Source organism: Heteronotia binoei, chromosome 15, assembly GCF_032191835.1.
Source record: "Heteronotia binoei isolate CCM8104 ecotype False Entrance Well chromosome 15, APGP_CSIRO_Hbin_v1, whole genome shotgun sequence".
In the NCBI taxonomy this organism is placed as follows: domain Eukaryota; kingdom Metazoa; phylum Chordata; class Lepidosauria; order Squamata; family Gekkonidae; genus Heteronotia; species Heteronotia binoei.
Window position 1 is genome coordinate 25,289,654 of NC_083237.1, and position 137,830 is coordinate 25,427,483.

Below are 137,830 nucleotides of genomic sequence, written 5' to 3' on the forward strand. Positions count from 1 at the left end.
ATTTGGATTTTGAGTTAAACTTTGTAACATTGAAAACATTACATTGTTCTATTATCACATGTTATAACATACTGATTGTGGATAAAACTGGTCATATTTAAACAATATCCCTGAAAATGCTATAATTGCCTCCAGGAAGGCAAGGCAGCAAGCAATCTATCAATGTCTTGTGTCAATCCTTTGATGAAGTGTTGCAAAGATTGATCACAGAGGGTCAGGTGAAGAAGACAGCAGATAAAGTGTACCAACTTCAACTTTCTCCTCTAATCTAAGATCATAAGTATTAGACTAGAGGAAGTCAAGCAGCAATTCCAAATAAGGCTTTGTCTGCTGTACCCAGAAAGATGACGATGCCTTCTTCGTGAGCACAGAAATGCACCTTGGATTTAAGTGTTGTATATATCTACAGTATACAAAGAAATTATTTTCTAATATTTACATTAGACTCTCCATTCCATACACTGTGAGTAAAACCTTGTCTTGAAAAGCATTTAACTTATCCCAAAAGATAATATATCTCATAGTTTTGTTTTTTTTAGTACTTCCCAAAATGTCACCAGAAAGTATGTTTTTAATCTGAATTTTTCTGGGCTTTAATATCTCTGCTCACAACAACCCTGAGGTACATTAGGTTCACATTTCTCTCAATTCTACTCATATACTGAAAGAAGTCAATAAAACTTGGTTTAGAGTGTCAATTCAGATTATATATTTGTTTGCTAAATTTAAATCCTGTTTTGAAGTTCATATTATCTGACAATTCCTATATTATCTGACAATTCCGCTTGTACAAAGCTTGTGCAAAGCTTAATTTAATAGCCAGTCATATTGGTTAGGCAACATTAATTCAATAATAAATTACGGTATTTTGAAGAAGCCTGTGCAGAAGAAAAGCTAATAGATTTATTTTCCTGAAACTGCATTGGTCTTAGTGCATTTATTACAGATCTTGAGAACTACCCTGTCTGGGTGGCTAAAAAACAACAAAGATCTAGAAACATTTGTTAATCTTCCTGAGATAAGGCTATGCATTTGGCACTTTCAACGGTCACATATTTACTTCAGAATTTAAAGACATGGAAATACCCATTTATTAATGTTATGAGCAGAGTTCTAAATCAAGGTTCAGAAATACTTAAACATTTTAGGGTGGAGCCTGGGAAAGTGGGGTTTAGTGAAGGGAAACCTTGATAGGGTATAGCATCCAGTTGTAATTGTAGGGGATCAAGCCCCCACCATGAGGTTGGCAATCCTAGTTATGGATTTTAAGAACATTCACTTGGGGGAGAAGACTTGGTAAACATAAAATGACAGTATTTGGGACAGCACCTCATGCTGTGGGGAAGCCCTAATATCTGAAGTAGTGTTGTTCAATTGGTGCTCAAATTTGTTGTATGTGAATTCCCTGTGATTCTCAGTAAGCAAAATTATGAGTAGTGTGCTGCATTCCTTTACTCTGTTGTGACAGCCTGTCCTGTTCTGAAAAACCAAAGGAGGTAATTGTGCTTTGTATTGTTACTGACCCTGAAGTGCACTGACAGACTAGCAACTAATGCGAACAACATTTTAACAAAGGCCAAAAAGAAAAAAAGCAGTGATCTGACAGGGCCAAATGCCAGGAAACAGGAGTGTTTTCTATCCGGACTGGATGTAGTACCATGGCTAAAGAAAATAAAAAATGAACTGTGACCCAGAAGATCTCCAGTTCAAATGTTCTAACCTCAGTAGGTAGTCTTAGACAATTGGCTCACTCTTTCTTGGCCTCAATAATAAGGGGTGGAGAAATAACAATACTGGTATGTTTTATAGCTATTAAGTAAGTACAAGAGAGTGTGCATGAGCACTGAAAGGGTTAATGTATCTCCACACCTCAAAACTACTTCATCACTACTATGATAAGTCTTGACAAATGTTTTCTCTATTTCTCACTAGACTGGTATGCCAACATTTATGCCTTCTCTCTTCATTGCGAGGCGGACTACACTAGTATTTCATCAGAGATTTTTGGCAGACTACGCTAGTATCCCATCAAGATTTCTGGTACTAGAAATAGTTCCAGGAAGCTAGCGATGTTCGTATGCAGTACAAATGCAAGATTCGAGATCAACAGCACCTTTCTTGGTACCAGAAAGTTGACCTTTTGAGCCTGACTTCCCAGTTACTGATACAGGTGAAGGCACAAAGTTCTATAGGACCATAAATACACGCATACCGCCCCCCTTTCCTTTGCAATTCTTTCAGATTTCAATCCACTTTCCCCCTCACCAATGCCCTTTAAAGCTACGTTTTTCCCGCCTGTCAGATGTCTATATGCCGCATACGAAGTAGGAGGAGAACGCGTGTGAGAGAATTCGATGCCTGATTGGCTAGGCCAGGGAGGCCACGCCCCTTCTTTCTATTGCTCGCGCTCAGAGAGGTGGTTGGAAATGACGGTTGGGCGAAGGGGGTGGGCGCGCCGTTCCCAGAGTTGTGCGCGTGCAAACAGAAAAAAGCGGGCGAAAATATGCACCTGCGCGTCTTACGCCTGTTCCTAAACAGACAGGTCGTGCGTGTGTTTGTCAGTGAAAGTTACATTTCTTTCTTTTACAGAATTTATAGTCCTCCCTTTTCAGAAAGACTCTAAAGAAAACAATATTGTGTGTATGTGAAGCGTTCCTTCGTTCCCGCGCAAAGTATACCATAGAGTAGAAAAGCGCTAGACTGGCAAACACGCGGAAGTTCCGATCAAAAAATCCAAAGTAGCCGTCCTCTTGTAAGAATGTTCTGGCTCCGAACATCTCTATGGTGAAACCATTATATCGCTTTTGATGGGACGTTAGAAGGGAAAATTTTTTCGCTTGTAGGCCGGAAACGTTCAGAGAAACAGCGATCCTGCCCGACAAACTCTCTCTCTCTCTCCCTCCCTCCTGAGAGATACAAACTTGCTACGCAAGCGCGCCGCAGAGCGACGAATTGGGCAGAAGCCGAAGCATGAGTGCGCCTGCGGAAGAAAAGCCCCGCCCCTGAGAACGGATAAGGAGCTGTAAAAACGAAAGACTAGTAGAGACGTACGCATGCGTAGTAGTATCAATGTCAGTCTTCTATGTAAAGGTTAGAGCTCGTTGCTTTGCATGCTGGCTTTGCCCCTCGCGCGCCTCTGCTTTAAGCTGGCTACAAAGGGGATTGGAAGCTTTATTTATATTATGAGACACGGAAAGGAAACAACTGTTTAGATAAAATTTGTGGAGACGTCGTCGTGCAGGGTAGTGATGTCTGATGTAGAACATCATTTCAGCCAGCACTGAATGTAGCCATGATTGACCTTTGACCCCATTCTACTGGCCGAATTTAATTTGGGTTAAGGCCATCTAAACTAGTAGACATGATCAAACGGTGCAAAATTGCTCTGTTGGTTCAGGTGCTGATCATCAGCAGTCTTTCGGTGGATTTTGGTCTCCTTGGTTCAGCTAAGCCATTTTGAAAAGACAGACTGCTTTAGTTCCCCTGACCATGGTATGCACCACCTCTACCTTGCTAGCAACATAAGGGATCCTTCAGAAGAAAAGTTGAAGGTGAATTTTGCTGGTTACTGTGTCTTTGTATTCATTGATGATCTTTGAACTCTCTTAGAATGCTGCATATGGTACGGTTAAGCCTAAAGGCTGGGATTACCAGCTTGCCATCTCGTGGCAAAGCCTCCCTAGCTGCTAAAATGGTGCAATACCGGAAGATGCGGAAACCAACACAGCCACAGAACTGGACAGTGGATTATCGGGAGCGATACATCCCCTTTTCCAAGGAGCAGCTTGTTAATACACTACTTAAGGTATCATTGTTGCTGCGTTTGGGTTCCAAAACTTTGTGTATTCTTAGAATCTTGCCTTCTATTTTTTAAAAGTATTTTTAACTCATAACATTAGAAGTGTGAGAGCAGTGCTTTGTTAAGTCTCAAAAAGGTGGAGGCAGGGCTGAGTAGGATTTCTGGAGGTCAGGAATTATACACCAAGCCCCTTCCTACAGGCAGCGCATATGAATTTTGACATACTTACTTTGTGTAATTGATGCATATCACAGAATTCCCAGAGTCTGACTATTTTGCTGTAGAATCATCTCTCTCTGCCTTTAACAAGGAATATATAAAGTGCAGTAGCCACTCACATCTTGAGACATTGCAATGCACAGTGTGACAGCCAGAAGAACTGGCATAGGGTAGGAATTAGAGTATTGGGCAAGGATCTGGATTTCCCAGGTTAGAATCCCCGCTCTTGGTGGGGAAGCTTTCAGAGTGACATTTGGTCAGTCACTCTATCATTCCCTAATCTGCCTCGCAGGGTGGTTGTTGAGAAGATAAAATGGAAGTGGGAAGAACAGTGCTGTAAGCCACTTGGGGTCTCTGCTGGGAAGAAGTAGGATATAGATACCGAAGTGAAATAACTACAACTCTTAACACTTAGTGGTACAAATGGCAAAGTGCTGTGTAGGATAGTAAGGTCTCCATTAGGTAGCCAAAGTGGAGGTGAAGATTGAGCTCAAATACTGAAGGACTCTAACTGTGCTTCTGATAAAGCACAGAAGAAGGTTCCATTTTCAGTTATCAGAATCTCCAGTTAATGAATCTCATGTTGCAAGTGCCAGGAAACACCTAGAGTTTTGCCTAAATCCTAGAGCACCCCCATCAGTGTCATGCTGGCAATGTGACATCATTTCAAGGTGTTTGCCAGAAGTGATGCTGCATCACTGTCAGTGTCATTAATTTTTTTTCTCCTATTAGCCCTCAGCAGATCCCTGGGAAATGAGAAGGAAGCAAAGGACATCTCCCTAGTGACATGGAGATCTTTTGGGGAGGAGGAGGGCCCAAGATTTTTATAAATTGCTAAAATATAAATGCCTTAGTTTTCTATAATATGAGTTGTGAATACAACATTCAGTATATCTAGAGAGAGCTGTAAACTACTGCCTTTTATGCCACCTTAGCACATGCATGTTAGAGTTTACCAATAGAAAAATAGGAAAAAATAAAAGTTGAAAATCAAAACTGCAAATTTTCTAGTAAATAAAAGGAAGTGTGTATTTGAACACCAGCAGTCTCATTAGGATCATTAGCATATTTGGCTATCAAGTGGAGCTTCGTTACACTGAAGTCTTAACTAGTATGATATCACTGTACCCATTATTGCAAATAAACTGTTGACAAAACTAGTCATATGCAAAACATGCCCCTGAAAATCTGTTGTATGTCTGCTTTATACACTGGAGTGATTATCTAATGGAAACCTTTTTGAGCTTGCAGGCCCCTTTGAAATTCTGACACAGCACAGGTTTTTAAATTTTGTTTAGCTGTTCTTTCAAACCACCACCCCGGCCTTGGTTTTCTGGTTTTTTCTCTCCGTGGCCTTAAAGAGGGCTGATGACAGGCAACTTTGTACAGAACGAAAGAAAGGAGGAGAGTTGGAAAGGGAATTAAGAATCACTTGCTGTCCAGGATTGCAGTGTAGAGTTGTGTTGATTATGTCGTGTTCAGTGTTTTATTTATTTGATTTCTAGCCTATTGTGACCTGTGCAACAGGGCTCAGAGCAAGTAACAACAATATTCATAAAACAGTATAAATTTAAACTGGTAAAACAATTTTTGCAATACTACTGATAGCAAATAAGATACTGTAGGGACTGTCTGGAAACATATATTTTTCTTTTAATGTAGGAGTGGATTATGACAGATGGCATCCAGTGCATACGAGCGACCTTTTCATTTCAGAAAGGATAGTCCTGCTTTATAAATCAGAGAGACAGGGTGGAAATACAGTATGGCTCTCTAAGCCCAGAGAGCCCCACCTTCAGAAGGTGGGTCAGAGACCACACACTGAGTCTTCCTGAAGTAATTTTGCTGACAAGCAGACAGAGGTAGCTGTAAAAAAGGCTGTTCCAACAGGAGCAGATATCTAAGAATGCAATTGAAGACATAGCTGTATACTCTTATGTCTTACAATAACATCTGGAATATGCATCAAACCGATCTCTTATATTTTTATTTCCATCCAAGACTAATTTCTTACAGAATTGCCCACCCCAGCTATAATAATAATAATAATAAATTTATTTTTGTATCCCGCCCTCCCCCGCCAAAGGCGGGCTCAGGGCGGCTCACAGACATGGAATTCCATGATTCAAGTAAAATAATGTAAACAACAATTTTAAATATAAACAATTACATAATAAATTATTTAAAATAGCTAAAATAGATAAGATAGGTGCTATAAATTACTATAAGTCATAATATCCACAAGATGGTTAAATGGCTACACGTCAGATTAGTCAGGTTCTGTCTCAAAGGCAAGCTGGAAAAGAAATGTTTTGCAAGCCCTGCAGAATTGGTTCAGGTCCCGCAGGGCTCGCACCATCTCTGGAAGATGATTCCACCATCGAGGGGCCATTACTGAGAAGGATTGCTCCCTGGTTGTCTTCAATCTAGCCTCTCTTGGCCCAGGGGTTGTTAGAAGATTTTGAGAGCTAGATCTCAGTGCTCTCTGGGGAACATATGGGGAGAGGCGGTCCCTTAGGTAGGCAGGTCCTCGGCCATATAGGGCTTTAAAGGTGATGACCAGCACTTTATAGCGAACACGGTACACAACCGGCAGCCAATGCAGATCCCGCAGCCCAGGCCGCACATGTTCCCACCGTGGTAGTCCAACTAGCAGCCTGGCCGCCGCGTTCTGGACTACCTGAAGTTTCCGTGTTCGGTATAAGGGCAGCCCCATGTAGAGGGCATTGCAGTAGTCTAGTCTTGAGGTGACCGTTGCGTGGATCACAGTTGCTAGGTCGCTGCGCTCCAAGAAGGGAGCCAACTGCCTCGCCCTCTTGAGGTGAAAGAAGGCGGATCTAGCAGTGGCAGCTATCTGGGCCTCCATTGATAAAGAGGATTCCAGTAGCACTCCCAGGCTCTTGACTTTGCGCACTGGTATCAGTGGCGCACCGTCGAAAACCGGTAGGGTAATCTCCCCTCCCGGTCCGCCTCCCGGCCCGCCTCGATCCAGTTGTCGTCGGAGGTCATCCATGAGGGTGACCAAGACTGTTTCCGTCCCATGGCCCGGGTGAAAGCCGGACTGGCATGGGTCTAAGGTGGAAGCGTCCTCCAAAAAATCCTGTAACTGCAGCGCCACAGCCCTCTCAATAATTTTGCCCCAAAAGGGCAAATTTGAGACCGGTCGGTAGTGTGCCAATTCGGCCGGGTCTGATGAAGCTTTTTTCAAGAGAGGGCGGACCAATGCCTCTTTCAGGGGTGTTGGGAAAGCACCCTCTGAAAGAGATCGATTTATAATATCCCGTATAGGATATCTTAGTTCCTCCTGGCAGGCCTTAATTAGCCAGGAGGGGCATGGGTCCAGATCACAAGTTGTGGATCGTGCAGTGCCAAGAATTCTGTCGACCTCCTCCAAGCTGAGCGGGTCGAAGCAATCCAGGGTTAAATCAGAAGACACGCATTGGGCTTCGAGTTCGCTTACTGCATCCAAGTTAGCAGGGCAGTCGTGGCGGAGCGATTGGACCTTATCAGCAAAGAATTTCGCAAAAGCCTCACAGCCAATCTCCAATTCCTTAGCTTTTGAGTTGCCCTGTGGCAATGTAGTAAGGTTCCGAATTATTCTAAATAATTGGGCCGGGCGCGAATTTGCAGATGCGATCTTGGCCGCAAAGTATGTTTTCTTTGCGGCCTTGATTGCCATCTCATAGGACTTCATAAACTTCCTATAAGATGTTCTAGTCGCTTCGTCACGAGTACGCCACCATTGCCTCTCTAGCCGTCTAAGGCCTTGTTTCAGCTGGCGTAATTCCGGGGTATACCACGGGGCCAGCTTAGTCCGAGGTCGCAGAGGGCGCCGAGGTGCGATCTCCTCGATGGCCCTTGAGAGCCGGCTATTCCAGGTCTCAATCAGGTCATCGAGGGAGTCGCCAGAGGGCCAGGGATCCTGCAGAGCCATCTGGAACCGTTCTGGGTCCATTTGGCTCCGCGGGCGAGCCATAATCGGCTCCTCGCCTAAACAGGTTTGGGGAGGCATATCTACACAGGCCTTGAGGGCGAAGTGATCCGACCATGGCACCGCCTCTGCGGTTATATCGCTCACTACTATCCCAGCCGCAAAGATCAGGTCTAACATGTGTCCGGCCTGGTGGGTGGGGGTTACAACAAGTTGAGAGAGTCCCAGTGTCGCCATGGAAGACAGTAGGTCCGCCGCCTGACTGGAGGACGAGTCATCAGCATGGACGTTGAAGTCGCCCAGGATTATCAACCTTGGGTGCTCCAGCGCCCAGCCTGTCGCCGCCTCAAGCAGGGACGGTAAGGCGTTGGCTGGTGCATTAGGCGTACGGTACACCAGCCAGATCGCCAACCCCTCTCTATCTTCCCACGCCAGACCGGCACATTCAATACCCTCAATCTTTGGGGCCGGGAGCGCCCTGAAGGAGTAAGCCTCCCGTGCAAATAATGCCACTCCTCCCCCCCGCCCGCTAGTCCGCGATTGGTGGAAGACTGAGTAACCTGGGGGAGCTGTTTGCGAGAGGGCCACTGTATCACCCTCCCGGATCCAGGTCTCAGTCACGCAAGCCAGGTCCATATTCTGTTCGAGCATAAACTCTCGAAGAATTGAGGTCTTATTGTTAATGGACCTGGCGTTGCATAACACCAATGACGGAGGCGGGTTACACCTGGCCCTACTACCTGTCACCCTTGGGATGGGACGCAGATTGGAGGGGGGCCGAGCACTAGCATGTCTCTGTCCTCCTCCTCCCTTATAACATCTGCTCCCACCGCCATACCTCCCCCTCCCCAGGAGCACTGGAATCCCTGAGCTGGCCATTCTCGTTGGCAGCAGCTGCTATGTTGACCGCTATCAAGGCTGCTATCTAAATTGTTCTCACCCCGCTCCGTCCCACTAGATCCTAAATTCTAATCAACCCGAGAACCCCCACCCAGTTCCTTTATAAATATTTGATAGAATTAATTCAATAGCAGTCAATTTTAACTCCCTCATTAATTTCAATCAATTTGCTAAAAATATTTATATATCCAGTCAGAATATATAATAAGCTATAGTCGAGTAGCAAGGTGGAGAGACTTAAAAGTAAAGACTGGAAGCTTTAAGTTTGTGTTTGTTAAATGCTTTATCTTCCTTTGTGGGAGGCATAAAGTAAGCAACAGCAGACTATGGGGAAAGCACTGTATTATGTGTAAAAACATTTGAGCTGCACTCATCAGAGAGCGGGTGTGGTGCAGTGGTTTGAGCATCAGACTAATAGGAAATGGGAGACCCATGTTCAAATCCCCTGTCTCCTGTGGAAGTTTGCTGAGTGATCTTTGCTGCCAGACACACAAACACACACAACCTAACCTACCTTGCAGGATGGTGGCAAGGATAAAATGGATATGGTGAGTATATTGTAGGCCCCTTTGGGGACAAAAGTGAGGTATACGTAAAGTAAATTAATGAATTTATATGTGCATCAAAATTATTAAGACACTGAGCACACAGAAAACTGAAACATGATAGACATGTATGCCAAGCTACAGTGATTACTGGGACAATTGGGGTGCTCTCTATTTCTCACTCAGGACCTAGGAGCCTTATCCCATAATAATGGCCAGCACTCCAGCAGACAGCAAGACAAGTCATACATGTAGCAGAATGGAAGACTATGAGAGACCACCATTCCCACCCTTGAACCAGTCTTGACTTGGAGCAGAAGAACATTCAGTGGCAGAAAGTATCTTGTCTATGCTTGTAGCTTCCTTTACAAGTGTATATTTGGTGTATTTTTGGTGTACATGTGTTTAATCAAATGCATGTGTGTAAACAACACACATACAAAACCCTAAAATGGTATCAGTACAGTCTATGACTAATATGAAAACCAATGCAAAGAGGAGGAGAGAATTGAGAAGAGGGGGGTAGTGGAGTGATCACAATGGGCAAGGCGAACCGTGTGCTGCTTCAGAGGTAGTGACCTCTGGTGTCTTTTAATAAACAGCTGTTCGGCAGCGTGACACAAGGGATTCCTTGATGGACAGATCCCTTGCTTCAGACCTGCACCTGCCTTATTTGTTGCCTCCTCCCTCCTGCAGGAGTTCCACTCCTCCAGCCACCCAGAAAGAGTCTCCTTCCTGGCGTTTGTCTCTCAAGTGGACTCCTCTCTTCTGCAGCACTATCACTCTGCCCTAGAGCAGCTCAAGGTAATAACATCTATAAACCCTCACCCTGGTTTCAGACAGATCAGTCATTAAATGCCAGTGGTGGTGCACAGAAAGGAGGGGGCCATGCCGAACCTGGGGACAGAGCATTACGAACAGTGTTAAAACCAACAGTTGGGTTAATCCTGCTGTGTTTCCTTCCTCAGGCTCTCTATGAACCAATCAATCCTGACCAGGATACCTTGCAAGAGTCCTCTTTGACGGATGCTGAACGGTTAAAGAAAGAGCAGGAAGTTTTGGACAGGTTGGAACCCTTGCTGGACCAGGCCAACTTCAACAGCCTGTCAGAGGATACACTGGCATTTGCCCTGGCGGTCAACCACCCTTATGACGAAGTCCAGGTGCTGCCTCGGCTGGGGAGGGTCGTGCCCTTTTGCTTGCTGCCACCCACCCACTGAGATTAATGCTCATAAAGCCAAAGGACCTTTTTATTTCTGAAAGTGGTTTGGGACCCCTGAACTCTTGAGGTTTTGTACCCTGAAGTTTTGATGACATTGCCAATGGGTATAGGATGCTCCTTGGGCCAGGTTGGTGCCTGTAGTAGAAAAACAAGGCTGAAATGAGGTGGCAGAATCTTGAGGTGGTAGAATACAGTAATGGATTCAAGCTTGGAGCAGAGTGGGTAATGTACAAATGAAAAACTAGCACAAAGCACAGAGGTTAAGAATGTAAGAGAAGCAGGGCTGTTTTTGAGCAGGAATGCAGTTCCAGCTAACTTGGCATCAGGGGTGTGGCCTAATATGCAAATGAGTTCCTGCTGGGCTTTTCCTTCAAAACCCCCCTTTGTGAAACAATGGTGATGTCAGGGGGTGTAGCCTAATATGCAAATGAGTTCCCGCTGGGCTTTTTCTACAAAGAAAGCCCTGAAGAGAAGCCATGTTGGCTCAGGCCAATAGCCCATCCAGTCCAACACTCCATGTCATACAGTTGCCAGCCGAAACCTAACTGCCATCAAGAGGTCTGCCAGCAAGGCCAGAACTGAAATCCTCGCACTGTTGCCCTCCAAGCACCAAGAATACAGAGCATCACTGCCCCAGAATTAGTGTTCCATCTAGTGGCGAATAGCCATTGATGATCCTCTGCTCCATATGATTAGCTAATCCCCTCTTGAGGCTGTCTGCACTTGTAGCTGCCACCACTTTTTGCAGCAGTGAATTCCACATGCTAATTATTTTTTGGGCGAAGCAGTATTTCCTTTTATCTGTTTTAAGCCTACTAATTAATGTCATTGAGTGCCCATGAGTTCTTGTGAGAAAGAGAGAAAAGTACTTCTTAATCTACCTTCTCTATCCTGTGCAGAATTCTGTAAACCTCTGTCATGTCACCCCTCAGTCGTCAATTCTCCAACCTTTTTAACCCTTCTTCATAAGGGAGGGGTTCCAGCCCCTTAATCATTTTAGTTGCCCTTTTCTGCACCTATACCAGTGCTGTAGTATCTTTTTTGCAATGTGGTGATCAGAACTGTACAAATGAGGCCACATCATAGATTTAGACAGGGGCATTATGATGCAGGCTGCTTTGTTTTCAAACCCCTTCCTAATAATCCCCAGCATAGCATTTGCCTTGTTAATCGCAGTCACACCCTGAGCTAACATCTTCAGTGAGTTATCTACCACAGTTCCAAGATCGCTCTCCTGGGCAGTTACCGCCAGTTCGGATCCCATCAATGTATATTTATAATTAGGATTTTTGGCTCCAATATGCATTACTTTGCACTTGCCTCATTTGCCACATTGATGCTCACTTGCGCAGCCTCAACAAATCCCTCTGGAGCACCTTACAATCTGTTACCAGTCAGACCCCTCCTCATCTGGTTTATTTTGAGAGATCTCGAAGGGAAGGATCCCCATATACATAGGTAGGGAATCCCAGTTATGCCCCTCTCGCTCTGTCGCCTTAAAGTTTATTTCCCCAATTAAATAGGAGACTGCCTATTTGCGTAACAAGTCCTTCCTGGTTCTCACTGCCCTGCTGCATCTCTGTATATGCTGTGCTGTTTTGCTGTTTGCTGGGAGTCAGGACCATAACCAGCGGTGGTGGGTGGGTGGGGGGGCACAGGGCACTGCCTCCATAGAATCTGCAGCACCCCTACCCAATCTTACCTTTCAGTGAAAGGAAAGATTGGGTAGGGGTACTGCATATTCTATAGGGGGCATTGCCCCTGTGCCCCTCCCTCCTGGGCTGGCTTCGGCCCTGCTGGAAGTTCTTAATATACAAAGGTAATGTTCCAAAATGGAATTCTCCAGTTGGAGTCTGAAGGAGTAGTATGTACAGTCCATTCTACTTCTTCAGATCCTTTTGCTTTCATTCTCCCACATATGTGAGCCAGGGCTTAGAGGGAGCTGTACCTTATTTGCAAAGCCACTGTGTTTTCATCCCAGGCCTCCCATGTTTTCTGCAGGTGTCTGTGAATCTGGACCAGTATGATTACATGTGTTTCTGGGCTCTCGGGCAACGCTTCGGCCCGCTGCGTGTGATGACAACCCTTCAGGCCCGGAGGGGCTTCTTTGGCACATCCCCTCGGATTCCTGCAGACAGGCAAGGCAAAAAAAATGGTCTCCCTCTCACCTGAAATCTTGTGGGTATGCCAAAGAACTGTAGAATTTGGATTGCTGTGCTATGATTAGATCGCTGTGGCTGTGCTTGTAACTGTGTCACTAATAAAAGGTGTGTTGTGTTGAGCATACACAGTTCTTGTGAAGATTGCCAGGGTAGTATATGTGGCAGTGTCACTAGAACTCTCCTTCAGGCTGGATGTTTGCCATCACCACCCTCTTAGTAAAAGTGGGGGGAGAGAAAGATGTCAAACAATTATGGAAATCCCCAATTTCTACATTATAGCGGACTCAGAGTGAAGTGGAAGAGATGTTATGCAATATTAATTCTGCTAGACCTAACCTTTTTGAGCCTGAGACAGCATAGTGGGCACAGTGACAAAATGGCTGCCATAAAATGGCTGCTGCGGGAGGTGAAGTCAGCCACAAAATGGCTGCTGCAGCTTACTACTGTGAAGGTCCTTGTGCTGTGATGGAAGCTGCTGCCAAAGCAACATATTTAAAAAAAAATCTGCACAACTGATAAAATCTCCAGTGGCCAATGAGAAGCCTTTCTGAGCAAAAGACCCACTTGGTCCTAGCCACTTTCTAGAAACACTTCACAGGCACCAGGAAAGATGTCAGTGGGTGCATTCAGGACTTTGGCAACAGCTTACAGGGCTCTTAGTACAGGGCCTACTGTAAACTCCAGGGTGATTGGCTACATCAGGGGTGTGGCCTAATATGCAAAGGAGTTCCTGCTACAAAAACCCTGGGTGCCATGACACCTGTTGGTGCTAAAGCACAGTTGGTGCAAAAAATCTCAGGGTGCAGTGAAGGCTTCTGAAACATAAAAACTGTGGCTGCTGTTCTTTAGAAGCCAGCAATTATTAGAATGAACAGAACCTGCAGAACACAGAAGGTTGCATGCTGTTTGATAACATTTTGGTTGCTTCTAGTAAAGGTATTATTTTTACCCTTGCTTTTGGATTTATAAAACGTGGAATTTCTGCTGGTAGAAAACTAATTGTAATTGCTCCTGGGAGGGAAAAATAGAAGTGTTGCTTTTGAAATTGTAAGTTTTACAAAGAAAGTGATTTATTGTCAGAGAATGCTGGATTTTCAAAGTGGTTGGGGTGATGATGAGCCCTTAACCATTACATGTTTTTAGCTGTGCATGATGGATAACATTTCATTTGCTCTGCTTGGTGTACTATGACACTTCTTCTCCTCTTCACCTGAGCTAGGCATTATTTCAAGCGGGTGCTGGTAGCTGCCCGGACCAAGAATACGCACCTGGTGCTGAAATGCTTTAAAGACATCCCCCTGGAGGGCTTGGAGCAGCTCCTGCCGGCCGTCAGAGTCCGCACCTCCATCTTATACCGAACCCTCCTCAACGGCATGCTGCTAGTGAGCGGTTTGGCCGTCTTCGTCAACGTGGGCATGGTGGTACTTTCTGACCTCAAGATTGGCACTACCTCCCTGCTGCTTTTCTTCGCTGCTTTCATGAGTTTCCGAGCTTGGAAGGTATGTGCACTGCTGCCATTGGCAGAAGGCTGTCAGGTGCAATGCTCGCCAGAGCTGCCCCACCCCCAGCACAACCAGCTGATATCTGGAACTGCTTCCTGATTCTCTCATGTTTTAAAACATGGCCAGGCCTTTTAAGATGTGAGCTCTTGAATGAGGAAAGCTAATATATGATCCCAAGTGATCAGTGCATCACCATAGATGAGAACTGCTGCAGTATAGCAGCTGAGCTGTGAACCAGAAAGTCCCCAGTGCAGATCTTAACTCAGTCATGAACAGCAATCACTAAGTAAACTTTAGATCCAGGTGGGCAGCCATGTTGGTCTAAAGCAAAAGAACAAAGTTGGAGTCCAGTAGCACCTTTAGAAGATGAAGAAGATGATGAAGAAGAAGATATTGGATTTATATCCCGCCCTCCATTCCGAAGAGTCTCAGAGCGGCTCACAATCTCCTTTATCTTCCTCCCCCACAACAGACACCCTATGAGGTGGGTGGGGCTGGAGAGGGCTCTCACAGCAGCTGCCCTTTCAAGGACAACCTCTGCCAGAGCTATGGCTGACCCAAGGCCATTCCAGCAGGTGCAAGTGGAGGAGTGGGGAATCAAACCTGGTTCTCCCAGATAAGAGTCCGCACACTTAACCACTACACCAAACTGGCTCTCACCAAACTGGCTTTAAAGCTTACACTGTGAATAAAACTTTGTTAGTCTTAAAGGCGCTACTGGACTCCAACTTTGTTCTAAGTAAACTTTAGGCATTGTTAACCCCCAACCTATCCCAGTTTCAGTTAACCAGTACTGACTGGTTGTGCTGTCATGGCACTGGTGGTGCTTTCCTACAGGGTTGTCATTTGGTTTGCCAGTCACTCTTGAGCAATGGTACAAATGTTGATAATGAAGATGCAAGAGGGTTTTTTTCCTCCCTGTCATGTTGCAGCTGACATGGCAGCCCTGTAGATGTTCTAGGCAAGAGACATTCAGAGGTGGTTTGCCATTGCCTGCTTTTTTGTAGCAACCTCCGTAGTCCTTGGCAGCCTCCCATCCAATTATTGACCAAGGCTGACTCTGCTTACCTTCTGAGATCTGATGAGATTGGGCTAACCTGGGCTATCCAGGTCAGGACACAAAAGGCGTAGACTATTATTAATAAAAGTGAACTAAATTACTGTGTTAGAGGGCAAATATAGAAAGAGGCACAGTGAAATTGTCATGCATTGTATTTAACTACTACATTGCAATAGCAAAATCTCATGTCCTGAGTCAGTTCACCTGTCCTGCTGCCTCAAATCACCTTCAAATCCAAAGTGCAAACATCATGAAATTCCTCCTGTTCAGTGGAACTTGAAGTTTAGAGCTCAGCAATGAGTCTGATGTTTCCTTTCATTGCTTTGTCTTGCTTCATTCTTAAGGTTTGTTTAAAAACAGCCTCTTGCATCTTTTATGCATGCTTCTGTAGAGATCCCTTGATAATATGGTATGTTTCTCCCCAAGAATCCGCTCCTTTTCCTCATCTGCCTGTACGACTGACGTTCCCCACCTGTTATCTACTTCTGGCCCTTTGTCCGATGCATTGCGTGACATCATGGCATTCCCTGCAGGGTAGCTGGGTAACAAAGCACAGCTTTGTGTGAGTCTTTTTCTTTAGTATTTGCCGGCTTTGTGCTGCTCGTGGCTTTTCCCAGGTTCTGTCAGGTGGATGACAATGTCTGGAAGGGGAGAGGACAGCAGCAAACAAGTATTTGAAGGCTGGAGCTGTGCAAATTTAAGCAGACTTGGGGAAACTGCACACAATAGAGTCCTTGCAGGAGTTCTGCACTGCCCAGGCGCATATGGGCCTGATTCTAATCATGACTATGGTGCATCGATAGGGCTGCCAACTCTGGGCTGGGAAATTCCTGGAGATTTGGGGAGGGTGGCGTTTAGAGAGGGGCAGGAGCTCAGTGAGATATAATGCCAGAGTGCCCATCCTCCAAAGCATTTTCCCCACCAGGGGAATTGGTTTCTGTAGTCTGGAGATCAGACCTAATTCCAGGGGATGTCCAGGCCCGGCTGGCAGCCCTGCTTTTTGCTTCAATGGGGAAACTGTCATTACACGAGTCTCCCACCAGAGCAAACAGCAGCTCTCTGGGATTGTCTCTCTGGGAAGGGCTGAAGCTATTTCTGTCCATGGGTCCACAGTGGCAGTCAGAATCAGGCCCCAGTGCATTTGATCCAAAGTCCTCATGGTGGTTATGAGCAGGTTTGGTCCCCGCTGCACGGTCTTCTACGAGTGCCCCTTTTCACTTTCTTCAATATGTCAGCTGTTTAGATGGATCTCTGTGTGGGTCTCTGGTGGAAGAGCAAGATCAGGTCCAGCAGCAGCTTAAAGGTGAAGAAGGTTTCCAGGGTATCAACTTTTGAGAGGCAAAGCTGTCTTCGTCAGAGATCTGAGCAAAGGAGCTTTGACTCTGGAAAGCTTCTACCTTGGAAATCTTGTTGGTCTTTAAGCTGCTACTGGACTCGATATCACTATTCCATATGTTAACTTTCTTCAGAGGAATAAATGGCAACATGCGGCACTTGGGAGGTCAGTGGCAAAACCTGGTGGCTGCAGTGTGCTTTTCTGTGCAGCACATACAGCCCTGCATCACATCCCTTTGTAGTCCTTGTGCCGTATGAGCCCTCCTTTGACATGCAAAGGTCATCTTGAGGAGTACTTAATTTTCTTGCCAAGCGCTCTTCCACTCAAGCTGTGTCTCACACTATTATCCTCTGCTTTCTCCAAGGAGCTTGGGGCGTAGTGTACATGGCTTTTCCTTTTCCATTTGATTCTCTTTCAGCCGTGTGAGATGAGCTAAACTGGAAAAATGTATCTGGCTCAGTTTGTTCAGCAAGTTCATTGGCTAAACTAGAACCTGGGGACTACTGGGTTCTCATTTGCTGCTCTGTGTTAGGTTGGCTTCTTCCTCTGGATTACCTCTATTCCATTTCCGCCAGTGCTCCCAAGAGGTCTGGATCCTACCACCTTTTTCCTAACCTACTAGTTAATGTCTTTTTCACACTCGCTTGCTTTCCACAGACCTGGCTTTTCAAGCACAGCCTTGAGGTTTCTCTCTCCCTCCCCACCCTTTAAAGGTCTTTGGCCAGCGCAGGAACGTCCATGCCCTTGAGCTGGTGCATATGCTGTATTACCGCAGCACGTCCAACAACTCAGAGCTGCTGGCCTCCCTTATTCTGCGGGCCCAGGAAGAGCATGCGAAGGAGGTCATCTTGGCACACAGTTTCCTCCAGCAACAGCGCCACCTGCAGAAGGACACAGGTGATCATCTGGTTCTTTGGGTTGGGGCGGAGGGTCTGAGGAAGTCAGGAGAGAGCTCTTACTTGTCTTTCTCTGTCCCCAGACTCCAGAACTGTTGAACACTTGAAGCAAGATGTTCAGGAGTGGTTACATCTCCGCTCTGGGCTGGCTATAGATTTCTGTGCTGAACGGGCCTGCAAGCATCTGAAGGAGTTGGGAGTGGGGGTAAAGTGCCCCCCCCCAGTTAGGGACCACCCTATGACTGGGTAGAAGGTAGAGCCCCCTATTGTTATTTTAGAGAGCACTTTTGGCTCTAAAAGGTGAGAACTCCTGAGAAGCCCTTAACACCGAGCCTACCAAGTTTACAACACATGAGTATTGGAAGGCCTTCCCCCCCCCCCCCGGTGCGTTATGGAGATGGTATCCAGAGGTGTAACTGTTGATACTGCATTTTCTTCTTTGGATGTATATATCATAAGGCAAAGCATAAGCACACCATGAAGTATGCATTTCAGTTGGTGTACTTCATAGCTAATAGGCAGACTTGAATGTCTAAGACTCCATTATTTGATGGGAGGTGAGAAAGAGCTGCTTTTAAAATTCCCCCAATTTTTGTGGGGGTTTTTGCAAAGCACTTTTGTGGTATACTGCTTTTCTTTTTTCTTCTTTCTCTGAGGAATGAGTGGTTCCTTACAAGGCTGTTTACATTGAAATGAGAGTGGCACAAAGCAATGAATCTTTTGCATTTAGAGCGAGATGGGTTTTGAAACATCCCTTGCTCTCCTGTTGGGAGCAGGGTTTTTTCCTCCCCCTGAGTAATTTCTATAGCACTTTGAAATGCTTGCTGTATGCTTTACATTTTGCCTAAAAGACTGTGCTGCACAATAGGTTCTTCTTTGTTCCTGTCTTGAAGAGAACAGAGAGTCTGAAAGACAAAGTGTGTGGTCTTGGCCAAATTTACAGTGCAGGCAACACATTAGAACAAAGTTAGAGTCCAGTGGCACTTTTAAGACCAACAAAGTTTTATTCAAGGTATTCAAGCTTTTGTGTGCAAGTACACTTCCTCAGGTACATTAAAATGGAAGTTGACAGTTCATTATATATAGTGACAGATCTCCACATTGGTGAAAGTAAATTAGCATACAACTTCATAAAGATGTTTTGACATATGCAGAAGCCACACATTAGGTTGTGAATGGCCCAGAGGCGCTTCTCTATATTGTTGCTACACCTGTCCCAGAGCTAGGCCCCCCCATAGCACAGAGCAGGTTCCGGGGCTGAATCTTTGAAAATTGAAGTCCACATGGAGATCTCATATCAGTCCCAAGTACTCTACAGGTATGTGTATGTGGGTATCTTAGGTGGCAAAGGTTCCAGATCCAGTCTCTGGCATTTCCTGTTGAAAGAAGCTCAGGACACAGATACTGGGAGAGACCCTCTGTAGGTGTAACCTTGGAGAGCCACTGGTAGAGCAGACAACACTGAGCTTTGTGGAGCAATGATCTGACTATCTGGGGCAGTGCCCACTGGACCACGCTGTCTTCTTACTATCGGGCTAACACTTTACAGTGACTTAGTAGTCCAGAAATCTGCAAATGAGGCACAAGGAGTTCTTGGGTGCAAAGAGGATGGTGAATGGTGGAATAAAATAAGGCATCTGTGTATCTCCTCTTGCTGCATGTGAACATTAAGTGCTGTCAGGCAGCAGCTTGGCAACTGAGTAGGCTTTTCAAGGCAAGAGGTGACTGGCCATTGTCTTCCTCTGCATAGCAACCCTGGTGGTCTCCCATTCGGGTACTACCCAGGGCCAAGCTCAGGTTAGTTTGGGCAATTTAAGCTGCTGCATGTAATAAAGTCTTATTTGACTCCCGAGGAAGTCACCTCTGTACCTGACTCTTCCTTCTTGCCGCACTGGAGCGAAGATGTTGCGCTGGTGCTATTGGCACGTGTGTGCATGTGGGATGAGAGAAAGGTAGTCCTTTTGTTCCAGTTAATGTTTGCCGCTGGCTGCGTGAGACTGAAATCCCAGTGACCTGCTGGTCTCCCAAGGGTTGCATGACTGTCTTTGCCCTCAGGTGCGGCAATGGGAGAAGACATCATTGGTTTTCATTATGTAGGTCTCAAAGAAGGGAGAAATTCTCTGACAGCAATATGAATGTGATATATAGCTAGATCACATGCATGCTGTTTGTATACGCATCTTCTCTTTCCAGCAAAACCAAAAAAGAGCATTGTGGCGCCTTAAAGACTAGCATAGTTCTGGAAATGTAAACTTTCGTGGGCTGGAGCCCATTTTGTCGGATGCATGAACTGAAACCTCAAAAGAAATGCATACATAATACAGGGAAAGAAGGGGAAACCATGAAGAATGGCTTAAAGGGCCACAGAATGCAAGAAGGGTCGTTTGTCCTATTTGTCAAATGATTTTAACATTTATAAGGATGAAGGAAGGGCTTGAATTTGAGTTCTGCTTAAAGCATTCAAACCTGTTTAATTTTGATATTTTTGTACACTGTGTCCAAATAAGGTTGTCAGTTGCCACTTGGTGTAGGCGTGTTGTGGTAGGAAGGGGTGGGCAGAGTGGGGCCGCCTTCCAGTAGTGTCAGTATATTTTTAAGAGAGGAGACCATTTTCACGTTGACAATCAAGGCTGAGTCTTAAACTATTGCTGGTTGTCCCTTTCCAGCTCTGTTTTTAAATCATTCTGGCTGGGGGAGGTGTGTGAGCTTCTGCTGTGTCTTCCATATAATAAAGGGATTTCCCCACATCCAAAGGCTCTGTCTCCTATTTTTGCATTTTCTCATTTGGCGCTGGTACAGAGAGCTCCAAAGGTGTTTCTTATCCCCTATGCTGCCTGGGCCTGGTTCCTTTATCACAGCCACTGTATCTTGGCAACATGCAGAGCAGGGAATGGCCCTGTATGCAGCGTCTCTCAAATTGGAGTCTGGAGTCTCCTGGGTCCTGCAGGGGGGTCCCCAAGCCATATGCCTAATGTGAAAATGATTCATTCACATTTTATTTTGTTCACATTTTATTTATATCCCGCCCTCCCCGCCGAAGCAGGCTCAGGGCGGCTAACAACAAAAATTCAATACATACATTGAGTTATAACTAACAATATAAACCTACAGATAATTAAAAACTATTAAAATTCTAAAAACAATAAATTAATATTAATATGTTGGTGCTATTCAGATGGTAAATTTACTTAGCAGTTTAAAAAATTATGAAGCCCCCCCCCCTCAGTTTTCTCAGGATGGGGGCAAGGTCTGTTCACTGGGAAGGAGGACAAGATCAGCCTCCCACTCTTTAAAAGAGCAGGAGTTCATAGATCAACCACCAATTGCAGTCTGTTTCACTGGGGAGCACTGACCAGAAACCACGTTCATTGGTTACCCGGATCCAGCAGCCCAGCCCTAGGACCTCTGATTAGTTGGATAACACTAAAGACATACAGGCCTTATACAGTAGTCATAGTTACTTTGGGTATAAATTGAAATTGATTGATTATTGAAATTGAATTGCTCTGTTTTCCAATGCAGAGAGTTTCACTGTAGGCAGAGAGTGACACTACTTCATGTACATAGGGGTTGTGGTTCAGAGGTACAGCATGCAGAAAGTCCCAGGTTAAATCTCCAGCATCTCAGGTTAAAAGGACTGGGCAGTACAGGATGAGAAGCTGCTGCCAGTCTGATTAGATGATGCTGACCTTGGTGGACCAAAGGTCCAATCTGGTGTAACTTAAAGCTTCAGTAGTAAATGGCAGAAATATAGGTTTTGAGCAATGTTCCCTCTAAGCTGAGTTAGTGTGAGCTAGCTCACAGTTTTTTAGCGTCTGGCTCACACATTTTTGTCTTAGCTCAGGAAAGGTGGCCCCAGAGCAAACTAATTTAATCAATAGCTCACTTTAATTCCAGTAGCTCACAAAGTGGAATTCTTGCTCACAAGACACCATGGCTTAGAGGGAGTATTGGTTTTGAGTAATGCTGGTCTCTCCCCCCCATTTTTTTTTAAAGCTCAAAGTTTTTCCAAGCCCCTTCCCATCTGTTAAGCCAGTTTCTTTGCTGAAGTTATTAACCAATAAGGAAGCTTTCTTCTTCCCTTGATGCAAAGTGCCTTCCAATCCAGGGGTGAGATTGATTGAAATGAAAATCAGACTTCTGTATCCTCGAGTCAACTGTTCTTTGACCTGATCTTGCAGACCACACGGAGAAGATAAAGGCAATTTTTGTAGGTTTGATATAGAGCAGTGGATAAGGGTCTCAGGGACTAACTATGCATGATGTTTTCCTCATGTGGTCCCCAGAGCCTCAAAATCAGACTGCTGCAAATTCCATGCTAGGAACTAAATTCCCAGGCCTGTTGTGGGCCAATCTCAATCAGGACCAGGGAGCCACGCTTGGGTAAACTGCATGTGTTCCATTAGTACACACAATTTCAGCTGTGGGTTGCAAAGTATGGCACTCTGGAGGTCATTCGGGGTTGGGAAAATGGCATGGAGGGGAGGGGTTAAGCACCTGGGTGCCATGGTCGGATCTAAATTAGCCCCATGCATGCCTGGGAATGATAAGAGCCCTGTGGCACAGAGTGGTAAAGCTGCAGTCCTAAGCTCTGCTCACGACCTGAATTTGATCCTGGTGGAATCTGGGTTCAGGTAGCGGGCTCCAGGTTGACTCAGCCTTCCATCCTTCTGAGGTGGGTAAAACGAGTACCCAGCTTGCTGGGGGGAAGTGTAGATGCCTGGGGAAGGCACCCTGTAAGAAGTCTGCCGTGAAAGCAGCATTACCCAAACGACTGGTGCTTGCACAGGGGACTACCTTTACCTTTTTTAAAAAAAATGCCTGGGAAATACCCAGCATGGAACTCACAACAGGATATGACTCATCTTGGGAAATGGAAGGATGGAAGCCTCCCCTGGGTATAGGTGACTTGCATATGGTTTGGAACAGCTGTTCTGTTAGGTGCTTCTCAAGGAGGGAAAGGAGACCATGGAGGTTTGCAACTTTTTCATTCTGAAAACAAAGAGTCCTCAGGTTGCCAGAGCTTGAGAACCTGAGCTCTGTGAGCCCAAGCAGCATGGCTCTTAATTCTACATTGTCTTTTAGCAAATGATTGACAAAGATTTCCGTAAAACTGCCCCTGTAGGTTAGATCTAATCACCTCTGCACTAGGACAGAGGCTCTGCAGTGCTGTCATGGGGTTTCCTTCTTCCCCTCCAACTGCCAACGGAGGTTTATTCAGATTGGTATTTCTGGAATTAAAATTCCCACATTGGTTTAGTGCTCATGATTAGCAACACAAAAGTATCACCCCCCCTTTTTTTTTGTTGTTGTTCCATAAGCATGAAGAAAAGGAACAGAGTGAAGAATTGGAGATTACCTTGCTGTCCTGAAAAGTGTTGCCAGAACCCAAGAGGGCTCCTGTGACTTTAACAGTTGCAAAGAAAAGAAAAGACTGCCATGTGCATCCTGTTTCACCACAGCTTGTTTGGCATTGTGCCCCTCCCCCCCCCCTTCTGTGCAACTCTGAAATCTACAAGAGAGACTCCCAGGGCAATCCTAATCCTCATTGTGAATACAAAAGAGTGCGCTAAGAAGTAATTAGTCTGCCTCAAGTGATCCCCAGCCCATCTTTAGAGTCTTTCACAACCTTATGAGGTGGGAAGTTATTCAAAGCTGCAGCAAATGCTACATTTCCTTCTGCACACTCACTTTCTGTAGTTGCCACACAATAATTCTGTTTTCCCTTTCTTTCTTACATACACAGGAGCAGGGCTTTTTTTGAGCAGGAACACACAGAAATGCACTTCCTGCTGGCTTGGCTTCAGGGGGCATGGCCTAATATGCAAATGAGTTCTGGGCTTTTTCTACCAAAAAAGCCGTGTGCAGGAATATCCTGGCTCATCCCAAGCAGGTTCCCCAGTGAACACTAGTTTTTTGGAAAGTGTAAACCAGTCCGTTGCATTTTTTAAAACAGCAGTTGATTCAGTCCAAATAACCTGTCCTGGACCTCTCAATACCGGGTCACGGGGAGACGGCAAAGGCAGCTTGCAGGCTCCCCTCCCCATTTAAACACCCAATGAGGTGTTTAAATGTGGGGAGAGGCAAATCGCCTGCCTTTGCAGTCTCCCTGTGAGGCAGGGAGATTGTAAAGGCAGTTCTTGGGCTTCCCTCCCCGGCAGGGTGTTTAAATGGGGGGAAGAGGCAGATCGCCTGCTTTTGCCCTCTCCCCACCAGGTGGGGAGACAGCAAAGGCAGCTCCTGGGCTTCCCTCCCCATTTAAACACCCTTAGCGCAGTGTTTAAATGGGGGCAGGGAGGCAGATCACCTGCCTTTGCAGTATCCCCGCCAGGTGGGGAGACATCATTTCCTGTCTCCCGGCTCCACCCCCAAAGTCTCCTGGTTCCATCACCAAATTTAGGGGTCCAGGAAGGAGCAGTGTAAAAATAACTGGGGCACAGGGTGAAAAAGTTTGGGAAACCCTGATATAGGACATGCACTAAAGATTCTATCCATTCATTACAGCAGGGGCATATATGATCTTCAAAAGATATTTTGCAGTTCTGAAAATAAATATTTTGTCAAACAGTGATTGTTGTTGGAAGGTAGTGCTATTAAGTAAAGTGGGCACTATTACAAAACACACAATAAATGTAAGTGTTGCATGATGTTACTCAAAAGCATCATGCGCGGGACAACCATCTTTTGGAAGAGGGCCAGAAATTACTCTTTCTGCCAAAATGTGTGTGTGTATGTATATATGTATATATATATATATATATATATTTGTGTAAACATACAAACACTGAGAAAGATAGGACAGAAATACCACAGTGTTTCATTTATACATAAACAGTCATGTTTTGGTTGACAGTAGCACAAAAATCCATGCGAAGAAAACCCATCATTTATAAGCATCATCAGTATTGTCTAATGAACTGTGACTAATAACTTTTCTATCTATAAAATTGTTAAACAGATCTTACATTGTTAAACATAAATTACTTATATACTTTTGTTTTGATCTGATCTACATATAGTTTGATTTTCATTCCTAACATTTCTGACCTTGGGTCGTTATAGGCTTAAACTGAGTAAACATATGTTACTCAGCTCTGTCTTTTAAGCCTTTTGGACTTTATCATTTTATTCTTATTTTAGTCTTTAAAGCTTTCCAGTCTAAATTTGATTAATCTATGCAAAAAATACATTCTATTTTTCTTGAAACTTGGATTCATGTTAGCTTTGCCATTGTCATATGTTCAGTTAATTTGTTTTTCCAATCAATTCTGGGCATATTCCAGTTTTCCATTTAGATGCAAATACCACTCTTGCCACAGTCACCATGTATTTAAATAGTACATTATGAATTTTTGGTACATTAGACGGTAATATATTTAATAGCATATTTTTTGACTCATTGCGAAGTTCACTTTTAGTATTTTTTTGTATTTCTTCATGGATCTTTAAAATGCTTGAGCTAAATATTGAGTACCAGAATTACAATTGAAGAAACTAAAATATCAGCTGAGAAAGGTCACAATCAGGAGTCTTTAGTGGATCTTGTGAGGAAAAACAGTTCAGGGCAGCGGGAATGAAACAGAAACCAAGTTTTTGTAGAAGTTGTACACATGCTTCATGTTTATCTTTCCCCCCTCAAGCATCTCTTTCTATAATTCTAGATCTATATTTTAGTACAAAGGCCTAAGGTCATGTAACATAAGTCTCTCTTTATTATTTTACCTTTTGAATCTTGTAAAATAGATTAGGCAGAGAGGCTGACTACCACAAGGCCACCCAGTGAGTTTTTGTGTAAGAATGAGAATTTGAACACAAGTTTTCCTGCTTGTAGGTCAGCACTGTGGACTGTTATACCATACTGGCAGTTGGCCTACTGTTGTGGAAACAGTTAGGTCTTTTGTGCACCACACTCAAAAGGAAACACCCGGCCGTAAAAGCGCCATGAAGAGCTGTAAATAGTTTATTTCCTTCTTCTGCTATTAGCCATGCGCAAAGACAGGGTCGAGGTATGCCCATATAAGGATATGGTGAACAATCAGTGTCAGTGATAGGTAGAATGTGAGCCTTCCGCGTCGGCCAGGATAGGCCAGAAGGACAGAGAGGGGCGTAGCGTCGCGAGCCTTAAATTGAGCTGTACTGTGACACAGACTTCAGAGACCGCACCCTGGGTGCCTTCTCTCCATGCCTGCAGACATGTATTCCGATTAAAACTTGCTTGCTGCTGACCTCCGTGTCTTGGCGTTTTCTTGGTGAGACGAAAACGATCCATAACACTACCCTTCAAGGACCTTTTCCCCATATTGAGAAATAATGCAGAGGACTTCAGTCCCCAGATCCTGTAGGATTTCCTTTCTCACTGGAGTAGCAAAATGGCTGGTCTGGGTATACTGAAAACTGGGAGGGGGGAGAGCAATAGAGAAAAACTTGCTGTGTGTCATCATTTTGATACGCAAGAGCATAAGAAACAGGTTCAGACAGTAACTTCTAGTTTAGCCAAGTCATGCTGAGAGACTGCCTTGCCCTCCGTTATTTGGATATATACGTGAAAACGCACTTCCCCCCTCCCCCACACACTCCTCGAACGTGACGCTCTGTACTTTACTGAAGTCCTCAGCTCCTCTTCTTTGCCACAACTCTTCAGCAGGCTCTTCAGAATCCTCTTCAAAAATCTCATAATCAACATAAAATGGCCAAGATATTCATGCACTTAGATCCATGATCTGTTCTTCAAGCTGCTTGTTCTTTGTGTTTTAAGAATTTCTGACAGAATAGACATGGAAAAATTTTTACAGAATGAATACTTGTATGGAGATTGACCTCCAAACAGGGAATCTAACTTTGCCAAAGAGCCACTCGAGTCTGTCCATCAGTGATAGTAGGTGGTATAGAAAACAGCCACAAATACTTCTCTCTATGTGGGAATATGAGATTAATTTTGGGGGAGGAAGCATTGCACGATATCCTTATGCCTCCACCCAGGGCTTTTTTTGTAGAAAAAGCTCAGCAGGAACTAATTTGCATATTAGGTCACACCCCCTAATGCCAAGCCAGCCGGAACTGTGTTTCTGTGCATTTCTGCTAAAAAAAAAAGCCGTGCCCCCACCTCTTGTATTACTTTTGTATTCTGGATGCTACCAGCATAGCAGCCTTTGTTGTACTCTCCGCTCGTCCATCTATCAGAGCTTCCAGTCTCTGGGAGCTTGCGTAGCCAGGAACTGTTTCCTCCTATATGTCCCTGTGCACTAACTGCATTTGTCAAGCAGCCATCGGTTGGCTAGTCCACCGCTAAGGGTGGCCTGTCTGACATCACCAAGAGCCCTGGTCTTTTCCATCGTGGCTCCTGCAAGACCTGCCTGTTTGCTGGGGCTTTTGAAGGAGTTTGAATAGTAGGCATGTAGCAAGGGAGAGATTTGGGGTTTGATAATTTTGGTTTTTAAGGGGAGATGTTTTAAGCTGCTACTGTAAGCAGTCTTGAACTATGAGGAAAAGTGGGGCACAGATATTTTAATTAATAAATAACTGACAGGGATTCCTAATGGGACATCTGGGAAGAGGCAGATGTCCTAATCATTACTGCCTGTGTCAACCCCCAGAAAGCTGTTTCAGGTGTCCCTGAATTTGGGAAGGGGGCAGAAATATGGCTTGGGTGGTTAGTGGTTGCAAGGAAGCCTAATGGCAAGATAAGCACCCACTTATCTGGTCATGAAATACTGTGTTCCTGCAGGGCTTTTTTTTTTTTAGAAAAAGCCCAACAGGAACTCATTTGCATATTAAGCCACACTCCCTGATGCCAAGCCAGCCAGAGCTGCATTCCTGCTCAAAAAAAGCCCTGTGTTCCTGTTTCCTGAAGTGACCATGGAAGATTGTCAACAAAAGAGCGATTGTGCCAAGACTAGTATCAGCATCTGAATCATCTCGCCCAAGGGCTTCAAGAACTGTATGATGTTCTTCACGAGAGAGAAGTCCACCATCTTGGGCATTGGACAATAATAGCTTTCAAGGAAGGTCAGCAGCACATGGAGTCTACTTGGGTGAGTGGATGCTCCAACGTCCTCAGAACGCATCTCCACCAGGCAGGAACATCCTGTATCAGTAGGGCTTTCTTTGTAGAAAAAGCCCAGCAGGAACTTATTTGCATATTAGGCCACACCCTTTGACATCAAGCCAACCGGAACTGCGTTCCTGTGCATTCCTGCTCAAAAAAAAAAAAAAGCCCTGTGTACCAGCAAGGGAGCCCTGGATCTTCCTCAGCATATGTGAAACAGCACAGGAGTGCCTGAAGAATCCTGCCTTGATGGTGCCCTCAATAGCTTGGCTATGTGGGATATGGCTTGAGAAAACCCTTCCAAGTAGAAAACAACCAAGACAGATGAGGCCTAGCCATCATTCTCCCTACCAAACGACTTCTCATCAGGCAAGAAACTTTTTATGCAATGGACCCTTTAAAATGGTAATCCTAAACTGAAGTGGTATAGTCTAGTGTACAGCTTTAGGAGAAGCCCCATGACGCAGAGTGCTAAAGCTGCAGTACTGCTGTCCAAGCTCTCTGCTCACGACCTCATGTTTGATCTGGCAGGAGCTGAGTTCAGGTAGTCAGCTCAAGGTTGACTCAGCCTTCCATCCTTCGAGGTCAGTAAAATGAGTACCCAGCTTGCTGGGGGAAAAGTGTAGATGACTGAGGAAGGCAATTGCAATCCACCATGTAAAAAAGTCTGCCGTGAAAATGTCATGATGCGACTTCACCCCAGAGCTGGAAACCACTGGTGCTTGCACAGGGGACTACCTTTACCTTTTTACAGCTTTAGGACTTCACCACTTCATTTTGCTGCATATGTAGACCACACCAAGATCAACTCCCCTTCATCTGATATACTGGTTGGACTAGGAGACCGTCGGTTCAAATTTGCACTCTGCTGTAAAGTTAATGGGCGGGGTGACCATAGGCGACTCACTGTCTATCAGCCTACTTCACATGGTTGTTGTCAGGATAAAAAAAGGAGTACTGTGTGTGTTGCACTCAGCTTCTCAAAAGATGGGATAACAACCACATTAATAAAAATAAAACCACTCAGTGGAGAGTGGAAGAGGATGCACAGTGTTCACGATTGGTTACTTAGCAAGAATTCCCACCTTTGTCTTTGGTGAACCCTGGAAACTATAGCTCCGAGTTCTCATCTACAACTACAGTTCCTGGGTGAGTTGGACACTTGCAGGCACAAAGGTTTGCCACTGGCCTCCTGATGGGGCCTGAATGTCTCCTGGAATTACAGTTGATCTCCAGACTACAAGAGATCACTTCCCCTGGAGGAATAGGCTGTGTTGGAGGCTGGACTCAATGGCATTATACCTTCTTGGGGTTCCTCCCCTCTGCAGACCCTGTTCTCAAGGCTGTACCCCCAAATCTCCAGGAATTTTCCAACCTGGAGCTGGCAACCGTATAACATAGCCTTGGGTGTAGCCCTCCATCCTCGTAAATTAAGATTGCACAAAAGTTGCACATTTGCCTCTCAAAACAGCTGCATTGCTTCTTGATCGTGTCTTGACCGCATGTTGTTTTTAACTGGCCTTTCTTTGCAACACCGCTCTTCCATACGGCTTTCTCTTATTTGTAGCTCTTAATACAATATAATATATATATTATAATATAAATGCATCAGCCTTATGGCTGCACATGCCATTCCTCTGATGAAAGGAACTTTGACTCTTAAGCTTATGCTGGGATAAGTTTTGCTACATCTCTAGAGTGCCATGAACCCGTTTTATTTTCAAAAACAAAAGCAATTCTTACCAGTTTAACCAAAGGAGACTACAGCATCATTGTCTGGACATGCCCGTGACAAACAGCTGATCTGCCAGCAATCAAGATCGACCGGCTTTCGCCTTTTATCTGTTGTGATGCTACCCACTGCACACGAAAACATCTCAAACCCATTCTCTCCCACCCACCCTCCTACAAGGCTTCCCTAATGTGCAGCCGATTGCTTCTGCACTCTGTGTTCCTCCATCTGTGCATCTCCATCGCTCTGTACATTCTTCGACTACCTCCCTCTTAGCAGCACCTAAACTTCAGTCCTTCCCTCCCCAATTTTACTAGGCTACAGAAACCTTTGCTACTGCCCCGCCCCCTGGAAAATAACAGATCCTAGCCCCGCAGGGAACAGAGGAACAAAGGCTGGTGGTAAGAAACTTGATTACAGAAAGATTGAAGTGCTGAGATTGTTCTGTATCAATGTCCTCCTGCTTTATAAATCAAGTCGCGTGCAGCTTCCTTTTGCATCAAAAAGCTGAGGCAGGGAGTAATAAAATTGGGAATGGCTCACAAGCCTCAACACTGGATGTTGTCCAGACAGTGTGCTGTGCCTCCACACAACTCCCTTAAGGACTAGAAACATGACCAAATAGGCTACCGTTTTGTTGCCAGGTGAATGCCAGGTTTGTGCAAATAGTGCATATTCAATCACAGCCTGCCCCCTGGTGTTTCAATCGTGTTCCTTCACTTCTAATTCTGCAGGCTATAGCACTTCTTTTAGTGACAAGTGAATGGTTGTCAGGCTTTGATTAACACACATGCTTATCAGAAGACATTAAATTTATGCCCTCAATAGACCTCTTCTTATATTGTAACAGAAGTACATAGAGGAAGGAGAGTAAAACTCGTTTCCTTTACTGAGCACAGGGAAATAAGAGTGTGGAAACTGAATAATAAGAATATGGAATTGGCAGGAAAACCAAGAGGGATTCTAAAGGAAAGCCATTGTTTAGGTTACAAATTTGGTATCACTCCTGTGCTTGCTTCTGCACTCTGTACATTTGTAAATAAAATAATAATGCATCTGGAACTTCCCTTTGATGCCCTGGAAGACAACTGGGACACTTCAGCTGATACAAAACACCTATTAGTAAGAGCTGGGCAGAGTAACCATATTACACCTATGCTACAATAATTCCATTGATTTTAGTTTGGTGATTCAATTCAGGGTGCTGTAAAGACCTTTATGGCATGGGACCCACACATCTATAAGACCACCTCTCCTGATATGAACTTTTCTCATTTGAGCACATGTAGGTTGTTCCATCCAATCAGGGGCTACCACAGAATACTCAGGTATAGGCAGCCTCTGGTCTTACCTACCTGATGGGTCAGGAAAGCTCCTGCACATTTTTATTATTATTTTGCTGTCAAGTTGCAGCTGACTTTTGGTGGCCCTGGAGGGCTTTCACAGCAAGAGATGAACAGTGGTTTGCCCTTGCCTACCTCTGCGTCGCAACCCTAGACTTCTCGGTGGCCCCCCCATCCAGGTACCAACCATGGCCGACCTTGCTTAGCTTCCAAGATCTGATGAGCTTGAGTGAGCCTGGGCTGTGCAGGTGAGGGCTCCTGCACTTTTAGGAAAGCATTTTTATGAAGGGGATGCTCTGGTAGTTTTTAGTGTGTGTATTTTGTCTTTATTGTAGGGTAGGGTTGTGGGGGGGAGGGTTGTAACCCTCCTTGAGCCTTTGTGAGACAGGTAGACTATACATAAAAGGAAAAGGAAAGGTCCCCTGTGCAAGCACCAGTCGTTTCTGACTCTGGGGTGACATAGCTTTCACGTTTTCACGGCAGGTTTTTTACAAGGTGGTTTGCCATTGCCTTCCCCAGTCATCTCGCTTTCCCCCCAGCAAGCTGGATACTCATTTTACTGACCTCGGAAGGATGGAAGGCTGAGTCATTCTGGAGCCAGCTACCTGAAACAGCTTTCGCTGGGATCGAACTCAGGTCATGAGCAGAGCTTAGTACTGCAGCTTTAACACTCTGCACCACAGGCATAAAAGACAGGATAATAAAACAGCACAATTTGAAGTACGAATGAAGGCGTGACTCTATTGAAATATGTTTTATTATTTTTAATTCTTCAATTGCATATAAAAGTAGATTTTGGAGGAGCCAACATTATATAATACTGTTATTGATGCAGAAATGTCATGGAAAGAAGGAAACTTATTTTTGAAACTTGTAAATAATATCCCCAAGGCACATTTTATTTGTGGGCAAAATAACTATTGGGAAGGATTCACACACTTGAACACCTTCTGGGTTTTAGAAGTGGGACAGATATATTTAGTTTCTTTCCCCATCTTATACCATCTTTTGAGAAGTCCAGAATCTCCAGACTCATCACCCTTGGAGCAAGATGTGTGAGTGTGTAAGCTATTACTTTATTACTGGATGGGCCATTGGCCTGATCCAACATGCTTTTCTTATGTTCTTATAAATGGTTACTGCTTGTGGGGAGGGAAGAGGGTACTTACGGTAGAAGTTTTTAGAAGCAAACAGATGTTTGTCGATTGAACATATATATTTCAGTTCACATACCACAAAATCAGGTTTGCCGCCGAGCGTCTACTAAGCAAGGAGGTGCAGCCAATTGCAGCAAATCAATGAACAGAGCTGTAGAGGGCGATTCTCACATTCAGGCTCTGCATCTTCTATGGCTGCTACTTCAAAACAGATGGACGCCTCAAATGTTCTAAAAGTGCTTGTAAAGACACACACGAAACCCCTCTGTGTGTGGGAGTTGCAGTACCAGTGTGTGGAGGGGAAATAAAAGTCGAATGTTGTGGGTGGCACTAGTGACAACAATCCATCTGTTCTGATTTTACATCCCTGCATTCCTTGGCATGTATAAGTGGAAGTTTGGAAACAAGTGAGAGTTCGTTAAATGTTTTCCGGATTAAAAAACACATGCACATTCCTCTGCATTTGTGGTAGAGGGCAATGTCAAGTCACAGTTGACTTATGACAACCCCACAGGATTTTCCAGACAAGAGACATTCAGAGGAGATCAGCTATTGCCTGCTTCCCTATCACATCCCTTGGTTTTCTTTGGAGATCTCCCATCCAAATACTAGTCAGGGCCAATGCTGCTTAGCTTCTGAGTTCTAAAGAGATTGGGCTCTCCAGGTCAGGGTTGCATGTACAATATTTTTATTTCTACAAGTTTCACTCTTAAAACTCTAAAAGGTTCCAAGACTTCAGATTGGAATCTATATTCTCTCACACAGTTTTGGTCTTGTAAAATAGAACAATTTGTATTGGGGGGGGGGGGTTCACCACCCTGCATATCAAGGAAGGAGCAGAGGGAAACTCCTCATATTGGAAATATAAAAGTTGCTTGAAATTTAAATGGTAATTATTTTCTAAAAGCAACTGCTTTTCACTACAAAACTAACATAAAACGGACTTAAGTATGAAGAACATATAAGACATGTCTTGTGAACCAGCATATTCCACAGCATCATGACTCATCATTTTGCTAGCAAAAACAAAAATAATAATCACGCATTGGGAGCAATCCTAAGCAGTACTCAGAAGTTAGTCTCATGCTGTCCAGTGGGGCTTACTCTGAAGAAAGTGACTCAGGATTGCAGCCTTAGTGTAGGATAGTATCTCAGAGGCCAAGGAGATGCCTAGTGCAAGATGACACACCTTTGTGTTGCTGTACCATGCAAAATGCACAATAAAGCACAAATGAGAGGTGATGCATCGATAGTGCAGTAACCCTCGCGGGTCAAGCCAGGCATCATGTATGTTTTGGTACCATAACTGCCTTTGAAAACAGCAAAGGGTTAATACATAGCAAAATTCCCAGGAGAACAAGCCCCCTTCTGGACAGACAGAGAAACCTCCTAGTTGCCTGCTACTCCTTTTTCCGAAGGTGGATGTAAACAAATCCACTGATAAGAGCCAAGGGGAAGGAAAGCCACGCCAGCACAAAACAGTAGCCATATGAGCCGCCTGGCCTTCGATCTTCTTGGAATTCGTCCACGTGCGTTGTGTAGATCATGGCAGCGGTGAACACTGAGATAGCTGGGGAGAAACCCAGAGAGAACATCAGCGCTGGGGCCTTGACCTTGCTTTGCTCCTTGATGGGGCTTCAGCGTACAACCTGCATCCTGTTATCTTTTGCTGGCTGCTTTTCAGATTGCCTAAACTGGCACCCACTTGGTGAATTGCAACATGCATTTTCCAGAATATGAAATACATATTAAATATTTTCCAGCTATTAAAACGCCAGTGGTTACATATATGTGGGTTAATTTTTCAGGTGGCTGGCTGTGCTGGTGTGCAGTAAAAGAACAAGATTCGAGGCCAGGAGTGCATTAGAGACCAACAGTTCCCAAGGTATCTTATGGAGGAAACTTTGAATCTCAAAAGTTCTTATCCTGGAAATCCTGTTGGTCTTTAAGGTGCTACCACTCTCAAATCTTGTTCTTGTACATCCATTGTTTGCCCCAGCATAGACACTGTTGGAAAATGTTTTCCCCCTCTATCTCCAAACTTCCCCTCTATCCCCAAGCTTCCATGCAACTCCCAACATTTCCTTATCTTTGCTATGATGTTTAAGATAAGGTCATCATAGCAAAGCAAGGATAGGTGCCACATGGGTGGAAAAGTTCAAATTTCCCGGGTACTGCTACTAACCTCCCATGCCACCAGGGGGCACTTTGGGGGTAACTGACACATTGGTATATCAGGCAGGGGAAATGTGGGGGGAAGCTGCCATCTAGAAGCCCCATTGCCTCTGTGCTGCCACACCAACAATGGGGAGGCTACAGGAAAACATCATGGGGTGGAACAGGCTCAGTACAGCATGAGCTCCCAAACTTTCTAAGCTTGTGGGCATACTGGGAATTCTGACACAGGGTGGTGGACGAAACTACAAAATGGCGGCCAAAGAAGGTAGAGCCACACACACACACACACACACACACACACACAGAGGAAGCCCAATAATGGGTTTAAATTAAGGGCAGGAAGGTATCAGCTGAATTTTAGGAAAACCTTTTTTTTTCAGTAGGAATTGTTCAGCAGGGGGAAGAGGGGTAATTTTAAAAAAATATTGGGAGAGAGTAGTGAGAGAGAGTAAAACAAGTACTTGTGGGTTCAGCTGCCACTGAAACAGCATTATTTTAATCTGCATAGCCTATGAGAGCTTCAGTGGCAAATTAGAAGCTGTGCTGGGGAGGAGCCACATTTGATCCCACCTACTTTCTAAAAATCTTGGAGGGCACCAAGAAAGGTATCAGAAGGCATCATGGTGCCAAAGGCACCATGCTGGGGACCCCTGCCGTACTGTTAACCAGGGCTTTTTTTTGTAGCAGGGGCTCCTTTGCATATTAGGCCACACACCTCTGATGTAGCCAGTCCTCCAAGAGCTTACAGTAGGCCTGTACTAAGAGCCCTGTACAAAAAAACCCCTACAAGTAACCAAAAAAGTGCCATTTATAGTAGATAAATTACAGTTACAGTTACTGGACCCAATGGTATACCCATCTGGGGTCCTACATCCCTGCTACTGCTTCTTTTAGAAAGCCAGTGCGGGCCCATCTCCTATGCTGTTTTATCTCATGCCAAGTCTGTTCCTTCATAAGCTCCAAATGTCAGGAATATTAACTGATACATTTACTAGGGTATAGCCCTATGTTTGCCCACTGGGAGTTGCCTTGTTAAAATTTTGCTAATGTGAGATGATGAAATGGTAGTTTTCTGGGTTCAGCTCCTTCCTCTTAGTTTCAAGGAGTAAAATCTCTGGGTGGATAAGGCTGTAGCTCATATGGATGAAAATGCACACACATGAACACTGAGGCACCATACAGCGAACAGTATGCCATTTCGCACACTGCTTGCCATGCATTTCAAGCTGCTGATGAAATATTGCAAGATGATTATGTTTTCTACTATTCCTTTAACCAAAAGAACAATCACTTTTAAACTCATGAAAGACAGGCTATTCCTGAATTCATACAGTACACAGCAGGCACTGAACTGCTTTCAATAACTCATAAAGGTGAAGGAGTAGCAAAAATGTTCCTGGTGTGAAAACAGGGATGTTTATAAGGATGTCTCTTTTTTTGTCTGGGAAATGTTGGCAGGTAACAACTCCCTCCCCTCTCCTTGTGAGACAGTTTATTCATCCTGAGGTAATTAAACTGGGCCTTAAGCAGTGAAACACCAGGTTCATAGGCTTACCTGCAAGGATCTGGAAGATTCCGGTGGCATAAAACAGGCTTCCTCGCTTCATGGTATAGAGCTGGCACATGAAGATAATGAAGGCAGCACTGGAGAAAAGGAGGCTTAAAACCATGAAGGCCTGTACTGCGTAGAGCCACTCTGGAGGGGGGGTGGGGGTGGAAAGAGGCAGGAGATTGTGTGAATGCCACCCTTCTGGAGCACAGGTGACTTAATACAGAGATCCTCCCTACAAGATGTGTAGTCCTTATACGTACTTACCACTTTTAGAAACTGACTGGCAGCTCCAGACCTGGGTTTTGTTATCCAATATGCAGTCATACCAGATGTTAACTGTATCCTGATTAGGCAAAACCCACCAAGACTGGAGATAGAGAGGAGAGAAAAAAAGGAAATTTCAAGGGAGATTCCAAAGCCACAGTTTTAGCCAAACTGATTTCCCTACTTAGCACCCAGGCAAGTACAGCATCTTGGTAGGTTGGCAATCTATAAAAGTTTGTATGTGTGTTTGCTTGTTTTTAACTAGGGTAGGGTGACGGTGGCAGAAGTGACTAACAAGGTATATATGGATAAGCAAATTGGTAAAAATCTGCACTTTAGAAGTTGGGCCCTATGGCATTGTACCCTGCTGAGATCCCTCCCCTCCCTAAAGAGGGAAATGCCTTCTACAAGCTGGTCAACAAGTAGTGGGGGCTTCAAGATCCACACATATGTGTGAAAGAGCCACATGTGGCTCCCGAGCCGCAGTTTGGCCACTTCTGCCCTAGAGGAAATGGCAGCTTGAGGGGATGACCTTGATTGCCTTACATCCCCCTAAAGAGCTCCCTCCCAAACTCCACCCTCCACAGGCACCACACCCAAATCTCCAGGCAATTCCCATGCTGGAGTTGGCAACCCTACATGAAGATAAATTGGGGAGGGGTGAGAAGAAACAGCCAGCAGTGGGAGGTTAAACTCCTGCCCCTAGGTTTGTGTTTTGAGGGTCGGGAATCCCATCCCCATCTCACAGCATGACATTTCCACCCTCAGCCACACAACGGAAGTCATTGGGGAAATCCTGATACAAATGGGTCTGCTTTTTAGTTCTTGCTTTTGCTTGGAATCTAGGCAGGGTCTCAAGTCTGAAATATGAAAATTAAGACCCAAAAAAGAAAAAGATGTCTGCAAAGCAAAGCAAAATTCGTCCTCACAGAACAACACATGACTTGTGTTAATGGGCACACCGTTCCATTTTCATTTTCTGCCAGCTGTCAGCTCTGAGGGAAATACTTGTCAGGGCTTAATGAAGGCAGGGATGTATACACAACCCCCGCTGCAGAATAAATTGAGCATCCGCCCCCAGCACAGGCTCAGATGCAGCCTCTGGCACAGTTGTCAATTTAAGAACAGCATCAACAACCGAAATACTAAACACCTTTCTTAAACCGAGGAGATGGAAGACTCTATGTCAAGGCTAGGGGTGGGGGGGAGCCTGAAAAGCAAAGTTATCCTTGTGGATTGTTTAATTTTTGCTTTAGAGATAGAGTTGCCAACTCTAGGTTGGGAAATACCTGGAGATTTGGAGGATGAAACCTAGTTTGAGGAGGGGAGGGATCTCAGCAGGGTACAATGCCATAGGGCCCAACTTCTAAAGTCGCCATTTTCTCCAAGAGAACTGATCTCTGTTGCCTGGAGATCAGTTGTAATAGCAAACGATCTCCAGCCACCACCTGGAGGACTGCAACCCTAGGACCAGTACAATACAGTCAAGGCCTAAGAGCAGGTCTTGATCAGAGCAATGGGAATCCATAATTTATTGGCAGGTTTTGGACAGGAGGACATTTCACCTTTCCCAAGAGAAGGACAGAGTCTGTGAAGATTCTGCCTTTTTAAATGGGCTTGGCTACTACTGACCACAGGAATGCCTCTCGTATTTAAGAGTTCTGTGTTGTTGTGATTCCACTGCAGTCCAGAAGGAGGTTGGGAGCCACGGATCTACCCAGGGCTTTTTTTGAACAGGAACACACAGTTCCATCTGGCTTGGTGTCATGGGCTTAATATGCAAATGAGTTCCTGCAGGGCTTTTTCTACAAAAAAAGCCCTGGTTCTACCTCCTTAGATATTTCTACCTTGCTTTTCTCCTCAACAGGGATCTCAAGTGGCATGCAACACTGTTCTCTCCTACTCTATTTGGGGTTGCCAACTTCCAGGTGGGGGCTTGGAGTTCTGGAATCACAACTGACCTTCATATTACAGAATTCAGTTCCCCTGAAGAAGAAGAAGAAGAAGAAGAAGAAGAAGAAGAAGAAGAAGAAGAAGAAGAAGAAGAAGAAGAAGAAGAAGAAGAATTGCAGATTTATACCCCGTCCTTCTCTCTGAATCACTCACAGCGGCTCACAATCTCCTGTATCTTCTCCCCTCACAACAGACACCCTGTGAGGTGGGTGTGGCTGAGAGGGCTGTCACAGCAGCTGCCCTTTCAAGGACAACCTCTGCCAGAGCTATGGCTGACCCAAGGCCATTCCAGCAGGTGCAAGTGGAGGAGTGGGGAATCAAACCCGGTTCTCCCAGATAAGAGTCCGCACACTTCACCACTACACCAAACTGGCTCTGGTTGCTTTGGAGGATGGGCTCTATGGCATTGTACCCTGTAGAGATCCTTCCCCTCCCCAAATGCCATCCTCCTTAGGTGCCACCTTCCAAATCTCCAGGAATTAACCAACCTGGCGCTGGCAACCCTAACTCCATTTTATCCTCACAACTACAATCCTGTGAAGTAGGTTAAGCTAAGAGAAAGCAAGGATTCAGACCTGGATGTCCCAGTTCCTAGTCTGACACTCTAACCACTATGCCAGGCCAGGTCAGAGGAATTTCTCAGAAATCAGTTCTGTCGCTGAGGGGTGTTAACATCTCCATGAAAGTGCTGGGAGAGGTCATCCATATGGAAATGACACCCAATTCTCTTCATCTTTCCCCTCTTCCCCATCCCGGGCAATGTCGTCCCTGTGGTCAATGATGGATTAGAGATGGTGGTATATCAACTCAAAATCAATCTTAACAAAACAACACAAAGAACACAAGAAGTGATGTCAGTGGGAGGGGCAAAGGATGAGCTACGGGAAAGGCCTGTCCTTAAAAAAAATTCAGGGCTGCAGTCTGGGAATCCTCTTTGGAATCCCAGGTTCTAGCAGCAGCCGCCCAAGATTTCGTTTTTTAAAAAGTCCTGGCTGATTTGCTAGCAGCACCCTCTGCTGGAATATCAGGACCTTGTCGCTATAATTCTGCGATGTGCGCCAATGTGCCTTTTGAATTTACTTCAGAAACTTTCAGTTAGCACACTACAACAGTGTTAGTGTAGTGGTTAATAGTACTAGACTAATATCTGGAAGACCTGGGTTCAATCTTTGCTCATGGCAGCTTGCTTGGTGACCTTGGGCCGGTCACACTCTCTTAGCCTGATCTACCTCACAGGATTGTTGTGAGGATAAAAACAGAGGAGAGGAGAATGATATAAGATGCTTTGGATCCCCACCAGGGAGAGAGGCGGGGTACAAATTAAATGAACGAATAAACTGATGCAACTGGACTTTTATCTGGTGCAAGCAAAATGGAATGATCGTATTTCCCTAATACTGGGAAAGATGCTGTGGCTACCAATGTGTTCATATGCCACGCTCCAAACACCAAATGGTTTGGATACAAGGTATCCATCTTAGACAGCGCCTATTCCCACTGGCAACAGCCCCAACCATGCACACATGTTCTCATATATCATGCACACATGTGTGCACACAGAATGTGCTGAAACCAACAGGGACCTGCTTCAAAGTCTGTCACCTATAAAGTCCATATTGGACTATACACACAGTGCAGACTTTTCAGTGGTGGCCCCTCAGCAATTTTTAACACCCTCCCTTAGGAGAGAAACCCTGCTTCCCCTTTCCAAACTTTTCAAAAGAGCCAGAGAACATCTAACACACAGTAGCCCTTCAACTGACATTTTTAGGTTATAAGTGCTAGATGTTTCAGAACTGTTGCCTTTGTGGCATCTCAAGTTATGCCATTTTGCTGCATTTTGCTATGATGTCGTATTTTATTTCTTTTAATTTATTGTAATTTGGTTTTACTCTGAGAGCTGATGAAAAGCGGCTTTTAAAAATTATCAGGAACAGGAATGCCTAATGACTCAGTTTGCAGGAGCTTCTCTGTTCTCCAAATGTTTGAGGGCCAGAATAATCTAAGGGGATGGTCAGCTCCATAATGAAGCTAGCATCCCCTTGGCATGAAGGCCTTCTGGAGAGATGCCCTCAGGAGACAAGCCATCAGCAGTCCTTGGCCTCTCCAAAAAGCGCAAGCAACAGTGATGCCATAAAATCCACATGGTGATCAATGACTTCTGTTCTGTAGCAGTGAAATTGTGACTCCATTTCCACCTTACTTTGATTAAAATCTGGTGGAACCCAGAGAAAGTTACTTTGGGGGCTGCAGCTGGCTCATGGCATGACTTTTTAATTTCAAGGATTAAAACTGGTGAGACAGGAGCTGACTTGTGCACTTGCTTACCTTGTCCAGAGTGGCTACAAAAAGTAAGATGAGAATGAGGACGTGGAGGGCAGTGACTGCGAAGAGGAGGAAACTCATCCTGGCTGCTGGAGAGAGAAGGTGAAGCAGAGTTGAAGAAACACCTTGCAAAGGAAACACATGTCCCTGCCCCCAATCTCAGGGCTAGGGTTTGCTAGACCTGATTATAACTTTCTCCCAAGTTCTGACCACTTATGATCTAAACAACTGGACAGTTCTTGCCTTTGGCCCCACTCTTGAATGTACCAAACAAATCCCATTCCGTATAGGGATCCAGAATCCCTTCTTCTCCCTGCCACAATCTACCATTCTACTAACACACAACCTGGGTGCCCGGCCCCAGTTCTAGCCTGCTGGTCACCAGTTCCCTCCCAGAGGACACAAGAATCTAACTTCACAAATACACACAAAACCATTCCCAGTTGTGCCATTATTACTCCAACCTTATTGGATTGTGTTAAGAACCATCCCCGCATGTCTGGAGTTATGAGAAACTCCTTAGATGCAAGATATTTCCTCTGTTAACCCTGGAGAAGCTAGGATCCGGCTTCTTCTTCCACTCAGCTCGCATTCCTGCGGCTGCAGGCCCTGCCTAATGGGATCCAGATGTTGTAGAGTCATGTGAGCTCCAGGCACGCCAGGGGTGGAGGTAGCACTGCGTTGTGTCATCCCCCTTGGTTTTACCGAGGGGCCCCTCGAATGACTTGTCAAATGGCAAAGGGAGAATCCGGATGCTGTGAAATAAATGGTGAAGTGGTAAGGGGGGGAGCCAAAGGGGTGGTAAAATCTCAGAGGCTCCAGAGAGGGGAGGGGAGAACCCTCCTGTGGGTTCCCACAACAGTCTGTTCTGAGTGGTTAATTTTTCAAAAGAAGAGGAGGGTTTGGGCCTTAAAAACAAAACCTCTGGAGTTTATGCATTTAAAAATAAATGCGTGAAGCAGCCCCTAGGGTTGCCAGTCTCCAGGTGGTGGCCACAGGTCTCCTCGGATTACAAGTGATCTCAAGGCAAAAGAGATCAGCTCCCTTGGAGACGATGGTTGCTATGGAAGATGGACTTTAGGAAATTATATCTCACTGAAGTCCCTCCCTTCCTCAAACCTCACCCCCCTTAGGCTCCACCCCCAAATCTCCAGATATTTCCCAAACAGAGAGGGCCCCATCATTCAATATTCTAGCACTGGAAAACAGGCACTTGAGCTGAATCAAAGGGTCAAATCAAGCACTGCCAATTCTCCTTTTATTAAAACTTGTGGTTTCTTGTTCCTAGACAGTCCCTCCCTCCCTTCCTTCCCTCTGACAAGTTGCCTTTCAGAAAATGCAAGAATCGCAACTCACAGCTCCTCTAGAGTCAACCTCCTCCTCTCCCAAACCCTCCACCTCCATGATCCCCTTGATTCTGCTAGATGGTAGTTTAGTCTCTCCCCACTCACAAGATCAGCTCTCTCCCTCCAGAACACCCAGGAGTTTTTGGTTCCCAGTTTGTTCCAGCTAACTACAGGCTGCTCCTTGCCCCGAGAAACCAAGAACGTGAAAGCAAAAGAAGAAAGAGAGACAACCCTTTCATTTTATTTTATGATAATGATATGGAAAAGGATAACCAGAAAGATGGGGTCATGGGTCTGAGCTCAAGGGTGGCATAAAATATGCTAGTTCTGAGAGGCAAAAGTACTTGTACCATAGCTTGAACTATTTCTTGGCTATTTTAGGGTTTTCTAATCCGCCCTGTGGTTGGCTTTCATTCCATTCCACTTCCTCTACTGTGTTACAAAGTGACACAGGCTTTTTTGTTTCTTTGCATTTCTGTAAACTGAATTATATGAGCTAAAAGTTACACTTGATTTTTTTTTTTAAATGGTTCTCTGCTTCTTTTAGGTCTCATATGGACAACATTTATACATAAATCATTCCAGACTGGCATTCTCTGGTCTCACTTGTGAATAGTGTGATCCAATATATATTTACTCTGCAATAAGTCCCAGACCAGTCGGATGTACTCCTAGATAAGTGGGCACAGGACAGCAGCAAAACCCACCCAGAAGTTTTCTTGGCAATGTTGTCCTAGGTGGATTCGGCCTTGCGGATAATCAACATAAGCTGTGTAAGAGTTCAACTGCTAGAACTTCCTTGCAAGAGTTCAGTTTCCCTGAAAGAAGTCTTAATCAAACATGTACAAAATGAGGTTTGCAAATTTAGTGGAATTTATAAGCAGTGCAGAAAAAGCCTGTACACTGTGGAATCCTAAGTATGCTTACTTATATATATAAACCACCAAGTCCAATGGGTCTTATTCCTAAAACTGTACATTGGATTGCAGCTTTAAGAAATGGGACTTTTAAGTAAGTATGCCAAGAACTGGCTGCTAAGTTTACTTGCTCGCCACATTATTCTTTTAACAATTCCAGATCATCTTTAGAAACTCTATGGGGTGGTATCTGCAGTAATCCAAGTAGTAGATCACTTTTGCAGCAGGCTGGCACAAAGAAATCCAAACTTACTAAGTTTAGTTTGGCACTAAGAAATGGCTTCTCCTCCACCTCTACTTCTGCCACGTGTGAATGCTTTTTAGCAGCAATGCATCTGATGTAAACTACAGACCAGAGACGAAAACAAGAGATCAGTGCCAGAGCAAAGAAACACAGGCGCACCCCTATTAATGGTCCCAAACTCACACTTTCCCAGCTCCCTGCCCAGATGCTGAGAAGTTTCTTTTCCGCCCCAATCTAAACACATCATCACCACCCAGTTAGGTGGAGGCGTGGAGGTTTCTCCATTAAAAACGTGCTTCGTTCCCGCCCTCCCCACCAAGCACCCCAAAGAAAGGGATCCTGGACTTCTGGGTTCTCTTGGAGGGGATAGGGAGGGGTTTGAGGAAAGGAAAAAAGGGTCTAAGAGCCGGAGGAGGGGCCGGCAACCTGCATAGGGTGGGGTCGCCTCGCCTGCCGCTTTCCCAGCAAACAGCCCAAGGCGATGCCTCCTTGCCACTTCGTTTCCACAAACTTCTCGCTAACTCTCTCCAATCTACTTTTTCTTCCCCAAGAACCTGTGGGAGTGGCCGCAGCGCTGGGAGCTCTCCTCCTTTCCCGAGGGCACCTAGGAGTTTTGGACCCCACCTCGCGACCACCAGCCTCCCTCCACCACGTCTGCCTCTCCTCTCGCCGGCCCCAATATCCCGAAGCTGTGGCACCCACCTCCTTGCCCCCCTGGGCTGGGTACCTCGAAGCGCCGATGGAGAGGCCGAGGTGAGGCACAGGCGGGCTGACCCTCCGCTGGTCTGCCTCTTTACGATCGGGAAAGTTTCTTCTTCTGACTTCGAGGGGGGTGGGGAAGACCCCGATCTAGTTCATCCCTTCCCGCACCACGCTTACCCAGCCCTGCCCTTGGCACCGCGCCACGGGGTGGGACCACGGAGCGCGTGGCTGGCTGGCTGCCCCCAAGGACCAAGCGGCGAAAGGGGTGGGTCGCTGGGGAGGGAAGGAGGGGCCCCGCCTCTTCCCAAAACGGTGCCCCTCCTCCTGGCTCCTCAGCCGGGAGTTGCCACTTTCCTTCCTGGCAAGTTTCTACCCGTGTCTCCCCCCCCCCAGCTTCACGGCGGGCAGACTCGCAGCAGGCGGGCAAAGCCTCCGCTTCATCTCCATGCAGGACAAAAAAAAAAAAAGTACCTGTTGAATTTCTGTCTGCCCTGGAGCTCTTAAGGACGGAAAATAACTGACAAGAACGTTCTTATTTTCAAGTCAGTTCATGTAAAGGCACCTGTACCTAGGAATGACTTCAACGTGTCCCACCTAAATGATCTCACTTGTTTCTCCAACGAACTCAGGGTAGCTTGCAGGGTCCTCCCCTCCTTTACGTCATTATCACAACAACCCCATGAGGTAAGTCAGGCTGAAAGTGTGTGACTGGCCAACAGGGCATTCAGTGAGTTTCATGGCCAAGTGGGAATTTTAATCCAGATCTTCTAAGTATCATATTCTATTCATACCACCATGGAAACCTTTGGGGACGAAGCCGAGTCCTGAGCAAGGCTTTTCTGCCTGGGGCCTGTCCATTTAGTGGTTTCTTCACATTAGAGGCATCACAGCAGGACTACTGCCAACCCCTCTCTCTCTTTTTTTGCTAGATGGAACTGCCACATTTCCAGGTGGAATTTTGAAGAAATGAATGGAAAATCAATACAGAAATCAATGCAGGAGCCTCGGCAAGCATGTCACCCTCCCCAAGTGCCAGTATATTTTTAGTGCCTATAAATGTTATCAAATCTATAAAATGAAGTTGTTGTTATAATTTTTTTTAATAAAAGGTTTTACCTACTTACAAAGAGCAACCTCTTCAAATAAATAGTATGTTCCTTAAGGTTACCTCAAACACTGTTTAAGTACCCTTCCATGTGCAGAACCATAGCAGGTAAGCTTTCTTACCCCCTCACTCGCTTTCCAGATTGCTTAAGCATGATAATTTTGAAAAATCAATTATGAGTCAGTGGGACTTCTGATTGAGCAGATACAGGTGGATCAGGTAAGTGGGAATGTACCAACGAAGAAATTTACTATTTTAAAAACAGGCCCTCGTTCTTTACATTGAAAGAGTTGTGGCACAAATTAAAATGGGGTTTTTCTTCCTTAGAGGAATTCTTCATGGGGAAGGGGGCAACGTACTGCTCAAGGTGGGTCAGTGCACCCTCTAGTGCCACCTTTCCTACAGAACTAGATTACACCCTGGCAAGATTCTGGATTCCAGGGGAGAAACCCTGGAAACAAGGACTTCTGGAAACAAAGGTGTCAAATGTACTGTAAATGGGATATAATGAAGAAGTAATTACTATTATGAATTTCCAAAACCTGATATCAAAAATGGGGACCCATACTCTAAAGAAATAATTAAAAGCATCTAAACATGTACAAAGAGCCCTGTGGCGCAGAGTGGTAAAGCTGCAGTTCTGCAGTCGGAGCCCTCTGCTCACGACCTGAGTTTGATTCCAGCAGAAGCTGGTTCAGGTAGCCGGCTCCAGGTTGACTCAGCCTTCCATCCTTCCGAGGTCGGTAAAATGAGTACCCAGCTTGCTGGGGGGAAAGTGTAGATGACTGGCGAAGGCAATGGCAAACCACCCTGTAAAAAGTCTGCCTTGAAAACGTTGTGAAAGCAACATCACCCCAGAGTCGAAAACAATTGGTGCTTGCACAGGGGACTTAACTTTACCTTTTTTTTAAAGCATGTACAGAGTTTGTAGAATCTTTTGGGCTCCGTTGCAGCCGGAGCAGGCGCTCTGACTTTCTTTGCTGTGCCTTGAGTGGGGCCAGGGCTGCTGGAGAGCTGCTATTTCTAGGCTGGAGGGGGTGTGATGAAAGGGCAATTGGTTTGTGGATGTGCCCATTGTTTGGTGGGGCTTCCTGGAAGGGTAGTGATAAGGTAAGGTAAGGTAAAATTTTATTTGTATCCCGCCCTCCCCCGCCGAAGCAGGCTCAGGGCGGCTAACAACATTTAAAAGTGAACAATACAATAATAAGACATTAAAATCACATTAAAACCAATCAATAATTAATTAAAACATTTCTAAATCTAACACTATTAAGTCTGGCAGTAAACATTATTGTTTGACGCTATGTCTGTCAGATGGTGTAGCGGTGGTGGATCCCTAGACCAGACCATTTTGGCGTTTCCTTTGTTGTGCACCCATAATTCAGTCATTGATAAATGCCTGTTTAAAGAGGGTAGTCTTGCAGGCCCTGCGGAACTGGTCTAAGTTCCACAGGGCCCGTACTTCCTCTGGGAGCTGATTCCAGAGGTGTGGGGCCGCGGCGGAAAAGGCCCGGGTGTGGGTGTTTTGAAGTTTAACTTCTTTTGGCCCAGGGATAGTCAGTCTGTTTTTTCCTACTGACCTCAGTGCTCTCTGGGGCTCATATGGGCAGAGACGGTCCCTCAGGTAAGTCGGTCCTTGGCCATATAGGGCTTTAAAGGTAATGACCAGCACTTTGTACTGGATCCGGTATACAATCGGCAGCCAGTGCAGTCCGCGCAGCCCCAGCCGTATATGCTCCCATCTTGGGAGACCAAGTAGCAGCCTGGCCACCGCATTCTGCACTAGCTGTAACTTCCGGGTCCGGCACAGAGGCAGCCCCATGTAGAGAGCGTTACAGTAGTCCAGTCTTGAGGTGACCGTCGCATGGATCACCATTGCTAGGTCCTGACGCTCTAGGAAAGGAGCCAACTGCCTCGACCGCCTCAGATGGAAAAATGCTGACTTGGCAGTGGCTGTTATCTGGGCCTCCATTGATAGTGAAGGCTCCAGTAAAACACCCAGGCTCTTTACCCACTGCGCCGTCTTCAGCGGCGCACCGTCAAAGGCCGGAAGAGATATTTCCTTCCCCAGAGTGCCACGACCCACATAGAAAACCTCTGTCTTTGCTGGGTTCAACTTCAGCCCGCTCAGTCTAAGCCACGTTGCAACGGCCTGCAGAGCCCGGTCTAGGTTCTCCGGGGCGGAGGCGGGCCGGCCATCCATTAGTAGATAAAGCTGGGTGTCATCTGCATATTGATGGCAACCCAGCCCAAATCTCTGGGCAATCTGGGCGAGGGGGCGCATATAGATGTTGAATAACATCGGGGAGAGAACTGCCCCCTGAGGCACCCCACAATCTAGTGTGCACCTCTGGGATCGCTCACACCCAATCGCCACCCTCTGTCCCCGACCCATGAGGAAGGAGGAGAGCCATTGTAAGGCCAACCCCTCAACCCCTAAGGAAACTGGCTGTTGAATGTGACCATTGTTCTGTGTTAATTGCTGGGAGGGTTGGAAGGGGTGTGAAGATAAGGAAGATGGTTGTTGACTGTGCTGATTGTTCTGTGGAATGTGCTGGTTGTTCTGTGACTTTCTGGTTAAAATTGTGCTGGTGTTTGTAAATCTCAATTTTGAGTTTTACAAACACCAGCACAATTTTAACAGAAAGGAAGAAGGCATTTTCATCCACCAATCTTGGTACCCAGCTCTGCAAAACACCCTACAGACTATAAATTGCAGAAAGTCACAGAACAACCAGCACATTCCACAGAACAATCAGCACAGTCAACAACCATCTTCCTTATCTTCACACCCCTTCCAACCCTCCCAGCAATTAACACAGAACAATGGTCACATTCAACAGCCAGTTTCCTTATCACTACCCTTCCAGGAAGCCCCACCAAACAATGGGCACATCCACAAACCAATTGCCCTTTCATCACACACCCTCCAGCCTAGAAATAGCAGCTCTCCAGCAGCCCTGGCCCCACTCAAGGCACAGCAGCCAAGAAGGTCAGAGCGCCTGCTCCGGCTGCAACGCCACTGAGGATTTTCTCTGCAGCTGAGAACGAAACGTTTGGAAGGAAAACTTTCTCCAGTAGAACACGGCACTTGAGCCCGAAAGATTCTACAAACCCTAATGATGTTACCAGCCGTGAAAACCTGAAATCTTTGATAACATGTACAGAGTGTTTCACCATTAGGTCATCGCAGTCAGATCCCCCCACATCTTTAACAATGTTCACAGATATGCACCATTACAATATGAAAGGCCCTTTGGCCATCACAGGTGAAAAATTCCTTTGGTGTTTTGTGGAGTAATCAGATGGACTGTTAAATCCTGTGCCACCTCAAACCATTGTGTAAAGAAAATAACCTCAGCTACACTATCTGGAGCTGAAAGACAAGATAAAAATGTGATATTTATTGAGACTTCCTAAGTTACATACAGATCAGGTATCTGGTTATTACCATTCCTCAGCCTGCTGTATTCAAAGTGGTTCAAGAAGGATTAAAGAGTTGCCCGCCCTACATACATTTGGTGCATGCTTAAGAAATAAATAATGATTTATTGTGATTTTTAAAAAAGCTCTAACCCACCTATCATTTGGGCACTCAAGGAGAGTGCCGTAGCCATTAATTAACATGGTGCATCTAATGGATGGTGCTTATGGAATACAGTGGGATTTAACTAGAAGGACCAGCAAAAGAAAAAGGAACAGATGGACTGAGTTCTCAGTGTGAGTGTTTATTGATCCACTGTAGAGAAAGAAGCCCAGAGGCAGAAATGAAAGCAAAAAGGATTAAAGAGGTTTTTCCCCTGCACATGTTTGACACATGCTTAAGAAAAAAATGAGGGTGATTTATGGTGATTTTTTTTTTAAAAAAGCTCTAACCCACCTATCACGTGGGCACTCAAGGAGAGTGCAGTAGCCATTAATTAACACGGTGTACCTACGAAACGATGCAGGCCGCACTATGGAATACAGCGGGATTTAACCAGAAGGACCAGCAAAAGAAAGAAAATAAGGAACAGTTGGATTAATTGAGTTCTCATTGTGAGTTTATTGATCCACTTTAAAAAAGAAGAGAGGAACCCCAAGGCAGAAGTGAAAGCATAGCATGAGCCTTAAAAAAGTAGGGGTCTAGCAGCACCTTTAAGACCTTTATGCACACAAAAGCTTCCATTCTGAATAAAACATTGTTTTGTTGGTCTTAAAGGTGCTGCTAGACTCTTACTTTGTTCTATTGCTTCGGACCAACACGGCTGCCCACTTGGATCTATCTAGATGAGGCTGAACAGTCATTTTCAATCCTCATTGATCTCCAGCAACAGCCCTAGTGTACACATGCAACAGAATGAATTGGTAGAATCTTGAGGGAACAGAGTGGATTATACCATGGCAGGCTGCAGGTGGGTTATACCAGTTTTGAACACACCTCCCTTTATAATAGTCCTTGAAATTAACTCCTCCCGGAGAAAGATTCTAGCTCAGCCTCCATTTGCTGTGCTATACTAGTACCTGGTCTCCTTTTTTTAGACACAGGGAAACCATCGTAAATCTGATCCTACCCTGTGATCTGAAGTGGCATAGTCCATTCTGACTCTAGTCCATCTCAGGACTCTACCACAGCATTCCCATCACATTTTACTTTCACCTTATAGTGCTACTCGGAATTTTGCCATAATTTTACTTGAAGTCTCACAGCCTGAACACTTAAGAGGATATGTGGGCACCAGAAAGTTTAAATTCAAAATATAAAATCCAAATCTAATATCTGAATGCCTAAGAAAAGTCATTTGCAAAATTTAGCTCCAAATTTACCACTAGACAGAATAGCCCTACTGCAACAGCCACTGCACATCCAGGCACAAGCCAACTAAAGTTAGTATGAACATTTTATTTGTGCTGTGTCCTCAGGGTTGGAAAAACCCCAGCCTTTAGTTTCTGTTCCCCATCTGTAAAATGGCACTAACAGTAACCTGGTGAACACAAGTACTTGTTACTGCCTGCCCTTAGTCTGGGAAGGCTATACATTTAATTAACGCAGGTGTAAAGATACTATTTGCAAATAGTTTGGCACCAGATTCTTGTCCAATGACAGAAGATGACAACAGGTGATATATGCAACTCTATAGGTTATATGTGGCATGCAGTGCTACATGCAGTAACTAGATCAGACTCTCACCACTTTTAATCCTGAAACATTTTAAAGGCAAGAGTTGCAGTTTTATGCACAAGGATACTGTATTTGTAAGAAATTTATAAAGGATTGCCCTTAGGACACGCAGTACTATCTGCCTTCCCAAAGCACTACTCACGTCATTCCCCTATGGCAGTACTGCTATCTCGTTTAACATATATACCCCGAGGCTGCCCTAAAATTTAAACTGAGGCAGAAATCCCGGCATTAGGAAGAGCTGAATTGCAAAACTGGGGCTGCAGCGGTTATTTATCTCCCTATTCCCAAGGATGGCATGCATTTTTATCTTTTCTGAAGATTCCCCCCACCCTTGCAATACTAAGGACTAGAAACTTCAGCGATGCAACCCTTAGAACAGGGGTGGCCAAACTTGCTTAATGTAAGAGCCACAAAGAATAAACATCAGATGTTTGAGAGCCACAAGATAGGAAAGCAGGCAGGCAGGCAAATAGATGGAAGGAGGAAAAGCGAGGTGGAAAGAAAGCAACTTTAACTTCAAATGCATTCTCCAAGCCACTGGCTAGCTAGGCTTGGAGAAGTGATTTTAGGAGAGAAATGCCTTTTCTAAGTCAACCAATGGGGTGGTAGTGGCTTCCGAGCTACAGTTTGGCCACCCCTCTTTTAGAATGAGAGCTGGAAACTTGTTAACTTGTAAAAATGGAATTCGATGTTCACTGGTGTATCGGTGTAAGGGGAGGAGGTTACATTTTTGACCAGTAAAGCAGAAAACCAAAATTTCCGCTCGCTTCTCTGCGCAAAACCTCCCAACAAACCCGAAAGCAAGGGTGTAGCCGTTTCCCCTTCTCCACCCCAAGTACCCCTTCAGCCTTTCAGCTTCCTCTCTTGCAGGGCTCCCTCATCGTCCCCCCTCGTCAGCTTCCCGAAAACAGTCTCCATGACAACGAGCGGCCGCGGGCCCGAAAAGCGCTGTGGTTTTCCTATAGGTCTCCGTGATGGAAAGTTGCCATGGCAATGTTCCGCCCCCCGTCTCTTCCCCCCCCCCCCGGTTTCCGTTCCGGCGCCCGCCAACTACAAAGTCTAGCAGTGCGCATGGGCATCGGACAGGCAGGGGGGGAGAAAGGAGGGAAACTGTTAGGAGTGCCCATGCGCAGTGGGAATGCAGGCCTGTGAGGTAAGAAGGGGACGGGCTTCGGGGAAGGGGTGGGGTTTAGAGGCTGCTCAGATCGTCTGAGTACGTAGTTTTGGAGCGGCGGGAGTAGAGGGTCTTGAAAGGGAGAGGTATCGTTTTGGTGGTGGTTGTGAGCTGGCAGGACCTTCATATCATCGTCGCTCATAGTCACGTGGCTGTGCAGTGGTTTAGTATGACCTTTCAGGGCCTTGGAGGGGTTGACATGTTGAAAGGACCTTGGTATGTCTTGTGTGGGGGCCTGAGGATGGCCAAACCCCGTAATCACATGGGTAGATATGACCTTAACGTAACCTGCCAGGACCTTGGGGGTTCAGGTGAGCTGACAAAACCTTGGTGTAAACTGCACAGTCACATGACCCTATAGAACTTTGGCGAGCTCAGGCTTTTTTTGGGGGGGGGAGGGGGGTTCCTGCTAAGGCCTTGGGGTTGGAATTAGCAAAAAAGAAAGGAAAAGAAAAGAGGTCTTTGTGCCACTGTGTCTTATGTGACATCACAAGATCTGATCATGACCTTCTAGGACCTTGGCAGAAACTGTTGTGACCTAGAGTCTTAGGGCTGCTAAGTCTGTGTTTGGAAATTTCTGGCGATTGGGGGGAAGGAGCCTGGCAAGAATGGAGATTGGGAAGCGGAGCTTGCTCAGCAAGGTATAATGCCATAGTAGAGTACTCTGAAGCTGCCATTTTCAACTGGGGAAAATGATTTCTGGGAGATCTGCAGGCCCCACCTGGAAACTGACAGCCCTACAATCCTGTATCATGTATGTCTAGGCATTTGTGTGACACATTGAGACAATGGGCATAGACCATTCAGGTGATATGAACCCTTATTTGGTGTCTGCCTACAGTGTAAACTCTGTAGAGTTGCCATTTTTTAAAAAAACAAAGAGAACTCTTGCAACACATTAAAGAGATTTATTGTAGCTTTTGTAGGCTAGAATCTACTTCATCAAGTGAATGAGCAAAGTTCTCAGGGTAGGAACTGATTGTGCAATAATAAATTTGTTCACCTCTAAGGGCCAGGAGATTCATGCTTGCTTTTGCTGTGACAGGCTAATAAAGCTACCCTACTGGCAGTTGTAACTATCTTTTTCACTGGGCCCTGCTCCTGATTTTCTAACAGCCGCTTACTGTGGACGTATTAAATAGTTGAAACTTTTCCTGGCAGGAAGGGAATAGGTTTAGAAATGTTAGATGAATAAAACTAGCTTTAAAAGGTGGGACCGAGTGTGAGACATTGTATAGAACATAGGAATAATATTTCTGTCATTGTAGGTTTTACAGTCCGTACTAACAGACTGTTGGATGGGGGACAGTCCAGTAGAAATGAACAAAGGACATAGTGCAGTGGAGAGATTAGATGAGGCTCAGGTGGTCCAGAAAATGCTTTTAAGATTGAGGAAAGGCTTAAAGGTAGAATGTGTATAAGGTGGAAGAAGAAGAGACTTTATACAGGTCTTTATACACGCCTGCAAAATGCCCCAGGGTTACAGAAAAATCTGAAAACTGAAAACAAAAACATTAGGGGCTTAACACATCCACCCCAAATAACAGAAGCAGTGCCTGTAGCTTTAAGAAATGGATGCCATCTGTGGCTGTTGCAGAGAAAGCCAGTGTGGTATAGTAGTTAGAGTTTCAGACGCAGATCTGAATCTCCATTCTGCCTTGGAAACTCACTGGGTGATCTTGAGCCAGTTACTATTCTCAGCCTAAGCATACAGTGTAGCACAGGAGTGGGAGAAGGATACAAAGAAGTACTTAATTGGTACAACAAGAACTTGATTGGGACCTAAAAAAGGGCCATTGAGCTGTTTATTTAGAAGAACTATGGTATTAATCTCTTTGTGTGTATATCAACTATTTTCAAGTTACAGCTGATTTATGGAACTCCATGAGGTTTTCAAGGCAAGAGTCATTCAGAGGTAGTTTGCCATTACCTGCTTTTTTGTATTGACTCTGTATTTCTTTGGTGGTCTGCCATCCAAGTACTAACCAGGACTGACTCTGCTTACCTTCCAAGATCTATAAGATTGGACTAACCTGGGCCATCCAGGCTAGCTGTACATTCTGTCCTGAGAAATGTGATTTGTGACCTGATGGTCATTTCAGATAATGCTTTGACCAGACCCTGATATAGCTTGAGAAACTAAAACTCTTGTGTGACATGGTGATGCTGGAAAGTACCATCAAGTCACAGCTGACATATAGCAACCAGTGTTCCCTCTAAACTGAGTAAGCGTGAGCTAGCTCACAGATTTTTAGCCTCCAGCTCACACATTTTTGGCTTAGCTCAGGAAGGATGACTAAAATTATGGAGTAACTCACAACTTTAATGGCAGTAGCTCACAAAGTAGAATTTTTGCTCACAAGACTCTGCAGTCTAGAGGAAACATTGATAGCAACCCATAGGGCTGTTGAGGCAAGAGACATTCAGAGGGGGTTTGCTGTTGCCTGCCTCTGCATTACTACTCTTATATTCCTTGGGGGTCTCCCATCCAAATTCTAGCCTGGGTCAACTCTTTTCGGCTTCCAAGTTGCATGATGGAAAGTTAAAGGGTCACTTGTTGGGGGGAGTTGTAGGAAGGAAGATGGGGTGGGGAATACAGAAAAATAGACTGTGGAACTTGGGGAATACCCAGAAGATCTGCCCAGGAGCAGCTGACTGTTCTGACTATCATGAAAAATAAGGACTCTCTTGTTTGAATTTATTAAGCCCAAGGGAATTCAGAGGCACAGGTCTATAACTTCTGACCTCACCCCTTCAAAAAAAATCATCGAGAATTTGGTAGATCTGCCTCTTCTTTTTTATTAGGTATCAGTCCCCTTGGAGAACAAGATGAGGTCTTGGGTCCCAGTGCTGCAAACTTTTCCCACCAGATCCCCACTTGCCTCTCCAAATGCCAACAACCTGCAGAAAAATGTCCTGTCCCTTTTACACAAGATTAATGCGTGGAAACAGGCAGATGATGCTTTTCATGGCATGGAAATAAAAAGGTAAAGGCGCAGAGTGATAAAGCTGCAGTACTGCAGTCGGAGCCCTCTGCTCACGACCTGAGTTCGATCCCAGTGGAAGCTGGTTCAGGTTGCCGGCTCCAGGTTGACTTAGCCTTCCATCCTTCCGAGGTCGGTAAAATGAGTACCTAGCTTGCTGGGGGGAAAGTGTAGATGACTGGGGAAGGCAATGGCAAACCATCCTGTAAAAAGTCTGCTGTGAAAATGTGAAAGCAACGTCACCCCAGAGTTGGAAACAACTGGTGCTTGCACAAAGGACTGCCTTTACCTTTTTAATCCCCTGTGCAAGCACCAGTCATTTCCAGCTCTGGAGTGACGTCACATCATGTTTTCATGGCAGAGGTTTTTTTTTTTTTATGGGGTGGTTTGCCATTGCGTTCTCCAGTCATCTACACTTCCCCCCCAGCAAGCTGGGTACTAATTTTACTAATCTCAGAAGGATGGAAGGCTGAGTCAACCTGGAGCCAGCTACCTGAACCCAGCTTCTGCCAGGATCAAACTCAGGTAGTGAGCAGAGAGTTTGGACTGCAGTACTGCAGCTTTACCACTCTGCGCCACAGGGCTGTTATGGAAATAAATATCACCTGTTAAATAATATCCTTTATTAAAGGGGCAGGACCTTTTTTTTCTCCAGGGAGCTGACAACCTTAGAAAAACCCAGGGGCTCAACTTTCCAGCCCCAACTACCTTCCTTGAGAACCAGAGAATCCTGAACTTGCATCTGTGATTAACAGTGTGTAATTTCCTGTTCTCTCTCCCCCCCCCCCTTTTCTTCTTAATCGGCATTAGTGGAGAGCTGATGCATTTCCTGGAGATGGTTGCTAACAACTGAACTGACAAAGGCAACAAGCAGGTGATGTTGGCAGGGGAGACCAGGAGGTCGTACCAGAGCATAGCAACAAATACTGGTCATATATCTGACATAAGATTTCTCGAGTAGAGAACAAGGTACTTTCTAGTAATTGCTGGTGTGTGTGTGTGGAATGGGGTATCCTGGATGCAAATATTGAGAAGGCAGATGTTTGAACAGTTTTGAGAAGAGTATATAATAATTTAGTGCCTGGTTTGGGGCAGAACATCAGCTTTAAAGGATTGTTTGTGTGTGAGGTGGTGTTAAAACCTACTTTTACATCCGTTAAAGAAACTAATGGTGTAGACTGTACTTAGGAAAATAAAGCAGAAAGGTCTGAGAATGGTGTCAAATTCATAAACTGTAGTGCTTAGTCTGTTTTAGTGATCCATGATATTGCAATGGAAATAATAAAGGGAAATGCTGAAGAGTAGGACTCAAGCTGCTTTTCAGTTTGCCTGTTATGTTGTAACTAAAAAGCAACCCACCCACCCCAAACAAAAGAAACCCTCCAGTTATATGCACGGTCCTTTAGCCAATGCAGTGAATTTGTGGAATTATTGGAAAGGGAAGCAGACAGGACCAATGTCAGTGTTCCGACATTGGTCAGTCAAGGCACTGCTGTTTGGGAGTCATACATGGTGACTTTTGCCTTCAAAGGCTTCTGGCAGTTACAACATGTGAGATGTATGGATTATCCTCATCAAGGAGACTCGCAGTCAGTCTTACTGTTCAGCTTGTCTTGCTGCTTTTGCAAAGTAAATCCATGAAAGTGACCAGTCAGTAACAAGGCTGAAATGGGATCTTGGTTCCCTATGTGCAGTTCTCGGGTCCTTATTTTTAAGCTTCACCCAACAACATTTGTATTAGACGTCTACTCCCATGTACCTTTGATAGTCATTTTTGGCCTTCAAAAAGTGACTATGGTGGGGGACATCCTCTGCTCTGGCAATTAATTCCCTGCCTAGTTGCCTACAACTGATTCTTACTCGCACCAGGCAACCAGACTGTCAAGGGGAGTGACTCTTGACAGGCATTCTTTGCTCATTGTAGCTATTTTGGAAGTCTTAAAAGCACCTGTGTCTTGTCTGTGACATTATTATCTTACTGTTCTTTCAAGGAACTCAGGATGGTGGCTATGATTTCTCCCTTCCACATTTTCCCATCATGGCAACCCAGTGAGGTACATTAGGCTGAAAGGGAATGATTGGCCTGTCACCCAGCGAGGTTCATAGCAGAGTTGGAGATTTGTAGTTCCGTCTCCCAGATCTTTGTCTGAGATTTTTGTTACTACACCACACTGTCTCTCAAAGGAAGGAAAGGCAATCCACAACAAATAAAGCAGAACAGGGGTCCACAGTACTGCAAAATTATGGACTGCTGGCTGGAAAACATTGCACCAATATTCTAGATGTCTGTATTGGCTAGCAGTTTGTTTTCAAGTACACCTCGAAAGTTCTGGATCTGACCTTCAAAGTCCTAAGTGTTTGGTGACTGGGGTCTTTGAAAAACCTTTTCTCCTCTACAAAGTTGGCCTGTGTCTGTTTCAGAGGTCTTCACCTTCAGAGATTAGATAGTGACCAGAAGGGGGGGGGGTTGGGGGACTGTTTCTCTTTTATGAGGTATGTATCCCAGAAAGCTTTGTGAGATGCCATTGCTGTAATCATTTAGATGTCTGATAATTAAAAAAAAATCCCAAGACTTGCATGGGCAAATGGTCCTTTTGTGTGTGTGTGTGGTTTTTTGGGGGGTGGGGATGGGGGCAATTGTCTTTAGCAATTTCTGTTTTAAGCTATTTTTTGTTATTGCTTTACATTTGTCTCTTTTGCTTTATGTTTTTGTCGTTTTACGCTTTAATTTGATTGGCTACTGTAACATTTTGTTGTTTTATCTGTAAGCTTTAAAGTGGCAAGGCGTGCATTAATAAAGATTAGAATCCTGAGTGCACCTGTGGGAGATGTTTATCATGAGAGGCCAATGTCTGTTTGCAGGAGAAGATTTTTGGAGCAGAGAACTTGTTCCCTCAAAGCCAAGGACTTCAGAAAGCGACAGGGATTTCTCACCTTCAACACGCTCTCGGTTTTCTCATTCCTTCTGTCAGCAGGAAGAAAGCGAAGATGCCGTTCTTCAAATCTGCCTCCAGCCTCCGCTCAGACAGCAGTGATTTGGACATGGATGGCCTTGGTAATTTCCTTGGGAGGGAAAGAGAATATTGCCGGGGATGCTTGCTCTGGGGGAGGAGGGGGGCAGAGGTTTTGCAGCCCTGGATGGAGTTTGCAAATTCATTCCCAGTGTGTCATCTGATGAAACATTTTTTTCCTTTCACCGGAATGGGGAAGCAGAAAGGATTCTTTTCTGGTGCACCACTCCAGTTTGCTTTTTGCCACAGCTGAGAACTTTAAAGAAGCCCTACTGGATTAGACCAGACTTACCAAGTCAATTTCCAGCAGATGGCTAAACATTTCAGGGAAAGCAGAGCATGAAGGTTTCTCCTCCCATGGTAGTTAGTCCCCAGCATCAGATACTCTGAGGTATACTGCTTCTGATTGTGGAGGACCTATTCAGGAACTGTGGCTACTCTGCAGGTTTGGGTGAGGGTCTGTCTTAATTTTGCCTGCCTTGCCGCTGCATTTGTTTCCTCAGTGCTCATTTTGAGCTGGAATCAAAATATGTGTTTACACTTCTGAAGTGGGTTTGGCCTCTGCTTTCACCCTCGGGCGTAAAATGCCTTCCTCCCTTCAACTTAATTGCTGAGAGATGCCAGTGGAAAGCTGCTGTTGTTTCATAGAAGAGTTATGCCAGAACCTTTTGAACATCCAAACTTTAGTTAGAGTTCCCAAGGAGCCCATAACTGCTGCATTCTTTAAATGCATTTGCATACCATGAGGAAGGGCAAAATCAGATTGTGGTTCATTGAACTTCCTATGGGTACTGCGCAGCCAAAAGTTGAATCTTGGGAGTAAAACCTCCTGTCCCCACTCCCAGCTGAACTCCTGAGTAAATGTGCATAGCATTACAGTGACTGTGAGCATGCTGTAAATCCTTTGTGTCATAACTGTATAGTCTTAGACATTTGGCAGTTTCATAAAGGTTCTTGGCAGGAAGCGTTCCTTTAGTGCTGTTCTAGAAGCAGCTAATGCAATGATACGAGGAAACAGTGAGGTGGACAGTAAGGGAGATTCTTGCTGAGAAGATGGTAAATAACTCCCTGCAATGAAATCTATGTAACTAACAGTGCACTTCTAATCAGAGCTGCAGCCTTCAAAGTCCATTGCAGTCAGTGGGCTTAGAAGGGTTTAACTCTTCATAGGATGCTGCTGTAAGTCACTGAATCTAGACCCAGTTGTTGCAAGTGGTAAGCAGAGTCCACCCTCCACCCAAGGTGGGTCCAGGGAGCGGAATGCCAAACCCAGAGCTGGGAGGCTCTTCCTTTGTCTGGCAGCCCAATCAAATATTCCCCCAAAACTTTGTCAGGAAGTCCAGGGAAAAGCTTGGCGAAATCTTTTTTTTTGTGTTGCCAAGCTGAAATGTGACGGTGAAGAGCCAAGGGAGCCAGCTCTGAAGAGGGAACAGAGAGAGACAAGGCCTTTGTGTCCAAAAAGAATGAGGCCAAAGAGACAGAACCGGGGACACCTTGGCTGCTGTCCACAAGCTCCGGTTGAGTTTATGAGTTGCACTTTGTGCCGGGCCTCTTTGGGGAACACTAACTTTGAGATATAGCAGGGATTAAATGAAAGTAGCCAAGTTACAAATGATCAAATCTTGGCCAGTCTTTGTGGGACACATCTTGAGCATGAGTCAGTGGCTGCGTGACGATTCAGAAAGCAAGTCACTGATTTTTCTGGAAATGTGGTAGCCAAGGAACCCAGGGAACATTTGTTGCTTAGAAAAAAGCACACCTAAGGCAGTGTTTGAGTGGGATCGTTAGGTAAAATAAGAATTTATCCAGGGCTTGGAGTGTTTAGGTTTGGCCCCATGGCACACAGGGAAAAATACAGGAAGTATCCTTGGGGAAATGAGTAGCTGTATGACTTCCAGTGCAGATGTGGGGAAACCCAGTGGTGTGTGGACTAGAGAACCTATGCTTCTTCACCAGCCTACCATCGGTCCCTCGTATCTATTAGCAGGGAACCCTGCAGAGGGAGAAAACGACCCAGGTAAGGGACAGGCATGTGGCCCTTTCTAACCACCTTTTCCTTCTCCTTGCCCTGTTTCTTCCTTGCCATTTGCATCGTGGTCCACCAGCTGAAAGCGAGTTGGCCAGACTCCAGCGCCAGTTCCGCCTCTTGGAAGGCGACCGTCACACCTACACCTTGGAATCCAGGGAAACCATTCGCAGGCAGATGTATGTATGCACACAGCATCCTTTACAAAATTCTGGCTCCCTAAAAATGGATGTTTGGGAGGGCCAAATGAAATGTTATTCTTCTTAAAGAATTGGCTCCAGGTACCCCAGGGAACCCGGACTCCTTTAAAAGCAGTGATGCTTAGTTTGGGCCTGGGAAGGGGAGAGCAGACGGGGTGGAACAGGGTAGGGTTTGGGTTCTTGTTTGTGTTCCAGCAAAAAATAAGTCTGTCTTTTTTAAGCCAGGTGGTTGATTGCTTTGAAGAGAACTGGAAGTACCTTCCAAGCAGCTTTGCTTTCAGTGGTGCAGATATACATTCTCACTCCCAGCTTCTCAGTGCATTGTTTCTGCTCAGATGGGTTTCTCAGATTTTGGAAACCACTCAGAAACCAGCAGTACTCGTATAAGAGGCTCAAGGGGCATACTTACTCCACATAACCTGCAAGCTCTGTTTCATCCCAAATTGGTGGTGGTGGTAGGGAGACTACCCCCAGCCTCAAAACTGTTTTGAGCGCTTCTGTTCTCACCTTCTAGCTTTTCAGTTGCACCAAAGCTTGGTGAGAGTTTGCTGCACTTTCCTCCATTTCGTTGTGCGCAGTGTGGGTGGGTATTTCTTGGCCATTGTTTCTAGCACAGAGAGGTAGTTGGCGTGGCGCCTTCTTGGTACCTGTCCTCTCTCTGCCTATCATGTTTCAAATATCCAGGTGTTTGTACATCTTCCTGCAAAACATCATAAAATGAACATTCAAAAACTGCCCATCCTTTTGTACTGGTGTAGATACTGACATAACACAAGTGCACATGGCAACAGATAAGCACATGGCAACACACAATAAGGCAGTTTGGTTTGGCCCCATCAGACTCTGGTGGTGGTGGTGGTGGGTGCACACATAAGCTGTTCTTTAACAAGTCTGGTGGAGATCTTCACCCCACCGTCTAGCTCACACATGTGCTTGCACCTACAAGGACTTGATGCCTTATGCCGTGATGAGCGTTCTCACATGAGTTCTGTGTCAGATGTGACACGTGTGACTTCTCATGTCCCTCACCATCTTGCCACATCTCCCACCACCTCCAGGAATCCCACCTTCTTTGTTCCTCCTCTGGGGTAATCAAGTCTGGACAACCCTGAATTCTGGCATCCCTTCCTCTGATCCTTAAACCTTGCTTCTTTTCTAGGGAACTCTTGAGTCTTCATTCTCAATGCAACTTTTCTTTTTAAACAAATGCAATCCCACTTCTAAGTCAAGACACAGTGGTGCCTTTCTTTCCTTGCAGACTTCTTTCTTCCTTTCTGTTTGGTTACTGTGAACTACTCCAGCTTGCTCCCACTTTTGTACCTGGCCCCTGCACCCCATCAGAAACTTTGTGAGATCTGCATGTTCAGTCTCAAAGCCCCAGCTCGCCTGGTGGTCCCATAGCTGCACCCCCAAAAGCATCGTGAGCTGGCGTTGCCACCAATCCAGACCAAAACTCACCACTGCTGTCATGAAGCACACCCGCGTGCCCACCATGCCTCGTCCCGCCGTCTCACCTTCCCAGCCATCTCTTCCTCTTCCTCATTTCCCTTGGACAGGCTGGAGGTGAAGCGCCTGGAGAAGGAGAACGAGCAGCTGCTACGCAGGCAGGCTGTGGCCGAGAGCCGCAGTAACCAGCAACGAGGGAAGGATCAAGCCAACAGCCTGCGTGCTTTGTTGGGACGCCGGGATGACGTGGAGCAGCAGATAATGCAAGAGAAGAAGAGAATAGCCCTACTTGATAGAGAGGTATAGAGGGAGAAAAGAGCTATGGGAGCCAAGATGCTTTCATACAAGTGGGTTTTTTTTAATCTTGCTTTTCAGTTGAAAGGCTTTTGATGTTGCTAAAACGAGGTGCCCTGACCTGGAAAGCCCGAGCTAGCCTTATCTCATCTGATCTCATATGCTGAGAAGGGTTGGCCTTGGTTAGTTATTTGGATGGCAGACCACCAAGGAATTCCAGGGTCATCACACAGAAGAAGGCAATGGCAAACCACTTCTGGATGTCTCTTGCATTGAAAACCCTACAGGGTCACCATAAGTCAGCAGCGATTTAACAGCAAAAAACTAAAAACTATAGCAAAAGGCATTAGAAGTTGATGACAGTCAAAGGGAGAAAAGCATCTGTAGTCACATCCAGGAGCTGATGGGTTAATGCAGTAGGACTGCATTCCAGTCCACTGGAAGAGGAACACCAGATACCCATAGCATGTAAAAGGAATGAGGAACTTCTAGTGAAACAATGTTTTTCTTTTCTTACATATCCTGCAAAAGAGAAATACTCCAAGTGGGAGCAAATAAATCTAGGGAGGAACAATGATGAAGTGGTTGGGCGCTAGCTAGGACTTCTCACTTTAATCTCTTGGAGCAGAGGCACTAAGATAAGAGCCTGGGGGATTCAATGCCATCTCAAGAGTTGGGGGGGGGGGTTGCCTAAGCCCCATCCTTCCACCCTTTTCCCTTTCATTGATAGGTCCAAAGTTGGGAGAAGCGTTTGGCTGTCCAGAAGAAGGAAGTGGGCAGTGGACACTTGATCCAACAACAGAAGATCCACCTACACAAGAGGGTACAGACGTTGGAGAATCAGCTAGACAGGGTAAAAAAAAATGGTTGTCAGTGTCCAGGGGGTGGGGTGGGGAGCTGAGAGCCAGGACTTCAATGTTGCCTCCATTTTATCACTCACTTTCTGTTTCCAGGCCACCTCACAATTCGATTCTCAGCTTGTTGTCAACTCACAGCTGCGTGAGGATCTAGAAATGCTCCAGATTGGACACGATCGTTTTGAGAATCTTTATAAGAAACTAGAGAAGGTAGGTTTGTGCTAGGAGAGAAGCACAAGGAGATGGTAGGGCACAACTGGCTAAGTTTCTGAAGGAGTCTGAAGCCTTATCAAAGGCAAGTGAAGATTCTGTTACAGAAGGGGTCTGGTTGCCTGGTGAAGACTCCAGTATAGAATGGAATTATGTGATTGGCTGTTGAAGGAGCTATATGAAATCAGGAGTTTTCATTGGCTGAGAAAGAGTCTATCATGAAACTGAACTATGTGACTTAAAAGGGTTCTTTTCTTAATAGATCCAAGTCTTGTGGTTGACAAGCTCTAGATTCTGACATGGAAAGCTATAAAGCACCTAATTTATTCATGTGACATGATGGTCATCAAAGCCAGTGTTGTCTTGAGGCTCAATACGCAAGACCACTGACAGCTTCCCTCTTCTCTTAACTATTTTTGACCCAAGTTGACTAGACCCAGGTTGAAGGAGTCTTCAGCCTAGTCCAGAATATGTCAAGTCAACTTACATTTGATCAACCTGATTTTGAGGAGTTTTTCCAAACTTACCCACAACTGACACTTACGTTGAATCGACCATTTCACACAACCACTCTGCTTCTGATTAGCCAACTTTAATTTTAGCTTGTACTAGCGTGATTGCTCAAGGCAATGGGTTGGCTAAGGACAGAATTACACCTTCTCTTTAGTTCCATTATGACCTTTTAAACAAATCCTTTTCTTTTTGTGGATGTTGCTATCGGGGCTGCTTTTTCAAGGGGGAGGATGGTGGGGAGGGCCTGCTCCACTCTATTTCTCCCCAGTTCCTTTTGCAGGATGTTAATCTGCCCTTTCCCCTTGCAAGATAGCAGACCCAGTGCCTACATTTGAAAGTGTGTGTGTGTGTGTGGTGGGAGGGAGTCTTTTAAAATGATCAGGTAAGTACATGTAACATGTAAAAGTGCCCTAAGTTCTGTGCAAACACAACCTCAAATTCCATATGTCATCGCAAAGGCTCATATTGGGAGGTTTGTGCATTCAGAGGGGAAGAGAAAAAACATCCAAGGAATCCTGTGGATTTAACATATTCAGGTGGAAAAGTGAAAGAAAAGTAGAAAAAACTCTTGCTCTCTTTGCTTCTTTTATGGAGCAGGTGACAGTGATTTGGAGAGAAGGGAAGAGCTGAGACTGGGCTGCTAAAAGGGAACAGGACTTTGTAGCAGGGTAGGAAAAGTGTACTGTAATAAGGGGACGGATCTGAAGGATGCCCTGCTGTTTTGTTTCTCAGGAGCTGCAGGATACACGCGGGAACATTGGGGCCATGATCAGCACATCCTCAGCAGCCTACGATGCAAGGTTAGGGAAGGAGATCCTGCTTCTGTGATCTGGGGGGAAATGTATTCTGTACCCAGATGCTGGCCCCTTGCTGCCGATACAGCATGGCTCCTCTCCCTGGGAATTGATGCCTCCTCATTTGCTCAGCTGCCTTCCCCTGTTAGTGCATTGTGACATCTTCAGCAGTCCCACGTCCCACCTCTTCTAAGTTCCAACCTTTGCTCAGGTCTCCACTGGCCTCAGGGCTGAATCTCAGCCACACTAGAAGAGTATACATTCTACTCCAAGGTAGTCCAGCGCCTATGTTCAGAAGAGCAAAATTCTTATATATTATGCAAATCTAGCTCTGTGCTAATTTGCATCGTTTGTACTTATAATGGGCTGGGTCCGGAGCTATGCAAGGCACCAGAGCTGGTTCCCTAGTCCCTCAAAGTCTAAAAAGTTGTCCTCTGGTTTCATATAGCTGTCTAGAGCAACCACAAGGCACTTACTCTCTGTAACTGCAAGGACTGATGTTCTCAGAATGCTGATTCCCAGATTGCTCCTGGTTTTGGTTCAATAGCAACTTGCATGCCTGCACAGAATCCCAGAGCATTTACAGTGTGGGTTCACATGTTGGGATCCAGGACAATAAATTCCTGGGCTCTCTAAGAGAGGACTGAGCTTGCAGTGGCAGGTGGGACACTTGGTTTCATCTGGCAGCTCTGCGGGATCCAGAACTTGGAGCTTTGAACCTGCTATTATACCAAGTTGGATTATTGGTCCGACATCTCCCCCAGCAGAAGATGCTCTGATTTGCACTCCTCTATTCAAAAGTCTCCAGAAAGAGTCTGGATCCCTATGCCTGCAGAGCAAGTCTGCAGGTTGGAGAGATTTAAGCCAGAGGCCTTCTAGGCCCCGCAGCTCATATTATTCATCCCTACCCAGTTCTCATAGTCACTCTGCAGGTTTTCAGGTTGATAAGACAGGCAGTTAGTGCAGCGGTTACAGTGTCAGCCCAGGATCTGGGTAACCCAAGTTCAGATCCTCCACACTGCCATGGAAGTTTACTGGGTGACCTTGGGCTAGTTATTACAGGGTTGTTGTGAGGATAAAACAGAGGAGAGGAGAACAGTGGAGGAAGGCAGGGTATAAATGAAGTAAATTAATATTTATCTGGGAAGTTGGAAACTGGGATTCTTGGACTTATTCTAGGCCCAAGCACGACCACATCTGTCTTGCCCATTTCTGCCCACTGAGGTTAGAGTTGCCAACCTCCACATGGTAGCTGGAGATCTCCTGCTGTTACAGTTGATCTCTAGGAAACAGATATCAGTTCACCTGGGGAAAAAAAACAGCCACTTTGGAAAGGCGGATTTGGTGGCATTATACCCCATTGAAGTCCCTCCCCTTCTCAGATCTCAGCCTACACCCCCAAAATCTCCAGATATTTCCCAGCCTGGAGCTAGTAAGCCTAACCAATGTGCCTTCTAAGTCCCACCCCCCCACCGAGCAAAGCAAGTCACATCCTGAGCAGAATAGAACTGCTGCAGTCGTAAAACGGGCAATGGGTAGTGCCAGACCCTGCATGGTTCTGGACTGCTGCACCCTGGACCCTTTAGTGCACTGTGACTTCTTCAGCAGTCCCAGGTCCCACCTCTTCCAAGTTCCAACCTTTGCTCAAGCCTCCATTAGCCTCAGGGCTGAATCTCAGCTGCACTAGAAGAGTATATATTCTACTCCAAGGTAATCCAGCGGCTATGCTCAGAAGAACAGAGTTCTTATATATTATGCAAATCCAGCTCTGTGCTTAATTTGCATTGTTTGTACTTATCCTGTGTTAATGAGTGGCTGCTCGCACGTGCAGCTGAGAGGAAACACTGAGCCTAACGGGTGAATTGCAGGGAAGAGGCGCAGAACCGCATGAGCCAGCTGCAGGACAAGATGGTGAAGGATCTCAAACAATATGAAACCGAGCTGAGAGAATTGAACCGCGTCCTAGAACATGACCGTCGGATGGACGAATTCCTCACCATCAAACTGCAGGAGAGGAAGCTTACTGAGGAAGCGTTGAAGGCCAAGGAAAAACGAGGTGCATGAGGGGGGAGCTAAGAGCTAATATAACACACACACCCCAGTGATAATGGGTGTGTGTCTGATCCTTTAGAGCAGGGGAGCTTGGAGTCCAGACTAATCTGGGAGGAGTTGAGTAATTGAAAGCAAGGGATTCTGGGATGGGTTTGACAGTTGTCCTGGGCGGGTCTTGATTTAGTTAGTTATTTTAATGAACAGGCCCAGCCCATCTAGGTATATTTTTGTCTTGGGGTCTTATTTAACTTTTTATTCATGTTCCATTAAAATATGCATATTTAGAACATTAGATTTTTGAGTTCTAAAATGTTAATGTTAGTCAAAGTTTTTATATATGTGAGTAAATACACATACAGAGAGACCCAATGATTTTATTCTGTTTAATTATTTATTATTTATTGATTTGATTTATATCCCACCCTCCCCGCCGAAGCAGGCTCAGGGCAGCTCACAACAATGAATGAATGCAGTCTCTCTTTCTCTCTCTCCCCTGATTCTACGTGCACTTCTAGATCTTGTGGTACCTAGCACTAGTCTGGACTGTGGTAGCTTTCACAGTAGTGGCCCTGTCATGTGTTTGGGTCTCCTTTCTTCTTGAGTTAGATCCACCCCTGGTCCAAATGCCTGGGTTCTGTAGGGGTATGTGCACAATGACAACATTTTTGTACCCTCTTATTGGACTTGAAACCACTTTCTTGGACTTAGGTAAACAGTGGGTTGGTGCCTTGCTATTTTAATGCTTGTTTGCCAGTAGAGTAGTAGGACGTCTGGTAATCACTAGCAGTTTTGAACTCGAAGCCAGGAGGCTGGGAGTGGCAGAGGCAGAGTATGTGCTGAGGTTTGTTGGAACTGGTTCTTAGGCTATGTTCTTTCCCATCAGAGCAAGAGCGCAAACGGCGAGGGCCCGAGGAAGAGCTGTTTGACTCTTACCAAGATACTTTTGAGAAACTGCTGAAATTAACTGGCAAGAGCAAATTGGAGGATGTGCTGGAGAAGTTCACTGCAGGTGACGTCTGTGGGAAAAGGGGGACACCCTTTTCCTCTGGGGATCGTGGACTGTCCTCTGGGGCTCCCTTGCAGTGGGAGAACATCCCAGAATGTAGCTGTGGGGGGGCTTTCCCTCCTGGGGCATGCTGGATCCTATTTGGCTGGTTGGTGAGTGGGGATCTGCCTGACTCTTTTCTCTTTCTGCCTTAGAGGAGGAGCGAAACTTCGCTCAGTTCAACTACGTCAACGAACAAAATAACCAGCTGGAACAGATCCGGGAACAAATTGCTGAGGTGAGGGAAGTAGATCAGAGTTCCTTTCTTCTTTGCTTTCTCTCCCCCCACCCCCCCGCCCCCCTCTGGGTGTGTGTGGATTTTTGTGTGCAGTTTTTGCAGAAATGCTCCCGATGTCTGCTTTCTGCAGCGAGGAAAGTTACAGTAAGCATTTAGGGGTAGTTAGGAAGTCAATATGGTGATGAGAATACAGTCAGAATAGCTGAGCTGTGCCCGTATGCATAGAATGTCTCTCTCTTTGGGTGCAGAATCTGGCAGTTCCAAAACAAGAAGCAGCAGCAATCACTAGGCTGTGGAGTAATTATGGATTTCAAGGAGGAGCACAAATGCGTGCTGTCCTTCATAGCCAAGACAAGTGCATCCACATGGCAACGATTTTGTATGATCCTTCTGTTGCCCTCGTGAACCTAGAGGTGTTTGCAGCGATGATGGAGAATCCACGCGTTAACTTGCCTTCTCACCCCCCCATGCAACCAGAGTGCTATTCCCCTCTTCTTCGCCTTTTCGTTTTAAAAGTAATTTGGTATAAAAGACGGCAATTGCTAATTTTTTAAAAGCCACTTGATTCAACGGTGTGGAGATGGGGCAAGAGGGGGAGGAGAGAATGGCAGCTGTGAGAGGCTGTGGGAGGAGACAAGGGCAGCTGAGGGGAGGGAAACAGCACTGTTAAAGGTGGGACCTGCAAAAATGTGCTTCTTTCTGTCTCTGCAGTTTGCAAGAGTACTTTGACACAGTCTTTCCCAAGAGATTGGGAAAGATATCAGAAAGGATGGTGGCATGTGGATGCTTCCAGGTTGGGGCCTGGGGATCTCCCAGAATTACAACTTATCTCCAGCCTACAGAGATCAGATCTCCTGGAGAAAAGTGGCAACCTTGGAGGGTAGACTTTATGGCAGGGGTGGCCAGACTGTGGCTTGGGAGCTGCATGTGGCTCTTTCACACATACTGTGTGGTTCTCAAAGCCCCCACCACCCCATTGGCCAGCAGCGTGGAGAATGCATTTAAAATTAAAGTTGCTTTCTTTCCACCTCTCCCCTCCCCATATATTTGCTCTTCCTTCCCTCCTTCTTTCCTTCCTTATTCACTGTCTTACGGCTCTTAGACATCTGACATTTATTTTATGTGGCTCATACATTAAGCAAGTTTGGCCGTCCCTGCTCTAGAGCATGTCCACTTAGGTCCCTGTCCTCCCCAGGCCCCATCCCCAAATCTCCAGGAGTTTCCCACACTGGAGCTGGCAGTCCTATCCCTCACTTCACCACCAGTGGCCAAGGGGACCAGGCGACCTTAGGATGCCCCCCCCCCAATCTTGCTGCAACCTCCCCCCCCTCCCAGCAAAACCTCCATGTGGAAGCTGCCATACTGCATGCGGCAAGTTGTTGCATTACCCTTTAAAAAACAAAACAAAACCTCATGCTTCTATCCCTTATGGCTCAGGAGAGCAAGAGCCTATTGATTTCTGATGATTTTGGGTGCAGCTTTGTGACCCTTTGCAGTGCTTCCAGCCACTGGCCTTACTGAAGATGTCCCTGATCTTATTACTTGTCCCTGGTTCCATTCCTCACCCAGACCTTCAGGATGTTGATAGGGAGAACTGCTGTTGCATCCCGCTGACTAGGGCCGAAGTTGGTTATTGGTTCCTTCTTCTGCATGCAGCAGATCGGCCTCAACCAGGAGCTGTAGCGTGTGCACCCCTGCTCCCCCAGACTTCTTGGGCCATCCCAATTCATGACCAGCGGAGACTTTCCCTTGAGGCAGTCTCCATTATCATAACTAGCCCGCTGCTCTATTTGGCGCACGGCACTCCTCGTCAAGGGCCCTCCCTACCAATAATATCATTTCTGGGGGAAATGTTCATCATCATCATCATTCTTGCTGACCTCCCGAAACAGGAGAAGCAGCTCTCCAGACCTTGTCCCAACTTTGTTCTCCAGCTCAGTCACGAAATAGAGATGGTCCAGGCGCAGGAGGCCCGGGCGGAGGCGGAGCGGCAGTTGCAGTTACGGGCAGTCGAAATGCAGCAAGAGGAAGCTGTGAATGGGACAAAGGAGACCGAGCTTCAGCTGAAGGCCCAGGCCAAGATTTGGGAGATGTTCAAAAGCGGTAAGGCGCGAAGGGCTGTGATGCCAGGTTTTCCTAACGTGGGAGCTGCCCTTACAGAAGCTGTCTGGGAAAGGGGGGCCATGAACATTCTGAAGCTGGTGGTGGTTGGAGGACTAGGCACTTGCGGTTGTCTTAAAACGAACAAATACCATGATCTAATAACGAAAACACTCAATACCAATAATAACAAATTTGCCCTTGGAAGGATTGTGTGTGCTTGTATATGCTTCTGAATACTTTCCTGGTGTGAAAAATCTTGGAAGAACTTCAGAGTCCCCTCTTTGACAAAGGGATTTGAAACGGCGCAGCAAACGTCAGCTGGCTTCGGGCTCTGTTGGAGATGGACCTTGTGGAGTCTTCTGGAAATTGACTTTTGAATGAAAATAAGGCATTTATTTTCTGATAAAAATTACCTACCCTGTGAAATGTTGTACTAATAAGATGTGTTGATATCATTGTATTTAAAATTTTTGACAAATTTGTTATTATTGGTATTGAGTGTTTTCGTTATTAGATCACAATATTTGTTGGTTTGCTATCTCCCCATGATTCTCCTCTTTATATTGTTGTCTTAAAACTGGCATTCTAAGGCTGCCATGTTACGTAACAGAGAGAAGAGGCCTCGGATTCAGCAGGAGCTCACAGGAGCGCAACTCCTGAACCTTTCTGAGGGTTCCACCTCCTCCTTCCCACCTTGTCCATTGAATAGTAGGTGCAGCTGCATAACAATCCCTGGATGAGCTCCACCACCTGTTTTTCTACAAAATGACCCCTGGGTACCCCCATAGCAGTCTTGCAGATGTGTGGGTAAAACCCAGCGGAGTGGTTGGTCAGTGTTACAGAAATTTTGGGGTGCCTTTGCAGGGGGGAGATGGGAGGGATTTGTCTTGGCCCAAGCAACTCCCACTGTTAGTGACTCCTGGTGCTCCAGTCTGAGCTACAATGGCTTGGGAACCAAGGAACGAATTTCCTGGATGCACTAAACAGTCTCTGCACAAATGGAAGTGCAAGCGGCAGGAGAAAGAGAGATCCACAGCAGAGGCTGTCTGGCGCATATGGAACTTGTTTGCAGAGTCCCCAAGCTGCATTTCCTTGCGCTTGGTATGGTAAGGAAATACAAAAAGGCTGGTCTTCATGTTCCCAGTGAATAGGGAAAGGAGGAGCAGTAGTGATGAAACATGGAGAGGAAGACAGAGAATCTCTGAGGTCCGACTGGAAAGGTTTTGTGGGTGTGACATGACAATAGGCAAAAGAGCAGGCTGGATCCTGGAAGAGCGGCCGAAGAAGAGGGTGAGAGGTTCCATTGCCTGGGAGGATGGTGGAGCAAAGTGGTGTAAGGAGGAAATAACGTTTCTTGTGCTCCCATTATCCTGGAACACGAGGTGAAGGGCAGGGTTTTAAATTAACAAGAAGCGCCAGCCAAATACAAGGGAAACATTTCCAACCTGCATCAAGGCCAGAGGCAGGTGGTAGGACTTAAGAGAGTAGAAAGTGGCTTGAGAGCCCTCGCTTCCCATATGATACACACACATTTGTTATGTGTTTCCACAGCTGCTTTGAGTCAAAAAGGCTTTGTGGGTTTTGGAAACCACACAGAACTTGTTTTATCAGAGGCCACGGTAGGCTGAGAGAGCACACCATGAGCAGAGAGCCTTTTTTTAACCCCCCCCCCCAAAAAAAATAACAATCCGTTGTTGTATTCATACTATACATAGTTCAGAAGATGTGTCAGTGGTCGGCCAGCTGAGTTTGGCAGAGCATGTTACTGTTGGTTGATTATTATCCCTAAAGGGAGGGGGGGGGCAGGTTGGAGACTGTACTCAAGCCCCCTGGGTTCTTCAGGAGAGCAATGGGGAAGTCAGGACCTTGGGAGCCAGGAATTCAGTCATTCATTTCACTTTCTCTCCCACTCCTCTGGAAGAAATTGAGTCTCTTTTTGGGAAGCTGTATTGTGACCCTTCAGTGCTGGATAAAATGCTAGGGGGGACGACAGCTGCACGGGATGAGAACATGGCGATCTACATGGGCTCGATCGAGCAAAGGATCAATGAATTATTGGCGATGTATTCCTACGTGATGGCTGAGGTATGCAGGACCAGATAACCGAGGAGGGGGGGAACTCAGCAAGGGCTGACAGAGGCATGGTAGCTGGGAATCGGTTTTTCATGTTTTCAGCTCATTCATCTCGGAGAAGGAGGTTTTCCTGGGAGCTTGCTTGGACAGGAGAAAGCAACATTCAGCCCACTTTAACCAGGGTGTGTAACCCGGTCCTACAGTCATAGTTATCCTGCTGAAAAGGTTTTACTGCACATGACAAATCTTTTGCACATAAGAGCAAAAGAAATAGTCACTCACGTCTTTTCCTGAAAAATCTTACACTCCTTTTTTAATTCCAATGTAACAGTCCATATGCATTCTTCTGTTGAAGTCTGATCTAGCTGCCTCATTGTAGGGGGAGGGGAAGCATTATTTTGGAACTGTGTAATACAATTCATGGTGGCCGAAAGCACAATGGTACCTCCTTTTCATTCCCTGAGTGTTTCCAAATGTATTTCTGAAGCAATGAGCCCTTTTGAAAAATGAAACCCAAGAGGCCAACAACAGCCATAGTCAGTGTTCTGCTTGGTTCTGACTGAGTGGAAGAAATGAATGGACCTGGGTCAGTAGGGGAGGTAGAGCGGTCAGCTGTTACAGGTCCATTTTTATTTTAGGGCTCTGGAGGGGGGGCAGGCTTTTGGCCTAAACAATATATTCTGTCCCTCTTTTAGCAACAAGACCAGCCCTTTGATACACTGGAGACAGTGCTGTTGATCCTGGGGCAGAAGTCTGAGTTTCCGTCTCCCCGGTTGATTGTTCGGCCACCCACTACTGGGTAAGAAGCAGGAGGATGTCCAAAACAACCCTGAGGTTCTCCCTCCCCCATGATCAAAAGAGAAATTCAAGAGCGGCACCTTTGGAATTCCGACACAGGGTGGTGGGCGCAGTCGCAAAACGGTTGCTGCGCTTTGCCTTCAGTGATGCAGTGACGAGCCTTCTGCTGTGGTGACAGCAGCTGCCAAAGCAGTGTTGTTAAAAATCTGCACAGCCAATCAGAAGCAGTTTTTGTGTAGATACCGCCACCTGGCCATGCCCGCTTTCTAAAGCCACTTGTCGGGCACCAGGAAAGGTGTTTGTGGTGCTGCCCAGGGGCTCTATGCTGGAGAGAGACCTTAGGGTTAAAGCCACCACAGATTGGGTAAGATGCTTAGAATGGGAATGGGATGTGCTAGAGCCAGTGCTCCCTCTAAGCTGTGGAGCCTTGTGAGCAAACATTCTACTTTGTGAGCTACTGGCATCAAAGTTGTGAGCTACTAATAAACTAGTTTGCTCTGGGGCCATTTTTTCCTGAGTTGTGTGAGCCGGAGGCTAAAAAACGGTGAGCTAGCTCACACTAACTCAGCTTAGAGGGAACACTGTCTAGAGCAGGGGTGTCGAACATATGGCCTGAGGGCCGGAGCAGGCCCTCGAAGGGGTCCTATCAGGCCCATGAGCAACTGGCTATCATCTGTTTCCTTCTCTCTTTTGCTTCCTTCTGCATCACAGCTTGCTTTGCCAGGCTTGCTCAATCACACAGAAGCTATGGAGCAAAGCTTCTATTTTCTCCATTGGCTGAGTCTCCTCCCTTGGGGAGGAAGGGGGGGAGGAGAGCTTGCTTTGCCAGGCTCTCTCAATCACACAGCAGAGCTACTGAGCCAAGCCTGTCTTCCTTCTGTTGGCTAAGACTCCTCAAAGCAAAAGTTATCAGTTATCAGAGACTTTTAAAATAAAATATTGCAATAGTGCTAATGTTTTAAGCAACTTTTAAGTTTTTAAAATATTTTTGTTTGTCTGTGTCCTTTATAAACTTTACATCTCCACTACCTGGTATTACATTTTATGACACACATGGATTGGCCCAACAAGGTCTCAATTATTTATTTATTTATTTATTTATTTATTTATTTATTTATTTATTTATTTATTTTTCGTATTTATATCCCGCCCTCCCCACCGAAGCAGGCTCAGATCCGTCCCTTCTTACAAATGAGTTTGACAACCCTGGTCTAGAGCTAGGGTCACCAGCTCTCTTATCCCATTCTTATCCTGCCCATCCTTCAAAGAGCTGAGTCTGGCAAATGGGGTTCTCACCATTTTATCCTCCTTTCAGGCCCATCAGGTGCTTGTGCCATTCACACGCTGTTTCTCAGCCTCTAGATCACCCAGTGAGCTTCATAGCACAGTGTGGGGTGGAGCCCAGGTCTTTGTAGTCCAACCACGATGCCAAGGTGGCTTTTCTTTTCTCAGAAAGGCCCTTTGCCATACAACAAGTAGAAAGTCAACAGGAACAGCTTCCCTGTTCTAACCTTACTGTGCCTAGGTAACGTTGCCCCTGTTGATTCTTGGCTTGTCCCACTGCTGTCTAAAGCCTTAAAGGAAAGGAAGAGCCTCTATCAGGAATAAGAGGCAGCTGTCCTAGTTAGAGCAGAAGATAGCAGAAGCTGGCATTTCTTTTTTTGGGGGGGAGGCTAGAGGAAAACGGGGTCTAGTAGATTAACTCAGAGGAAGGAAGGCAGGATTCAGAACTCCTGGAGTTTCTGGGTAGAAACAGCCTTCCTGGATTGCATGGGATTTAATAGGGACCACTGATTTTTAGAAGAGAAAGTATTGGGTTGTCATTAGTGTAAGAACACCTTCTCTTTGCCATGCAAATTATGTCTTCTCCATCGTTCGCAGACCAAGCCACGATGCAGTCATCGAAGATGACCAGAGACCCTTGACTCACACAGAGCTCAGAGAACAAGCCCTGAAGGAGGTGAGTACAAACTGGAAGGCAGGAATTTGGAGGAGTGTGTAGTTAAGAAGCTAGACTTACAAAAAAGCACATCTCGGTTTTTCGGAAGAGGGCAATGGGGATGATAGGAAGCAAGTGCTTTTATTGAAATATTTATATCCTACATTATGAAAAGTATCTGTAAGCTAGCTAGCAATCTGATAAAAGCTGCAATACACAGCTGAATTCCATAATACAGCCTTTCTAGGGCAGCGGTAAATTACAACTGGAAAGAAAACCAAAAAAAGACTTGTCTTTGCCTGGCATCTCAAGGCAGAAACTGTGGAAACGGAGCCAGTTTCCCTGCAGAATTTATGTAACTTCGGTGCCACAACAGATAAGGCCCTTGTTTGATACTCCCTCTGTATCCCAAAGGAGAGTTGTCAGGGCTGGTTCTCTGGCTAAACTGTTTAAGGAACTGCTTGGAAGAGCACAGCGAGGAGGATGCCAGTGCCCAGACATTGGCCGTGGTAATGCCTGCTGGGGCCGTGTATCCGGCCAGCTAGGGATTGTCACGCCCTGGTAGGGTGGCCATAATATCTGCAGGCCAGCCAGGGACACCTCGAGGGGGGGAATGATGTGTGCACGTGCGCGCCGCCGGAAACAGGAAGCGATGTCACTTCCAGTGACGCCACGCCACCACCGGAAAAAGGAAGTTACATCACTTCCTGTGACATCATCTCCCCCCCCCCCGGCCACCTGCCGGAAGCAGGAAGTGACATCACTTCCTGTGACATCATTTCCCCCAAATGCCACTGCCGGAAACAGGAAGTGACTTCACAGCACTTCCTGTGACGTCCCCAAAAATCCCCCCAAAAAATCCCCCAAATATCACTGTAGGAGGGCACTAGAGCAGAGACACTGTACACATCTTGTAGAGAAAGAAGTACTTTTCTTCCTTTCTCAATGGACACTCAATTAAATTGCTGAGCAACGGATAAACAGAAGTTCTTCTTCACTCAAAAGGTGATTAACACATGGAATTCACTGCCACAGGAGGTGGTAGCAGCAACAAGCACAGACAGCTTCAAGAGGGGATTGGATAAACATATGGCGCAGAGGTCCATCAGTGGCTATTAGCCACAAGGTATAGATGGAACTCTCTGTCTGGGGCAAGTGATGCTCTGTATTTTTGTGCTTGGTGGGGGGCAACAGTGGGAGGGCTTCTAGTGTCCTGGCCCCACTACTGGACCTCCTGATAGCCCCTAGTTTTTGGGCCACTGTGTTTTTGCGCCACCTTCATCACTTTCGGGGTGTGGATCCCCCAGTGGGGTGGGGTCCCGACTCCCTCCACTGGTTGTTTCTGATAGCCCTGCGCCCCCTCTTTCATTTGATATGTGTCCTGTGCGGGTGCCACCCTCCCGCCGGGAGATGCCGCAAAATGAGCCCCCTTGAGGCTTATGGCGGCAGTGCTCGGGGGAAGCGAGCTAGACTGCTGTTCTTTTGAGGGGTTATAGAGTGTTTCGAGCCTGTCCCTGTGGCATCGGTCCCATCGTTGTGGGACCCAGGGGGCCGGCACAGCGGCCCGCTGAAGCAGCCTGTCAGTCACTTCCGGGTTCCTGTCCTGCATCTCGACCTGTGTTATTAGTGACAGGCTGCCGCGCCGGCCCCCTGGGTCCCACAACGATGGGACCGATGCCACAGGGATGGGCTCGAAACACTCTATAACCCCTCAAAAGAACAGCGGTCTAGCTCGCTTCCCCCGAGCCCTGTCGCCATAAGCCTCAAGGGGGCTCATTTTGCGGCATCTCCCGGCGGGAGGGTGGCACCCGCACGGGACACATATCAAATGAAAGAGGGGGCGCGGGGCTATCAGAAACAGCCGGCGGAGGGAGTCGGGAGCCCACCCCACTGGGGGATCCACACCCCGAAAGTGATGAAGGTGGCGCAGATAGAAGGAGGGAGGGAGGGAAGGAAGGAGGGAGGGAAGGAAGGAGGGAGGAAGGAAGGAAGAAGGAAGGAGGGAGGGGGGAGGGAAGGAAGGGAGGAGGGAAGGAAGGAGGGAAGGAAGGAGGGAAGGAAGGCAGGCCGGCCGCCCCCCCCGCCAGCCGCCCCCCCGCCAGCCGCCCCCCCCGCTTTCGGCCCCCTCCCTCCCTGCCTGCCTCGGGGGGGGGCTTACCTTCTCCCAGGGCGCGGGTGGCGGCCACCCCTCCGGGCGGGCGGGCTGGCCAGGAGGCGCAGCGGCGGCTGGTGCTGGTGGCGGCGCTGCTGGCGGGGCTGGCGGCGGCTGAGGAGGAGGCGGCTTAGCCCACCAACCCGGGGCCTCCTGCCACGCCGCCACCGCAGGCGCCGCCGGCCCGCCTCCCACTCCCACCGGGCCTGCGGGTGGGCTGGCCAGGAGGCGCAGCGGCAGCTGGTGCTGCTGGCGGGGCTGGCGGTGGCTGAGGAGGAGGCGGCCGAGCCCACCGACCCGGGGCCTCCCGCCACGCCGCCACAGGCACCGCCGGCCCGCCTCCCGCTCCGGCCGCCGCCATTGTCCCGCCGCCACCTCCGCCACGCCACCCACTCTCCTGGCCCTGCGCATGCGCAGAGCCGCGTGCACGCGCAGGGAGGAAGCTCTCAGCCTCCCCTCCGGACAGGCGCTCGCTCGCTGCCGCCTTTCCCGCCCGCGCGCTCGCTCGCCGGCTCCAGGAGCTGGCTAAGCCGGGACTTTTAATGGTCCCAGGATAGCCAGCCCGGGAGGCGGGAATTTGGGGGCGGCGGCGGGACTTTCCCGGGCAACCGGGACGATCTGGCCACCCTACGCCCTGGGGTAATGACTTAGATCTGGCCGGTGGCAGTGCAGGCTCAGGAAGTGACAAATGAACCTTGCTTAGGATGACAAAATGCCTTGAACTGGCCCTGAGAATTGTGTTCATCAAAGCTGTGATGATTTCCCAGGATTCTCTTCTGCTTTGCTTTCCTCAGGGGAACCACCTCTCTCTTCCTTTGCGAATAGATTGGGTGGGCCTCTAGTGTGAAAACATTCTCAAGAATGTGCAGTTCAGGGATAGGACGAGGTACTCTTTTAAGAGGCGCACATGTTGTTGCTCCCTCCCCATTTTAACTTTTTTCAGGACCTTTTATTGTGATTAAAAATCTGAATGTTGCTTAAATCTTTGGCTTCTTGAACCTTTTAGTAATCCAACATAAAACAATTTTTTTAAAAAGCTTCCATAATTAGGGTGGACTTAGAAGGGAAATGGGAGATTTTTAAAAAAAATTAGCATGGCTGTGGCCAGTAAAGCCATACCACTGAAGGAAGAAAGGATTTGTGAATTTCAGTGAACGTGTTGGATTTCTTTTTTCTCGCCTCCAGATCCTGAGCAAAGGAGACACAATTTTCCTAAAAAGAAGCACGCAACATGAAATGTCCAGTGCCCGGCTTCGGGCAAGCGGATCTAAGAAACTACAGCATGCATCTTGACTTGCGTAAGATCTCTTGTCGCGATCTGGTCTGTGTGATGCAGAGGACAGAAACCACGATGACATGGGCAGGGGCACATGGTGGTCTGGTTCCCCACGTTGCTACAGCCTTCCCCACATTTGGGAGGACTGGCGTACCAGAATGGAGCCTTCATCCTGTCAGGGCCTCTGGGCTGCTGTGGCTCCCTGAAGATCTGCCTCCTTCTGGTGAATGTTTTCTTCCATTGACTGCTTGCTCCATCAGGTCTGGCCTGCTGCATACATAATACATAACACATACCCTAAAATCTTAAGAAAAGGGCCTTTGCTCCTGAGCTGCCTGTTCATTTATATCCCTTAATTTGACTCCAGAGTCTCTTGCAAAGAGGGAATGTACTTGATACCTTTGCAGTGTAGCAAGCCCATATTACCAGGGACAAAAATGCCCAAGTCCCTGATGCTAAGGAAGCTATCATTGGGATAGGAGTAGGTGCCTGAAGTTCATGATGTCTCCCTCCCTGTGCCACTAGTGTCCAAAAAATGGCACAATAAGCTTTCTAGTGCTGTAGTAACTATTTCTGAGGCATCCAGAATAAGAAAGACTCCGTATCTCATGGACAGAGTAGTCAAGGCATAAGATGGGGGTACGTAGCAACTATTTGGATGCTTTTGAGGGAATTGGATGTGTTTGGTGCCCTTGGCCACAAATTTAAGTCATGTTTAAGCACACACATGCAACCTAGCTGGTTTCTCAGAAACTGTGGTTTGTAACTGTGGGTAAAGCTGCGCTGGGCATGGCCTGATGGCTAAGCTGAGCAAGAAAGTAACTTAGGTTCACCTCCTCTCACTCCTGTTATCTGTATATGGAACAGCTTGGGGGGGAGGTATTTTGTTCATTCCATCCCAAATATTTCCAGATATAGACGCAAGTTATGAGGATTACACATGGATAAAGTGCATGAAAACTGCTTTCTTTGTAGTGAACGTGTGAGGGGTAGTTTCCTGTGTGTTAAAAATGTAGTTCTCTTAGCCCAGATTTTTTTTTGAAGCACAAAATGTTTTAAATTCACAACTGTTTCAACAAGGATGGTGCCCTCCTAATCTGCCGCACACGTCACCCCTTCCTTTGTAACGCCCCTCCAGTACTTTTATGTTACCCCCCCAGAGAGAAGAATCTTGCGGGATACATTCCCGTCCCAAAGATGATCATCATGGAAACAAATCTCAGTAGTTTCCTTGAAGGGAAACAGCAGGATCAGGCCATGGAAAATGGGGGGGCGGGGCTAGGGGATTGTATATGTCTGTGTGTTAAAGGGCATACCAGTGGGCTCTGGCTCCAGAAGGGGCACTCACTTGTACACAGACCCTGGGACAGGTGGGAAATAAAAAACTATCGCGTTTTTTGATTATCAGTGCAAATTGAAAGTGATTAAAATGTTGAATGTCTGAGACTGTGGCTATTTTATTGTTTGTTTCTTGATCGTTTTTAAAGGGGAAACAGGACTGAACCTAGAGATTGTCTTGAAATATGTCTGTTGATTTAGGCAGAGGACCCAGCCATCTTGTTTGGGGAAGGGGGATATCTTTCTCTGGTAGGGAAATGGCAGGAAGGTGGTTTCCTCTAAACAAAGACATTTCATTCCAATTTTGTATGGAAGGCTGTGTAGTATATGTGTCTGGGGGGCAATGCTTGATGACTAAGTTCAGTCCCATAAACAATGCAGGAGAGAACTCCAGCTTTTAAAAAGTGTGTAGAGGAAGAATTGGGTTGGAAGTTGCACTGGGGAAGTGGTGGGTTTTCCAGCATAACTTCCCTACTCTGTTACCCTTAGGGGAAAGCATAGAGGGTACCATGCCAAGAGCTAATATTAGGGGAGGGTTTGTGGCTCAGTAAAAGATTGCTTTGTATGCAGAAGGTCTCAGGTTCAATCCCTGGCATCTTCAGTTAAGAGGAACAAGCAGTAGGTGATATGAAAGACCTCTGCCTGAGACCCTGGAGAGCTTCAGAGCTTCTTCCAGTCTAAGTAGACAGTAAGTAAGTAAATTTTTATTTATACCCCACCCTCCCCGCCGAGGCAGGCTCAGGGCGGCTTACAGGACATGATACGGAATCATGATATCATAATAACAGATAAAATCAATAACAGTATAAGTACAAATATAAATTATTATAAAAAGTGAAAACAATACAGTGGTGCTATTTATCCAGCAGCATAATATTTATTCTGGTTACATCTTAAAGGCTTCTTGGAAGAGGGCAGTTTTGCAGGCCCTGCGGAACTGATTGAAGTCCCGCAGGGCCCGCACCTCCTCCGGTAGCTGATTCCACCATTGAGGGGCTTTTATAGAGAAGGCCAGCTCCCTGGTCGTTTTAAGTTTGGCCTCCTTAGGCCCAGGGATTTCCAAAAGATTTTGTGAACTGGAACGCAGTGCTCTCTGGGGAACATATGGGGAGAGGTGGTCCTTGAGGTAGGCAGGTCCTCGGCCATATAGGGCTTTATAGGTGATAACCAGCACCTTGTAGCGAACCCGGTATACAATTGGCAGCCAGTGCAGTTCCCGCAGCCTAGGCCACACGTGTTCCCACCGAGGTAGTCTCACTAGTAGCCTGGCTGCTGCATTCTGCACTAGCTGCAGTTTCCACGTTCGGTACAGGGGCAGTCCCATGTAGAGGGCATTACAGTAGTCCAATCTCGAGGTGACCGTCGCATGGATCACTGTTGCCAGGTTGCCCCGCTCCATGAAGGTTGATGGTCTGATTCAGTATAAGGCACTTCATTTGTGTCTTTACTTACACACCTCTGGCTCAAGCTTCTTGCAGGGCCATTTATAGCCATAAGGTGTCAATGATGTCCTAAAAAGAGGAGTGGGTAACACAATTAGGAGAAAAGGAAGGTGAGTGGGGTGCCCTGGATTGGCATGGGGGTGGAAATGGGCAACAAGGTTTCTTGGGTTTTCTTTGAAAACAGGAATAATAGAATGCTAGTGTAATAAAGGGGAGTGGGAATGGCAGTTAGTGTACTGTAATACCACATGCTTCCTCTTCCTCCTAAGGAGCTTCCTTTAAGGTTTGTGATTCTTCTGCCATGTTATCCTCACAACAACCCTGTGAGGTGGGCTAAGCTGAGCAAGAAAGTAACTTAGGCTTACCTCCTCTCACTCCTGTTATCTCTATATGGAACAGCTTGGGGGGGAGGTATTTTGTTCATTCCACCCCAAATATTTCCACACCCTAGATGGAGGCCTGTTATCTTCCAGGCATTTCAGAAAAGGGAAACTTGTGCCCAATCTACCTTCTCTCACAGCTTCCAGTGCCTTGATGGGGTGAGGAGAAGGAGTAGGAACTGCATCCCCCAAACTGGGAAATATTTTTTGCTTTCTTCTGTCTTGGTTTATCTACGTTTTATTTTTGGTTGCAGGGCCAATAATGTATGTGTGATTGCAACTGCAGGTGGCATGTTCTATAAGTGACACCATGCAGGGTGGAAAAGGTTAACTCTCTCCCCTCCCCGTTATGGCCCCTATTAAAAATGGGGCTCCAGTTTACTGCAATCACAGATTTTCCAGCATCTGACCTGGCTTGGCCCTGAAAGGCAGAAGAGTTTGATGTGCAAAATGAATGCTCTTTTTTCAAAAGGGGAGAATGGCGATTGTACTGGAGAAAACTGGTCCTGGTAATGGGGTCATCTTGTAATGGGAGCCGAGCCAGGATTTCATTCTGACCCAGGACGTGCAATGAGAAATAAAGAGCAGGTAACTCAGAAATGATCAAAGCTGGGGAAAGTGTTGGGGAATCTTCCGTATGAGGAAAGAGCTTAGAGCTTTCAAAGGTAGCAGGAAAAGGCTACCAAGATGCAAGCAACACTGTGAATAATAATAAAAGCGCTAGATAGTGTCAAATTAACACTAACTCCCATATAATAACATTTCCCTCTCTCACAATGCCAGTACACCCCACATCATCAACTTAAGCCAAGTGGCAGTTAGATTCAGGGCAGACGGAATAAAGTGCTTTTTCATCCAGTGTGTCATTAATACATCAGCTTCACTACGGGGTGATGGGGTGGGGATGGCCCTTGGCGATTAGAAAGGTCTGGTGGTGGAGAAGAGCTGGGCTATCCGCCATGCTGAATAAATGGAAACTCCATGCTCAGGAGCAGCGTGGCTCATAAAACCACCCGTGGAGCTCTTCCTCCCCCACCCCCACCCGCCCGCAAGAAACATCTCCCCGGCCACGGGATGCTGGACGAGGTGGATCTTTGATCCGAGCGCTCTGCAATATTACCGTGGGTGTGGTGTGCTTGGTATGCGTATGTTTTGGCTCCCAGCAACACCCTCAGCACAACTCCACGCAGCCCCTTCTCCTTTCCCCGGTCCTTCACCGCCCCTGCTGTCTCCGCCCCCATCCTGGCTCCTCCTTCGCCTTTCCCCACCACTCCCTCCTTTCTAGGTACCACACCCAGCTCTCCTCCCGTCCCATCTTCAGGCTTTCCCGCCTTGCAGCCGTTCGCCCTCGATTCGAGCATCCTCTCGGCTCTCCTGGCCTCGGAGCCCTCCTGCTTTCCTGGAAACGGGCCTTCTCCCCACCTCCCCCGACAAGTAAGTCGACTTGGGCCAGCGGAAGCCAAGAGCCCCGGGGCGCAGCTTGATTGAAGCAGGAAGAGGCTTCTCGAGGAGAGAGAAGTTGCAGGCGAAGTTGGGGGGTGGGGTGGGCATTCCAGGAGGACATGCAGGTTCTCGTGGTGGGGTGGGGGGTTGAGAAGGGGCCCCCGTTTCTTAGATTTCCCCGAGGAAGGATTTGGCAGTGAAGTCTCGGAAAGGCCGGGGATTTGAAAGAAGGACCTGTGTGGTTCCCAGTTTTGGTTTCTTTGCAGAGCGTGAGTTGGTGCGTTGTGAACTTGGTTGTGTGCGTAGTTTAGGGTGCCACACCCCGCCCCCCCCCTTGGAAACCTGTGCCTTGGGGGGCGGGGTGGAGAGGTGGAGATCCACAGACGGTTCGGTTAGTTTTGTGCGGAGTGGGGGAAACGCACGCCGGCCTCTTGCGGCCGCGCCGGAGGAATCGTCTGGGACTTAACTGGGCCGGGCAGGCTCCACCCCTGATGTCTTAATTGGGGCACAGTGGAACGCTTTGTGGACATTGTGCATTAGGCTCTCCCGGGTGGTGGTGGGTGTGTGGCGCCCTGTCTATGGAAAACAAGCGCCTGCAAGAGTGTGTGAGGGAGGGCATGATCCTGCAGGCGCCTACTCGGAAGTAAAACCCGCTGAAGACGGTGGGACTCAACTTCTCAGTAACTGCGCCTCCGCTTGTGCTGTGCGCTTTGTCAGTTTGCAATTGTAAACGGCTGTGACAGTTTTGATGCGTCTGTTTGTGCAGGTGTGTTTAAGGGCGCGTGAGAGTGCATGTGATCGCGTGTGTTCGGGCTTCTGTGTGCATGGTGGGAAGCAGAGCCATGTCTTTGAGTGTCCAGTTGTGGTGTAAGGAGGAGTTGTGTATAATGGTTGAGCATCTGTGCGTGATGTGCTTGAAGGCAGCCTGTATGTGGAGGGTAGGTGTGGCTGTGTGTTTAACAGTAGGCTAGCTGTCTAATGGGAGGACATTCATTTTCTTGATTCTTGGCATCTTTTTTTCTATATAGTATAAAAACACTCATCAAATCATGGAGTTGGAAGGGATCTCCAGGGTCATCTAGTCCAACCCCCTGCATAATATAGGAAATTCACAAATACCTCTCCCCAGGGCGTTTTTTTGTAGAAAAAGCCCAGCATGAACTCATTTGCATATTAGACCACACCCCCTGACCCCACCATTGTTTTGCACAGGGTTTTTTGTAGAAAAAGCTTATTTTATTTGCTTATTAGGCCACACCCCCTGGCATCACCATTGTTTCACACGGCTTTTTTGTAGAAAAAGCCCAGCAGGAACTAATTTGCATATTAGCCCCCCCCCCCAAAGCCAGTCAGAACTGTGCTCCTGCTCCAAAAAAAGCCCTGCCTCTCCACACCCTCCCCATGACCCCTGCTCCATGCCCAGAATTCATATGATACCTACATCTCAGGCATCCATTTAATGACCCCCATGTGCCTGAGGGCCAGCAGCCAACTCCAGGAGGGGCAATCTCCAAGTCTGGGGGCAGGCATTTTGAACCTCTGGGTGCGTTTGGGATTTTTAGCAGTCTCCTCTCCACTTGTAATGGCTTCTGACAGCCAGTAGAGGCAAGCTGTAGTATGCTGCTCATCTGACCTGCAAGATAAAATCCTAGATTTCTCCCCCCAGGCCCTTTTTAAAAAAGTAGCACGCAGCAAATAGGGATCTAGTGGAACATTAAGGAATTTGGGGGCTCTGGTTAAGAATTGCTTTGTGAGTCATTTGTGGCCTATTGATGGCCTGAGATGAGGTTAACTGTCTGATTTGTGAAAGCTCTCCTCTGTCATGAGGGGCTGCTGAGGGAGCAGTTATTTGCAGGCCTGGTCTTTGGGATGAGTAGATGCTTGTACGGGTGAACAGCAGGAGCAGGGAGTGTTCCTGAGCTTCAGCTATTCAGCTCCAGTAATAAACATTGCTGCAATCCAGCCTGGTCAAAGTCACAGCTTTCACAACAGCTGTATTACAAAATTAACCCTGCCCTCTCCCCCACCTTTCCTGGTCCACAGAAGGATCCCCTCTTCCACTCTGTATATTTAAAAATAGTTATATGCTCTTTCTTAGCATCTCGGGGCCTGCGCCATACTTTGCCAATTGAGAAATCTTTGCTCTTTAGGGTTTAAAGGAAAAAGTCATAGCTCTCACGTGTAAAAAAATGAGAGAACCCAATTCATTCAATTCATACAAAAACCAGAACTACCACAGGATCTCGCAAACCTCTTAGCTTTGAATTTCCTTCAAACTCTGGAGCTCTTACTCCAACTTCTACCTTCCCATTCTTTTTTTTTAATCTGGGTGGATTTTCTGCCCCCCCCCCCCCCCCCCCCCCCATATCACTGTTTTAGGTGAGGGGTCTCAACTCTTTTGAACTTGAAGGCACATTTGGAATTCTGACTCAGAGTGGAAGGTGCTGCCAAAGAGGCAGAGCCAGACACATAATGGCTGCTAAGGCTTTATCTTCAGTTGCACAGTGAAGTTCTTGTGTGGTGGTAGCAGCTGCTAAAGCAACAGTTTTAAAATTCTGCACAGCCAATCAGAAACCATGTTGGTCAGAAGCCCTACCTGGTTCCACCCGTATTCTAAAACACTTGGTGGGCACTAGGAAAGCTGTCTGTGGGCGCAATGGTGCTCACAAACACAATGTTGAGGACTAGGGATGGGCACAAATCAGCTCACAAGCTAAAGTTCATCACAAATTTTGGTATGTTCTTGGTTTGTGAAGTGGTATTCACAAACTAAAGAACTGCCATGAACTCCCAACAGATTTTGATGCCATTTGTGGCAGTTTGAAGAGCAGAAATCAGGGGTTTAAATGGTTACCAGCTTTCTGCTCTTCACAAAAAAATGGCTGAGCCGTAGAGAGCAGAAAGCAAGGGAGTAAAATGGCTCTGAGCCATTTAACCCCTTGCTGCCTGCTGCTTTTGTGGTGAGCAGAAAGCAGAGGGTTAAATGGCTCAGAGCCATTTTACTCCCTGCCTTCTGCTCACTACAAAAAATAGGAAGCAGAAAGGGGGGGGGGGGAGCTAAATGGCTCCAAGTCATTTTCGCCCTCTGGTTTCCACTCACTTCCACTTTTGACAACCAGCAGAAAGCAGAGGATGAAATGACTCACAAACCAGTTTGGTTTGCAAACCAGTGTATGGGTTTGTGGTTCGACTACGAATCAAACCACAAAAATATGGTTCATGCCCATCTCTATGCCAATTGAACACTGTTCAGTTGCTAACTTTCCTGGATTTCTTTTTTTTTTTGAGGAGAAAAGACAGGCTTTTTCCAAGAGTTGAGCCTCAACAGTGAATTCCTGTGCAGAGTTGCTCCAGTCTTAAGTCATTGCACTGCAGTTGTCCTGTATTCGAAGCTGGGATATCCACCTACCTCCCCATCAGGTACATCCTGAGTTGTATAGCAACTGCAGCACATTGGGCGTTTCCTTCTCTGCACTTTCAAGGGCTCTGGCTGAAACAGTTCAGCAAAGGATGTTTCTCTGAATCGCTTGACACTTGTTTTGTGCTGCTAGGGGTGTGGGAAGGGAGACTTTGCATCTTCCTTCATTCCACTGAGTGTTTTTGTATTCATTTTTTCTATGTTGCAGATGGGTTATATTGAGCTATATATATATTCATTCCTAAACCCCTCACTTTCAAAACCGCCTTTTTAAAGTTTGGGATGGAAGGTTTACACTGCAGTCCTATGCACAGTTACTCCAGTCTAACCCGTTGGTTTCTGTGGGCTTAGACTTGGAGTTGCCAGCCTCCAGATGGGGCCTGGAGATCTCCCACTTTTACAACTGACCTCCAGCTGGCAGAGATCAGCTCCCCTGCAGAAAATGGCTGCTTTGAAGGATGGACTGTATGGCATTGTACCATGTGAGGCCCCTCCCCTCCCCAAACCCTGCCCTCTCCCAGATCCACACCCAAAGTCTTCAGATATTTTCCAACACAGACCTGGCAACTCTACTTAGACTGGAGTGACTTTGCATAGGATCACAGTATTAGTTGCATACAGTTTCTATCCATAAATTAGGAAAGCATTCTTGGGAGCATGCTGAAGATTTGTTTGGGCTAATTTGCCTGCACTGAAACTTTTTCGTAGCCAGTCTGTCTGAAGGAATTGCTTTTAGGTAATCAAGGAGGGAAGCTTCACAAAAGTGAATTGTTGTTGTTTAACCCTTCTCCCATGTATTTATCTATCTCCATTTACAATATTTGTATCTGATATTTTTCTCCAGTGCTCGAGGCAACAAATGGTCAGATCCAGTGACTCTTTTTTGCTAACTGAAATGTTCTCTCTGCCTGAGGAAGTCTTCTCATTCAGAGAAAGGGAATTCAGTGGATCCAACCCATAATAAGGAAAAAACTCATGGCAGTATAAAATCTCTTGAAAGCCAAACTTGCAGTAAGATATGTACAATGTAAAAATACAATCTAAAAATAGATGCAAACCCCCACCTTGACAGAAGCTACCACTTCTTCACCTCCTAAAAGCCTGCTTCTGTAAGACCACTTGAACATGGTACCTGAAAGATAAATCCAAATAGGACACAATACAAATCTTTGAGAAGAAATTTCTGTAAGTTGGGTTTCACCTCAGAAAAGACTGAGCTTTTGTTTGCCAGCTGCCCAGCCTCAGACAAGGGGGTTCTGGGGGGCCAAACCCCACAAGGCACTGGGATTTTTGTGCAAGGAATTCCCAGATTTTAATTTTTTAAAAAATAAATGCAAGTGCCAGGCACACAGGACCTAATTCTGATCAGGGCCACAAGGGGTGGTGGGGGTAAGCCCTCCTCCCTCTGCATTTGTTATCCTGATTTGAAACTGCCTCAGGAACAGCTACCTGTTCTGTTGGGTTAAACATACATTTGGTGTCCTGATCTATAGGCTGCTTGTTTTCCCCATTGGGGCAATTGAGTACCCCTTACCAGAGCTGCTTAACACCCTCTTCCCTTTACTGTCCAGATCAGAATCAAGCTCCCCTGCACTCCTGATAATTAACAACAACAAAAAGAAAGCTGGGAGCTTCAGATCACCAATTCTCTGTGCTTTGCATGGTTTTCTTGTCAAAGTAAGCCCTCTCTGAAGACAGGTCCTAGCATATACCCGGACTGATAAGGGAGAATGTGATCCCAGCCACCAATAACTGTCACAGTTATATGTGGTCAGGCAGGTTAGTAAAATGTTTTATAGGCCACCAGTATATGTCATTGACTGTGCAGCAGTGCTTGAACAATGGTGCAGGCATTGGAAGAATAAGAAAAGGGTGGTATTTCTTGCTCACCCCTGGTTAGGAATAGGATAAGCATCCTAGTTAAGACTGTTGATCACAAAAACAAAGGCAGGCTGTAGCAATTCTTCCAGATTAATCCATATTAATATTGTGTGTTCATGTGTTTGGATTAATCTAGAATCAGAGTGGTTATTAATGCTTGTTGGTCTCTTAGCTGCTCTTGGACTCAGACTGAACTGCTCTTTTGCAGACCAATATGACTGCCCTCTGAAATAGGGTTGCCAGGTCTGACTCAGGAAATATCTGGGGAATTCAGGGGGTGGAGCCAGGAGCAAGGTTGTGACCATCACAATTGAACTCTGAAGGGAGTTCCGGCCATCACCTTTAAAGGGACAACACTCCTTTTAAATGCCTGCTCTTCATTGGAAATAATGAAGGATGGAGACACCTTCTTTTGGGGCTCATAGAATTGAACCCCCTGGTCCAATCTTCTTGAAGCTTGTTTGGTTTTTCTTTTTTTGAGGAGAGGCACTAGATGCTATTCTGAAAATCTAGTGCCTCTACCTCATAAAGCAGCCCCACCTGAGCCCCAGATAGCCATGGATTGATTCTCCATTATACCCTATGAGAACTGGTCTCCATAGGTTATAATGCAGTGGCCAGCAGACATTCAACCCCACCCCCCCCAGCTTTCTGATAACTGTGAAGCGGAGGGAGAGCCTCTAAGCTAGCGGATCTCCTACCCCCAACTGGAGATTGGCAACCCTACAAAATGATCACCAGTGCATAGGGCAGTATAACCTCACATTTGTCTTTCCCACTATTTTATTTTCTGACTTTGAAAATGCATCTGATGAGGTAGCCATTTAAAAAAGAAAGTTAGTGCAGTGGGAGGAACAGCCATAAATCTTTCCCCACCCATAAAATCAGCTTGGTGGAGTTGGTTTTTAACATAAAAATGGCCTGAGGGGAATGTAAGATGAAGCCACACTTTGCCAGTGTTCCACTTTAAATTTCTTATTTGTAAAAACATTATAAAAGTCTGTGGAAAGCAAAAAGGCACATATTTTGGAAAGATGGGAAGGTGAGGGGAGTCAACTGCTGTGGCGCATCAACTTTTCTGATGGGTCAATCAAGCCTAATTAAGATCCATTAACTATGAATTACATCATTTTAAAGTTATTCCCTGAAAAAATGGCTAGTCTTCTGCTTTCTTCCCTGCATCAAAGGGGAATTGCATATACCTGTGGTGTACCAATCGCAAGCACAAATTTTATGACTTCTAGGTAAGGAGAGACATTAAACGGCATGGGGAACACAAAGAAGCCCTCTGTTAATGTTCCATTGCAGCCACATCTCCTCCTTCCTTCATTTTCTTTATGCTTTCCCACCCCTAGCAGCTTGGCAGCACTCTTCTGAGGGCCCAGCTTCAGAAACTCCAAGAAGGGGCCAACTTCCAAGTACAAATGATGGCAGGAGTTCGTGGACTCTGCTGGTGGGGAAGCTGGCCAGGCAGTTGAAAGGGGACAGAAGGCAGAGAGGCGCTGTGATTGTGTCTGGGAGGCGCCCCAGAAGGGAGACAGCAAGGCTGGCACGGAGCCCAGGGAGGAGTGAAGGTTTTTTTTTTTTTCCTTTTCCTCAGCTCAGAAGTGAACGATGATTGAAACCAAATGTTCAGCTCTGGGCAAATAGGGATTTTCTCCTGGCCATATATGGAGAACAGTTCAGCCAGCGCTGCCTCACCCCTCCTCATGTGAAGCGCTCGGCCTTTTCCAGCCCCCATTGCTGATCCTGCTTCAGCCCTCTGAGGGAACTCCGGATGAGGAAGTGTTTCTGGCAATAAAAGCTGATGGCCCATTACCTTTTCTCCAGTCCACTGGCTCATGTTTTATACACCCTAATTTGACATATGAGACCATTTTCTGGGGTTCCTGCTCTCCTAATATTTTACAGTTAGGTGTGATTGTGGTTTTATTTTTTATTTTTTTGTGAAGAGTCTTGATTTTTAGGGTTGCCAATTCCCAGTTGGGGGCACGGGATCTCCTGGTTTGAGGCCCTTTCCTCACTTCAGGGTTATCAGAAAGTGAGGGGTGGGTTTTAAATGTCTGTTGGCACTCCATTATACTCTATGGAGACTAGTTCCCATAGGGCATAATGAAGAATCAATCTGAGGGCATCAGGGGCTCAGGAGGGCTGGGTTGTTGTTTGTTTTTTTTTTGAGGCAGGGGCACCAAATTTTCAGCATAGCATCTTGTACTTGGGAGGGACAGTGGCTCAGTGGTAGAGCATATGCTTGGGAAGCAAAAGGTCCCAGGTTCAATCCCCAGCATCTCCAAAAAAAGGGTCCTGGCAAATAGGTGTGGAAAAACCTCAGCTTGAGACCCTGGAGAGCCGCTGCCAGTCTGAGAAGACAATACTGACTTTGATGGACCCAGGGTCTCATTCAGTATAAGGCAGCTTCATATGTTCATATGTACTTCTCTTTACGCCCCCACCCCAAAATTTCAAGAAGGTTGGACATGGGGGACCAGTTCTAGGAGCTCCAAAAGAAGGTGCTGCCATCCTCCATTATTTACAATGGAAGAAAGTCCCATTAAATGTGATGGCCAGCACTCTCTTTGGAGTTCAATCATGCTTGTTCACAACCTTGCTCCTGGCTCCACCTCCAAGGTCTCCAGATATTTCCTGAGTTGGACCTGGCAACCCTAAGTAATTTACCAGGTGGTGTAAACTGAATGAAGGAGTGGACAGGTAGTAGATTGGGTTCGGCTTGCGGGTCATCTTGTGCTTACTAGGATTTTTGCTAAGAATAACTGGATTTAGTAGGGTTCCCAACCCTGAGTTGGGGAACTGCTGGATGTTTAGGGAGTGGAGCCTGTGAGGGGAGGGGTTTGGGGAGAGGAGGGACCTCAGCAGGGATATAATGTCAGAGCCCACCCTCCAAAGCAGCCATTTTCTCCATGGGAACTGACCTCCGTAGTCTGGAGACTGGTTGTGATTCCTGATGATCTCTAGGCTCCCTCCTGGAAGTCAGCAACCTTAACTTAAAATGACCTTGGTCTGGCCAGACAAACGTTTTAATTAGTTCTTAAGCAGGAGCACATATGAGTGATCACTTGACACAGATTTGACTACAAATCTTATTATGTAAATTGAAAACACTTTGGAGGACTGTGTGGCTCTGAGTCCACATAAATAGAGCTTACAGGACTGGGATCAGTTCACCCCTGCTCTGTGGTATTTTGCTGCTTACCCAAAATAACCCTGGGAGGAAAAAAAAAACTCAAACAAAAAACCAGAGGCAGTTCTCTGCACTGAAGGTTAGAACTGGAAATCTAGCCAATGAATTCTGGAGGGGATGAGGGTGTGGCCCCTCTCTTTGAGTGTGGACACACGATGACCACAGGCAAAACTATTTCCTGGAGACACCCAAAGGAAAAAAAGAAGGCCCAGTGGCACAAACATTAATCCACCGTACTTCTGTTTCCCACTGGGCTTGTATTTGATTTTGCTGCCACAGACTAACACAGATATCTATTTGAAATTATTATCCCAGAGACAGCTCTTGTGCTGGGTATGTCAAGCTAGATCTGAGGAGGAGACCAGCTTCCATTTTCTGCTCCATAAGGCTTACTGAGTGACCTTGGGCAAGTTGATCTCACTCAGCCTATTATACCTTATAGGGTTGTTGTGAAGATAAAAGGCGGGAGGGGGGATCGGATCAATAAATGATTACCTCTGCTCTGAACATAAGATGTGCAACCAGCCCTCTGAAAATCCAACAGCAGACTGAATAGAGATGAAAGCTCTGATTTGGGCATAACCCCATGAAAGGAACAATCAGATTCTTCTGTAGGCTCTGCTAATTGGTTAGGAGCCACGGTGAGTAAGAACCTCAGTTGTGTGAGCTAGGGAGTTTTCATTGTCAGTCTCAACTCGGCTCTGAATTTGCCACAAAGGGCTCGTACATGGATCAAGTGAGGGACCGTGGCCCTTTTAGAATGTCTTTACTGGGCCTTTTATTAGCAGGGGCCAGTGTGAAGGCTGCTGGCTACTGAGGCTTGCAGCAGTCCCTAGGCTGAGGCAACAAAAAATTTCCTCTGATTCTCTACCTAAGTATAGCCACCTCCCAAAGTGTGGCTGTTACTTTGCTTTATTTCTGTTTTAATGTCACCCTGAATGGTCCCCTGTAATCCGTAAGAGTCAGGGCACATACACCAGAGCATTCTCTCAACACTGCCATTGGTCTTCTTGTGCCCTGGTTACTCTAAAGGACCACAGCAACAGTGCTGGGACAGGGAGCGCTTTGCTCACCTGGCTGTTATTCTGATGGCCGCTGATAGGATGAGAGGACAAATGAGTGGGACAGAAAGTTGTCTTGGATTTTCATTCGGAGAGTGGGAGCCTTCAGCTTTTCCCTCTTCGATCTGACTCAATCCCCCTCCTCAAAACAGTCCCAGGCCTTTGGCCCAGCTAGGTCGAAAGGGACCCCTTGTAAGGTTGCCAGGTCCGACTCAAGGAAATATCTGGGGACTTTGGAGGTAGAGCCAGGAGTCTTTGTGGTGGAGCCAGGAGACTTTGGGGTGGAGCCAGGAGACTTTGGGGTGGAGCCAGGAACAAAGTTGTGACAAGTATGATTGAACTCTGAAGGGAGTTCTGGCCATCACATTTAATGGGACAGTGTTCCTTTTAAATGCCTTCCTTTCACTGGGAATAATGGAGGATAGGGCACCTTTTTGGGGGGGTCATAGAACTGGATCCCCTGATCCAATCTTTTGAAACTTGGAGGGGGTTTTGAGGAGAGGCACCAGATGCTATGCTGAAAATTTGGTGTCTCTACCTAAAAAACAAACAACCCCTGAGCCCCAGATACCCATGGAATGATTCTCCATTATACCCTATGGGGGCCAGTCTCCATAGAGTACAATGGAATGCCCAGTTGACATTCAACCCCCCCCTCCCTACACACACACACCGCTTTCTGACAACCCTGGAGTATGGGGGGGAAGGACCTCCAAACCAGGGGATCCCCTGCCTCCAACTGGGAACTGGCAACCCTAGCCCCATGGCACTTTATTTTTTGCTAGTGAAAGGAGTGGTAGGATCTGGTAGAGGGGCTGTAGGTAGGGATGCCAGCCTTCAGGTGGGATGTTTGGAGCTCCTGAAATTACAGCCCATCTCTAGGCTACAGAGATCCATTCTTCTGAAGAGCCGCTGTTAGTCTTGAGTAGACAGTGCTGACTTTTTGGACGAAGGGTCTGATTCAGTATAAAGAAAAATTTCATGTGATCCAACCCTAGAAAGATGGGGGAATAAATGAAAGAAGTAAATACTGAGTTGCTTTTCCCACCTCTTGTATTAGGTGTGAGTCAGTGGGCCTGATGTGTGTAAACCAGACAAAGTTCCAGTTTAACTCCGGTATGATTGTTGCTACCTTTCAACAGACAAGTGGGATCAGAGCAGGTGATAGTGGGAGGATTGTGCCAGTTGATGCACTAGGAAGTGTCACTCGTCTGAGTGACTTCCTGTTGAATTTCCTGTGGCAAAACCGTTACCTTGCATTGCCCTTGAGCAGGAGAAATAAAGCTTTACTTCCGTGTGCACATATTTTGAGTCTGTTCCCACATCCTGGTATTTGGGTTATCCACAGGTCAGGAGCAGTTACTAGCCAGCATGCCTGTACATATCCATTTTAGTCATTTGTGACACAGCAGTGGCCAAAACAATCAAATGAAAACACCACATCCATTCCTTTGTGATTTACAGGTATTTTCCTTTTATATTTTGTCACAGGTGATTGAGCAAGTGTTTAGTTCCAGTCCTGTTATCTGGGTTGGCAATCTGGATGGTTGGAATTCAGATTTCCTTCTGTGAATGTTTATAGAACTGGATTTTGTTCCTAGTACTAGGTTTGCCAATCTCCAGGTGGCATAATTTCATTCAGTTAGTATAAATTCGTTCAGTTGCTGTTTCATTCAGTACTTCATAGTGTCCATAATAAATTCATGTTCCAAAACAGTCCAAAACACTCATTCCTCTGTGCTTGTAAGAATTTTGAAGGTTTGTCTGGAAACTATGAAAATGGACATGTAAGACAATGTTCTTGTTTGGCTTTGAACAAATTTGAAGGAGATGGAATCATGGGCTGGCTATCTCCATTAGATGGAATGGGGGGGTCCTCATTAGTCTATTGTCCATCATATAAAAACAGATGTTACAAGAACTGGTTCCTCTACAGCACGAAATATTTTTTATATTGAGAATTGGATCAAAATTGGATTTTGGACTGTTTTGGAACATGAATTTAGTTTTTGACTGATTTAGAACATTAATTTATCATAGATGCTGAAATATTGAATAAAATTATATGAGCGATTTATATGGCAATATAGTTGTATGTATTCTTTGTTATTTGTTCATGGTTTTTTGTTCTGGTTATTTCTCCTGGTGATTCTCTCCTTTGTTGTAATCTCCAGGTGGTGGCTGGAGGTCTTTTGGCATTACAACTGATCTCCAGGCAGTGGAGTTCAGTTCGCCTGCAGAAAATAGCTGCTTTGGGAGGTGGACTGTGTGGCATTGAAACTAACATCTGTGGGAAGGTCTGATTTGATTTGGGAGCAAAAGAGGGGAGAGTTGAATTTTTCCACACTTGCCATTTTCCTGACCTCAAATTCCCCCACTGGAGGAAACACATAGGCATAATGAGGCAACCCGTATGTACAGAGAGAGAGAGAGATGAAAACACATGGAGCTGCCTTATACTGAGTCAGATCATTGATCCATCAAGTTTGGTATTGTCTACTCAGACTGGCAGCAGCTCTTCAGGGTCCCAGGCAGAGGCCTTTCACGCCACCTCTTACTAGGTCCTTACAAACTGAAAATGCCATGCCAGGGATTGAACCTGGGTCCTTCTGCATACCAAGCAGAGGCTAACGAGAAGGAGCCACTATACAATAGGTATGTCATGCTGAGATTTAGAGGAAGGGTGAAATAATAATTGAACATAAGAGAAGCCATGTTGGATCAGACCAGTGGCCCATCCAGTCCAACACTCTGTGTCACACAGTCAGTGGCCAAAAAAAACAAATAATAAACCTTACAAGGCTTTTAGTACAGGGCCTACTGTAAGCTCTTGAAGGATTGGCTACATCAGGGGTGTGTGGCCTAATATGCAACGGAGGTCCTGCTACAAAAAAACCCCCTGTGACTACAACCAAGTTCAGAACGTTGTTTGCTAGAACCATAGACTTCTCTGTCTCAATGTCTCATATTATGTCTCTCTTTCTCCAGCTCTTCCAACCATGCCAGTCACCCGTTCGAAATCTGTGGGCAACACCAGCGCCCTGACTTCTCAGCTGGGCATTGTCCGTATCTTGGAAGTAATCTTCACCTGTGTAACCTTCAGCCTGGTGGCCCACGAGGGTGGCACACTCCGGGATTATCAGAATTATGGGGACTGGTGCATGTTTGCATGGTGTTTTTGCTTTGCCATCACCATCATCATCTTGGTGGTGGAGTTTGTTGGCCTTCAGCATCGTGTGCCAGTCTCATGGAGGAATTTCCCCATCACTTTTGCCATGTATGCCACCTTGCTGTGCCTTTCCGCCTCGATCATCTTCCCGGTGATCTACATCCAGAAGGGTTACGTGTCTCGTGAACAGCGTGGGTACCGCATTGCTGCCACAGTCTTCTCTTGCCTTTCATGCCTGGCCTACTCCACTGAGGTCACCATGACCAAAGCCAAGCCAGGAGAAGTCACGGGCTACATGGCCACCGTCCCTGGGCTTCTCAAGGTCGTGGAGACTTTCATTGCCTGCATCATCTTTGTCTTCCTCATAAAGCACGATTACGAGAGGGAGGATGCACTCAAGTGGTGCTTGGCTGTCTACTGCATCTGTTTCATCCTTTCACTGGTGGTCATCATCCTTTGCATTGGCGAATGCACTGGGTGGCTGCCATGTGCCTTCAACACATTCCTCAGTGCCTACACCCTCTTGGCGGTGCTCATGTATGCCACAGCAACCGTCATCTGGCCTATCTATCACTTTGATAGCAAGCACAATGGAAGCCCTCGTCGAAATTGTTCTGGAGGCAGTTTCTGCGACTGGGACAAACATGTTACCATAGCAGTCCTGACAGCCCTCAATCTGCTGGTGTACCTTGCTGACCTGGTGTATTCCGCACGGCTGATATTCATCCAGGAGTAGATGGGTGCCAGAGGCAGTGAGCAGCTGGGCAGAAAGAGTCAGGAGAGAGGAATTAAAACAGAAAGGGAAGGGAATAAAAATGGTCCTGCCCCCCCTCTGTTTTCACATTTCTCACTCTCTTTTGAACATCAAATGTTCTGCTCTTCCCTGCCCTTTGTCTCCACACTTACCCTTTTTTAATTTTCTCATTCCTTCTCTCCAGCCTTCTCAATGCAGCATTCTGGTATCACCACCCACCGTTAGCTCATCATGTGCTTCTTCCTTTCATTTTTTTTGCCGCATCCTCTCAAATCTATCCGCCCTTTTGGCCTGCCATTTGTCACCTGCTGCATGGTGGAGCATCCTTTCCTCCCGCCTGTTGCCCAGCTTCCTCTGCCTTATCCTTCCCTAAACATTTGGGATGTATATCTTTTGGCCATCCTTAATGGCAACCAGCTAAAAGCTTCAGGATTCAGGGGCAGAAAGACTTCCTAGTGGAGGGGTGTGTGCCTGTTCCAGTAGGAAGCCCTAGGTTTGAGTGCGAGAGAGCGCCCCTTGCTGCAGCGCACGCCTTTCCTCCCACTCCAAAGCACTTCATTTTTTGAATGTATCCTTTCCTGGACCTCCCTTGTGCATCAGTTGCCCAGTTCATGGGCGGCCCTATCTCCCCTGTGGCACGTTGACTCTTTCCATGTTTGTACTTGCCACTCCAAGCTTCTGGTCCTCATGACTGCTCTCTGTCCAGTTTGCCAGCTTGTTGTGTATTTGTCAGTCTGCTTGGTGGGCAGGGAGAGGTCTCTGCCTTAATACAGATGAGTGCATGAGAAGTCTTCTCCAAGCTTTCCTGTTCTCGAATGGCAGGGGACCCAAGATTGGGTTGAGAGGGTCTGATGGATGCCAGGATCGTCTGAGCAACCTCTGTTTATGGGAAAGGAGTGGAGTATATGAGTGTATTTGTTTGGTAGTAAAAACAAATTTCTTAGCTATTCATGAATGCAGTGAAGATATCTACTTGTTGATGTCTCAGCTCCAGAGGGATAATTTGCTGTGGCAATTCTCCTTTTCAAGTCTTGCTGAAATTGATGGGGACAATATAGAAACAGTGTTACAGGGCTAGGTTTCAATAAGTTTCCTTTGCTGTTTTGAGGAAGAGTTTATGGTTAGAGGACACCTTCCAAATATTGGTTATGGAGGATTTTTAAAGAATCTGTATCAGCTTGGTGAGTCTTACAGGTGTTGACTTTCTTACCAGAAGTTTTTGGTGCAAGGAAGCCACATAATTCTTAAAAGTATATAGGCTGGATCTTACATCTTTCTACCAAGTCTTTGTCCCAACAGAGAGAGACTTCTTTCAACAAACAGACTTTTATTCCCTGTAGAAAGTCTCTCTAAATCGGAAGAAATCTTTCTCCCTTGCAGGAAGGCTGAACAAAACACACTTATGGGATCTTCAACTTAGCTGAAGGATCCAACCCTGCATATGAGTGCAGTTAACTCTTGCAGTGCCTTAATTCTCAAAGAGAAGGAATCCAGTGGTAGGTCAAACAAAACAGTGTTGTATTGGAGGTTAAAAAGAACCTCATTAGCTTTCAGGCCTCAGTGATACGCCACTGTCGCATTGAAAAACAGCATCCCGCTTGAAACTACTTAAAATTAAACATCTTTGCTTTTGTGGTTCTGAAGGGACACATGTTCCATGTATTACAGTGAAACGTGATTAATTAAAAGGAGCTGTGTCTTTAATTTTTGTGAGACACCTTTATAGTAAAAGGAAAATCTAAACCTTTGCTGGCAGCTGGTGTCCAAAAGAAATCTGCTTTATTTTTTCCTTACTGATAAACGAGTGCAATTAAAAACATGTGTTCAACAAAGTGTTAAATGTGTTGCTTTGGCCTTTTTTGGGCTGCCCTTCCTGTCATTCTTTTAAAAAGTCATCATCCTAGGGGAATTGACGTTAGAGACAGTGCTGTTTCACACCATGATACCGTTGCCAAACATGGCTCTCTTCTTTTTCTACTGAACGCTAGAGTTGATTTTTATGTATTTTAAAAAATAAAGTATCATTTCTGTTTTCATATACCTTCTAGATGTCTTGTAGAGTCAATCAAAATATAGGCTTTTCTTCTGCCAGTTTCACTTTCGATGTGGTGCTTTTGTTTGTGAGTGTTGCGTTTTATATATGCAAATAAATACAAAATGTATGTATAAAATAAAGGAGCAGTGACGCAAGAAACTGTTGGGAGTGACCTTCCTTCATTTCTGCAAGGAACAAATACAGTCTCTGAGGGAGGCGAAAAATTTCAACATATGGAACTTACCTTAGAGATCCAGTTTGGTGCAGTAGTTAGGTACGTGGACTCTTATCTGGAAGAACAGGGTTTGATTCCTCATTCTTCCACTTGCAGTCGCAGGAATGGCCTTGAGTCAGCCATGGTTCTTGCAGAGCTGTCCTTGAAAGGGCAGGTTCTGGAAGAGCTCTCTCAGCTCCACCTACCTCACAGGGTGTCTGTTATGAGAGAGGAAGGTAAAGGAGATTGTAAGCGGCTCTGAGATTCAGAGTGAAGGGCAGGGTATAAATCCAATATAATCTTCTATCCTGAGTCTTCAGGCTGTTGGGCCATTGATTTCAGAGCAGTCTACTCTTACCTGGCAGGGGCTGCTCAGAGTCGAGGACAGAGAAAATGTTCTTTCAGCTTCTGTGACCAGAGGCTCCCAGAGCCAGTTGACAGGGATGTCAGAGAGTTCCATGCTTGCCAAGCACGTGGGGGACCCTGATCTTCAACGTGAAATGATCTCACAGAGTTGCTGTTTTCCCCACTGGAGAAAGGAACATGTAGCCCATCAGAACACTTGAAGTTTTCTCAGCAGGGTAAACAAGTGCCTGCCTAGGGCTGTTTTAAAGTTGGGGGAATTGAGCATGGGGAAATAGGGGGAGAAAGCTCTAATTCAGAGCACAATTGCACATATCTGAGAAAACAGGGAACTTTCAGGAGAGACAAAAGGAAATGCCTCTTTACCCAGAGAGTGATTGAAATATGGAGTTTTGCTGCCAAAGGATGAAGGCATAGCTATAGGAATGGCCACAATCACCTTTACAAGGGAATTAAACTAATGGAGTGCCTACTAGCCAGGGTGACTGAAGGGAACCTCCATGTTTAGAGGCAGTCAGCCTCTGAATCCCAGTGCCAGGAGGCAACATCAGGGGAAGGCCTCAGCCTCTATGCCCTGTTGTTGGCCCTCCAGAGGAACTGATTGGCCACTGTGTGAGACAGGATGCTGGACTAGATGGATCGCTGGTCAGATCCAGCAGGGCTCTTATCTGTTAACCTGATTGGGATGGCACAAAGCGCATTTTTGTGGTTCAATTCGTGGTTTGTGGCTGAACCATGAACCAGAACCCTAGTTTGTGAACCGAATTGGGTTGTATCAATTTGTGACCCCTTTCTGTTCCCTTCAGTTTTTTCCAGGGAACAGAAAGCTGGGGTTTAAATGGCTCAGAGCCATCTCACCTGCTTTCGGCTTGCTTTTACTTTGGGTTGGGAGCAGAAATCGGGTTTAAATGGCTCAGAGCCATTTAAACCCCTGATTTCTGCTTCCCAATGCTAGGCTGTTATTAATGAAGAGCAGAAAGCAGGGGTTTCAAGGGCTCTGAGTCATTTAACCCCTGCTTTCTGCTCTCCACAAGCTACAATGAACTGCCTGACAATTCATGGAAGTTCATGGTGTGTCTTCAGTTTGTGAATGTTGCCTGGCGAACCATGAAGTGGCCAAATTTGGTGATAAAAGTTTAGTTCATGAGCTGGTTCATGCCCATCCCTAAACCTGACCCAGGGATGTAGTTGGTGGTGGAAAAGCCACCAAGTCACAGCCATCTTACAGTAAGTAGCCCCATAAGATTTTCAAGGCAAGAGATGATCAGAGGTGGTTTGCCATTGCTTGCCTTTGCTTAGTGATCTGAGACCTTCTAGGTTAGGGGTGTCGAACTCATTTAGCATTGTTAGCCATTTTAATGTAATCTTTGTAAACAAATGTAATTTTTAGCTGCTGTTTGCTGCCCTGAGTCCACTTGCGAAGAGGGTGGGATACAAATTAAAGGTAATAAATAAATAAGTAAATTGTTATGAAGGACAGATCTGACCTTGTCAGACTGGGCCATGTGTGTCATAAAATGTAATGCCAGGTAGTGGAGATATAAACTTTATAAAGGACACAGACAAGCAATTAAAGATTTTTTTAAAAACTAAAATAAAACATGCTTGAAGTATTAGCACTCTTGCAATATTGTGGTCAGTATCCAAGCAAGCTCTCCCCCCCCACTTCCTCCCCAAGAGAGGAGCCTTAGCCAATGGAGAAAATAGAGGCTTTGCTCTGTAGCTCCTGTGCAATTGAGAAATCCTGGCAAAGCAAGCTGTGACACAGAAAGAACCATAGAGAGGGAGAAGGAAGCATACCTGCTTGTGGGCCTGATAGGAGCCCTCTAGGGGCCTGTTTCAGCCCACGAGCCACAAGTTTGACACTCCTGTTTGGTCTCCCATCCGAATTCTAGCTGACTCTTCGTAGCCTCTAACATCTGATGAGACTGAGCTATCCTGGACCATTCAGGTCTCAGGGCATTATGCAGCTAGGGCCCTCCTTGTTCCTGGAGGTTCCAGGGATTGAACCTGGAACCTTTGGCTTGATAGCAAATAGCAAGCCTTTATTGGCATAAAACAGATTTAGCAGTAAAATAGCAATATAAAATAATATAAAATCCTAGATTATAAAGTACATAGGGAGCTAAAATAGATAAAATAAGTAAAATATATATGAGTCGAGTTTAGCCAAATTAAATAATTAAAAGATAAAATGTGGTCATTCCAGAACCATCCTCTGTCGTATTTCCATGGCCTGTTGGAGAAATCTAGCCACCATTAAAGTTACCTCAGCGCAAGTGTCATTTAAAAGTTTGTGGACTTTGCCTGAATCAGCACAGCCCAACATATCTGCTAAGATATCTTTCAAGTATATACAACGAATATCATCATAAAGAGGACAGTTCAGTAGTACATGGGAAATAGTTTCAATACACTTGGAATTACAAAGACCGTGTCTATTAGAGTACTCAATCCTGTTAAATCTACCAAATAGGATAGCAGATGGTAATGCATTACATCTCGTTAACGAGAATGCACGCTGTTGCTGTGGAGCTTGCAGAGAGGAGAAATACGACGCTAATATCCCTACTGAAAGAGGAAGTTCAAAATTCAGCGGGGAGCAGGACTTGTTGGCCAGGCTATATAACGTTTGCATTTCAATATCTAGAATTTTGAGCTTAAGTTGCAAAAAAGCTGCTTTTAAGGATAGCATAAGAAGTGAATCTAAATCAATGCCCATAGATTTTATTTTCCTCTCAATAAATACTAGCCAATTTGACAAATTAGATTCTGAGAGCAGTTGATATAAAAGGCTCTCTGAGTCTGAGTGGAAATGTAGCCGAAGCCAGTATTTAAATGACATTAGCCATGCTTGTGTTTCCACAAGATTCATCTCTGTTTCTAAACACAAAACTGCATATGGTACGCACTTTGGGAATCCCAGAATTTTCCGTAGGAATTTTGATTGGACACCTTCAATGTTGTTATCCTTTGGCTTGATAAACATGCACCAAATGGCTGAGTGTGGCCTTTCTCCTCTCCAGACAGATTTGGACAACAAATGCCTCAGAGGATGGAGCTTCTACATTCACACCCAATGTACAGAAGAAGGAACTCACTCGGTGTAGCTCTTTTAACCTCGACAGCACAGTGACATGACAAGGCTCCTGCCAAGATTCCCTTTCTTGGGGGTGGGGGGGGGCTTGTCTTCCTTTGCACCTTGTCACCCTCAAAGTGAGTGATTCATCTGTCAAGCTCCAGGTGGCTTTGTATGGAGTCAGGTGCGAAAGTGGGAGTCGAGGGATCCTCTCCTTGGCTGCAGCTTTTAAAAGGAAGTGTCTGTCTCTCATGCCTGTCAAGGCAGCCATTCCCAGATGGGGGCTGTTGATTGATAGATTTAATTAATTAAAGGCTCTTGTGAGCAGGAGGAAGTTCTTGACAAAGGAGATTTGCTGCTGGGTTTCCATACAATTAAATTCTCCTGTGCTGCCTCTTCCCAATTAGCTGCGGGGGGGGGGGGGGGTCTATTCCTCTGCATCTTTGGTTGGGTAATAATTCCAGAGGGCGGGGCAGCCATGTCTGTCTGTTGTAGCAAAAATAAAAGCCAGAAGCAGCTTCAAGATGACTGACGTTTGACACAGGACTGCCATTCTTAGTAGTAGGATTGTGTTTCTTGTGGTAACCATTCAGGGCAGAAGCTGATGGGCAGCACCTTCTGACCGCTGATGAACATTCAAGGGCTTAGCCTTCTGAGTTGTGTATTCATGTATCTCCCTCACCCACCCCCTTTCCCAGCGGTGTTTCCTTACCCATCATCTCCTGCTATTCCTCTCTTCCAGGGGTCATTTTGTAGAAAAATAGGTGGTGGAGCTCGTTGTTGTTGTTCAGTCAAGTCTGACTCTTTACGACTCCATGGACCAAGGCACGCCAGGCCCTCTTGTCTTCCACCATTCTCCGAAGTCTGCTCAAATTTGTGTTAGTTACATCAGTAACCATTCTCCAAAGTCTGCTCAAATTTGTGTTAGTTACATCAGTAACGCTTCCAGCCACCTTCTTCTTTTGCCATCGCCATCAGGGTCGTCTCCAGTAAGTGCTCCCTTCTCATTTGGTGGCCAGAGTATTTGAGCTTCAGATTCAGCATCTGACCTTCCAGGGAACAATCAGGGTTGATTTCCCTTAGGACATCAGAAGCACAAATTGTGCTCGCACACGAAAGCTTATACCCAGGGCCGGCCCTCGACGGTCTGGCACCCTAGGCAAAGCTAACTTCTGGCACCCCCTCCCTGCACTGATAGCATCACCAAGTCATAAGGGGGCGCCCACTTTTGCGTTCCCAGAAGGCCAGAGCCCTAAGCAGTTGGCTAGTTTGCCTAGTGGCAGAGCCAGCCCCACTTATACCATGAATAAAACTTCACTGATCTTAAAGATTCCAGTGCTGGACTCAAACTTTGTTCTACTTGAGTGAGTGACGATATACACTATTTTTGAGATTATGGGACCTTTCTTGTCTAGGTGGTGACAACTTTCATCTAGGGCAGAGTAAAAGTTTTGTGAGCAGAACAGGGTGGGGCAAGCTGGTCTGGAGAAACATCTTTCACTGCCCCCTCCGGGAATCTGCAGTTTGTGCTGAATTTTGGCTCGAGAGGAGAGACGGAGGAATGCTCACCCGATGGAAACTCCAGCTCACTTGCTCCTGGGAGTCCTGACAGAACGCAGCTGTTGTTCCAGGGACGTGCTGAGCGCATGTTCAAATTAGCAGAGAGAGAGGTGGGGAAAAGGGCTGGCACAGTTGCCAACAGGCCTGGAGGGAAATGTTCTGTGCCTGTAAGAGAGGCCTTATTGTGTGGAAATGGGTAGTTGAAGCTCTTCATGGCATGGAGGTAAATATTGACTGGTAAATTATATCCCATTAAGTCTCTATTCAAGGAGCCCTGTGGCACAGAGTGGTAAGCAGCAGTACTGCAGTCCAAGCTCATGACTCGAGTTCAGTTCCGGCAGAAGCTGGGTTCAGGTATCCGGCTCAAGGTTGACTCAGCCTTCCATCCTTCCGAGGTCAGTAAAATGAGTACCCAGCTTGCTGGGGGGAAAGTGTAAATGACTGGGGAAGGCAATAGCAAACCACCCCTTAAAAAGTCTGCGTCATGATGCGACATCACCCCAGAGTCGGAAACGACTGGTACTTTCACGGGGCTGCCTTTACCTTTTCTAAAGCCTCTATTAAAGGGATAGAACCACTTTTTTCTCCAGGCAGTTGGCAAACTTAGGTGTTAGCATGAGCGTTAGTTCAAAGTGTAAAGTTTTGCACATCTGGATTTTTGCACAAACTGGGTTTCTTCAACTTGCGGGCCTCCTGCAGCCCACCAGACGCTTCATACATTGTTGTGTGGGCCTGGGTGAGACAGGGCCTGCCCGTGGCCCTTGCACTAGACCCAGAATCCTTGAATGAGCACCCACCCACAGCCTGGAGGCAACTCCATCTCCTGGCTTCCCTTCTTCTCCCCACAGAGGTAGCTGAATCGCCAGGGCCGTGTGGAGGCTTCCTGCCTGAGTAGCTGCTTCCACCTCTGTGGTAATCCTGGCTGTGCTCCAGCAACTGGGATGAAGTCATAGCTATATATATATTTGTCTATCTGGCTGGTATGTGTTTTTCTGACGCTGTGTCTCATCCCAGGGCTGGTTCCACACCCCAAGGCCAGAGCTGCAGTCCAGGTTTATGGGTGTGAGGAAGAGGGACTCCTGGCTCCTCTAGTCTGTTTCCAGGTAGCATCACATGCTTAGACCCAGATGGGTAGCCGTGTTTGTCTGAAGCAGTAGAGCAAAGTTTGAGTCCAGCCCACAAAACAATGTATGAAGGTCAATCCAGCATTTGGTGGGCTGCAGGAGACCCACAAGTTGAAGAAACCCAGTTTGTGCAAAAATCCAGATGTGCAAGGTATGAGCTTTAGTGTGTATGCACATTTCCTCAGATAAATTGAAACGGAAGAAAACTGTTCAAACTTATAGACAGAGGCTGAACAGCAAATTAGCTTATAACATGATGAAGGTATTTTAAGGTATGCAGAGGCAAAACAGGAATAATAAGTTTAAATGTACAGGGTCAACAGCTGTATGGATTTAATTAAGGGGGAACAACAGTAAAACAATAAATATGTCAAAATAGGAGATAAATGTGTAAGAGAATCCTTTCTAATTGTGGGAAGTTAACTGAGATTCCTTTGCTATGCCCCTTTCATCTCCTCTCAAGCACAAAGGTAACAAACAGCATTTTTCTCTTTTGTTGGGATAGACTGCAGTGTTATGTAGGGAAATATATTTCAGTTTTCATACCAATATATTGTTCTTTATGGAATGTTGTCAGAAAAATCTATTCACCCAGTTTGGTGTAGTGGTTAAGTGTGCGGACTCTTATCTAGGAGAACCGGGTTTGATTCCCCACTCCTCCACTTGCACCTGCTGGCATGGCCTTGGGTCAGCCAGAGCTATCGCAAGAGTTGTCCTTGAAAGGGCAGCTGCTGTGAGAGCCCTCTCCAGCCCCACCCACCTCACAGGGTGTCTGTTGTGGGGGAGGAAGGTAAAGGAGATTGTGAGCCGCTCTGAGACTCTTGGGAGTGGAGGGCGGGATATAAATCCAATATCTTCTTCTTCTTCTTTGGCTGGCTCAGCTTTTCTAGCAACTGATTAGTAGGGTGACCACCATCACACCATAGGCACAGCTTCATCTCTTCATACACAGAGGCACTGAGAAATACCCTCAGATGTGGGAGAGGAGGTTTATGCATGATAGGTAAATGGACATTCCATGATCAGATCCCTTTGCCAGTAGCCAGCAGGGACCTGGCAACGTGTTGGTCTGAGCAGGTCAGAGACAATTTTACTATTAGATATAGTGACTGTAAACAATAGTCACCCTCCATTTTAATGACACAAGCAGCTAAACCAGGCCACCCACCTACCATTTCACACATTACACTGAATTTGCAGTGGCCAGGATGTGTGAATGGGACGCTGGTAGGGGTTTCTATGCAAGGACTCCCCATGGACACAGAAAAACATGCATGCAAATTAGCCAAAAGGGAAAAAAAGCTTTCTTGCTCAATAACCTAGGAAGGTCATGTTCCAGGAAATATGGACTGTTAAGAGTAGGGTTGCCAACTCCATGTTGGGAAATTCATGGAAATCCTGGGGAAGGCAGGGCTTGGGAAGATGAGAGATCTCAGCAGGATATAATGCCCTTCAAAGCAGTCATTTTCTCCACGTGATCTAAGCTCTGTCTGGAGATGCTGGAATTTGGGCCCCACCTGAAAATTAGAAAGACAGAGAGAACACAGAATGCAAAGCAACCAACAACATACAAAAACCATGACTACTAATACTTCCACTAGAAATCCATACATTCAGCATTCATAGAAAATTCATATGTAATTCATGTATAATCATATCAAGACACTCATTGTATAAGAAACTGGTTTCTAAATACGTACAATGATTTTACAAAATTCCATCAAATATCAAAACTCCAAAATATAAGTCTTCTCTCCAGTCTCTTCATATAACTTTGGAGGAACTGAATAACTATTTGTCTTAAGGAGACCAAGGCCGATTTTTCCTGAAGGGACTGGAGAGAAGATTTATATTTTGGAGTTATGATATTTGATGGAATTTTGTAAAATTATTGTATGTATTTGTATGTATTTGAAAATATGCAGCAGTGTCTTGATGTGATTATACATGAATTACAGATGAATTTTCTAAGAATTTTGGATGTACGGATCTCACCTGAAAATTGATAATCCTAGTTGAGAGTGAGTTAAAGGGAAACCAAAAGGGAGGAAAAAAATTAGTCATTCAAGTATGAGAGCTAACAGAATCCTGGGAGATGGAGACTTAGGGGGTCAGTTGGGATTTCCAAACTGTACAGAAGCACTCTGCTTCTGAATACAAGAGCCTACAAACAAAGAAGAAGGGAAAGTCATCATCTTTCCAGAGAGCCTGTTTGATGTAGTGGTTAAGAGTGGTGGGTTCTAATCTGGAAAGCCAGGTTTGATTCCCCACTCCTCCTGCACATGAAGCCCACTGGGTGACCTTGGCTCAGTCACAGTTTTCTCAGAGCTCTTTCAGCCCCACCTACCTCAAGGGTATATTTTGTGGGGAGAGGAAGGGAAGGTGATTGTAAGCCACTCTGAGACTCCTTCAGGTAGTGAAAAGCAGGGTTTTAAAAAACTTTGTCTTTGGTCTGAGGCAGGAAAGTAATTCTACCTACTTGAAGCCTCTGGAATTCAGCCACCCTCCCAGAATGAGCCAGAATTTCCACCTTTGGTTGAACTAAATGATGACCTTGTGAGACGCAATGTTCCTCAATAATATTTCTGAGGACACATAAACGACTTATTCATGATTACTTTCAGACACAAAAGAGCTCTTATTCTGGCTCCAAGGGCTCCTTCCGTGAGGAAGGAACAAGCTCACAAGACGCAGAGGCAGGGCTGCGGTTGCTGCAGGGGAAATGTAACTTAGCAGACCGTGAAAATAGGTGTGTTTGTGTGAGAGGGAGAGTGTTGCTTTGTGTATGGGTAAAACTTAACATTTATGGTATGGCAGATAAGTAAATGTTAACATGTGGCTGAAATTTTTGCCTCACTGTTAATCTGTTGATCAGACTAGGGTTGCCAAGTCCAATTCAAGAAATATCTGGGGACTTTGGGGGTGGAGCCAGGAGACTTTGGGGGTGGAGCCAGGAGACATTGGGGGCAGAGCCAGGAGCAAGGCTGTGTCAAGCATAACTGAACTCCAAAGGGAGTTCTGGCCATCACATTTAAAGGGACAGCACACCTTTTAAAACGCCTTCTTTCCATAGAAAATAATGACGGATAGGGGCACCTTCTTTTGGGGCTCATAGAATTCGACCCCCTGGTCCAATCCTTTTGAAACTTGGGGGGTATTTTGGGGAGAGGCACTAGATGCTATACTGAAAATTTGGTGCCTCTACCTCAAAAAAGAGCCCCCCCAGAGCCCCGATACCCGCAGATCAATTCCCCATCATTTCCTATGGGAATCATTGGTGGAGGTGCATAATGGCTGTGGGGGTGGGGCTTCCCCCGCCGGCCAGCTGGCTGGGGGAGGGGGGAAGCCTGTAAAATCGGGGGATCCCCCGCTGGGACCTGGGGATTGGGAAGCCTAGATCAGACACTGATAGCAAATTTGCCAGGGTGGGGAGGGGATTCAGTAACTGACAGCCCTTAGGCTGAATCTGAAGCATTAACGGTTTTGTTGCTAGGACCATTTGTGATTGTGCATAGCATGAGGGCCCCTAGCCCCACCAGTTATGTCCAAAAGTAGCCTGACTAGGCCAAGGATTGTCAACTCCACGTTCCTGGAGATTTGGAGGAGGGAGGACTGAGGAAGGCAGGGTTTGGGGAGCAGAGTGACCACAACGGGGTTTCTGGCCCTGCCGTGGGGATCTTACTGAACTTTGAACATGGGTTAACTTATAGCACTGAGGGGTAGGGTTGACAGATCTGTGTTGGAGATTTTGAGGGTAGAGCTGGGAGAGGGTGGGGTTTGGGGAGGGGAGAGGCCTCAGCATGGTCCAATGTGATAGAATCCAAAGCAGCCATTTTATCCAGGGGAGCTGATCTCTGCCAGCTGGAAATCAGTTGTAAAAGCAGATCTCCAGGCCCCACCTGGAGGCTGGCAACCCTATGGGAGCTAGGGGAGAGAAAAGAAATATGCAGACTTGAGGTTCCTCCAAGGCTCATTCACAAGCAGGGCTTTTTTTTTTTTTTTGCAAGAACCTACAGCAACGCAGTTCCGGCTGGCTTGGTATCAGGGTGTGTGGTCTAATACACAAATGCGTTCCTGCTGAAAATGCCCTGTTTGAAACAATAATGGTGTCAGGGGGTGTAGCCTGATATGCAAATGAGTTCCTGCTGGGCTTTTTTCCTACAAAAAGCACTGTTCACAAGTATATGTACAGTTGCCAACCTCCAGGTGGGACCTGAAGATCTTCTGGCATTGCGGATGATCTTCAGACAACTGTCATGTTTCCCCAAGAAAATGGCTGCTCTGAAGGGTGGATTCTGCTGGCATTCACCCCTTGCTGAGTTCCTTCCCAGCCCAAACCCTGCCCTTCCCAGGCTCCACCCCCAAATCTCCAGAAATTTCCCAAACTTTAAGTGGCAGCTTTAAGTAGTATCTGATCTTTACTGATATGTGTATATTATTTTGCATACTTTTGGCAGTTGCTGAAGAGGTTTCTCTGTATAGCATACCCATGGTAACATAACATACAAATAAAGAGTAACCTGGGATGTGTCACATTTCCTGTTCTGTAATTTATCCTTTTGTCTGAAAAAAAGCACTGAATGGGGGGAGAGGAGTGCTTTGGGTTTCTGTTATCTGCTAGACCAACCTAAGGGGTTTTGAGCTCTGAGATGAGGGCAGTTCCTTTGCAATACGGATGGATGCAAAATATCCTGAAAAGGCTGGGTTTTTGTTCTCTCTCTCCTTCCTTCCTTTTCCTTAGGCAATCTTGCCTCTGGCTCTGGCTCCTGTCTTTCATGAGTTCGGCCAATAAATCTTACTAAAGAGCATGGCTTCCTGGAGAGGTGGGGTGAGGGGCGGCTGGATGAACTGGCTATGAGCTAAGAGGGTGGTTCCCTCCCATTGTAGGATGAGTCACTCCAGACCCATTACCCAGATAGTTAATAATGATTTGTGGAAAAGAGGGGGGCGGGGAGTACTTTATGATTTGGAATGCCTGGACTTTATGACTGGACTAAGGGAGCCACCCCAGTTAGGAGTTCACGCCCTTGACTCCAAGGGCCAATGAGTAAGTGGACAAAAGGCAGATTTTGTGGTGGACTATCAGCCTCTCTTTCTACTGCACTACCTCTATCTTGAAGGCTGCTGCCATTCTGGGAAAAGATTCTGGACTGGATAGAGCATCGCTGGATCTTGCAAGGGACTTCATATATTTCAGGATGCCAGCCTCCAGGTGGGATCTGGGGATCCTTTGGACTTGCAGCTTATCTCCAGTCTACAGAGATCACTTCCTCTGGAGAAAATGGCTGCTTTTGAGGGTGGATTTGATGGCATTGTACCCAGCTGAGGTCCCTATCCTCCCCAGGCTCCAACCCCAAATCTCCAGGAGTTTTCCAACCTGGATCTGGCAATCCTACCCCACAACCCCCACCGGTGGCCAGCGAGGGACCTGGCAAGTGTACATTCCTAAACAAGAATGCTGATTAGATAACACCCTGACTAATGATGAGGTCATAATACACTTTCTTGTTTGGTAAATGTAAGGTATGTTGTTGAGCCATAGTGGATTTGAGTTTGAAAACACCAAAAGCTGAAATCAGCCCAATGTCAGGCGATGGAGACTCAAGGCAGTAGTCACTGAAACAATGTATACTTTATTGGAAACTCATAGCTGGATACAAAAGTTGAGACTAATACCTGGGAATGGGTGTCTCTTAGTCTTATGGAATCTACATCAAAGTGATATCTAAACAAAACCATTATTCTCAAAACAACAGGGAGTGAAGGTGCAAACTTTCACACGAGAGCTTCCGCTTATCTCTTTGCCTCTGGGAAGATGCTGGCCGACCGCGGTATCTACTAACGGTCGCATTCCTTTGCTCTTTTTACAACCTAATCAAAGTTAACACTTCAAACGTCCTCTCTTTGATATGCATGCTAGCTACAGTATAACAAAAGGTTGTGGGTTAGTATGGAGAGTCCATTTGGTTAGTATTTTATAATTTCAGCATGATAGAGTTACAGAGCCTGACACCCAACCCTTAATTAGGAGTTAACAGAGAGAGAGACAGACAGACAGACAGAGAGACTTTAGGTTATTGACACAATGTCCAGTGTAACTGGTAAATTTGCACGATGGCCAAACTAAAAAATTAACTGTCCTTTTTAAATAGAAAAGGCGGTGGTGGGGAGGGTGTTTTAATCCTGGCCCTGTCCACTGCTTTCTTCACTTCAAGGAACCCCATGTACTCTTCCAGTAGAACTCCAAATGCATATTTGCCTACATTTGGAACTATGTCTGTATGATGAGTCCACCTATGGGAGCAGTGCACTTTGGAGCAGGGAAACACCTTGGGAGTGATTTGTAGTACTAGTTCCTCTTCCACTTCTCCAGTTTGAATGGCCTTCCAGAAGTGGCTTTTCATGTTTGAAAAGTGCTCTTAGGGTGATATGTCATGATAGGGTTGTCAGCCTCTAGGTGGTGTCTAGAGATCTCCTGGGATTACAATTGATATCCATACTACAGAGTTCAGTTCCCCTGGAGAAAATGGCCACTTTGGAAGGTGGACTCTGCGGCATTACAACCCAATGAAGTCCCTCCCCTCCCCAAACCCAAGGCTTTTTCTGTAGGATGGATTCATTTGCATATTAGGTCACACACCCCTGATGTAGCCAATGTAGCTCTTGGAGGACTGGCTACATCAGGGATGTGTAGTCTAATATGTAAAGGAGTTCCTGCTACAAAAAAAGCCCTGCCCAAACCCTACCTTTCACAGGTTCCACCCCAACACGGTATTTCCCAGCTTGGAACTGGTAACCATATTCATGCACCTTTCTATATGTGTGCATTCAGGACTTTCTTTGCAGAAAAAGCCCAGTAGGAACTCGTTTGCATATTAGGCCACACCCCCTGACATCACCATTGCTTCACATAGGGCTTTTTGTAAAAGAAAGCTCAGTGGGACCTCATTTGCATATTAGGTCACACCCCCTGGCACCAAGCCAGCTGGAACTGCATTCCCGTATGTTCCTGCTCAAAAAAAGCCCTATGTGCATTAAATAATTATCATATCCTGTTCAACACACATGCACAGCTTAGTGTGATTTAAGCCCTGTATTGATCCAGGTTTCATTTGTCAACTAAACATGTGCTGGCTTTTTTTCTATAAATGGATGTATGCACATACATGCAGGATGTACATATGTTCATTGCAACCTGTGAAGAGAGCTAATACACATGCATGTAGGAACCAGCCCTTCACAAGCCTTTGACCACACACAGAGGCTTAATTGTGTAGGCATCTTTCAACACCATGCCAAGCCAGAGCTGTGTGTGCTGCCAAGTCACAGCTGATTTATGGTGATCCTATAAGGTTTTAAAGGCAAGAGATGTTCAAACAGTGTTTGCCAATGCCTGCCTCTGCAGCACAGTCCTGCTGTTCCAAGGAGGTCTCCCTCCCATCAAAGTACTAACCAGGGCTCGCCCTGCTTAGCTTCCCAGATCTTAATAAGATTGGGCTAACCTGGGCCATCGCGGTCAGGGCAAGAACTGTGGTGGCTGCACTCAAATCCAGACCCAGAATGTATGTTCTTCATCCTACAGCTGCTGTGTGAAGTAATGCTGAAAGCTTGAACAAAAACACTGGAATCAGGACTTGGCACATATCAGGAGCTGAAGCCTGAACTAGAGCTGATATTGGCAAGGATTCTGCTTTGTTTGGCCCATGGGGAGGACAGACGGCCAGGCTCCTAGCCTTTGGAGTAGGGTTGGCCAATTCAAAGCCTTTGTACTTTCTGCCAGTTGTAAGAGTTGATCTTGTCAAGTCCGTATGTACCTGAAAGGGATTCAGCAGCCTAAGCACAGTCCCAGATATCTCACTAAGTCCTAGCACCAGGGCTTTGGTTTCAAGGAAGGGGGAGGAGGAGGACTGGATTTATACTGCACCCTTCACTTGGAATCTCAGAGTGGCTTACAGCCACCTTCCCTTCCTCTCCCCACAACAGACACCCTCTGAGGTAGGTGGGACTGAGAGAGTTCTAAGAGAACGGTGACTGACCCAAAGTCACCCAGCTGGCTTCATGTGGAGGAGTGGGGAATCAAACCGGATACTCCAGATTAGAGTCCACCTCTCTTTACCACTACACCACACTGGCTCTCAAGTTCCAGGGGCAGGAGGCCTCCTTACATTGGTCATTGAGGAACATGGGGGTGGGGGAGGCCATTGTGACATTCTTCTTGCACGCTTCCTAAAGGCAGCTGGTTGGCCTTTTTGTGAACAGAATTCTGGGTATGTGGGCCTCTGGTCTGATTCAGGGGTGGCCACACTTGCTTAATGTAAGGGCCACAAAGAGTAAACGTGAGATGTTTGAGAGCCACAATACATGAACAAATACTACACACACGTTTTTATTTGAAACTGGACTCAGTGGTACAGTTACCTTATGTGCTTACGTGCAGCTACCTTACATGATTTAACTTTGATTATTGAAACGAAATAAATAAGAATTAGCCAATAGGAAGTAGACACACTAACTGGGTTTAAAATAGGGTATACTGGAAAATGCTACTACAGCCAAAAAATTCTTTTCTATATTTTACTTATGTGCTGTAATCCTTAAAAATATTCTACCACTTTTCTCCCTCGGCTCTTGCGCACTCTTTGCCCACTCTAGGTCTCTGGGCGACCTCTGGGATGGAGGAGAAGGGCTTGCAAGCCTGCCTATTTCCCTCTCCTTTCCTGCTTCAGACATGGTGGAAATAGTTGCCTACCTGTGGGTCAGCACTCAGAGGCTGACTAAGGTCCCAAGAGTAAGCCTCAACCTCCAGGAGCCACACAGTACATGTGGCTTCCGAGCTGCCGTTTGGCCACCCTGATCCATAGGGTTTCCAGCTCTGGGTTGGGAAATACCTGGAGAATTTGGGGGTGGAGCTTGGAGAAGGTGGAGAGTTGGGGAGGGGTCAAACACCACAGAGTCCACCTTCCAAAGCAGCCATTTTCTCCAGGGGAACTGATCTGGGCTGTCTGGAAATCAGTAGCAATAACCAGAGATCTTCAGGTGCCACCTGGAGGCTGGCAACTCTACGCATCCAGCAGGACTCTTCTGATGTTCTTGAACCTTGGAGTCCGTTCTTGACATGAAGCAGCATTGGATTGGGCTAACTCTGGCCTCATTCTGTGAACAAGATCTTTCAGTTGACCTCCTGTCCTTCTTGTTTGCTTGTTTTTTGAAACCTGGGATATTTATAGGCAAAGCCTGGCCTCTGCCAGTGAGCTAGGGCCCGCTCTCTACAGCTCTGGAGTTGTAGTTTGAGTGTGATGGGCAGATCTGAATGCAATCAGTTCAGCATTACAAATAGTGCTGGTGGACTGCTTCTGGACCTCAGGTGGCCAACAGGCTTTCCATGGCAGGGGAGAGACTTTTGTGCACGTCATCTAATAGTGTTAGCTGATCATTTCATCCTCTTGATATCGGAATCATAGAGTTGGAAGGGACCCCCAGGATCATCTAGTCCAACCCACTGCACAATGCAGGAAAACCACAAACACCTCCCCCTAAGTTCAAAGGATTTCAGGAAGAGCAGAACAAATGGAAAGAATCCATCTACCCATCACTTTCCTAGAGGTGTGGTTTTAAAAACAATGTCTTGATTGGCACGGGACTAGGAACTATGTGCTTGGGGAGGAGAGACATGAAGCCCTAGATACGGCGGAAACAGTGTTCCCTCTAAACTGAGTTAGTGTGAACTAACTCACAGTTTTTTAGCCTCCAGCTCACACATTTTTGCCTTAGCTCAGGAAAAATGGCCCCAGAACAAACTAATTTATGGAGGAGCTCACAACTTTAATGCCAGTCATTCACAAAATAGAATTTTTGCTCATAAGATGTCACAGCTTAGAGGGAACATTGGGTGGAAGTTGCAGCCAACTCCTGGCTACCCTGCAGAGTTTTCAAGACAAGAGATGAACAGAAGTGGCTTGTCATTGCCTACCTCTGTGTAGCAGCCCTGGAGTTCCTTTGAGGTCTCCCATCCAAGTGCCCTAGACAGATACAGATATACAAACTTTATGACAGTTCCACTAAATGTATTTGTTTGCCATCTTGGCTTCAGGGCACCACACTGATATTATGAGTTCCTTCCATTTATTAACAATAAGCTCTATTGACCTGAGGTCTTGAGCCAAATAACACAGTACATTTAAAAGACGGACTACGTCAGAAACGTTTACAAATAAAAAGTTAAAAGCATATAACTAATACAATAGCATTAAAAGATATAAAACCCTCCAAGTTGTCACATTATAGTGTAGCAATGGAGCACCTCATGGGTATATCATAAGAGACAAGCAGCTCACATCAGCCAGCAGAAAAGGAACTGCCAGGGGTTCGGTGGCAAGATTCTGTTTGCTCAGATCCTAAGTTCATTGTCATTATAGGTTGGATCCTGGCAGGGCTCTCTCTCTCTTTTTAAATCAGGAATGCACAGGAGCGCAGTTCCAGCTGGCTTAGTATTGAGGGGTGTGGCCTAATATGCAAAAGAGCCCCTGCTGGGCTTTTCCTACAAAAAAGCTCTGTATGAAGCAATGGTGATGTCAGGATGTTGCGGCCTAATATGCAGTGAGTTCCTGCATAAAACAATGGTGGTCAGGGGGTGTGGTCTAATATTCAAATGACTTCCTGCTGGGCTTTTCCCACAAAAAAAGTCCTGGATCCTGCCAGCTTTTCAGATGTCAGATCAAGGACAGGGGGTACCATTTTACTACTAAAAAGGGGTTGGTACTGCTGAGAACAAGAGTTATGCAAGATGAGGCATAGAAGGGATGGAGTGATCCAGTTGAAATATGGCTGCCAACCTCCAGGTGGGACCTGGAGTTCTCCTGGAATTACAACTGATCTCCCAATTAGAGAGATCAGTTCCCTTGGAGAAAATGACAGCTTTGGAGGGCAAACTCTATGGCCCACCATAGGTTCTAGGTGAAATCCCTCTCCAAACTCCTCCTCCCTTTACAAGCACTGCCCCCAAATCTCCAGGAATTTCCCAGGGCAGAGCAGGAAACCCCTAGCTATGATCTTACTATACTATATTGTGTTTTAGGGCTTTGTATAAAGCTTTTGCTTCTGTTCTGCAGAGGATGAGACTCCTCCTCAGACTTTCATCCATCCATCCATCATGGTTGAATTCACAAGTGAAGCTCTTCTCCAGCCTTTTTCTCCCGTAGTATTACAAAGCACACTTATGAAAAACAGAAAGGCAGCGCTAAATGCACTTGAACCGGGTGTCAAAATCGATTTATGGCCAGGCAAGAGGAAGGCTGATTTACAGTCACATCTCAACCTTCCTGCACTTCACAAAGCGTGTGTGATTTCGGCAAGATGTATTCCTTGCATGACTGTGTCCACCCATCTGCAGCCCCTGTGCTGGAAAATTGTGGCAGTAGCGCCATCTGGTGCTCAGTGTGTTGCAAACACCGACTTTGAATTCTGGCGCCTGCGTTCCTTGAGGTATCAGGGAGGGGAGACAGTAACCAAGAGCTGCTCTGTCTGGCCTGACTCCAGCTCAGCTGCAGCTCTTCTTAGGAAGGCATGGTTGTCATTGAAGCCGTCACACAGAGGTTGAGAAGAAGCTGGGCACTCCTCCTTTACCCCTTAGACCTAATGTTTGAGAATTATTGGGTATGTTGGATTTTGACTAAGAGAGTCGTTTTAGGCAGGGCATGGAAACAAAATCCTAAAAAAAATGTTTAAAAGTTCATGAGGGGCACCTCTGCGTGTTTCTCTTTAATTCCCCTCTTGAGAGTTTTGGCTCCTCTTTTTCCAGGGAAACCCCACCCCTGGTTTTAGGGAAGCAATTTTAGCTGGAACACAGAATAAAATATGTACAAACAAGCTGTGTGGAGGGAGGCCAGACAAACTCCCCATGTTATCCACATTTTGGATGGTTGAATGTGGGGTATAAAGCCGTTGACTCCTCCCTCCAAAGCAGCCATTTTGAGGGGAACAGATCTCTGTCATCTGGAGAGCAGTTGTAATTCCAGATCTCCTGATTCCACTTGGAGGCTAGCAATCCTTTTGGGCAGAGTAGGCAACTGAGGCCATTGGCTGGATTCAGCCCCCCCCCCAAGTAAACAAATTTATCTGGTCCTGTCCTGGAGGCTTTATCAAATGGTTATCAAGGTTTAACCTGGAGGTTGGCAAGCCTAGATCAAAGGGACAGCTAGAAAGACCAGTTTAAAAGCTGGCAAGAGTCTGTCCTGCTGCCCTTTCTTTACATATCTAATTGCTGTCTTCTGGGGTGGGGAGAATCATTTACCACTTATTTATCATAGGCTCTGGCTGTCCATCCTAGGGTTGCCAAGTCTGTGTTGGGAAACGCCTGGAGACTTTGGGGGTGGATCTAGGAGAGGGTGGGGTTTGGGGAGGGGAGGGGCCTCAGCCGGGTACAAGGCTATAAAATCCACCCTCCAAAGCGGCCCTTTTTCTCCAGGGGAGCTGATCTCTGCCAGCTAGAGACCAGCTGTGAAAGTGGGAGATCTCCAGGCCTGGCCTGGTGGCTGGCAACCTTAGTCCACCCCCTTTAGACGCACTCACAGAAGTACATACATAAGTGTCATCAAGTTGCAGCCGATTTATGGTGACCTCAGCAAGGGGTTTTCAAGGCAAACGAGCAGCAGCGTTGGTCTGCTGTCACCTTCCTTTGCAGAGTCTTCCTCAAGTACCACCTTCCAAGTACCACCTTTGCTTGGCTTCCAAGATCTGGTGAGACTGGGCTATTACCAGGCTGCCTTCCCTCCCCAGGGAAAGTGTATGCGCAATACATAGCCTCTCCTTCCCGGTGTAGTGAACGCCGCGTGGTCACTGTCCGGCTATGCCTGGCAGATGGTCACTGCAATGGCCTCTCCTGCATTACTGCATCCGTGGCAACACCTTCTCGCTGGTCCCCCCCGTTTCTCACAGAGTTTGCCACGTCATGGTGCGACCGAATGTCCGGCGGTATAACCGGATGGGCAGGCTGGGCTCACCAACCTCGTCAGCCAAGAGAAGGAAAACTCTAACATCAAACCCGGGCAGATAGAGCTCGTTAATGTAACACCTACCACCTGGAGGACTCGCTGCCGGCGTCCCGGCTTACTGGGCCATGGCAGATGACCCCAAGGTGAAAGGGTGGAGCCAGTACTGCGCACACTGTGCCTCACCTAAAAATTCCTCTGCGCAGGCCTGAAGGGCATATCCACATCCACAACCCACAACACACCAAGTCCTGCAGCGATGGGCAAGGGACGAAACGGCAGGTGGAAGATGCCACTGGAAGCCGCAGTCCCGATCCTGCATGTAGGCGGTTCAGGGTACTGGTCGCCTGATGCTGACCCGGAGACGAAAGCATCTTTCGGCAGCACCCTGAATGACCAAGCAGCCTTATCTAGGGACAGCACTGCTTGCTCCACATGGAGAGGGGCCTAGAAAAGGTGGCCTAAACAAAGCTCATCTCCCCCACCCCAGTTGGCTAGCCGCGGTCAACGGGCATCCTTACTTGCGGTCAAAAAATAACAACAAAGAAAAGGCATGCACCTGCCTCACAAAGTGTGCAAAGACTTAAGCTTGCGTGTTGGAACATCAGAACCATGCTTGACGCAGTAGACAGTGGTTGCCCTGAACGACGCTCTGCTCTAGTTGCCCACGAACTTCTCAGGTTGAATATTGACATAGCAGCTCTCAGTGAGGTCCGTTTCCCTGAGGAAGGTAGTCTTCAAGAACATGGTGCTGGCTATACCCTCTACTGGTCGGGTAAGTCAAAGGCTGAGAGCCGCCTTTCTGGCGTTGGCTTCATGGTCAGGAACTCCATTGCCTCCAAACTCAAAAACCTGCCAACAGGTCACTCAGATCGCATCATGTCCATGCGCCTCCCACTTCAAAACAAGCAGCATGCAACACTCTTCAGTGTGTATGCCCCAACTCTTCAAGCAGATCCTGCAGAAAAGAACAAGTTCTATGCTGATCTACGCAACCTCGTACGGAAGACCCCTACAGAGGACAAGGTGATCATCCTTGGCGACTTCAATGCCAGAGTAGGTAAAGACTCGGAAGCCTGGAAAGGAGTACTTGGCAAACACGGCATTGGCAACTGCAATGATAACGGGCGCCTCCTGCTAGAATTCTGCACGGAGCACCAGCTCACCATCACCAACACTATCTTTCAGCAGAAGAACAGCCTGAAGACAACCTGGATGCACCCACGGTCCAAGCACTGGTACCTTATCGACTACATTCTGGTGCGCCAGAGAGACCTTCGAGACGTCTTACACACCCGAGTAATGCCCAGTGCGGAATGTCATATGGATCATCGTCTTGTACGCTGCAATCTCTGTCTTCACTTTAAACCCACACCCAGGAGAGGAGGTATTCCTCGAAGGAAGCTTCAGGTTGTCAGCCTTCAGTCAGCTGAAGTTAAAGCTGCCTTCCAGGCAAAACTCCAGTCAAGAATTGAGGACCCCAGTTGCCCCACAGACCCTTCTCCAGAAGCACTCTGGGAACACCTAAAAACTACCATCCTGTTGACCTCTGAAGAAGTCCTCGGGTTCTCCACAAGGAAAAACAAGGACTGGTTTGACGAGAACAATCAAGAGATCCAAGAATTACTAGCGAAAAAGAGATCTGCCTACCAAGCATATCTTGCTCAGCCCTCCTGTCCTGGGAAAAAAGCAATATTTCGCGCTGCATGTAGCAACCTCCAGCGCAAGCTTCGAGACATTCAGAATGAGTGGTGGACCAAGCTTGCAGAGAGAACCCAGCTGTATGCAGACACTGGTGATTTAAGAGGGTTCTATGAAGCTCTGAAGGCAGTATATGGCCCATCATATCAGGCTCAGAGTCCCTTGCGTAGTGCAGACGGCCAAGTGCTCCTCACAGACAAGGCATCCATACTGAACCGGTGGTCGGAGTATTTTCAGGCTCTCTTCAGTGCCAACCGCGTAGTTCAAGATTCAGCAATCCACCTCACCCCACCTCAACCAGTGAAAACAGAGTTGGATGAGATCCCCACCCTAGAAGAGACTGTTAAAGCCATCAAGCAACTGAAAAGTGGCAAGGCAGCGGGAGTTGATGGAATCCCACCAGAGATCTGGAAGCATGGGGGCACAGTACTACATAGCACACTTCACAAAGTACTTGTCACCTGCTGGGAACAAGGCAAACTACCACAGGACTTTCGCGATGCAATCATCATCACTCTATACAAGAACAAAGGAGAAAAGTCAGACTGCTCCAACTACCGGGGGATAACTCTGCTCTCCATCACAGGCAAAATCCTTGCCAGAATACTCCTGAACAGACTGGTGCCCACCATTGCAGAAGAACTCCTCCCAGAGAGGCAGTGCGGCTTCAGAGCTAACAGGAGTACCACCGACATGGTATTTGTTCTCAGGCAGCTCCAAGAGAAATGCAGGGAACAGAACAAGGGTCTATATGTGACTTTTGTCGACCTTACCAAAGCTTTTGATACCGTTAGCAGGAAAGGCCTGTGGCAAATCTTGGAACGTTTAGGATGTCCCCCGAGGTTCCTCAGCATGATCATCCAGCTACATGAAAACCAGCGAGGCCAAGTCAGACACTGCAACGACCTCTCGGAGCCCTTCCCAATAGGCACAGGTGTAAAGCAAGGCTGCGTTCTCGCGCCAACTCTCTTTACGATCTTCTTTAGCATGATGCTTCAAAGAGCCGCAGTAGATCTAGATGATGACGATGGTGTCTACATCCGCTATCGCACCGATGGCAACCTGAGGCGACTAAAGGCTCACTCCAAGACAATGGAAAAACTCATCCGAGAGCTACTATTTGCTGATGATGCTGCACTCGTCTCCCACTCGGTATCAGCTCTGCAGCATATGACGTCCTGCTTTGCAGAGGCTGCCAAGCTATTCGGCCTAGAAGTTAGTCTGAAGAAGACAGAAGTTCTCCACCAGCCTGCACCCCAGGAAAATTATCACCCTCCCTGCATCACTGTGGGTGAATCAGTACTGAAGACAGTCCAGCAGTTCAGCTACCTGGGGTGCATCATCTCCTCAGATGCCAAGATTGACGAGATCGACAACAGGCTGGCAAAGGCAAACCGTGCCTTTGGCCGACTGCACAAAAGAGTGTGGAGCAACAAGCACCTGAAAAAAGGCACAAAGATCAATGTTTACAAAGCAGTTGTGATGACAACCCTCATCTACGGCTCCGAATTGTGGGTTTTATACCGTCATCACCTGCGACTCCTTGAGCGCTTTCATCAGCGTTGCCTTCGCACCATCCTCAACATCCACTGGAGTGACTTTGTGACCAACACTGAAGTCCTCAAGAGGGCGGAGGTTACAAGCATCGAAGCAGTGCTGTTGAAGACGCAGCTGCGCTGGGCAGGGCATATTTCTAGGATGGAAAACCACCGCCTTCCAAAGATTGCTCTGTATGGCGAACTTTCCACCGGCCATCGAACTAGAGGGGCACCAAAGAAGAGGTACAAGGACTCCTTGAAGAAATCTCTTGGCACCTGTCGCATCAACCATCACCAGTGGTCTGACCTAGCCTCAGATCGCAAAGCATGGAGGCACACCATCCACCAGGCTGTCTCTTCCTTTGAGAACGCACGCATAGCTGGTCTTGAGGACAAAAGGAGATTGAGGAAGAATCGCACTGCTACAGCACCAACCCCAAATCAGACTTTTCCCTGCAGCCACTGTGGCCGGATCTGCCTGTCCCGCATTGGTCTTGTCAGCCACCAGCGAGCCTGCAGCAGACGTGGACTACTGCACCCTTCTTAAATCTTCGTTCGCGAAGGCAAGCCGAGAGAGAGAGTCCCTCCCCATTCACAGTAACTGGACTCCAAACACACAATATGATTCACAAGTCAGTGTATCATAGAAACTTGCAACATTGTGCAACACAAATTGAACCCATTCCCCAGATTCAACCATCCTTTCAAACAAGCTGCCCAGAAGCTGCAGCTTTATAAAGAAGCTAGGGACCTCAAATGGCAAATTGTTGCAAACCTTGTAATGCTACAATTACCAGGGATTTTTGGGGTGGTGGTGGTGGTGGTCTGAGAGTTAATTTTTTTGTAAAAGTCTGCCCACTCTGCAACACCTTCCCATGTTCCAGATCTGTTGCTCTAGTGTGCAACTGGGAAATACCAACAGTGTCTTGGGGAAATGCATCTGGGACTCCTGTAGGGAAAGCAATCAACTGGTAATGCAGATAACCCAGTTCAAGTTGCATGGATCAATATGTTGGAGCATCTCACATATATTAGACATTTCAGAAATTAGCAGATAGAACCCATGTTAAGATGCTTGTGGAACCCCTGTGAAACATAGCATTCATCTGTGTTGTGCATGTATAGCTATATGCTCCAGCATGCCTTATTAGCTAAATGATATCCCTGCATGGTGTCTTGGCTACAGTGTCTGGGGGCACTATTTTGGAATAGATCTTGACTTGGTATTGTTTAGCATGCTTAGCCACTGCCCATCAGCTATATGTAACTCTGTTCACTGTACCCCATTCCATTGTCTGATGAAGTGTGCATGCACATGAAAGCTTACATTCTGAATAAAACTTTGTTGGTCTTAAAGGTGCTACCAGACTCCCAACTTTGTTCTGTTATTAATAGGGTTGTCAACCTCCAGGCTGATCTCCAGATGACCTGCTGAGATTCCTCCTCACCTCAAACCCCACCCTCACCAGACTCCACCCCCAAAAATCTCCAGGTATTTCCCCACCCAGACCTGAGTTTAAAACAATAACGCCCACCATCTGAGTTTTCTTGTTCTGTCTTCACAGCACTTTGAAATGGCAGCTTTGCTTTTTGGCAAAACACTTCATACCGACACTACTTCTGACAGTTTCTCGGCAGCTTTGCACAGCTTTATGCATCAATATACTTTCAGGCAGCAGCTGTTGCTGCTGTCATCTCAAGGACTCAGGAGTGAGCTAGGCTCAAAGAGGCAAGCCTTGATTGCATCCGTCTATGTTTTGCTCTGGATCTTCCAGACAATTCTTGAGAATAAACAGTTCCTAATGAAGTCACAGATGGTTTGGGCTGTTCTCACAATGCAGTAGAACCCTGGGGGCGTTTTTGCATATGATGCTGAACGTGCTTCTGAGTCTATTGCTATTGGTACACACATATGAATGGTGATAATGCAGGAAAGAGAGGCATTTTAAAAATGTACATGTGCACGCAAGCCAATTTTGGATTTTGACCAGCCTTGCCTCTCAGAGGTCTAGAGTGACTACTGAGCTACTTCCAGCTGTTGAAGCTCCTGTCCGTAATATTTTTTAAAAATGGCAACCACGGTTGCCAGCCTCCTGGTGGGGCCTGGAGATCGCCCACTTTTACAACTGATCTTCAGCTGGCAGAGATCAGCTCCCCTGGAGAAAAGGGCTGCTTTGAAAGGTAGACTCTGTGGCATTGTACCATGCTGAAGCCCCTCCCCTCCCCAAATCCCGCCTTCTCCTGGATCCACCCTCAAAATCTCCAGGTATTTTCCAACACAGATCTGGCAACCCTAATGACAACACATGATCCACAAACTGTGAAAGGCTGAAAAATTACAGCATGTCTAAATCTGAGACTCTTTTTGAGACATAGGCCAAATGGGCTCCTTCTCTGCCCCACCGCCTTTGACTGGCCTTAATACAGATAAATCTACAAAAAGTGCTAATCTATAACAATTTTTGCTGGCCGCTTTGGCCATGGATTTCCATTAATCATTTAAAGGTAGGTCTCCTGCCAGGTCTCCTGGTGGCAATTCTTACTTTCCAGGGGACCAGTTTAAATGGCCACATACAAGCCTGTTATGTTTCCATGACAGAGAAAAGCAAAGTGAAAAAAGCAGAGTTAATCCCATGAGCTGCAACTCTTCCCCCTTTCAGAAGTGATTAACTCTGAGCTGAGCCGGGTTGCCTTTTTGCTTGCATGTGGTTAGAGTAAACTTTTCTAGTGATGTTGAAAAGACGTTTCGTCACCTGAGCTTTCCCAGTGAAAATGGAGGGTAGCCGTTTGTCCAGGGGTCACTCACCTTGGCTGGTCAGAAGTTGAACTGCCACAAAGTTTGGGGAAATGTACAGCATGCTCTTGGGCAAGAGACTCCTCTCCTCACCCTCCCTCTATTCCACATCAACATCACAGTCTGTTCTTTTACTGGAGTCTCATCAATCATTAATGGACCCAAGGGCACAAGGGAAAGGACAGCAGCAAGAAGGGTCGCATCAGCCATCATGTGACCATCCATTGATAAATGAAAGGTCTGCTCTCCTTCACCTAGGTCTTTTGCATGCTGTTGCACTCATCATATGCTATGCCATTCTATCTATCATCAAGGCTACTTGCTTGCCTGTGAGCCCCATCCCTTCCCCTGTTGTCTGAGTTTCTCGAGGTGTCATGGGAATGTCTGTAAGCATTCTGACTATGGAATGTCCATAAGCATTCCAGCTTCTGGGAGATGGGGAGCATCAAAAATAGTACAGCTGTTGTTGTAGAAATGGAAAGGCCATATGCCTTGGAAAAGCCATTGCACCCACTGGGTTTATCCTTCTGGGCTGATGCATGGCATATGTTGCCTTGGGAGGAACTGGCATTTTGGTGGATCTTGCTGGGGAGCAGGCACTCTTTATGTGATCTTTTGTGGATATCTATAGAGAGAATATTAATATTCTGCATAAGCTAGGGAGGTATGGCAGTGGGTGCACAGTAGGTTTGTTAGAAGCTTAAGGATATACAGTTATACTTTCTGCCCTTCTAATCTATAGTTCAGGGGTGGCTGAACTGTGGCTCGGGAGCCACATGTGGCTCTTTCACACATATTGTGTGGCCTCAAAGCCCTCACTGCCCCATTGGGCAGCTTGGAGAAGGCATTTGTCTTTTTAAATCACTTTTCCAAGCCAAGCCAGCTGGTGGTTTGGAGAATGCATTTAAAGTTAAAGTTGCTTTCTTTCCACCTCTCTCTTCCTCCTCCATCTATCTGTCCTTCCTTCCTTCCTGTCTTACAGTTCTCAGACATCTGACTTTACATGACTGGCCACCCCTTTACATCAGTTTGGCCACCCCTGCTATAGCCAGTCACCAGGAATGGGTGGGGTGCGGGCTCTTCCTTTAACCTGCCCTCCAACCTTGATGTTTTGTAATTCCAGGTCTGTTAAAAATCTGTGGTCTATGATACTGAAGAAATCTTTCTTGTCCAGTAACATTGCCTTGACTGAATTGCATCCAGCACAATTATTTAGATTAATGAGCGAGCTGACAGCTCTAAGGAGTGAGTCTCTAAATGCTAGTTATTTAGTATTTAGCCATGAGGTTTTTGCATGATTCTGTGTTAAACAAAATCTCTCAGATCTGTACTGATTTAGACACTGAGTTAATTGGTACCCAGGCATTAGAGGTATCTGGAGGACCATCTTGTCACAGTTGTTTGGTCTGGTTTCCCTGACTCATGTTGACAAGGTTCTCTGGAATGTGAAGGCCACTGCTTGTAAACTAGATCCATATTCTTTGGGGCCTGCAAAATTCTGCAAAAAGGAGGGGGTTCCCCTTGATTCAGGTGATTAAGAATGATTCTCCAAGGGAAGAGGTTGCCAGTTCCCTGCTGGGAAATTCCGGAAGATTTTGGGGACGGGGTGGTGGTGGTGGTGATGGAACCTGTTGAGGATAAAATCTGGGGAGTGAAGGAAGCTCAGCAGAGGGGTGTGATGCCATTGAGTCCACTCTCTAAAGTAGCCATTTTCTTCAGGGAAGCTGATCTCTGTTGTCTCAAGATCAGTTGTTATTTTGGGAGATCTCCAGGCCCCACCTGGAAGCTGACAACCCCTAGAAGAGGTTTTTGCAAAGCCCCCATAAAAGGTGAGATATGAGACCTTTACTCAAGAATGTGTCTTTAGCTAAGCTGCTTTTTGCCAGTTATAGATGTGTCTTGAACCCTCTCTTTTGGGGAAGGATTACTGAACCCAGAGACAGACTGGGAATAGAAACATGGCCCTGGAAAAATCCTCCACAGCGGCCCAAGGTCAAAGGGTGGAACCTAGCAGCCAACTAGTGTCTTGGAGAATGCATTTAAAGTTGCTTTCTTTCCACCTCTCCCTCCTTCTCCCCATCTCTTTCCTTCCTTCCTTGCGGCTCTCAAATATCTGACATTCATGTCTTGTAGTAACTCTCAAACATCTGATGTTTATTCTATGTGGCTCTTACATTAAGCAAGTTTGGCAACCCTTGTCCTAGCCCAACACTTGAACTACTATGCTATAGTGAAATAGAACCAGGATAAGCACAGTGACCATCACAACAGAAACAATCGGTGATCGTATTGGAGTTTTGCATAGCGATGGTCACAGACTATACTGCTTGCATTTCTTTTACGTCCACTATTTACACTTTTAAAATTACCTTATTTTAATATTTTTATCCTGTTTTTAGCCCTAACTTGGATGGCCCAGGCTGGGCTGATCTTGTCAGAAGCTAAGAAGTGTCAGCCCTTGTTAGTGCTTGAATGGAACACCACCAAGAATTGCTGTGCAAAGGCAGGCAATAAAAAACCACCTCTGTTCCTCTTTTGTTTTGAAAACCCCTTGGGGTCAGCAGAAGATGGCTGCCAGTTGACAGCATTTGCCACTGCCACAATCCTGGTTCTCTCCTCCAAGGAACTCCAAAACAGCTCAGTCACAACAAGAAAGGATTTGACATATGAAAACAAGGATTTTATATGGTCTTATATTACAGTACCATCCATTAAAGTAGGGGTCCCCCACCTTTTCAATCTGTGAACATCTCTGGAATTCTGACATAGAATGCGTGCAACCAAATGGCTGCCACAAGAGGCAGAGCCAACCACAAAATGGCTGCTGCTGACCTTCAGTCACACAGTGAAGAACTCTGTGCTGTGATGGCAGCTACTGCCATAGCAATGTTTTTAAAAGTCTGCACAGCCAATCAAATCTCCAGTGGCCAATCAGAAGCCTTGCTGGGCAGGAGCAACGAGGACCACGCTGAGGACCCCTGCATTTAAGAATATCATTCATTTGATTGGATTTCAGCAGCTTTTTTATTGGTGAAAAAGGAATGATGCATACACACTGAGCACTCAAGAGGCTGGGCACAATTTAAGCCTCCTTCCCAGTTAGAAATAGAACTTTTCCTTTCCTGTCAGCTCTCTGAACTTCTGTGCTGGCTGCAGTTGCTCAATGTTGAAAGCAAGCACTCTGCACATGTTCAGACAGCCTTTGAATATGTGCAGGGTGCTTTTCTGTCACTATGGTCATTCTACTTTCAAAGAGGTCAGATAAAGCATTGTTGGTCTGGATTAATTCCAACCCCCTCCCCCCCAGTGAATAACATGCAGTGTTTTTGAATTTTGACCTTTGCAAGAGTCTCCTCTCCTGATGAAAAATCCCCTATAATTCCAAACACTGCATAATGTGCTTACAAAAATGGATCCAGTTGAAAAGCATCTCCTTTTCTGTTTGTTACATTTTAATAAGGAAAATTACAGCATGAGATTGGGGAAAGGGAGGAATTGGAGGGAAGAAGGTGGCTTGTGAATCCTGTCAAATCTTTCTACTGCAATTCTCCACAGTAAAGGACTGGACATAATGGATGATGAGAGAGGTCAGAGATTCCAGCCTGTCTCTCAGATAAAGAAAAGTGTAACTAATTAGGACAAACAACAACCTAATGAGGAAGAAGCGGTCTGAAACATACAGAAAATGAATGGACATCAGTAGAAGGGCACAGTGTATAGCAGGGTTCTCCCGAAATGATGCCCCATGGTCACCGTCCCTGCCACCTGCCGTGCTTTTAGAAAGCAGGTGGGGCCAAGTGGGGCTTTCTCCCAGCAAGGCTTCTGATTGGCCACTGAAGATTTGATTGACTGCATTTATATTTTAAAAAGTTTGTTTGGCAGCAGCTGACATCATTAGGGTTGCCAAATCTTACCTTGGCTCCAGCAGGGGATTAATCTCCCATTCCATAGAGGTACCATAGAGTTATAACCTGAATGCTAGAGTGTCCCCAGTGTGATGTGCCCAGCACAACGACATCACTTCTGGGTGATGTTATTGTGCCGGGCACGCTGTGCACGATGGAGCTCTTTGGAGGCAGGAATCCCCCTGGCAGCCCACTCTGTTCTGGTGGCCTGGGCCCTCCAAATCGCAGGAAACCCACCCCTGGTGGAAGCTTGGCAACCCTAAACACCATAGCATAAGGATCTTCAGTGTGTGACTTAAGGTAAGCTGTGGCAGCCATTTTGTGTCTGGCTCCACCTCTTGCATTAGCCATTTTGTGGCTGTGCCCATCAGGCTGCATCAGAATTCCAAATGTGCCTGCAGGATTAGTTGGCAGACCCCTCATGTGTAGTATATGATGAAGACAGAACTAAGTTTTCCTTAGCAAAACAAGCGTTTCCCATAAACCTTCCCAGAAATGAAATCAGAAGCTGTGTTATGTACACTAACTTCTGTTGAATTGCTTCCCTAGTGTTTGTAATACAGAAGTGCACCAAAATAAAACTTTCCAATCCTTTCTGAGGAACAAACAACCTGAAACAAGATCAGGGGCCCACCAGGGGATTTCCCGATGAGGTCAACAGCCAATCCACCTCTGGTAGTAGCAGAACAACTCCAGATATATGCGTGGATGAGACATCTTGCCCTTACACCTACTCAGTCTGGTTTTAGGCCTAGGTTTGGGACAGAGATAGCTTTGACTTGTGGATGATCTTGGCCTTCAGACAGACAAAGAGAACACATCTTTGTAGCTGTTGTCGTGAGCTCTGTCAGCAGCCCTTGGTGGAGTGGAATATGCAGTACTGCTGAGGCACCTGGAAGTTGAGGTGGGTCTGGGTTAGGGTTGTGAACCTCCAGGTGGTGGCTGGAAATCTCTTGAAACTACAACTGATCAGGCAGGGATCAGTTTACCTTGAGCAAATGGCCGCTTTGGAAGGTAGACTTTATGGCATTGTGCCCCACTGATGTCCCTCCCATTCCCAAACATTCCCCCCCCCCAAAAAAAAAATCTCCAGGTATTTCCCATTTCTGAGCTGGCAACCCTAGTGGGTGGAGCAGTGCTAAGATGGTTCTGGTCTTTTCTGGACTGCTTGCAAAAGGTTACAGGGGAAGATGCTGAATCATCTTCTTGGGAGCTGATGTGTGCTGATCATACCCAGCAAAATATTATCTCAATAAGCCACTTGTTTCAGCCGTCTCTGTCCTGGCTAGCATCTGAGTCTAGTGATCAAGTATCTGAAGAACAATAGAGTGAAGCTGAATCCAGATAAGGTGGAGGGTATGCTGGCTGAAAGGGCTGCCACTCTAAATGGAATAATGTTTCTTACCATCCATGCTATGCAACTTTTGTTGAAGGACTTTGTATTAAGAGCTTGGGAATCTTTCTGGATCCTAGTGGAGAAATGGAGACAGCGAAAATGTCCCCCCCTCCCCCAGCAGCATCTAGTTACAAAGCTGGCTTCCTGTATGTAGAGATGCCTGATCTAGCCACATTGATCCACACTTCAGTAACTTTACAGCTGAATTACTATAACACAGTCTAGATGGAGCTGCCCTTGAAGACTATCTAGAAATTGTAGCTGGTGCAAAATGCGGCAGCCTATTTGTTATCTAGGGATGGTAAGATCACTCCTATTCTGAAGTCTGTTCATGGGCTGCTGATTAGTTTGCAGGTTAGGTGTTGGTGCTTAACTGGAAGGCTTTGCATGACCTAGGAACCACTTACTTGAAGCACTGTGACTCTCTTGAAGCACCACGGAAACAGCTGTTTCAAAGAGCTTTTGTTTCTCTTGGTCAGCTTAACTAGCATCTCTATTATACTGCAGTGTTTTTCTTCTACTGTAGTGTGTGGTTCTGTTGACTTGCTTCTGGGGCTCTCTGTACTTCACCTTCTTATAATTTTCCTGCCCTCTGTCTGTCTGGGTGGCATATTTTATCAATATAAAAGTATTTATATCTTGCTTTTTGACCTATCATCGGATCCACAAAGTAGCATCTTTTTGGCAAGTCACATCTGATTCATGGTGACCCTGGTGGGGATTTTAAGACAAGAGATGCTCAGAGGTCATTGGTCATTTCCTGCCTCTGCTTAGCAACCCTGGGATTCTTTGGTGGACTCCTATCCAACAACTGACTGAGGCTGACCGTGACAAAATCAGCTTAGCCTGGGCTATCCCGGTCAGTGTACAAAGTAGTGTACTCAAAACTAACATATAAAGTATAGAGACTGATCTATGGATGGCAAGGGCAGTAGAAGAGTGGTAGGTTCTTATTGGTAACAACCTCCAGGCAGGGCCTGGAGCTCCAGATGACAGGGCTCAGTTTTCCTGGAGAAAATGGTTGCTCTGGAGGCTGCACTTAGACCCTGTTGAGGTCCCTGCCCTCTCCAGGCTCCACCCCCCAAATCTCCAAGAATTCCCCAGTCAGGAGTTGGCATCCCTACGATTTGACAGTATTCTAGTAGTGTTGACAGTTCTAGTTCAGTCCCCATGTCCCTCAGTAATTTTTAATACAATTCCTTCAGCAAGGAGAACTGGAGATAAACGACAACATCACCAAGAAAGGATGAGCACCATTAGTTCTGATAGGAACGAGACTGACTCTGGAATGAAACACAAGATAACTATAGGGACGCCTCTAGAGTTATTTATGGTTTGGGCACCCTAGACACACCCCAAAAAGGCTATTTCTAAATGAGCAGGTCCCCACACCTCCTACTCGCTGAGTCACTTGTCCCCGTCTAGAGCTGCCAGTTCTGGGTTGGGAAATACCTGGAGATTTGGGGGGGGGGGGGAGGTAGAGCCTGAGGAAGGTGGGTTTGGGGTGGGACTTCAATAGGGTATAATGCCATAGAATCCATCTCCCACAGCAGCCATTTTCTCCTGGTGAACTGATCTCTGTCACCTGGCGATAAGTTCTTATTCCAAGAGATCTCCAGGCTGCACCTGGAAGGTGGCAACTCTATCCCCATCCTGTGGCTGCTGGGAACATGGATGGAGTGGGGATGTGCAGACTTACAATGTGAAAGGGTGAGCCGCAGAGTGAGTATTTGCAAACATTATCTCCAGGATGGGGAATTGCTTGTTCGGGGGAGGCTGTTTTTGGTAGCATCTCCATGGCAACTGCAGTGTGTGCTCCAGCCCTGTGGTTTGACATTTGGCAGGCAAGAAGAAGAAGAAAAAAAATGCTTTCCTCGTCACTGGAGACCTTCACCTCTTTCTCACACAAGGATATCTATATACAAACAATGCTAGGAATTTTTCCAGAATAAAGGTCTTTACTGCCTGAAGCGCCTTCTGCTCTAATAGGATTCTTTCATATTTTCTGAAAATGTGACAGTGACCATAAGTGTTCCCTCTAAGCTGAGTTAGCGTGAGCTGGCTCACAGATTTTTAGCCTCCAGCTCACACATGTTTGGCTTAGCTCAGGAAGGATGACCCCAGAGTACACTGATTGATACAGTAGCTCACAACTTTAATGCCAGTAGCTCACAAAGCAGAATTTCTGTTCACAAGACTCTGCAGCTTAGAGGGAACATTGGTGACCACAAAGATTACCATCCCCCTTATTGTGTAACATTTTGTGATTTTTTGCTTAATTTTATCTATTGTATGTCTTTAAAAACTTAAAATGAGACATGACATGTAAACCTAAAAGAGCTTCCATGTTCGGATGAAGTTTACCTGTGAACCTAGACCTTTGGTCAGTCACTGGGATTCATCTTAAGTGGCAATGTGCTCACCCCCACCCTCTCCTATGATGGTGTGCACAGACCACCCCTCTCTCCTGGTCTCACTCTACTTGTTTCCCTTGCCGTTTTTTTGATCCTTCACAGTTGCCAATTCTGGGTTGGAAAATTCCAGAACACTGGGTACAGAGTCTTGGGAGGGCAGAATTTGAGGAGGGAGCTCAGCAGAGATGTGATGCCATAGAGTCTGCTCTAATAAGGTAGACTGACAAATGGTAGAAGATTGGGGGGCAGGCATAAGGGGCTGCAATGTGTGTAAGCTATATCACTTCTGGGAAGAGCCACTGGAAGTGATGTAAAGTAGCTCTAGGAATCACCAGAAACTTTATGGTTACCACAGAGGAGAGCCTCCAGCTGAAATTCACTCGGCTTACCAAAATTTCTTTTGCCTCCTGCAAAATAACTGTTGTCCCATCAGGTGTTGTTGAGTCTACTTTGGAATTTCATTTTAGGAGAAATTAGGTGGCAAGTCATGCTGAGATCAGTAGGTGACAGGCATCCGAAGGGAGTGATGGTGGGACTCTGTAGGGCACATCACCCTTCCATTCTTCTTTTGTACACATTTATGGGCACACAGATAATATCAAGATGATCTGGCAATCCTAAACAGGGTGAGTTATAACCTCCCTGCCTCAATTTCCTATCTGCGAAACAGGAATATGAATCTAAATGTCAAGATGTGATGATAAAAGAGTCTCTAAAGGGAGATTTTGCATTCACAATAATATACTTCTGGCAAAGATTTAGTCCAGCTCAAAACACACCGGGGATCTATTGAACTGCACCAGTTTTCAACAGCCAGCTTCTTCAGTTGTGGTGCCCGTATTTACTACTACTTTGCAAGACTGGCTGTGTGAAAATGCCCTCAGCAGAACTCCAAAATCTCTTCCCAGCTGGCTCCCTTTGTTCCTTCCATTTAACATCTGAAGCAGTTCCTCCATTTTGCTGCCTTCCCTGGGAAGGAAGATTGCCCAGTAGCCTGGTGAAAAATGTCCTGTCCCTTTAATAAAAGCTTAACATGAGGAAATGGGCAGTTGAAGCTTTTCATGGCATGAAGGAAAATAACATCACCTGGTAAATAACATCCCATTTAGTCTCTGTTAAGGGATGTGGCATTTTTTGTTCAGACCAGTTGGCAATCCTGCTGGGGAAGCATGTTGCCTAGGAACCAGCAGGAAGTGTCTGGGGAGCACTTGGTAAGGGATGGGAAACTGTTCAGCAGTTCCATCTTCCTTTGCACTCTGCTGGCTTGCAACCAGCAGGAAGGGGGGGCAGGGAGAGCAGGGAATGATATTGTACCAGTACGGAATACCTGGAAATGTTGTAACATTGTTGGAATGATGCTCTAGGATTTGGACAAAAGTCTACCCTAGAGCATCATGCCAATGTCACACCAGCAGTGTGACATCACTTTAGGGTTGCTGGGTCTGTGTTGGAAAGTATCTGGAGACTTTGGGGGTGGATCTGGGAGAAAGCGGGGTTTGGGGAGGGACCTCACCATGATGCAAGGCTATAGAGTCCACCCTTTAAAGCAGCCATTTTCTCCAGGGAAGCTGATCTCTGCCAGCTGGAGATCAGTTGTAAAAGCAGATCTTCATCCCCCCCTCCCCCTGGACACTGGCAACCCTACATCATTTCTTGGTGTTTGCCAGAAGTGCTGTTGCACTGTTGGTGCCACACTACTTACAAATATTCCCTTGCCAGAGAAAAGAGTGGTCTCACTAGCTGTTTTCCATCCAGTTGTTCCTGAGAGCTTAAATGGTCACACAGACTTGACTTCATTCATTCTTGGCCTGGACTCATCACCCTCTACCCTGAACTCACAAAATGGCTGCCCCAAATGCAGAGCTATGGAAGGAGAGGGGAAGTAGCATTGCCAGCCTCAAGGTGGAGCTTGGAGATCTCCTGTTTTCACAACTGATCTCCAGCTGGCAGAGCTCAATTCCTCTGGGAAAAAATGGCTGCTTTGAAGGATGGACTCTATGGCATTGTACTTAGCTGCCCGCCCAACAACTTGTAAATTGGACCCATGCCCTTCCTGGCTTATTAAATCTTGCCAAGGGGATCTCAGATATCCTGTACGGGACATCATAAACAGATCCCTGATGGAAGGGCTTTTCCCAGCGCAGCTTAAAGAGGCTGTGGTCCGCCCCCTCCTAAAAAAACCATCTTTAGACCCGGCCCAATTGGCACATTATAGGCCGGTCTCAAATTTGCCCTTCCTGGGCAAACTTATTGAGAGGGCAGTGGCGAGGCAGCTACAGACTTTCCTGGAGGACGCTTCCATCCTTGACCCACTCCAGTCCGGCTTCCGCCCAGGTCACGGGATGGAGACGGTGTTGGTTGCCCTGGTAGATGACCTTCAACGGCATCTGGATCGGGGTGGCTCGGCAGTGCTGATGCTGTTGGACCTATCGGCGGCGTTCGATACGGTCGACCATCGGTTACTGACTTGCCGCCTCACCGACGCGGGGATTCAGGGGCTGGCCTTGCAGTGGCTTTCCTCTTTCCTTGAAGGTCGGGGACAAAGGGTCGCGATTGGGGGGGAGCTATCCCGGAGGCACACACTTAATTGTGGAGTGCCCCAGGGAGCGGTTCTCTCCCCGATGTTATTTAACATCTATATGCGACCTCTTGCCCAGATTGCCCGAAGGTATCGGCTGGGGTGTCACCAGTAGGCTGATGACACCCAGCTCTATCTACTCATGGACGGCCGACCGGTCTGCCCCCCAGAAAATCTAGATCGGGCATTGCAGGCCGTGGCTGAGTGGCTCAGACTGAGTGGACTGAGACTGAATCCTGCGAAGACAGAGGTCCTCTGTTTGGGCCGTCGTGGACCAGGGGGGGGGGGGGAAATCCCCCTGCCGGCTTTTGACGGTGCGCCGCTGACGGCGGCGGACAGGGTCAAGAGCCTGGGGGTGCTATTGGAGCCATCCCTAAAGATGGAGGCTCAGATAGCAACCACTGCCAAGTCCGCGTTTTTTCATCTTAGACGGGCAAGGCAGTTGGCCCCCTTCCTGGACCGCGACGACCTAGCAACAGTGATCCATGCCACGGTCACCTCGAGGTTGGATTACTGCAATGCCCTCTACATGGGGCTGCCCCTGTGCCGGACCCAGAAATTGCAGCTGGTGCAGAATGCCGCGGCCCGGCTGTTATTGGGCCTCCCAAGGTGGGGGCACATTCGGCCGGGTCTTCGGGCTCTGCACTGGCTTCCAATAACATACCGAGTCCGGTACAAGGTGCTGGTCATTACCTTTAAAGCCCTATATGGCCTGGGACCTGCCTACCTGAAGGACCGTCTCTCCCCACACGTTCTCCAGAGAGTACTGAGGTCTGGGACTCAAAACCTTCTCACCATCCCTGGGCCCAAGGAAGTCCATCTCAAGACAACCAGAGACAGGGCCTTTTCTACAATGGCCCCCACATGGTGGAACCAGCTGCCGGAAGAGGTGAGGGCCCTGCGGGATCTTACTCAGTTCCGCAGGGCCTGTAAGACAACCCTCTTCTGGTTAGCCTACGCCGACTAGATAAATGTAGCTTATCAGATTTTAGTGAAATATACTGTATAGTTTTAATATTAAGATTTTAAGGTTTTTAGGTTTTTTAAATGTTTTGACTTTTAAATGTATTAACTTTGTACCTTGTTTATTTTTTTGTCGTTTGCTGTGAGCCGCCCTGAGCCACTTTGTGGGAAGGGCGGGATATAAGTTATAGAATAAATAAAATAAATAAATGCTGAGGCCCAAGGCCGGCCCTGCCATTAGGCAAACTAGGCAATTGCCTAGGGCGCCTGCCTTCTGGGTGCACTGAATTGGGCGCCCCGCCGTGTGAGTGGGTGACGTTATCACTGTAGAGAGGTGCCAGAAGTTAACCTTGTCTAGGGTGCCAGATAGTCTGGGCCAGCCCTGCTGAGGCCCTTCTCCTCCGCAAACCCCGCCCTCTCTCAGATCCACCCCCAAAGTCTCCAGGTATTTGCCAACACAGACCTAGCAACCCTAAGGGGAAGACAGGAGGGTAAATTAATTTGTTGAAAATATTTACAACACACAATATATTATTACAACAAATAATAAATTAACATGTTGCTCTGGCCTAATTTTACCTACTCTCCCCAGAACTGTTGTCATTAGAGGGGGAATTATTAAACATGGTGAAGGGGAAAACTTCCCTTCTTTAGGGTCTCACTGTTGTGTGGGTTTTAAATATCATAGGAACCTTTCTAGAAAAAGTAGCAACCCTAAGACTACTGCTATTACACCAGAGAAGACTCTTTGGCTTCCCTATAAGTTGTATAGCAAGCACAAGATCACACCACTATGTATCGAGTATGGTTTGTTATTTTCAGATGGATTTGTGTGAGTGTCGGGCGGTATCTGCTTTATACCTATTCTCTTGTAAAGCATATTTCTTAACTGTGGGTCTTTGCATAAGGATTCCACTCCCTTGATAGTGGTACATTGACACTAAGCTTTGAACCTGCCCAGTATTAAGACTGACTCTGCTTGCTTGCTGTAGCATTATTGTTACTTTACGATGTGCCAATAAAGGTTGTCTGTCTGTCTGTCACTTTACATTCCGTTGTTTGCTTGGTTTAAATGTCTCTCTTTTCTCATTTTCCTGAGCATAAACCTTTTTTGCATTTGTGCAGGGAACACTTATTACTATTATTACTATTATTTGCATTCAGACATCATGACAAATCATGGTTTGTGTAATAAACCCTGGTTTTGTCTAGTAGAAGTCTGTAATAAAGGTTCTGCGGTTTCTGCACAAACCTTGGTTTGTCTGCTTCTTCCTCTTTGTCTCCCAACAGGGAGAGCATGTTCTCTAGGCTGCAGTCTTTATGGTAAGGCAGCTGTGAGGGACAGTGCTTTTAAGAAACTGTAGTTTGGGTTCTCAGCTGTCTCTTCAGTCCACAGTTAGGACAAAGGGTGGCTAACAAAGCAACTACAAAACCTAGTTTGTAATCCTAATCTGATGTCTATTGTACTGTCTGTATACACGTGTTACAATGAACTAGAGCTTCATCAAATGATGTATGAATGCTGGGATGTGTGAATACGGCCTAAGTATCAAGATTGTTGGAATTATACAGTGGCTGCAAGGCCAAACGGTGTGCTGGGAATTCCTCATTCAAGTCTATCTGTCCTCATTAACTAACCCATCATTGGTTTTTCTCAGGCTCAGTCTGGCCACCGCATGTAACAGATAAATAATCATTGAGACCTACTATACAGGCTTTTCTTGGGGATGACTAAGATGAATGTTTGTGAAGTCCACCGAATGGTTGACGTACACTGTATAAATACTGAGCATTATTTAGTGTTGTGGACTTTGAATGAAGCTGCTTCAATGTTTAGAAAGCCCTCTGGTGAAATCCCTGTGGTGCTGATTTATCAATCCAGCCATGCAGCCTGAGGAAGAAGGATAAACAAGGCCCCAAGATGGGGAGAGAAAGCAGATGATTTATGGGGCTAGGAGAACTGAAAGGGATTTGTGTGTAGTGAACTATAATAGCAAGCTACTAAGCTGTCCCAGAGAATGCAGAAATAGAAAACTGAGATTCATAAACTAGATAGATTGGGTTTCTTGTGAATTCTTTCCAGATCAGAATAGTCAAGTGTTTCAACGTTGGGCAGAGTAAGGACACCTGGAACTGGATTTCTCTGTGGCCACAGGAATGGAGCAAGCTTTTTCATGTCCATGCTTTTCAGATCTAGGGTACCTGAGTGGGCCCAAGAAACTGAGCTTGAAAGCCTATAGATTCCTCCTCTGTTGAGAGAAATGAACCTCTCTGGATTCATGCACACTTAGGAAGCAGAAACACAGATGCAGAGATGGAATGTCTGTGTCCACTGGCACTGACTGGTGTATGGTTTCATGTTATTTATTTACTTCATTTCCTTTCTCTGAAGGGTGATCCAAAGTGGCTTATTTTGCTCTCCTCTTATCTATTTTTTTCCCTTACAGTATTCCTGTGAGGTAGGTTAGGCTGAGAGTGTGTGACTTCTTTCCACACATGCTTCCCTTTCCAAAACACAGACTGTGCTCCAAAGTAGGAAGAAGAGAGTGAAGAAGTGAAAAATCTAGAACTGGACTTACTGGACTAGATATTTGGATTCCTGCATATGTCTCCTCCCCTTCTGTGAAAATAACTTCCTAGTTGTTGGCTATCAGAGCTTTTTTCTTTCTTGCCAAAATCCTCGACCAGATTTCTACTTTAAATGAGGATTGTTATTATTTGCTTATAGCAAATGTTTTTAATGTGTTCTGATATAATTAACTCATTAATTAATTAAAATATATTTAGCCTGCTCTTCTCCAGAATGCATCACTTTATATTTAGCTTAATTGGGAAATGCATAAACAGCTTACTACTTACTGAATATTTTCCAAATAGTTGAGCCCTTAAACTTGTCTTCGGATTCTGTGCCTGTACCATTATTTTTTCTATTTGTATGTTTTGCAGCTACAGCCCCCTCCCCCACTTTTCTTAATTGAGTTGGGAATGTCACTTGTATAATGTGTGTGAGGGGGAATGTTTTTTTTTTAATTACACAATTGCCCTATATTGCAGCTGTACAGTAGCAATTAAGTAAGGGCCTTCCATTTAAATCCCCCTGGTTCAGTGTTGCTCATGACTTTTAGGGTTAGTTCTTTGACTGAAAGGGAACAAAAATGTCTGTGTGTGTGTGTGCGCGCGCGCGGGAGGGGGGGAACCTCATGAAAATGACCAGACTCTTTTGAAATTGATGCAACTGCAAAGCCCCATTTTCCTCATTGCCCAGTACTAGGGGGATTATCAAGCATGCATATTTCTAAATACAATGGTGGGTTCCATTGGAGACCGTTGGTATCCACCCCCTCCCTCCCTTTTTCCCAAAGGTTGGGCAAATCCATCTAGCCCAAGGATGTTTACACTGCAGCCTGGTTGTGAGGTGCCTCTCCTCCACATTCACACAGACAGTTCTTATCAGGTCTGGAAGAAGTGTGAGAAATGGAGATGTTGTTAATAATCGACATTCCTTAGTAGTAAATTAGATACTATGTACTACCTTTGAACCCCTGACTCAAAATGCATCTGTATGTTATCCTTTGAACTAATCCTATATAGTAACAGTATAATCATGTATACGTCATTACTTCGAAGGATTCTGTCCTTGGTAAAGCTTCAGAGTTTCTACAATAAAGCAACTTTTGATTTTACAACAAAAGACTGATTATTGAGAAATATTGATGCTTGACAGGGATTCTCTGCTGTGTTATTGGTCAGTGCAGAAAATGGTGAAGAGGCATATGATCTCATAAAACCCAGTTACAACAAACCCAACCAAGTGGAGCAGGGTGGGTTGCAAGCTCTGTTGGAGAAAATGAAAATGGAACATGAACTCAGGCAAAGGGAAAAAATGCTCTTGAAACTGACCAGAATTTGCAACAGATAAGGCAGCCCTAAAGCCTTTTAAAAACCTGGAGGATGGGCTGCGAGGCCAGAGGGATTGGCTAAGAGGGCTGTTCTCCTTCTCCCAACACACTCCTGCTGGTGTGTGTCCTAAAATAGGTTTGCGTCCTTCCCATCTTTGCAGCAGGAATGTACAATGCAGTATCTTTTAAAAATTACTATCACAGAGATATTTGCAGCAGAGAGCAATTACCTTTGACCGGTGATTTATTTCTAAAGGTTAAAAAACAAACAAGTCCCACTTTGGAGCAGGGCACATGACCCCTTGCCATGATTGTTACTCTTGATTATGATGTCCAGTGGGAAGGGGAAGAAAAGAAGTTTTCTTGGTTGATGATGAAGAGTGCCGGAGAAGGGGGAGGATTCCAAGTGAAT

The 137,830-nt window shown here is 46.2% G+C and overlaps 4 protein-coding genes across 5 annotated transcripts; 3 read left to right on the forward strand and 1 right to left on the reverse strand.

Moving 5' to 3' along the window:
* Positions 1 to 2,928: 2,928 nt before the first annotated feature.
* TMEM143 (transmembrane protein 143) lies at positions 2,929 to 18,152 on the forward strand. Its single transcript, XM_060256297.1, has 8 exons — positions 2,929 to 3,090; positions 3,610 to 3,805; positions 10,091 to 10,198; positions 10,363 to 10,557; positions 12,618 to 12,754; positions 13,998 to 14,277; positions 17,390 to 17,573; positions 17,656 to 18,152. Exons 2-8 carry the CDS (start codon positions 3,611 to 3,613, stop codon positions 17,820 to 17,822), a joined length of 1,266 nt encoding a protein of 421 aa, XP_060112280.1. The 5' UTR covers positions 2,929 to 3,090; position 3,610; the 3' UTR covers positions 17,823 to 18,152.
* Positions 18,153 to 31,431: 13,279 nt separating this feature from the next.
* On the reverse strand, positions 31,432 to 43,453 carry EMP3 (epithelial membrane protein 3). 2 transcript variants are annotated; one of them, XM_060255478.1, is made up of 5 exons: positions 43,356 to 43,453; positions 40,125 to 40,210; positions 35,844 to 35,946; positions 35,583 to 35,723; positions 31,432 to 33,419 (listed from the first exon to the last, which is right to left on the reverse strand). In XM_060255478.1, exons 2-5 carry the CDS (start codon positions 40,200 to 40,202, stop codon positions 33,250 to 33,252), a joined length of 492 nt encoding a protein of 163 aa, XP_060111461.1. In that variant the 5' UTR covers positions 40,203 to 40,210; positions 43,356 to 43,453; the 3' UTR covers positions 31,432 to 33,249. The 2 variants fall into 2 exon arrangements, with proteins under 2 accessions (XP_060111461.1, XP_060111462.1); XM_060255479.1 differs by lacking the exon at positions 43,356 to 43,453 and adding an exon at positions 42,171 to 42,189.
* Positions 43,454 to 54,563: 11,110 nt separating this feature from the next.
* Positions 54,564 to 78,230, forward strand: ODAD1 (outer dynein arm docking complex subunit 1). The gene is made up of 15 exons (XM_060256381.1): positions 54,564 to 54,726; positions 56,730 to 56,812; positions 58,874 to 58,973; positions 60,551 to 60,740; positions 61,465 to 61,587; positions 61,688 to 61,801; positions 63,047 to 63,114; positions 64,977 to 65,164; positions 66,044 to 66,169; positions 66,361 to 66,443; positions 68,378 to 68,546; positions 70,468 to 70,631; positions 71,315 to 71,418; positions 73,299 to 73,377; positions 76,694 to 78,230. The coding sequence occupies exons 2-15, from the start codon at positions 56,746 to 56,748 to the stop codon at positions 76,799 to 76,801; spliced, it is 1,683 nt and encodes a 560-aa protein (XP_060112364.1). The 5' UTR covers positions 54,564 to 54,726; positions 56,730 to 56,745; the 3' UTR covers positions 76,802 to 78,230.
* A 2,988-nt stretch (positions 78,231 to 81,218) lies between these two features.
* MYADM (myeloid associated differentiation marker) lies at positions 81,219 to 97,063 on the forward strand. Its single transcript, XM_060255638.1, has 2 exons — positions 81,219 to 81,378; positions 93,935 to 97,063. The coding sequence occupies exon 2, from the start codon at positions 93,946 to 93,948 to the stop codon at positions 94,849 to 94,851; it is 906 nt and encodes a 301-aa protein (XP_060111621.1). The 5' UTR covers positions 81,219 to 81,378; positions 93,935 to 93,945; the 3' UTR covers positions 94,852 to 97,063.
* The last annotated feature ends 40,767 nt before the right edge of the window (positions 97,064 to 137,830 follow it).

What these genes read in the sequence shown, in the direction of transcription:
- ODAD1 (XM_060256381.1), top strand. Translation starts at nt 56,746, where the DNA reads ATGCCGTTCTTCAAATCTGCCTCCAGCCTCCGCTCAGACAGCAGTGAT. An exon ending in TTTATAAGAAACTAGAGAAG is followed by an intron (nt 61,802 to 63,046) that starts GTAGGTTTGTGC and finishes TTTGTTTCTCAG; the next exon opens with GAGCTGCAGGATACACGCGG. An exon ending in GTTCGGCCACCCACTACTGG is followed by an intron (nt 71,419 to 73,298) that starts GTAAGAAGCAGG and finishes CATCGTTCGCAG; the next exon opens with ACCAAGCCACGATGCAGTCA.
- MYADM (XM_060255638.1), top strand. Translation starts at nt 93,946, where the DNA reads ATGCCAGTCACCCGTTCGAAATCTGTGGGCAACACCAGCGCCCTGACT.
- TMEM143 (XM_060256297.1), top strand. Translation starts at nt 3,611, where the DNA reads ATGCTGCATATGGTACGGTTAAGCCTAAAGGCTGGGATTACCAGCTTG. An exon ending in CCTCGGATTCCTGCAGACAG is followed by an intron (nt 12,755 to 13,997) that starts GCAAGGCAAAAA and finishes CACCTGAGCTAG; the next exon opens with GCATTATTTCAAGCGGGTGC. An exon ending in TGAGTTTCCGAGCTTGGAAG is followed by an intron (nt 14,278 to 17,389) that starts GTATGTGCACTG and finishes CACCCTTTAAAG; the next exon opens with GTCTTTGGCCAGCGCAGGAA.
- EMP3 (XM_060255478.1), bottom strand. Translation starts at nt 40,202, where the DNA reads ATGAGTTTCCTCCTCTTCGCAGTCACTGCCCTCCACGTCCTCATTCTC. An exon ending in TTGTAGCCACTCTGGACAAG is followed by an intron (nt 35,947 to 40,124) that starts GTAAGCAAGTGC and finishes CTCTATCTCCAG; the next exon opens with TCTTGGTGGGTTTTGCCTAA. An exon ending in CCAGTCAGTTTCTAAAAGTG is followed by an intron (nt 35,724 to 35,843) that starts GTAAGTACGTAT and finishes CCCCCCCTCCAG; the next exon opens with AGTGGCTCTACGCAGTACAG.